The sequence below is a fragment of the Drosophila eugracilis genome, unplaced genomic scaffold (genome assembly GCF_018153835.1).
Source record: "Drosophila eugracilis isolate 14026-0451.02 unplaced genomic scaffold, ASM1815383v1 contig_1858, whole genome shotgun sequence".
Classification (NCBI taxonomy): Eukaryota; Metazoa; Arthropoda; class Insecta; order Diptera; family Drosophilidae; genus Drosophila; species Drosophila eugracilis.
In genome coordinates this window covers 213,850-320,344 of record NW_024572708.1, presented here as the reverse complement: position 1 = coordinate 320,344, position 106,495 = coordinate 213,850, and the positions used below count along the sequence as shown (strand labels likewise).

General features: G+C 40.6%; 9 protein-coding genes and 1 pseudogene across 9 annotated transcripts; 5 read left to right on the top strand and 5 right to left on the bottom strand.

The window, feature by feature from the left end:
* Positions 1-1,595: 1,595 nt before the first annotated feature.
* Positions 1,596-62,983, bottom strand: LOC108110026 (adenylate cyclase type 9). Its single transcript, XM_017218870.2, has 8 exons — positions 62,865-62,983; positions 62,455-62,647; positions 61,743-61,873; positions 33,606-34,161; positions 8,790-9,067; positions 5,445-6,644; positions 5,281-5,381; positions 1,596-5,210 (listed from the first exon to the last, which is right to left on the bottom strand). Exons 4-8 carry the CDS (start codon positions 33,612-33,614, stop codon positions 1,708-1,710), a joined length of 5,091 nt encoding a protein of 1,696 aa, XP_017074359.2. The 5' UTR covers positions 33,615-34,161; positions 61,743-61,873; positions 62,455-62,647; positions 62,865-62,983; the 3' UTR covers positions 1,596-1,707.
* A 2,663-nt stretch (positions 62,984-65,646) lies between these two features.
* Positions 65,647-66,896, top strand: LOC108110105 (probable isoaspartyl peptidase/L-asparaginase CG7860). The gene has a single exon (XM_017219000.2). It carries the CDS (start codon positions 65,768-65,770, stop codon positions 66,761-66,763), a length of 996 nt encoding a protein of 331 aa, XP_017074489.1. The 5' UTR covers positions 65,647-65,767; the 3' UTR covers positions 66,764-66,896.
* A 44-nt stretch (positions 66,897-66,940) lies between these two features.
* LOC108110106 (SREBP regulating gene protein) lies at positions 66,941-68,778 on the bottom strand. Its single transcript, XM_017219001.2, has 2 exons — positions 68,213-68,778; positions 66,941-68,076 (listed from the first exon to the last, which is right to left on the bottom strand). Exons 1-2 carry the CDS (start codon positions 68,312-68,314, stop codon positions 67,525-67,527), a joined length of 654 nt encoding a protein of 217 aa, XP_017074490.1. The 5' UTR covers positions 68,315-68,778; the 3' UTR covers positions 66,941-67,524.
* Positions 68,779-69,074: 296 nt separating this feature from the next.
* LOC108110111 (CWF19-like protein 2 homolog) lies at positions 69,075-71,406 on the bottom strand. Its single transcript, XM_017219008.1, has 3 exons — positions 70,139-71,406; positions 69,363-70,085; positions 69,075-69,299 (listed from the first exon to the last, which is right to left on the bottom strand). The coding sequence occupies exons 1-3, from the start codon at positions 71,351-71,353 to the stop codon at positions 69,171-69,173; spliced, it is 2,067 nt and encodes a 688-aa protein (XP_017074497.1). The 5' UTR covers positions 71,354-71,406; the 3' UTR covers positions 69,075-69,170.
* A 785-nt stretch (positions 71,407-72,191) lies between these two features.
* On the top strand, positions 72,192-73,813 carry LOC108110110 (dnaJ homolog subfamily C member 25 homolog). The gene has a single exon (XM_017219007.2). The coding sequence runs from the start codon at positions 72,404-72,406 to the stop codon at positions 73,403-73,405; it is 1,002 nt and encodes a 333-aa protein (XP_017074496.1). The 5' UTR covers positions 72,192-72,403; the 3' UTR covers positions 73,406-73,813.
* A 553-nt stretch (positions 73,814-74,366) lies between these two features.
* LOC108110112 (zinc finger protein 184) lies at positions 74,367-76,314 on the bottom strand. The gene has a single exon (XM_017219009.1). It carries the CDS (start codon positions 76,214-76,216, stop codon positions 74,525-74,527), a length of 1,692 nt encoding a protein of 563 aa, XP_017074498.1. The 5' UTR covers positions 76,217-76,314; the 3' UTR covers positions 74,367-74,524.
* A 276-nt stretch (positions 76,315-76,590) lies between these two features.
* On the top strand, positions 76,591-78,634 carry LOC108110071. The gene is made up of 3 exons (XM_017218953.1): positions 76,591-77,569; positions 77,683-77,998; positions 78,053-78,634. Exons 1-3 carry the CDS (start codon positions 76,833-76,835, stop codon positions 78,338-78,340), a joined length of 1,341 nt encoding a protein of 446 aa, XP_017074442.1. The 5' UTR covers positions 76,591-76,832; the 3' UTR covers positions 78,341-78,634.
* A 95-nt stretch (positions 78,635-78,729) lies between these two features.
* Positions 78,730-87,456, bottom strand: LOC108110069 (chondroitin sulfate synthase 1). Its single transcript, XM_017218950.2, has 6 exons — positions 86,662-87,456; positions 83,202-84,070; positions 82,987-83,127; positions 82,755-82,920; positions 80,340-80,753; positions 78,730-80,258 (listed from the first exon to the last, which is right to left on the bottom strand). Exons 2-6 carry the CDS (start codon positions 83,964-83,966, stop codon positions 79,258-79,260), a joined length of 2,487 nt encoding a protein of 828 aa, XP_017074439.1. The 5' UTR covers positions 83,967-84,070; positions 86,662-87,456; the 3' UTR covers positions 78,730-79,257.
* On the top strand, positions 80,813-82,716 carry LOC108110070 (alkaline phosphatase, tissue-nonspecific isozyme). Its single transcript, XM_017218951.1, has 2 exons — positions 80,813-82,361; positions 82,424-82,716. Exons 1-2 carry the CDS (start codon positions 81,119-81,121, stop codon positions 82,639-82,641), a joined length of 1,461 nt encoding a protein of 486 aa, XP_017074440.1. The 5' UTR covers positions 80,813-81,118; the 3' UTR covers positions 82,642-82,716.
* On the top strand, positions 85,383-98,319 carry LOC108110072 (annotated as a pseudogene).
* Positions 98,320-106,495: the final 8,176 nt, after the last annotated feature.

Sequence of the window (106,495 nt, the reverse complement as noted above, 5' to 3'; positions counted from 1 at the left end):
TTTTTTTTGTTTTTTAACTTTCATTTTTGTTTTATAAAAATATACAATTATAAATATAAATATATATATGCTTGTATATATATATATATATCTTGCAGTATATGTACATTTAGAGGTTTCAAAAAGACAAGAAAAAAATGTACGTCTTTCATTTTTTTGTTTGTTTAGTTTTGTTTTTGTTCAATAAATTAGTAGAAAATACTTGGTTTTTGTTTATATAAAAATACAATAGGGTCCATAGGTTTCAATACACATACACATTACACATTGTTATATATATATTTTCACTGATTTTGGTATAACTATTTTCGTATCTTCGTATATATATATATATAGTTCTTTTCGTGGCGGAAATAGAGTTTTTGCTTAGGTTTACCATTAGAAAGTGGCTTTTGGTTTTTTGTATAAAAAATTATACAAAAGGCTTACAAAATGATTTTCTCAGTGTAGTGTGTGTGTGTGTGATGAAAGCTTATTTGGTGGGTGAGTGCTTGTGTCTTTGTGTGTGTGTGTGTTTATGGCAAGCATTTTGGTGCATACTTTTCGGTCAACTTGTGGGGTTTATCGCATGTAAAAGCTGCTACTCCGACGATGTAGATCGTCTAACAAAGTCTCAATTATTATATTAGGCTAGGAAACCAATTTCGATCTTATTAACTGGAATATTACTCGAATGTTAGCCAAAATTGGGCCATAAATGTTGATCAAAAGTGGTAGCAGAAGCTTTTACTTGGTTTACGTTACCCACCATCATCTGTGGACCAAAAACCCTTTCTTCTCTATATATATGGCATGTGACAGGATTATTTCAACTTGAACTTTAGCTAAGATACACATTTATATACACATATTGATCAACAACATTGAACAACAGCAAATACAGACACAGGTAATATCCATTCGTTGGCTCACAAAAAAAAAAAAAAAACAGATGTTATTTAGTTACTTAGACTATAGTAGTGATTAACTCTATGCTATGGTACATTGATTCTACATACAATCCACATCTATATATATTTTGCTACTACCATTTAAAGCCACGTATTTCCATTAGTTTAATTAACTTTACTTACTAGCTATCTGGTATTCTTATTCAAAAAAAAAAAGAGGGAAAAGAACGACGATAAAAAAAAAAACAGTGGTAGATGGGAAAGAAAGCATTTCGTTTTGGTTTCTCAGATGGAATCAACTGGCAACTAGTACAGTGAGAACTACATAAACATAGTTGATGGATCAGCGTTATGTTTTGGGTTATCTACGGTTATAGATATCTCTGTATCAAGTTTATCCCATTCTGTGGAGTAACAACAATCAATCTATCAATCTATCAAGCTATCAATCAACCAATCACTAGCAACTTTAACCCGATTCTATCGTTTCCTAACGTTTCTATCTATTCATATTCATTTATATCACAAAAAACGCGGTTGGTTTTCATTCCTCAACCCATATGCCCTTGCCCTTGCCCTTGCCCATGTCCCCCCCGTCCCGCCCTTTGCCTGGTTTAGGTTTTTCCTTTTTGGTTTTCTGGCCACAACTTTTCGCTCCATCTCTCTCTCTCTCTCTCTTAGCCATTTGTCGGGAAAACTCTGCTCTAACTGTTAGAGTCATTAAATGCAATTTTGAAACCATTTTTCAAGTGCTTCACTCTCCCTCTTCCGTAACCCCCATCCCCCCTCTCAACTTGCCACTCCTGTGGCAATTTTCCTAAGTTTCCACTGGCATTGAGTTGTTGTTTGTTGTTGCTGCCGTCGTCGTCGTTGTTGTTGTTGCTGCTGTTGTGCTGCTGCTGCTGTTACTGCTGCCTATGTTGTTGTTGTTATGGTTGTTGCCAGCAGTCAAGCTAATGGTGGCAATGGGTGTCAAGTGGCTGCCACCGTTCGCCTGCAGCGATTCCTGTGACTTGAAGAGCGTTGTGGTCTCACTGGAGTGCAAGTCATCCTCGTCCTCATCCTCATCCTCCTCCTCCTCTTCCTCCTCCTCACCATCATCATCTTCATCCTGTTCCACATACTCTTGATTTTTGGTTTCCAATTGCCCCAGCTTATCAGCATCCTCATCTGGCGTGTCCAATGGCTTCTCCCTGCGACCCGTATACAGAAACACTTCCATATGATCCTTGCCCTTCACATAGACACTGCCACGTGGCTCGAACTCATAGCGATTGGTTAGGAAGGGCAGACAATCTTTGCCCACTTGAATCCGATTGGGCAGGCCAGTGGAGTCCATTCTGGAGGCCACATTAACAGCATCGCCCCAGATATCATAGTACAGCTTACTCGTACCAATCACACCCGCTGTCACATCGCCAATATTCATGCCAATCCTCAGGATGAGATTGAATTCCAGCAGATCCTTATTAAATGCATCCACCACCTCTTGCATGGCAATCGAGAACTCCATCAGGGTGTGTATATGCTCATCCCCAGTGCCCCGATGCGATGGATCCAATCCACTAGCCGCCATAAATGTCGAACCAATCGTCTTGATCTTCTCCACAGATCGGAACTCGGGTCGCGACAGCAGCTCATCAAAGTCACCGATCAGCTCGTTGAGGACGCGCAGGAACTCCTTGCCACCCAGATAGCTTTCGTCGTACATCTCATTGAAGTTGACAATGGAGGCAAAGATAATGGCTATATTATGATGATTCTCCGAATACTTGGCCGTATTCTTCAGATGCTCAGCCACATGCTTGGGTATAATGTTATGGAGCAGCATGTCCGCTTGGTTCTTCATGTTCTGCACCCTGACCTTATCCTGATTGGCCACAGCATTGCCATAGAAGGTCAACCGATAGCCAATCTCAAATTCTCGATTGAGGAACCAAACCAAGACCAGGATAAGCAGCAGATCCAGATAGATTTCCACATGATAGTCCTGGAACCATTTGATCTCCTGTATAAAATTCGATGCCTCCTGATCCTGCTGATCACTTCGATTATGACTGTACACCATCAACTGGGACACTGCGATGCCGATGAAGCAGAGGGCTGCCAGGAAGGCCAAAACATTTCTTACCCAGCAATTAAGTTGGGTGAAATTACAGAAGTGAACGATGCACACGAAGATCAGGAAGCCATAGTGATACTCAAAGGCCTCCAGTTGCTCCAAATCCAACAGCAGGAAGTTGGCTATAATCAGCAGCACGGGCATAGCCATCAGAACGGCCAGGCATATATGCCAGGGATACCAACTGGATATGGCCTCAAAGATTCGATCGGCACATGACTCAAAGTGTGGTCCTCTGGCCGATGGTGTTCGTTCTCGGTCTTCTCGTTCCAAATCCTCACTGGTCGTCGACTTGGATCTGAAACGATTGCTAACGTTGTTGCTGCCGCTCTGACGGCGACACATCTGACGGGTGAACAGGAAGAGGGCAAAGACTTGGATGCCAGTGAAGCAGGAGAAGAGGGTAACCCACAGGCGAAAGCTTGGCGTCACCGTGTTCTGGGTCATCAGGAACAGTGACACCGAGATGCACAGATACACCGCTATGCCCACGAATATATCTATATAGGTATTATAGCGCGGCGTGGCCAATGTCGGTGGTCCTTCTGTTTCATTCTCAGCCCCAAATCGATGGGCCTTGGACCGGAAATCTCTTTCCAACTGCCGCGACTGGAAGTATAAACTGAATTTTCTCAATGGTGGCTTCACCAGATAGCTCCTCTGCGATCTGGCATTATCCCGAACGCAGCGGATAAGCTGGAGATCCGATTGCTTCCGCAGCTGCTGCAGACAGGCGGCCAGAGGATCGGCCATTTGTGAGGAGCAGGCGGGCATCAAGAGTGGCGGCGGTGGTTGTACGGCCAGTGGTAGCCCCAATCCTTGGACTTCTCCCAAATTTGAGATACTGGACGTGGAGCTGGTGAAATATCCCGAAACTCTATGCTGACTTATCGCCGACTGGTTGAGGGCATAGATCTGTTGCTGGATGGAGGATCTTCGTGAGTTGCTCTTGATCCCGGAATCCTTGCGAGATGTGGCCGATGGGCATATGCTTGACTGGCGGGAGTGTTGTGGGGGGAAAATGCCACCACCAGAGTTTCCGGGTGCTGGCAAACAGCAGGGACTAGTGGATGAAGTGCCCGGTTCCAGGCTATTCGGTGTGGGTCTGCCGGTGGCCAATGTTGAGGCTCGTGGCCGGGGAAGTGGCGATTGCTCTACTGCGGGTGCTGCCTGGGAGGTACCAGCTCCTCCTCCGGCTGCTCCGTTACCTCCTCCCGTTGACTGTCTCCCACACTGCGAACGATAGCTTCCCGATCGGCCAAAGGGGGATATATCGCTCCTCGACTGACTGATATAGGATCGCACATCGATGATGTCATCGTACATGGAGTACTGGCCAGGGGAACAGCAACCACCACTGACACCCGCCTCCGGCGATCGCAGCACGCTGCTGGCCAACGCCGTGGATGTGGCTGCATGATGGAGAACTGGTCGAGCTGGTGGTATGTCCAATGTCTGGGTGCGATGGTTGGACTCCACCAGAACGGGCAGCTGCTGATAGCCACAGCCGTTGCCATTCTGCATTTGGTTGTCCATGAAGGCCAGGGTCTCTTCGGGATTCAGTTGATTCTGCTGATGCAGCTCCTCCTTCTCCTTCTCCCGTTCCCTTTCCTTCTCCTGGTGGGCGGTGGTTGAGCTGCTGCTACCGCCGCTGTTCCTGCTGGCCAAATCCTCGAATCGCCTGAGAAATCTGGGCACCTTCCAGACTTTTAGCTTGATCTTGGAACGCGTTTCGGTAGCTGGAGGATTTACGGGTGGCAGCGGTGGACTAACAGCCGGTTGTTCATCAGAATCCAGACTGCCTGGCAGGGATTTGGTGGTGATGATGATCTTTGGCCGCTCTCGCACTACAATCACTGGTGGAACGCCCGCCGCCGCCGGATGGATGATGCCACGTTCCACATCCCGTTCCCGACTCTGCGACTTCTTGCGCAGCTTCATGCTCAGCGAGGTGAGACGCGGTCGCATCGAGAGTACCGGCGAGGGATTCAGCGAGCTGGACAGTTGACCAACCGGCGAGGCTGGCGGTACATTCGGTTGGACTGCCGACACATTGGTGGCACTCTGCGAGAGTGAAGTGCCATGGGCGCCGGGCAGGAGCAGGGAACTGCCAGCAGCATTCGCCGGCATGCTGGGACTTAGGCTGTTGGTGCGGGTGAAGTCACGACGACGTCCGACCACGAAGTAAGTCCGATGACCTATGGTTTGGTGGGGAAGAAACAGAGTTAGCTAATGGGATCTTGACTTTTAAGTTCAAGGAGTACTCACCGAACACCTCCTCGCCCTCCTCCAAGTAGTAGGCATCGCCCAGAAAGCTGGAAGTCTCCTGCGAGATGTGCACCTGCTCCGGTTTGCCCGAGGATTCCATTCTAGAAAGGGGAGGGGGGTTACTTTAAGAACTTAACAGAGTTTAAGATCCTAATCCCACTTACTTGTTAGCCAGACTGACATCGTTGCTCCACACATCGAACTTGACCCGACGCGTGCCCACGATGCCGCAGAGTACCGTCCCCGTGTGGACGCCCACTCGCATCTTGACGCCCTCGTGCCTTTGGGCATCGAAGCAGCGCATGGCATCGATCATGCCCAGACCCATTTCCACACAGCAAATGGCATGATCTGCCCTGGGCTCTGGACAGCCGGACACACAGTAATAGCAATCCCCCAGTGTGGAGATCTTCTCGCAGCCACTCAGCGAGCAGAGATCATCGAAACGCTCGAAGAGATCGTTGAGGATCTCCACCAGCTGTTCGGCCGTCTTTGTGGAGGACATACGGGTGAAGCCAACGATGTCGGCAAACAGGATGCTCACATTCTCCATGCTGTGCATGTGAAATGGCCGGAACAGGGACTTCACATCGTTGGAGGCTCTGGGTCGCATATAATGTGATTCGGGTGGCAATCCACCGGAATCGAGACCAGAGGTACCACCTTCATTTAGCAGCATATCCGCCACTTTCGGTGGCATCACCGAGTGTATCATCTTCTCCTTCAGCTGCTTCTCCATCTCCAGTTGGCGGCGTACAAGCAGATTCTGGCCCACCTTCATGAAGGTCCCGCGCATCCTTACCAGATTCATGATCAGCACATGCACCCCAACCAAATGGACACTCAGGTGGGCCATTATCCTCAGGATCAGTATCTTATTGCTGGGATCACCATTGGTCTCTATCCCAGATACTCCATCCCCACTCCCACCACCTCCAACACTGTGCATGGCTCCACCATGAATGGCACTGCATCCGATCACCATGTGCGAGACCATCTCGAAGGCAATCGAGTAACTGATAGCAGTGCTGGCCCCCAGCCACAGGGGCATGGGTAGGGCTGTGTATATCAGTAGGACAATCTCCAGGCAGATGGCAAAGTGCCCCAACGGACTGAACGCTCGACCCGTGTACGTTAGGAAGGCCAAGGAGGCGCCGCAGAGCATCAACGCTGTCACTGCCGATGTCACTGTTCGGTGCTCCCTGTACAGGTCCCAGTGCGTAAAGCACATGGCCATGATCGTGACTAGTGAGAGCATGGAAAAGGAACTGGAGATGGGTCGCCAGAAGTCCTCCGATCCGCCATCCACAACGAAGTACAGGCACCACACCAGCGAGCAGAGCAGAATGTACGAGAGGGTGAACCTGGAAAGGATTAGAAAAGATTGTCTTTAGGAGTCGCAGATACTTTTGGTATAATAAGATAACTTAAGGAATTTAAGCTATGATGATTTATCTTAGAAAAGAGAACTTAAAGACTGACTGAACAAGGTTTCAGGCTTAGTTTTTGCGCTTTAAACAATGTCAACGCCTTACACCTACTAACCCAATTAGGTTTCCTTTATTAAAGACCAGACTGAAGCCCAGTTAGAAGTCCAAGGGGAATGAAAGCTTGGCAAGATTAAGAGTACTGGGTTAAGTGCAGGACAATGGGCCAGCGAAGTCTGCCGGCAGTCAAGGACTTGACCTCCCTGGGTTTCTTCTATGGCAACAGCCACTTCAGCCTCATCCTCATCCCCATCTCCATTCCCACCGCAAGAAAATTTTCGTTCATCCCATTTAACTTTCACTGCAGGCCACAGCCATTCATCCTAATTAACGCTAACTGCAGGGAACTGGAGCGGTAAGAGGAGAAAGCGGCTTACTTGCTGCTTACTTTCCACAACCTGTCACCATGGGAACTTTTGCCACTGCCACTGCTGCTGCTGCCGCCACTGCAACTGGCACTGCATTCATTACACATTTTGTTCCGCTCGAGGAAGCAGAGGTCAGGCCGGAACTAAACGGGTAATGCAACTAAGGGGGGCCGCCTCCAGATGACGACAACCTGCCCACTAACTAAGCTCCGGGCATTGTCCAAACGCCAGGACCTGTCGCCCCATTGTTGCCCCATTTGGAAAACTTTGGTTGGTAACCTTCTGGGTTTCCCGCTTGGTCTTGCATGTCCACCAAAAAGTTTCCCTCCCCCCCCAAAGAAGATGTGTCAAATGCAGGGCTGGGCTGGGTTTTCCATCTTGGAAAATGCATTTTTCGGACTTGGTTTTCTTCAGGAACTTAGCAGGAGTTGGATTTGGAAAAGTCCTTAAATAATTATCAAAAAAAAAACAGGACAATTTTCACCTCAAAACCAGCCTAGTTCTGGCTTAGCAAGGTTGGTTCCGAAGTTGTCTTTACTGGCAACCCCCAATCGATTGGTTGGCTGCCTCTTTCTGGTGCCGCACGCGAAACTGCTGCAATTGGCCGCCAAATGGCCTGAAATGGCATTGACCTGCAGCAGCGACCCCTAACCCCGAACCCCGAGTGCCTTAACTCTGCTTTCAGCGAATCTCCTCCTCCTACCCTCCTCCTATTGGGCGGGCACACGCCAACCGAGCATTTATGGCGGCAATTTCACCATCCTTCGCAGTTCCCCAACTAATTTGCCCTCACTTACCTCCACAGCCACCTCCCGATGACCCCGTGATCCCCGACAGAAACCCTCTGCTCTTTGGCGCCGCGTTGATGATTGCATGCACGTGCAAGGGTGTTCCTACAACTCACCACCCTCTTCCCCACCCCCTTCTAACTATAGAACTGCAAAAAGGGCTAGCAGAGTAAAGGCTCTAACCAGGTGGTAGGTTGAAGGAGTCCTACGAAGCGAGGTTTGTAGGCTAAATAGAATCTCCGCCAGGTGTCAGCGAACTTGAGTCTTAAAGGAAAACATCGATTAGAAATATCTAGGAATTGGAAATTCACTAAAATTATAGAATTTTCCTTCCAATTAGTAAGAAATTCCTTCCCTTTCCCTTAAATCCCTTCCTTTTCCTCTCCTTTAAATTCCCTTGCCTAATTGGCCCAAAAGTTATCCATTTTCCGCTTACATTTTCCCACTAAATCCTGAAATTTCCTTCTACATAAAATATATTTAAACTCTTTCTATAAAAAATGTTAACAAATTGGTTGGAAAAACCTCAAAAGAGTTGGGAAATCCCTTGCCGTAGCTGGCCTATTTGTTCTTTTGATTGCGCTGGCTGACAGCTCGATTTGCATAGCTGAGTGGAGGAGGCAAGGATGATGGACGGGGCCACCCAGTGGCACCACCCCCTCTTTACTTCCCTGCACTCCCCCCCTTCACTGCCCTTTCATTTCCATTGCAAATTATTAAATTAAATTAAAAAACTCTATATTGCAGTTAACAATGCTTGGAATTTACAAACTGAAACCCTTTTATTCTCAAAAATAAAACATTTCTTAACTCTCTTTTTCAAGTTTAACCCTTTAAAACCCTTTAAAACCCTTTCCCCAACTCACCTGTACCGCATTCGGACATGTGGAAAGACGCTGGCCTGATATTGCTCCTCCAGGACTGGTGAATCGAACTTGGGATCTAGCCAGGACTTGGCCGCTGCCCGCTCAAAGGCCACCGGCAACATGACGCTGCAGCAGGAGTGCCGCCGACCGGTCTGGCTCAGGTAGGTCTGAATGTGGGGGGCCAAGGCGATCTGGATGTCATCGGTGGAGTTTGCCCGGCTATCGTTGACCAGAACGCCCGGCGGCATAGCCCTGGAGCTCACCGACTGACGGCGTGACTGTAAGTAAAGTTAAGAAATACAATTTTAATTTTATTATTAAATTTGAATTAGTAATTAGAAGAGGAGTGGAGGGATAAGCTTAGAATTAAGTTCTTCCCTGGCTTAAAGGGAGACGCTGTGGCTGGTGGGAGTCAAAGGTCATGATGGCTGGGCCTTAAATCTTTGACTTTTCGCCTTCAATGGGTCAATGGCTTGCCCTGCCTTTCCTTGCATTCCTTTTCCTTCTTTGCTTTTCCTTCTTTCCTTTTCTTTCTTTGCTTTCCCTTCTTTCCTTTTCCTTCTTTGCTTTCCCTTCTTTGCTTTCCCTTCTTCGTTTTTCCTTCTTTGCTTTCCCTTCCTTGCTTACCTTCTTTGCTTTCCCTTCTTAGCTTTTCCTTCTTTCCAGCATATCAGTTTTTCTACCTAACATATCTTTTTTTAAGCCTCTCCATGACTGATCTGTTTTTAAGGCTTTTCTTTTGCCTAAAATATTATTTTTAATATAAAATAAATTTAATTTCTTCCTAAAAATTATGAAAACCTCTTAGAAACCTCTTTAGATTCCACATTTTCAGCCCATAAATCTTTGCTTTTTTATGACTGCTTATAAAAATTTGTTTTAAATGCTTTTTAATTTCCTTTCTGGCTGCGATATTTTCTGATTTTTTGATTATCACCAAACGGCCAAGTCACGCGACATGGCCGCGCTGATTTCTGATTTCTGTTTTGTGATTTTTTGATATTTTTTTTTTTTTTTTTTTTTGATTTCTGACTTTTGATATTTGCCAGCTGATTTGCGATTTCTGACGGCCTTCGATTTCGGGGCAATCTTATCGGAAAGCAAGCCAAGCCACGCCAACCCAAAGCAGCAGCCAAAGTGCAGCTATGAAATTTCAAAACAAAAAACAAAAACAAGACAATTGGCGCCCAATCAACAACATAGCGTATACGACCCGTGGGCGGCACTCGAGCGAAACGCACACTCGCGCCAAGCGGACACAAAGTTGCTAAGTTAATCATAAAAAGCATTCCCCCAAAAGCAAACCGATTTGGCCGTTCATTAAGAAGCCGCTAAAAAGTCTGTCTAAAAATAGAAAATGCTGGTGAAAAAAAAAAAATAAATAATATAAATTAAAGTAGAAAGAAAAACTTGAGAGAGTCTAAGAAAAAGAAAGGCCGCCTTGCCCTAACTTAGGGTTGTAATTTTTATTAATTTTAGTAATTTTAATAATTTATTAGGCCATTTCGGACATTGTCAACGCGGTTGGTAGTTAGTTTTTATGTTTAAGGCTTTGAAAATATTAAGTAATGGCAAGATGTTTGTCATAAATAATGGGAAGAAAACCTAACAGCAGCTGTATAGCAATAATTATCAGCCTTCAATGCCAACAATTAAGTTTGAAAATCATTAAAAATTATGTTAGAAACCTAAAAGTAATCTGAAATATTGCTAAAATCATAATATTTAAAAAGAAAACCCAAGAAAATTTCTACCAAAAAAGGGCATTGAAAGTGTTAAAGAAGAACTTTTCCTTATTTCAGGCCAAGCTGAGCTGCAAGTTACATACAAAAAGCCAACCAGGACTCATTCTGACTTCACCTTTTCCCTTCACCAAAAACCCTTGACTTTTAGGCTGAAATCCAAAAACCAAATCTGTGGGTAAACTGGTTTTCCTTTGCCAAACTCAATCCTTTTTCCTCGTTTTCTTTTTTTTTGGGAAACCATTTTGGACCCACCAAACCAAAAGATGTAAAACAAATATTTCATTTGGCAAATTGCTGGCTGACCCTTGGACTGCTCTTAATAATTACTTCCAAGTTTCCATTTTTTTTCGGGTTAAACTGCGGGTTTTCCCACAGACATGGAACTTTAACTTATTTAACTTTTCACTTTCATTTCACCTACCAAAAATCAATCCACAAACATTCCTTGAACGCGGGAAAAACATATTTATGGTTGTGTGAAAAATGTCAAAGAAAAAAAAGAAGAAAATCACATTAAGTCTAGGCTGTAGTTGAGCATTTTCTTTGGGTTTTCCCCTATTTTTTCGTCTCTCGTTAATATTTCGATTTGATTAGGATTCGATGGGTTACAATTTGATTCGATTTGAGTTGATTCCGATTCTGATTCTGATTTGACTTTATTTGAATGCGAAACAAAAGGCGGAGCGGAGCGGCGGCGAAGCGGTTCGGTTCAACGAATTCCGTTGACGCGGCGCTGGGAACTGATTTGAATTTCTCGCTGGCAACGTTGGGGATTGTCGATTGTCTCGCCGCCGCTGCCGTCGATCGCCAGCGGCAAATAGCAAACAGCTGACAGAGGCAGAAGCGTTGCTTCTTCTTTTCTTTGGAGAATGCAAAAAACCAGCCAGCTTATCGTTCACCTGATAAGGCCCAGGTGGTAAGCAAGGGAATAGAAGAGAAACTCAGAGAGAGAGAGAGAAGGCGATTGAGAGATCTCTTAGCTAATAGATAGGGATCGACTCAAGATCACTTTGCCGCTTTCAAGTGGCCAAGGACCCGCGTTCGTAATCTATGAGGTCATACTCAAAAAGACACCCACTTCTCCCGGTTTTTGGCCTGTGAAATATAGCACAAAAAATTGTTTAATATAAATATAGAGCTCGGTTATTCCGGCAGTTGGGCAGGCAGGCAGCGCGATAAGATAAGAATCGCCCCCAGACACGATTCTTAGCTATATATATATGAACTGCCAGGGAAATCGCCTTGAACTTCTTCAACGAATGCACTCATTACATATCCGCACCTCCCCACTCAAGTACACTTAACGGAAAAGTCTAGCTCTTTCCTTTCCTGGTTCTTTAAGCCCTAAACTTTGTAGTTGCCCTACACAGTCGTTACATTGTCTGAGGAAGCTCAAAAAAACTTATTGCTGTGTCTGCCATAAAGCGGTTCATTTTATTTACAAATCAATCAGAGATTTGCTTACACGAATTTCCGATCATCAGATCAATGTCGAGGTTATTTATTTAGCAATTTATAGCTGTAAATTAACAGATATATATCTTTGTAGTACGATTACTAAGCATCGTTGTTGAGAGATAATGAGATAATGTATCTAATATATCATTTATACATCTCATTCTCACTCTGATTACTGCTTTTAGAGAAATGACAGTCAACAGGCCTTTAAAGATGTTTATGACGGCTCATGATCTGCTAGATATGTGGCCGATAAGAGATAGTAGATACGAAGATACAAAGATAGGAAGATACGAAGATACAAGATACAAAAATACGAAAGACAAAGCACAAGATAAAAAGATAAGAAGATATAAGATACAAAGATACAAGATACAAAGATACAAAGGTTCAATGATACGAAGATACAAAGATACAAAGATACAAAGGTTCAATGATACGAAGATACAAAGATAGGAAGATACGAAGATACAAGATACAAAAATACGAAAGACAAAGCACAAGATAAAAAAGATAAGAAGATATAAGATATAAGATACAAGATACAAGATACAAGATACAAAGATAGAAAGATAGAAAGATACAAAGATACAAAGATACAAAGATACAAAGATACAAAGATACAAAGATACAAAGATAGAAACATACAAAGTTACTAAGATACAAAGTGAATGATATACAAGATACAAAGATACGAAAGACAAGACAAGAGACAAGAAACAAGATACAAAGATATAAGATACAAAGGTTCAATGATACAAAGATTCAAGATACAAAGATACGAAAATACGAAGATACAAAGATACAAAGATACAAAGTTAATAAGATACAAGATACAAAGATACAAAATACAAAAAACGCAGATACAAGATACGAAGATACAACGATTAAAAAGGTAAAAAAGGAACAAAGATACGAGGATACAAGATTCAGAAATGAAAGATACAAACATACAAAGATACAAAGTTACAAAAATACAAAGATACGTGATACAAAGATGCAAAGATACAGAAATAAGAAATACAAAGATACAAGATACAAGATACAAACATTCACAGATACAAGTTAAAGATATGATAAAAAGCCGAAACGCTGACAAAGAGAGTATTATCTCTGCCTTTGACTTTCGGATGGATTTATCCTGCATATAAAATATATATATTATATATATGCAAAAAATACACATCTCGGACTTAAGCTGGCAATTAAGTGCCTGCCGTGGGTGGTGGCTATTCCTTTGATTGGCTTTACCACCCCCTCCCACCCTCCGCTCGCTCCCCTGGCCAGAGCCTGGTTCCTTTTCTATTTACATTCGATTTAAGCCCGCACGACAGTGACAGTGGCCTTTGTGAAGTCGGCTCAGTGGCTCTGTGGCTGGGCAAGTGGTTAACTCAGTGGCTTGCATAATGCATTCGGCAATTGGGGACAGGAAATTGGAATTCCGTTGGTAGCCAGTCAGCCAGTCGGCCAGTCGGCCAGTCAGCAAGGCGACGACCAAGACCATGGCTGCGCTGCCTGCAAATCAAATTCCAAATATTTGTTTAATTAAACTCTCTTGGCAGCCGCATCAATTCCCCGGCGAGCGACAACAAAAGCGGCAAACTGTTAAGAAGTTTTTGAATATTAATTAGCAGGCAAAGCCAAAGGCAGTGGCAGTAGGAAAATCAGTAAAAAAAAAAAACCGTAAAAAACCAGCAAAAAGGCAGAAAGCCAAAGCAACATTTTGGCTTCGAGTTATCAGAAAACTGATAAATTTAGCTGCTATTTCTGAAGGGGCAGAGTTTGATATATATATATATATAAATATCATGATATAGATATAGACAATCTGTTTTGGTGGATAAAACAGTCGCCTTCTTAGGTTGCAGAAAGGTGTTGATGAATGGCCATAAAGAGAGGGCGTTTCTGGCTTATAAGGCAACGAAAGTTAGTAACTTTTAAATTACTAAACAGTCAACTAAATATTATATAAACTTATCTTATCGATTTCATTTCTTTTAAATGCTTAATTTTTTGATCATAAATTAAACAGAAGAAGACCCAAAATAAAACCCAAAAAAAAACCATAAAAACATCTAAAAAATCAACTAATTTATTGGCTGGCCAAATTAACAGTTGGGAAAACCCTTCACTAATTGCAATTTCCCATTGCATTCCCATTTTTCCTGCAATTAAAGCCAAGGGCCCAAAAACTATATTCAAATTCAATAACCAATAACCAATGATGGTCAATTTGGTTCGATCGATTGGGCTTGTGGTTACTCTATGGAAGTACCCTTTCGTCCAGTGGTTAGTCCTTTTCAAGAGCCCTCTGCTGCAGTTATTCTTCCTGGCCCCTTTTAACCCATTCGAGCCCTCAGTTTTAACAGCCCCCGCTTCTCCCAGTACTTGCCCCACGGACGGACACAAAGGAATCGAGAGCCCAAACAGTCAACGACGAGTGGCCAACAAAGTAATGCAATTGCCCAAGCCCAGTCGAGGGTATGGACACTGGGCAGTTGGTGGTGTCATGTCCATGTGGCATTCCCGCACCGGGAACGGGCATCAAAAATATGATTAACTGTCAAAACAGATGTAGGGGATGAAGAAGGGGTAGAACGGGCTGATAGAGAGAGAGAGAGAGAGAGTCCTTGGTTGCGGTTTGGTTTTCCATGCGGCTGAAGTGGCCGACACACACTGCACTTGCTGTCCTTGCTGCAGGACATCATGCCATGCCATGCCATGCCATGCCACGCCACGCCCACGCGCCAAACTGCATCCCAACGTACTCGTAGCAATGTAGCAACGTAGCAACGTAGCAAAAGTGTAAATAAGCACTTAAATTTTTAATGAATACACATGAAGCTGGTTAGCCCAAAAACGGCCAACGGCTCCTGGGCATATCCTTGTGCTATGTCTCTGTGTGTTGGCCAAAAAGGATATTTTTGGTATAATGGCGTCGCCGAAAATGCAATCAAACCAAATGCATTAAAGTTGTCCTTTTACTTGAGAGAGCGGGAGAAGGAAATCCCCAAAGGGGACAACGCTTTGCCCGCAACCATTTGATTTTGGCCATCAATTTGAGGAAGGAAGAAAGGAAGGAAGGAAGTTTCCAATCTTATTGTTTTTTTTTATTTATGGAAATTAATATTTCTTATTGCTTAATTTATTAAGTTTAAGTCTTAAATCTTAAGTTTAAAAGCAATAATAGTGAGTCGGGTTGTTAAGGCAGTTACTTTGTTGGAAAAATGCAAAATTTTATTATTTTTGTTATACATTTTTCATGTTATTTGGCTAATTGCTGGCCAAAATTCTCCCACCTTTTAGCTTGGCCAAAAAGGAAATAAACTTTTAGTGTTCATAAACTTTAAAATGTTTCAATTTGCCAATCAAAAAATGATTTAAAAGCATTTTGAATTACTGAAAGTTTAAATTCCCTTTGGATTACTTTAACTTTTCAAGTTAATAAGTTAATTAAGTTTACAAAAATCCTTAAAAATCACATCTTTTCTTCTTAAAAAAACTCATATTATTAAATTTCCCTACATTTGTAACTTAATAGAACAAATTTCTCCCTGTGCCTAGCATTTGCCCCGAGAAAAATGCCGGCTGCGTGGCTGGTTGGATGGCCAACTGAAATATGCATGAGTAGGTTTTGAGCCCGAAAAACCTGGACCTTGCAAGATTTTCCGTTTGCCCGCATTCGAAATGCACAAAGGACATGCCAAGTATGGCCCAGGAATGGGGCTGGGGGAGAAGGGGAAAACAATAACTGAAAATGCGATTATAACAAAGCGGCCTAAACAAGGACAGGCGGCCAAAGATGTACGAAAAAGAGATGGGAAAAGAGACATGCGACGGCGAAAGGCATGTATAATGCATAAAATGAAATATAATCAAGGCAGATACGACAGATATATATATAAACGAAAGCACATATGGCTTATGTATATATATACATATCATATATAGAAAAGAGAAGTAGAAAGAGAGAGAACAGCACTCGTATTTAAGCCGAAAATCCGTTGGCAACAATTGCGCGGGGAAGCCCCTGCATGTCAAATGAAAAGGACTTTTGCAACATCAGAGGCGCCTCCGCACTTGAATATTTTGCAAATGAAAGAGTCCCCCGCCCAATGCCCCACTCTCAACCTTTAACCTTTCGCCATCAAGTCAATAAACAGCGGCAAAATGTTAGATGTGCTAAGCTCTAAATGGATGTTTCCTTAGAAAGTTTAGTTGGAAATTCGCAGGAAGTAATAATAAGAAAGATTCTACTTGACATGACAAAATCACATAAGTTTCGGTTTTTGTTTTAAGTTTTTAACTTAAAATTGATAAATTAGACTTAGGTTATTAAAAAATCATAACAAAATCAGTTTAACAATGAAAGTTATAGTTAATCTTTAGAGATATTAACCAAGAAGAACTTTCAATCAAATCATTCTGGTAACCAAAAGACGTTAAGATACCTCTCAAGACCTCAAAAAACCTAAACAAAAAACCCAAAAAAATAAAAACAAGAACATGAAAATCACATCACACACATTAAGGCTAAGATACAGTCACCGGCAATTACTTGCCAATAAATACCAATACCAATACCCATAGCTTAGTGCTCTGGTGTGCGTGTGTAATAAGTTGAGAGCGAAAAATCAATTTGAAAAGACATTGCCAAGGATAATGAGCAGCGCCAAGGAAGTCGTCGGAAGTCGTCCTCGGAATATCCAAGTTGGAGTTGGAGCTTCAGGGGGGAGGAGGAGCAGAAGGAGAAGTAGCAGGAGGAGGAGGAGCAGCAGCAGGAGAAGGAGGAGCAGAAGGAGGAGGAACAGCAGGAGGATGATTCAAGGATTCAGAGAAACAGAGTCAGACACTGCCTGCCATCGCCGAATGGCAATCACAAACACAATCACAATCACAATCACAATCATCATTGCCCCAATCACCATCACTCCCAATGTCGAGCCTCCAGCGTCAAGGATGTGGAGGTAGAAGTGGAGGTGGCAGTGGAGGTGGCACTGGAGCTGGCAGTGAAGGTGAAAGTTGAAGTGGCAGTGGGAGCCATCACAAATCGCGCACTCAAGGGAGCTCTCAATCGGAATTGCAAGGACCTCTCCTCCACATGCTTATAAATTCCAATAATCGCTGACCCTTTTCCCCCCCCCAACTTTTCCACATATGATGTACTTTGGGAGTTACGAGAAATTATCAAGGTGTACAGGATTGTTAAGAATATCTATAGATATATAATAAGCTAAGTTACTTCCTTTAATAGAAAGAACTTGAAACACAAAGAGGGCTGCACTTTCCTCAACTTCAAGTTTTTGAATTTTCAGTCAATAGTCATAAAACTTAAAATAATTCTGAATAATTTCAAGGATAAAGAAGATAATCCTCTTAATCTTAACTTTTTATAGTCAATATATAGCTTAACGAGAAGAAAACCAACCTATTTCGTACTTCTATGAGTTACCATCAAAGGCTTAAGTTAATAACCCAAAAATTAACCTGGAAAATGGGTCCTTCTAACAGCCAAATTTGAAAAATTAACTAAAAGTTAAGATTCGAAGGTTACCCGCCAGTTAACGGCCAGTTAATGGCTATCTTAGTTAACTTTAAGTTAACTAAAATTTTTCCGCACTCCGCGGCCCTTATAATTCCCAACTAGTTCTACCTCAAATGTTGTGACTAGGCCGCTGTTGGCCAGTGAAAATCAGTCAAGTCATTTTTGTGTGTGTGTGTTTGTGTGCTTTCAGTGCTTCCAAGTGCCTCCAAGTGCCTCCAAGTGGTCCGGTGGTACCTCCTATCATATTGGTGGTACCTGGACATGGCCTCCATGGAGGATGCAGTGCATCATGGAGTTTTTTGGATGCTGTATATATACGACGATGCCTTCTATATCATCGGTGGACTTCGGCAAGCCGGAAATCAAGGTAAGTGGCAAACTTTTTTTTATTTTTACTGCATAACTCGAGGGGCATTTTTGGCCCATGATCCGCAGTTTTGCAAACGGCTTGCATGCCGCCAATGCAATGTGGATAGTCTAACAATAAGTTAAGTTAAGTCAAGCTTGCCCGGCTGGGATCAATGCCCAAATCCAGTCCATCTACCCTAGAGACTGATCTACTTTGGTTTTCCTCCTTTATAAACTGCTGCCACTGGGAACTAACTTATGGATTACCGACACGGAGATAATGCCTGGCTGTTATCACTTCCAGATTCAGTCCAATTCAGTTGGCGACAGAGACCAGGAACTCCTCCTCTGCTTTTGTTTCTCACACGGAGATACTGCATGGCTGAGATCACTCCCAGTGCCAGTCCATCAGCTCTGCAGACCTGCTACTCCTCTACCTTTGGTTAACTCTGTTTTTGACTATGACCACCGGAGATTTATGGACTACCCACTCCTAGGTACGAATGAGATTATAAGTCATAGATCTGATTCTTATATTTATAGATCGGATTCTGAAGCCTTCATCGTCCATCGTATATGGTAGCGCCTACCATGACTGGAGTTCGGCAAGCCGGAAACCAAGATGGCAATGAGGATAATTTAGATCCTGCTCGGCTGTGGTTACTCCCAGTTCCAGTCCATCAGCTTAGCCAACCTGGTACTCCTTTGCTTTTAGACAACAGCCAACGGAGATTTACGGACTAACCCACACGGAGATCCTGGATGGCTGTGATCACTCCCAGTCCATCGGTAATTAAGATCAGGAATTCCTCCTCCTTCCACATGGAGATACTGCTAGGCTGTGATCACTCCCAGTTCTAGTCCAAGTCTATCAGCTACAGAGACCAGGAACTACTCCTCTGCATTTGTTTTTCTCGTTTATGGACTGAACCCACTGGGATCTTGGGGACGGACCACCGACATGGAGATACTACCCGGCTGTGATTACTCTCAGTCCCAGTCCGTCAGCCATGCAGATCTGTTCTCTTTCTTGGACAGCTGCCACTAGGCAGTAATGGACAACCCACACGGAGACACTTCTCTTCTCAAGCATAAATCTGTCTACTCTGAATTTCTAGATTTTAATTTAGATTTATTGGGGATTGCAAATGCAAACTCAACGAGGTATTAGATTCGAATGCCAGTTGCTAGGAAAATCATTTATGATCTCAACGAGCTATAAAATTCCATATCTGAACCGTTTGGATTAGCCAAACGGAGCTACTTCTCTTTTAGGAGATAAGCCTGTCATCTACTCTGCATTTCTGGGCAGGAACCTAATACCTTAATCGTTGCTTATCCTGCTAGTCTGGGCCATCTTGGGCGCTAAGTTCGAAAGTGTTTAAACTTACAGAAAGAGTCTTTTAATATAAAATATTTCCAATGTTACTTTAATAAGATAACGAAACTGATTAACTTCTTCTGCAGAGATACTCTCAGAACCATTTTAAAAATTGATTTATAAACTTGGCCAATGCCAATAAGAACTTTGTCATTTCTGGCTAACAGAGTCTTCAACGGAAGGCGTTCAAATCGTAATTGGTTTCAATGAAGCGTTATCTGAAGGATAAAGATGTTATATATCCAAATACATATTGCTATATATATATATGTATTGGAAAAGAAGGGGATAAATATGGTACAGGCAGCTGATGGGGTGCCACGAGCATGAGCATGAGATTATGGCATTTCCGTCTAAAGTCAACAGCACTTCCGTCGTTTCACGCTCCGCTGCACTCAAAGTCGTGGCTCTTTTCCGCTGCAGTTTCCCAAACCCCCCTTCCCCCTCACTTTGATTTTCCCACGCTTCCTTGCTTCGATTTATACATCCACAACCCCCTTTCTCAACCCCCATCCACCCGCCACTTTGTCATCAAAATTGTTGTGATGTTTTTTTTTTTAACTTTTTTTTAAACTTTTTTTCTCCTCCAGCTTAACGTCCATTTTGATTTTCCTTTTCCCGTTTTGATTTTCCCATCGCCCATTTTGATTTTAGATTTAATGCACTTTGCACCTGCCACGCCCACCAGCCATCATGTCGTCCCTCATTGCAGCTGACAAGTTTGCCGCGGCGTTCAACTCATCAACGAAATTTACACATTTTTTTGGCTGCTCATATTTGGATGGATGTGTGGAAATCCACTGGAAAATACCCTCTGGAAAAGGGAAAACTGCAGAAGGGGTTTAGTATTTAAAACAAGTTTGAAGTTATTTAAGTTTTTTGTAAAGTTTAGAAGGGAAGATGTTGATTTCATGGAGTTAAGATGGGTTAACTTAAAGGTTTCCCTTAAAGGACTTTCATAGGAAATCTGCTGGGAATTTTTCCCAGTAAAGTTTCAAGGCTTTACCTTTAGTCACCTTCATCTGCATTTGTTTGTTTCATCAGCTTTTCCCAGGGTATTTCATTTTCGAAGTTAAATTTAAAACTACTCCCGAAACTCTCTTCTTTTTTTTTTGGCACCTTTCACAGGCCATTATTTTAAGTGCAAAATGGCGTTGCGAGCGCAGATTTCAATTAGTGCCACATTTGGTGGCAAAAACTACTCCCTGGGGAATCTTTGAAGGTCCTTCAAAATGCATTCCCAAATAGATATACAAACTTATGCATGTTCTATATGAGAAGCTCGAATTTCCTTTTGATTAAAACAGAACATTGCATGACATCGGCTTTAAGAGGGCAAACCTTCGAAGGGGACAGGCTGGAAGGCAGGCAGGCAGGCAGGCAGGAAGGGGGGTTCAGCAGGCAGATAACAAGCTGCTTCCTCGGAAAATGTTTGGCAGGCACAGGAAAATGGGTAACGGGGTAACAAGTAATGGGTAATGGGTAATGGGAAATGGGAGATGGGAAATGAGATATGAGACATGGGAAAAGCCCTTGACAGAAACACGCAAATGCATTCATGTGGATGCGGCACCAACTGACAGCCAATCCAAAGGACACACAATGCCAGGCGATGCAAGGTTTAATTGTGGTGCCAATCTTGCATCATAACAAGAATCACTCCAAATATCAAATAATATATATATTCCTGTTCTGTAAATAAATCGCCAGATTGAAGGTCACCAACTTCGCGGGAGAGCTTGGAAACTGAAACTGAACTTGGCTGGTAAACTGAATGCATGGTTTGGTAAACTTAAAAGTGGTTTCTATTCACGTTACCTCAGCTGTTGTTAGCCCTAGGGCAATATCAAGCATACGCCACGTTGTACGTCAGTCAAAAGTAAAACTAAAACTGAAACTGAGTAGCTGATCATGTTTTGGATGAGATGCCATAATGATTGTTCTCGAAAATTCATCTTATTACAGATTTATGAATCCGATATCAAGCATACGCCATGTGGTATGCAAGTTAGTTGAGGTTTTGCCAATGAAGGGATGGCTGCTTTGTGATTACTACTTTCTATGATAAAACATCCATTAAGGGTATTATCTAGTAGGCTTTTTTTCAGGCTTTTTCAAGCTAGAATCTATATCAAGCATACGCCATGTGGTACGTCAGTGAAAAGTAAAACTAAAACTGAAACTGAGTAGCTGGAATAAACATGATCATGTTCTGGATGAGATGCCATAATGATTTTTCACGAAAATCCATCTTATTGCAGATTTTGGAAGCCAATATCAAGCATACGCCGTGTGGTACGCAAGTTATTTAAGGTTTTGCCAATGAAGGGATGGCTGCTTTGTGTTTGGATGTAACTTTCTATGATAGAAATTCCCATTGGAACACTCTCTCCTAGGCTTTTCATTCTAGCCAGAATCTATATCAAGCATACGCCATGTGGTACGTCAGTCAAAATTAAAACTAAAACTGAAACTGAGTAGCTGAAATAACCATGAGATGGGATGAGATGTCATAATGATTGTTCTCGAAAATCCATCTTATTACAGATTTATTACACCATTATCAAGCATACGCCATGTGGTACGTCAATTAGTTGAAGGTAAAATGGAAACTGAAAGTTTGCCAATCAAGGGATTTCTGCTGTTTGATTAGATGTTACATTCTATGATAGAAAATCCAACTAGGCTTTTCTTCAGGCCTTTTCTATCTAGAATCTATATCAAGCATACGCCATGTGGTACGTCAGTTAGCTGGAGATGAAAAGTAAGTAAAAGGTTTGCTAATAAAGACATGTCTATATAGTGTAAGTTTCTCTGATTTAAAATCCATTTATGGTACTATCTTATAGGCTTTTCTTCAGGCCTTCTCTACCTAGAATCTATATCAAGCATACGCCTCGTTGTGCGTCAATAGGTTAAAACTTTGTCTGAAAATCCAACCCCATCTGGCTATTACTGCTTAACTCTAGATTCCCCTTCTTTTTCTTCGTCTTCTTATATATATATATATATCTTCTGATCCAATATCCACGTATGTGCTGGCTGCATCTCACTCCCACTCTGTCCACCTCTCTGATGACGTCTCTTCAAGGCGTCTGACAACAGTGGTGACAACGTTGGCAACCTTATCAGCGCCATGGCCGAAAAAGGAAAGACACGACAAGCTGGCTAACAGAAAAACAAGGGTGCAAACAGGGGTGGTGGCACGGCATGGCATGGCATGGCATGGCATGGGGCACAAAGCAGTGAAAGGAAGGAAGAGACCAGCGAGGTAGCGCGAGGGAGGAGACAAACAAATTGACGAACAAACGCGAATTGTTGACGGTGGCGAGATAAGCGATAAGATCTTCACTTGCAGCTGGCTGCTGTGACAGATTCAGAGACAGAGAAGACTGTACACTGTAAGAAATGAAGAATATGAAATACAAATCTAACAGTCTTTAAGGAAAGTTCTGAGAAAACAGCAGGAAATTTTTAGTTTTTGGTTAATTCTTGTCAATAATTTTTACTTCAAATTAAGTTTTTGCCTCTTCATACACATTTTCTGTCAGTGCCCTTTCTTACTCCCACATATACACTGAAATCTATTTGCCTTTGTCTGCGTGTGAGACGCTGTCTGATAATGAAAGTACTTCTCAGCCCGTCAAAGCTTGCCAAATATTTGAATTGCTTTGGGATTGCAGTCATATAGCTGGCTAAGGGAGAGAAGTGGGAGAAACTAAGATGTGGGAGACTAAAATCTAAGTTTAATCTAAGCAGAGGAGATCTCGGTTAGTCATAGATGCCACTATAAGCTGGTCTGCTTGAAAAGCTATTAAGTTGGTAGGGAAAACAAGAAGTAACTTAACTTAAACTTCTTTGATATATTTTTAACTTTAAATGACAACTTTAAGCCCTCTTAACCTCAATTATTTTCAAATTTGTATCATTTCAAATAGCCAAAACTCAAAGTTGATTTAACACAACGACCATAATTTCCTGTTCCCATTACAAATGCCGATTCACTGGACTGTGAAATAAGTAAATGCAACGAATGTAAATCTGATTTATTTGTGCAGCTGCGATTGTGTCCGAAATGGAGGTTGCAGTTGCAATTACTGGATGGATGGATGGCTGGCTGGTTGGCTGGCTGGCTGGCTGACTGGATTACCTGGAATCATCTGTCCAGCTGACAAGATAATGCGATAATGTTGCCTCAACACACGTCGCCACCTGTCAGAGTACACTGGCTTGCTTGGCAGTCACTTCGCCGCTGTGACCTGACTCATAAGAGGGGCGGTTTTAAAACCCCCCTTCTTAGCCCCCTCTTAATATCATTAATATCACTAACACAGCCTGTATTTCCCTCTCATTTCATTAACAATTCTTTCCCTTTTCAACTCCAACTTCTGGCAAATTGCAGTAAATTTACTGACTATGACCTTGCACCCTCTTTTCACCTACTGCCCATTCTAGCCCTGTCTAGCGCCCACTCCCCCTCTCTCAGTGTTAGGCAAACATCAACAAATTTATGACACTGTCGAGCAAACAAAAAAAAAAACAGAGACAGAGACAGAGACAGCGTTTTGGGCCAACGCATGTGGAAAATTTTGACTTTGTTTGCCCCGATTCCAACCCCACCACCCTACCACCCACCTCTCGAGATGATCTCTCTACAGAACCCCCATCCCCCACCCAACGACGGTTAAACACTTTGAATGACTTTATCGCGTTTTTATCGCTGCAGCATTTACCTGCCCGCCTTTGCTGCACAGAGAGAAAAAGTCTACCCGATTGAGGGCTTAAAGAAAGTTACAAAAATGAAAGATTAAAAAGGTGGGTAAAGCATTTTGAAGGGAAAATATTTATCTTTACCCTCAAAGATTTTTTAATTTACTTTTGTAAGAAAAGAAAATTTGAAAATATCTTCCCCTTTTTCTCTCTCTGCACTTGTTCTCATTCTCGTTTTCGCTGTTGCCATTATTATTTTATGAGAATTGCTCTCGGCCTGACAGATTTATGTGGCAAAGGTCTGTGCCCCACCCCAGCCCTCCTCTCACTCCTTGCTGCCCCTAGCAACTTGAAGTACAGACCCTCCTCCCTCCCCTCCCCTCCTAAACCCTGTCATCTTTCATGGCATCGCCTAAATGCTGCTTAAATTCTATTAAATCGCTGGCTCAGTCGCAGTCAGTGGTTTGAAAATTCAATGCGGACTCGTTTGTCGTGGCAAGTTTGTCACGTAGCCGCAACGTGGGCACCCAAGATTCGACCCACTCCCCACCATTGCCATTGCCAAGCTCATTCCCATAACCATTCTCATCTCAGGCCATCGGAATGCAGGAGTTCTCTCTGCCAGCTCTAATGAGGCAGCTCGTTTGTATGTCGGCTGGTCAACTGGTCAGCTGGTTAGCTGGTTAGCTGGCTAGCTGGTTTGGCAAACACTCGGGGAGATTGCGTGCCGCAGAAGTTAATTGATTGCCCAAAGGTCACCCACTGGCATCCCAAACATCCACAGCCACATCCCCAAGGAGGCTCTATGAAGTGTGTGAACGGGAATTATCACCCTGTTAAGGAATGCGTAGCTAGTCTTAGGTTAAAGGGTGAAGAAATGTCCTTTCTATAGGTTAAAGACTTCCATATAATAGTAACTATCATTCAGGGATCTATCAAACCCAACAATCACCTTCTCCATTCATAAAGACAGCTCATTGATAAGCCTAAACTTATCTTACAACTTTATCGATATTGTTAATCGATTGCAATATGCAAAGACAATTAACTTGATAGCACAATCATTCCATCATTCATATTGACAAAGTGCATACAAATTTATCAGACACTCAGCTCGTATCTCAAAGATAGTTAGCTGGCAGTCTTTTTACAGTTGCTTTCCCTGGGGAGAAGCTTGCCCAATCTAACTTCTGTTTACAAGTTTTCCTTATGTTTTCCTATTCTTACGACCAATTAAACTGTTTCTTTATTACTAAACAAGCCATATGGCAGTGGGTGTCTGTAACAGCTTTAAAGAGCCTTTGAAATCGGCAACTAAATGTCTGCCATTTGGTGTGAAATCTATTGGCTTTTCCCTTCGATTTCCATTAGATTAACCCTCATAATTTCCATCTAGCAGATGGCGGATAAACCTTTCTTTTTTTTTCGTTCTTTCTAATATCCTTTGATTTCCACTTAGCCACTGCCTGGCCGCATCCCAGCAGCAGATGTTCCTAATTTCAATCCAAGTCCAGTTTTCCGATTTGGTTTTTCATTTTGGCGGTCGTAAAATCGCAAATTGCCTTGCCAAATCACATTAGCCGAGTGCATGATTACGATATATACGAGTGTATATATCAAAATCTGATACGAATTCAGATCGGATATGGCGGACAAACAAACTAATTTTCTATTGACTGACAAACAAAGTCTGGGAAAGGGGCATTAAAAAATGCCCAAAGGGGAGCCATAGAAATCGCTCATAAGACTACCTTCTGCAGGCACAAACAAGTACAGTGGTTACTCTATAGCTTGAGACGAAACTAGATGTTTGTATTTTTATCAAAAAAAAAAATAAATATAGAAAATGGAAAGTCATTAGCAGTCAATAAGCCTTTTAAGTACCTCAAACTCCTTCAAAACTCCCTCAAAACCCAAAGATACTTTCCTATCAAGGCTTCCCTGTACTTCCAGCAAGGCCAGTAGATTAAGCACAAGGAATCCTCCATAAAAATCCGATGCCCATTGCTCGACCAGCAAGATGAGATGCCTCTGAAGAGATGGATGAGCTCGAGGAGGAGGAGGAGAAGGAGGAAGAGTTGGTGGCCAGCAGCAGGAAAAGCTTGGACAACCGCAAAAGGCAAATTGAAAATAATGTTTTCCCGTCCAGCGAAATCGGAGGCGGCGGTGCAAGGATACATGACCAGAGAGGCAGGAGCAAACGAATGAGCAGTCGAAACCAGCACCAGAAGCCATCATCATCATCATCCGCATCCTCATCCGTCGGCCACTTGAGATTGTTGCTAATTTAATTGGATTTATTTGCTGCGTGCTTGAAATTTATGATAAGGCCCAGCAGGAGAAGGAGGATGAGGATGAGGATGAGGAGATGACAGCGGACGGATGTGCCACGAGCAGCTTTTTATCCGCTGGCAAATCGCTGAAAGCCCTCCAATGGGATATCCAGATTGGGGTTTATGTCCCCTCCAGGAAGATACCCCAAACGGGGGGCCAGCAACACATTCGAAATTGAATTTTCCGAGGGCGTAGAAAAGTTATTCGGAAAGAGCCTTACCAAATAGGTGTATTTATGGTTATGATAGGCAGCTTTTGGCTGTTTCTTAAGGGAAGATCCTTTAAAAACGAAGTTAAAAACACGAAAATTTATTCATAAACATATTAGTTAAGGTTCCTTATACCTCGAAGTAAGGAGAAGAAGCAGTTTCTTGGCTTGAAAGTTAATCTTTGGGAATCTAAAAATCAAAATCTTAATGACTTTTTTTCTCTTTAACAAATACTAAATTATAAAAAGATATATACCTTCACCATATGCCCCTTTAAGAACTTAACTGACAGCCGCAGAAGGAAGGTCTCTGAGCTGTACCAGGCCAGGCCTGGATTGGGGATTATGACGATGGCTAGGGATGACGCCCACTTGGCAGGCATTCCATTCGCTGGTCGCATATTGCAAATGACATTCGACAAATCCCCGACAGTGGCAGCTGCAGAGACCCCCGCTTTCCCATCCCCTTTTGCCATTTTTGATGAGCTGCAAAGGCAGCGGCGCTGACGTAATGACGCTGCTGCCACCACCCCCTTATCAGAACCAAAAGCGAGTTTATTTTTATCGCAATGCTGATTATGAAATTCTTTTGGCCAAGTCTCTCTTCAATGGGGCTTGGCCGAAATGCCAAAAGGTGAAAGGTAACAAAGGTGAAAGGTAAAGAGGGGCAAACCAGAGGAAGCAGACACAATGCAAAAGCAATCTGTCAAAGGTGTCAAAGCCAAATTGGGCCACACCGAAACCAAATGAGGCAGCAATAATTTTTCGACAATTGTTTGCTTTACAATCCCTGCCACCTGTCACGCTTCATTTGACAACAAAAGTGGCACAGAAACGAGAACGAAAATCCTGTATGTAAGCCAGTGCTGGCAGTGTTTACAAGGTTATTCTTTTTTGATATAAATAAGGAAGAAAGTAAGAGAAAGTAAGGTAAGGAAATCCCCAAAGAAGTGGCCTTTAAATGTTAAGAATTTTCTAGATATTTCTACAAATTATAAATTTTATTTACTTAAAAGCCTTTAAAAATATTCATTTTATAAAATTAAACAAGATTTTGCTGTTAAGTAGAAGCCAGCAAGCTCTTTAGCTGTCCCACCTGGCGTATGCGTATTTTTTTCTACCATATGTGCCGCCCCCCCTTAAACATGGCTGGTTGTCGCCTTCTTCTCCTCTCCCTTACATTCCCAAGCTTTTCCACTTGTCGCTGAAAGTTTATAGCTCATTATGAGGCTTAATTGTCGCAACAGGAGAAGGAAGTAAGGTCTCCAGACTGGCTGGAAGCCGAAGAAGAGGAGCGGAGAAACGATGACAGACTTGGACCTGGACCTGGGCGAAACTTTTAATTGGAAAACTTTCTGCATACGCACAGATAAACGCGACAACTCAAGCGGCCAGGACACTTGCCACACACACACAAACATTCCAACCCAACACATCCCCTTATCCTTCTCATATGCAAATGCATGCAAATCAGGCTACAAACGGCTTAGTCCTGCCCGCGACTCTCCGACATTGCCATAAATGTTTTATGTTAATTTCGACAGCTGCTGCTGCCAGTGCAAAGGCGTCGGCAGCTTCATCATAATGATGCGGAAAGATCGGATGGAATGACACGACGATGGACGAAAGACGAAAGACGACAGAGAAGGCAGCAGGATGACAAGCGGAAGTGCTTATAGCCAAAAGGAAACAGCTGTTGGCCAATGCCTTGGGCTGGCTGCCACTTTACGGGGACTACTTTTGGAGGCTTCTGGACAACAGGAAAGATGTTTTGTAAGTTTTGTTAAAAAGGAAACAAGTAGAGAAAATCTATTTAGAAATGATAATTTATGATAATGTAATGCTCAGAATGTGGCGATTTTTTATCAACTATTTTTGTCTTTATTTTTCGGGCTAAAAAGTCTGCTTCTTTATCAGATTCTTTTTTTGATTTTACTCCCAAGAAAATAGAATTTCGTCTATAACTAAGCCAATAATGTTTCAAATATGGAATGTAAGACCTCGTTGCGTTTGTACTTAAATGCCTAGTAAGTCTGTATTCAAAGTTGATAATGTCAAATTTTGAACCATTTTCCCAAAAAAAAAAGATAATGGTATCCCTTATCGAAAATGCAGTTTGACTAGTCCCTATTTTTCCTTCGAAACGAAAGTATTTTCCTCACAGCCAAGCCAATAATGTTAGGATCATGAATAATAATACCTCGTTGAGTTTGTTTTTTAATTTCGAGTAGATCTGTGTCCCCACCTTAATAAGTAATATTTAGGCATTTTTCGCAAATTTGGATGATAATACCCCTTATCGAAAATGCGATTTTGGGGTTCTCCAAACTCTACAGCATTTTGCTCATAACTTGGCCAATAATGGTCCAAATATAGAATGTAGTACCTCGAAAAGTTTGTCTTTTTGATCTTATTAAATCTGCATTCAAAGTTGAAAAGGTAAAACTTCGGCCTGTTTATGGAAATTGGGATGATGGTACCCCTTGTCAAAAATGCGAAAATCGACTTCTCCCAATGAACGCCTCAACCTGAAAGTATTTTGCCCATAACTAAGCCAATAATGGTACAATCTTGGAATGCAATACCTCGTTAAGCTCGTAATTTGATTGCCAACAAAACTGCATTCACACCTTGAAAAGTAAAAATTTTGAAATTTTTCGTAAATTTTAATAATGTAGCAAAAAATGTACAAAAATTGTAAGAAAGCGTCCAAAATTCAAATTCGGAAATCATCAAACGAATGAGGAGAAAAGTTTATTTCGTTCGTTGGCTTCACAAAACAGTCTTTGCTTTAGCTGTGAGACTTATATTGACAAAGTTATAGGTATAAAGCCGATAAAAAAGATTGCATTTTCTGCCAGAACTCATCCTGATCCTGATTCTTGCCCTTAAATAATCCAAATTCTTACCACAACGAAGTTAGAAATAGTCAGAAAATAGAATGTTAAACGAGCAGAGAAGAAGAACGAGTAGTTAAAATTCCAGACGAACTGTAATGTTTCCCATTTTTCCCTTATTATTATTATTTCCTTTATCAAAAATGCTAACTTAGGGTTCCCCCCTTATTTTCCCCCTAAAATTACAGTATTACATGACAGTTCATAACAAAGCCAATAATGGTTAGCATAAGGAATGCAATACCTCGTTGTGATCGTTATTGAATTTCCTTGCAAACTGCATTTACACCCAAAAATCTTAAAATTCGAATTATGTCTTTAGATGCAAAATAACGCAGCATTTCAAGGTTGTAGCTATCCCCTTCTAGCCAGCATAGACAAAAAAAACCTTAAAAACTTATATATTATCTAAAAAAAACGAATAAGTCACCCCCCCAGACAAAACTTCATATTAAAAACTGCCTTGTAAAACGTTAAACGTTGTCCTGTTTCTAGTACACTCACTAATTTGTTTACCCCCTTCACAGGTTTTGTTGGTTGGTTTTGGCAAATGGACTGCCAGGGCAGGACTAGCACGTGGTGCATGTGGAAATGTGGAAATGTGGAAAATGACAAACTGGCAGGGAGACGTGTCATGTAGCATGTTGCTCCCTTTTTTTGTTTTCCCTTTTTTAGCATAGTGTGTGATTACAATATTTTTGATGGCATACTTGCAGGCGCAGGTCCTTGTCTCTCTTCTCCCCCTTTTCTCCCTCTTTTCCCTACATACACGGCATACATCCTTGGGTTTGTGTACATGACCAGTTGTCCAGTCGTCTGTCCTGCCATCCAGTTTGTCTATTTTCCACCCATTTTTCCCCCTGCCTTTTCCTAGAGCCTACCTCCCCCCACGAAGCTGCTTGTTGGCCACTTTTGTTTGCTCGCCGTAACTTTAGTGCTGTGTCAATTTCAGGCCACGACATTGCGACACTTTCCTAGCAGTCGTCTCTCTTCTGGTTACCCAAAGTCCTCAGCCCAACTACACCACACCACACCACCCCACCCCCATCCCATCCCTGATTGTTATTGACTATTTATTTTTCATTTAGTTTATTGCGGATCAGAACTGCCTGCCCCTGTCTTTCTGGCCAAGACGGAGAAAAAGAAACAAAATAAAATGACGCAAAAGTGGTGGCAAATCGCGCTAATGATTCCAAGCACCTGGCCCTGGCCTGGCCTGGCCCACCGCCTTCATTAAAAACGCATCAATCAAGGGAAATCAATGCCCGGACAACAACAGAGATTCGAGCTGTCAAAGACAAGCAGCGATGATGACGCTGAACATAACCACCAACCAAGGAGTGTGGAAATGGGATTGGACATGACATCCCAAAAACCGAAGGATCTAGATTGTGGGCTTAAGAAGATGAGGATAATTCAATGGTCAATGTCAGGGACGAGGACAAGTTGATGGCAAATCGGCAAATCGGCCTAATTGCCAGACGCCATCATCATCATCATCATCGTCGTCGTCGTCTTGGTCGTTGAGGCAAATGACCAAGGCACTCATTAAGCCCTCGATTAAATCGCGTTTCGAGTGGTCCTAATCCGCAACGGGTGCACTGGCCAATTAAAGTTAGTTAAGTATCTCAATTTCAGGCTCTTCTCTCCGAGATTAACTCACTTCTGATGGCGGAGGAGTAACATTTGGCCAACTGGAAATGATTTTCAAGCTTGCTTATCAAGTGGCTCAACTTTAACTTGCTTATTAAAAGGAAATTTTCTATAATTTTCATTTTTCATTTTATATTTTAAAAGTTTAGAATATTTTAAGATTTTCTTCTACTCAAAACCAAATTAAGTCTCTCCTTTAACCTATGATTTCCTACTCTTTTCTTTTTGGGACTTTTTCCCTGTCATCCTCAAGCAGATCAAGCATACGCCGCGTAAGCCAGGTTGAAGGTTTACAATATTTTATGATTTCATCTTACAAAAATCCATGTTTTGTCTTTCCTTTCCACTTATTTTAACCTATGATTTCCTAATTTTTCTCTTTTTGGGACTTTTCCCCTGTCATCCTCAAGCAGATCAAGCATACGCCGCGTAAGCCAGGTTGAAGGTTTACAATATTTTATGATTTCATCTAACAAAAAACCCTGTTTAGTCCTTCCTTTCCACTTATTTTAACCTATGATTTCCTAATTTTTCTCTTTTTGGGACTTTTCCCCTGTCATCCTCAAGCAGATCAAGCATACGCCGCGTAAGCCAGCGTTGAAAAACATCGAAATTCGCATTTTGAAAATTTGTTGCTCCCGCAGCAAAGTTTCGCCTTCAACAAGCGGGTTGAAAATGCAAATATTCAACCTAATAACATGCCAGCCAGCAATCTCTGACCGAGAAGCCAACAACACTGAGAGAAATTCTTATGGGAAATGGAATTATTTATAGGAAAGTAAAATGAAAATCTAAGAAAGAGGTTACTTTGTGATTACTCCCTTTCCTAACCCCTTTTCTTTTAGTTTTTTCTCTCAGTGCCAGAACACGTTCATGCAGCTTGGCATGTTGAATTCGCCTGGGCTTGGCTTCTTTGCGACTTGGACGTGGATGTAGATGAGGATGTGAATGTGGATATATGGATATGGATGTGCCTGTAGATGTGGCTGTGGACATGGTCGACCCACTTAGGAACGCTCGCGATGGAGACGCCGTCGAGGTTGTCGCGCTCCGTTTGCTGCATAAATCATGCGCCAAAAGCACAAAGTCCTGCCAGGACGCGAAATGGAAGTGACAGTGGGTTAGGGGAGAGGGTAGGGAGGTAGGGAGGTAGGGTGGCCCACACACACACACACACACATACACGCAAACAGCCAGCTCCTGAGCTCCAGCAGTGGCTCGAATGAATTTGTAAACAGGTGCAAATTAGGTCAATATTTATGTCTGTGTGCGAGTGGTGGGGTCCGTCCGTGCTTGTTTATGGCGACAGCTGCTCGACTCAGTCGTTATTGCCGCCTGTTGCTCACGATGCTCTACTACCCACCTACCCAACCACCCTACCCTGTATAGGTATGTTCTATATAACTATATAGCCGCCATATAGCCACGCATACATCCATAAACATGAGGCAGCAGCGGAGAAGACGTTGATGACGATGACGACGACGACAACGACGACGACGACGACGTCAGTGACCCAAAATTCAAATGCCTATGCGGGAAATGCCAGCAGGAAGTGAAAGAAATGCGAAAGCCGCCCAAGGAACGCAGCACGAAAATAATCTTGAAACCGCAAAGCTAGCTAAAGGTCAAGAACCGATAGGGCAGTGGGAAAAGTGAGGAAAATTAGTGAAGTTTAAGGAGATGTTATATGAAAATCTATCATTAAATCGGAAGCTGGTAAGAAGCCTTTAGGAAACCTCTAAGAAACCTTTAAAAACCCCTTCAAGAAACCCATTTCCCCCCTTACTTTCCTCTAACTTTCTTTTATTTTATCAACTAATGTTTAAATGAGTTTTAAAAAATATTTAAAAAAAACAACTTCAAAGATTGTTTTTCTTTGATAAACTTTCAGCCATTTGATTTCTATCTAACTTGTATGTTACAAGTATTCCCCTTGTCAAGCATCGTCTTCTAGATAAGTTTATAGTTCAAGACTTGCTATGTGAAAAGAGCTTCTCCTTCTTCTTCTTCTTGTTCTACACCCTGAAAACACACACACACACTCTGGCACACATCCTGCTCATGAAAAGCTTCTTATGGCTAAGTATGTGTGTGTGTTTGCGGTTTTTTGCTTTTAATGTGTTTGATGCTCTTAAGTCTTTTGATAAAATAAACTGAAAATCGATTTTAATTCAATAAAAATGGAAATGCTGACCCCCGTCGTCGTCGTCGTCTTCTTCTGCAAAGGCAAAGGCAAAGGCAGAGCCTCAAAGAGCCACACTCAGTGGCTCCTTTAATCATCCTTAAAGCCAGACTGGGATATATATCTAACTATACTCTAAGAAATATATCAAATTTAATCATTAAGTTTGAAAAACAAGCAAGTCTTAGAGGGAAAATCTGGCTTTTCGTATTCGTATTTTTACTTTCTGTAAGGATTTATCTTAAATTTCTTTGATTTATCATAAAAGTTAGCTTTTCTTTCTTTCTAACTTCTTATTTCTAATCTTTTATACCCCCTTTTTCTCTCTCTGTAACTATCATGTTAACCTTACCTCAGACATTTTCTTGCTGCTTTTGTTTCCTGCGAGTTCAACGGAATTCTTCAACTTTTCTTGATGTTTCAGTTCAGGCTGTTAACGTTGTAGTCGTAGTTGTTGTTGTTGTAATTCTTCTTCTTCTTCTTCTTCTTCTTGTAGTTGTTGTTGTTTCTATCAATATATTGTTGCTGCTGCTGCTTGTCCTTGCTGTTGATGTTGGCAATAATAATGGTGCTGTGTGGCTATAGCACTAGCCTTAGCCTTAGCCTTGGCCGTGGGCCAAAGTGGCGCCCGTTGCTGCTGCTGCTGTTGTTGTTTTTGTTATTATTATTATTATTATTGTTGGCTGCTTTTCATGCAACATCCACCGATCGCCTAGCGGCCACATGGCGTATGAGTGTTTCTTGTGGTCAAAGCAAGCCAAAGACTTGAGTCGAGTTCGTTGCGCCGCTGACTGTTGCGCCTGCAGCCGTTGTTGTTGTTGCATCATGAATGCCTGCAACAAGTGGCCGGGCATAATAACAGCTGCTGGCAGCGATTAAAACGCTGCCACCTCATGGCTGCCACATGACTGTTAAACAAAGAGAGAGATAGATAGAGAGAAAATTATTAAAGAAAAACTTTGTTAAGAGGGAAATTTTAAGTTAAATTAAGTTAATATTCATGACTAAACTTTAGTTTAGCCTTCTTCTGGCTAAACAGCTTTACTAACTACCAAATAATGCTTGGAAAATGAAAAACTAACAAAGCTTATTTCGCTTTGTGTAAGAAAAAAAGCAAGAGCGAGCGCGAGAGCTTGAGTTAATCAATCAATGATCGGGCGATCAATCAGTCAAACAATCAGTCAGCACACACCGAGATACCAGTTCTGATCGAGGAGGAGGAGGAGAAGGAGAAGGAAGAGAAGGAGACAGAGGTAAACTTAAAGGAGGGGGGACTGATCAGGGGACAGTTGACGACCTTAGTGACGAGTTCAAGAATCTTTCGGTGATAAATTTCAAGTTTTATTTTACGCTGCCTGCCTTTGCGCTCTCATCGATTAACGTTGGCGGCTATTTGTCTGGCTTTCAGTCGCTCAGCAAGATAGAGAGAGAGAGAGAGCTATAGATATATATCTATATAGTATATATCTTGATATATCTATATGTCTAAAAGTGAGGAAACAATTAGTGCTAGATTCTAATAGATATTGAGAAAATCGTGCAAGGCCCCCAAGTTTGATTCAATTTGTCGTCGCTTTTAATTAACATCTAGTTTCGAGATTTTCTAGCTTTTCTTTTTTACTTTCCTTGCTTTTCCAATTTCCAACCAAATCTCTAATACCCAACCACCCCCCCTTGACAAGTGCTTAGCCAATGTATCAAGTTGTTTGTCAGTTCCCATCATCGCTCAACAAAAACTTATTTTCCAAGCTATTTCACAAACTTTGACGCTGCCGGGGAAAACTTCAGCCACGGGTGAGAAAAATAACTAACCAAAACTATCTCATGTATTAGCTGTTTAAGTTGAGCAGATTTTCACAGACATAGTTGGGCTAGAACTGTAACAAGTTAGTTAGTTTTCAAAAGTTATTATTATTAAGTTTATTAAATTGCTGAAAAAAAGGGGGGAAAGTAAGTTGAAAATGTAGGGGAAATTAAAGAAGTTTTGGCTTTTGAAATTTGAGATTTTTTTGTGGGAAATTGTTAAATATTTATTTATTTTATATTTTTATGGGTTTTTTGAAGATTTAATTAATTGGAAACTTTACTAGTTACAAGTTTTTTTAGCACTAAAATTGAGTATATTAAATATTAAGTTACAAAAATGTTATTTTAAGGCTGGGAAAGTAGTTTTTAGGGGCAGCTTTTTCCATTTTAGTTTACAGAAAATGGTTTTATGATGTTCTTGAAGCTTTAAATTTTGAGAAATTTTACTACTTTAAAGTAAATTTATCTGAAAATTAACTAAACAGAATATTAAGTTATAAAAATGTTTTTTTTAAGGCTTAGAAAGTTCTTTTTTAATGAATTTTAATACAAGTTTTCCCCATTTTAGTTAGCTAAAAATGTTTAAATTCTGAAATTTACTAAACAGAATATTAACTTACAAACATGATGCTGTTTTAAGCCAAACTACACTTTTTGATCACTGCTAAAAACATGTTTTCCCATTTTATTATTATTATCTCCCCATTTTATTATTATTATATTATATTTCCATGATTTTCTGGAGACTCTCATTAATTAAAATTTAACTAAAAAATATGAAATATCAAAAACTTTCTCTCTCTATCAAATACCACTCTACGACGCATCCTCAGCCTGCTGGATAGCTACTCAACACCCACTGATCGATGCCAAGCGCATGGGTAGCACCATCAAGGAACATCAAAGCAGCCGCCAACAGCGTCAGTCTACGTCGGCTACGCCATATCCACGTCCTTTGGGTTCCACTAGCCGCAATACTACGGTTCCCAAGGTAATGGTTACAAGCTTCATGATGTTTTAAGCCCTTTTTGGATCACTGTTAATAGCTAGCTTTAGCTTAGCTCCCATTTTAATTTGCTGAAATTATGTTTTTTCTATAAGTTTCCTCTATGATTTCTAAAAGATTTTCTTTTAAGCAAAGAAAAGAGCCAAAGCTCTCATTAACACAAATTTAACTAACTACCCAGACTTCTAAACTTCCCTAAAATGGAATAATAATGAATATTAAATTACCAAAACTATGAATATATCCAAGATATGAAGGCATAAAAAGGAAAGTTAAAGGGGTCAAAAGCAAGTTTTCCTCATTTTCCAACTCAAATTAAATCCAATTTAACTACCCACAAAGTCCTTAATATTTATCTCTTAATAAATTAACTAAACAGAATATTAACTTACAAACATCTAATTTGAATCTAAAAGAAAACCCTCCCACACTTTTCCCTCATTTGAATTCCCTTGAAAATGTGCAATAATTTTCGGCAGCATATTTCCCTACAAAAATATGTAAAATTGAGATAATCAATTGCCGCTCTCGCGTTGCGTTTATTTCGCAATTCAACACAAATTCATGAACATGAACATAATCATACAGATGGGTCATGTAAGCGGGGGCCCAGAGTTGCGTAAAGTCCGCCGCTTATCCTTAGCAACACCCCCAACCGCCTCCCCCCCCATCCACCTCCATGGACAGCAGCGGGAAACCAACATTGGACAGAAACGGAGATGGTAATCGGGGCACACATAATGCATAATAATGGCCCCAATGATAATGATGATGTGCCCATGAATCCCGCTTGTTTGGTGGCTTCCGTTCCAGAGGTACAGAGAGAGAGAGAGAAGGGAAAGAAAATCATGCGGGTGGTTGGAAAAGCTCCACTCCACAGGGGCAATAATCGCATAATCATATCTGCAGACAAATTCCAACGTTTTTCCAGTTAGAAGTCTAACTTTCAAATCACTGGCAGTTGGTTTTCTAAGGCAGAGAAGGTGAGTAAATTAAATCTCTTAAATGAGCGATTAAAATTGTTTAATTTTATAGAGAAAAATCAGCTTTGCCAGCTTGTTTTTCCCAGAAATTCAAAGACCTAACCGAAACATAAACTTTTGCATGAAAAACTAAACTTTTGATTTAGAAATTTTACTATTTGTTTACCTTTAACCTAAAAAAACATTCAAAAAATAACATAAAAAACTTAAAATAAAGTTAATTTAAGCAAAAAAGAAAACTGTTCTCAGGGGGAGAACTTTGAGTTTTGGTTTTGTAATTACAGATAAAAGCAGAAGTAATGAGTGATAATAATATTTGAGGAATGCCACAAAATTCCACGAATTCTTTGCACTCTGACCAGCTTGAAATTCAATTCCTCCCCCCCACCCCTCTCCAATCATTATTATTTTTTTTTTTTTATCATTTTTTTAACGCCAAGTGAGACGAAATTCAAGAACCTCGAACAACGAAATTGTAGACGAACAAGAACAGGCCAGAAGGCGAGCCAGAAAGTCAAATACAAAGCCAGACAGTCGTTTGGAAAACTCAAAAGAACAACAGCGCCCAATGAACAGCTGCTAAAGGGGCCAAAAAGAAAAGAAAGAAAGAGAAAGTATTTTCCAAGGAAAGTTAAAAAACGAAAAACGAAAGAAAATAACCTTCTGTGGGCGTGCCAAATGGGCGTGTGGTTAAGCCTCAAAGTTGGCCCTTTCTCGTTGCCAAAGTTTGAATAAATTGTTATGACATTAGGCTGGGATTTAAGTTTTGACTTTTTCACAAATTTACACAATTTTTATGTCTTTTTTTTTTGTTACATAAATTATAAAGTTATAGATCAGCAAAAGTCATTTCCAATATCTAAAGTATATTTTAACATTTATTATTTGAAATTTATTTGCCTTTAAGTGACTATTTATGACAGCCAATAATGGCAAATGATAAATATCAAAATTATATACAGTAGGTAATTCCGGAATGCCTTTGCCCAGACCAACCCAACCCAACCCAAACGGTAGGCACCTTAGACCCTATTTTACTATATCCCAACTGCTGATTCTACAGATAGCTTAGGTTTTGACTTTTATGGCTGACAGATATGGCTTTAGCCACGCCTCTTAAAGGCCAGTGACACGCCCTAACTCGTTGTGTTCTTTTGAAGGTGTTGCTGATGGGGAGATGATAATGATGTAGCTGATATTGGTGATGTAGCTGATGTCGTTGATGTAGTTGATGTAGCTGATGTAGCTGATGTAGCTGATGTAGCTGATGTAACTGATGTAACTGATGTAACTGATGTAACTGATGTAACTGATGTAACTGAAGTAACTGATGTAGCTGATATAGCTGATGTAGCTGAAGTAACTATTGTAACTAATGTAGTTGATGTAGCTAATGTAACTGATGTAGCTGATGTAGCTGATATAGCTGATGTAGCTAATATAACTCATGTAACTTATATAGCTGATGTAGCTGATGAAACTGATGTAGCTGATGTTGCGAAAGAAGCTGATGTTGCTGATATTACTGCTCCTCATGTTACTCCAGAGGGGGGCGTGGAGAACAGAGATCGGAGCTCCGAGATCGGGGCATTGAAGTGCCGGCGCATTAACAAGTGCAAACACTTCCTTCCTGTCGCTTTGGCTGTGTCATTGCCCGAGATTCATCTCCGACATTGCCACCAGCATCAGCAGCATCAGCAGCAACAGCAGCAACAGCAGCAACAGTAACAACAGCAACAGCAACAACAGTAGCAACAGCAACACCAGCGACCTATCATAATTATTTATTGTAAATCGTTCACATGCAAAGGAGACTGATTACTTCCTGTTATTTTTCTTTTTGCTTTTTCCCCCATATACAGATATATATATATATATATATATATAAATATGCCGACACATTTGAATGATGCAGCTGTGAAGATGCCCAGATCGGTGGCGGTATCTCTCGAATGTCTCGGATTACGGCACTTGCTCTGCCGGTTTGCCGGTCACTTGGCGGGCTTCCCTTCTTGCCAATGTCAAGCCGAGATCTCCCCACGCGATATATCGGGTATATAATATATATATATATATTGTATATAGAATATATATATATATAGCTGACATCGTCTGCGCTCTGTCTGCGTCGTAATTAATTTGTATCAGCAGCTGATTGCTGTTGTTGCCGGCGGCGGCATAGCTGCTGCTGCTGTTGTTGTTGTTGCTGCTGATGATGTTGCTGTTGTTGTCGCTGATGATGTTGCTGCTGTTGTAGAGGTTGCTGCTGTACTTGTCACGCCTACAGCTCATTGTAACGGCGATGTATAGTAACTAGCTGAGTTAGTCAAGAAATGTCCCCCACAAACCAAACTTCTATCTAGCTTAAAAGGAGGAAAAAAGTTAACAGCTCTAAAAACTAATTAAAAAAAAAGATTTAAAAAATATTTTTAAATTTTTTAATATTAAAAAGAACCATTTCTAATAATTTCCCAAACCAAAAACTCATATTTAAGCACCAAAAATATTTAACTTAACGCATTTCAACCTCCCTTAACCTTCTCTTCCCTTAAACTTTCTTTTCATTTGCCCTAAAATCCATCATAAATTTACCCACATAATTTCTCGCAGTGCACTGACTTACATTTTATGACACATCGACTATATAGCAGCAGCAACTGCACCGAGATAGAACTCAATTCCGTATTGTTTAAACAATATTTATGGGGGATTATGTCATTTGACAAAGCGCAATTGTTTGCTCATTTACAGCTCCGATATCGGGCCATTTGGCCATTTGAATGAACCAACTTTCTAGTTTCTAGTTTCTACTGTTCTAGTGTTAAGTGTTGAGTGCAACGGCAGGAAGCAGACGCCCAGATATGATAGAACCAGAATATATATACTATATATACTATATATCTTTGTGTAAAGTACCAAAGTTCGAGAATGCAATCGCAATTTGCTGTGTGCAGATCGATTAAGGTTGATAAATGCGTTGCAAAGACTTTGATACCCGCTGTCTGGCCGGGCCAAGTCAGAGACGTGTGGGGCAACAACCATATCGATAAGAAGGTGGATCCATTAGGTAAGAGATCATAAAAGTTGAAGTTTACAATGGGTAATGTTAACACAACTTTTACATGATAAACATTGAGAAAGCTTGAGGGAAAGTTCTATTAACTTTAAAGGTGATTAATCAGGTTTTGAGTCATTAAGACAAGGAGAATCAGTAGAAATATAGTGATAAACCCTTCTTGATATATAGTACTCTATATAGCACTTATCAAAATCAGCTCATTAATCATGCCACTTGACTAAAAGTGAATCTCTAATAGTGCAACTTCTGCCCCAAAAAGGTGATTCTTTGACTGATTGCTCTACTTGTTGGTGGCAGGGTTACCTATGAAGTTGCCGCCGCTCTATTGCTGCCACTTGCTGCAGCTTATTGCTGCTGCAATTGTCTGTATGTTTGTCTGTATGCTAGACGCATGCCACATTTTGATTTCGCAATGTGCGGCTTTTTTGGCTTTTGCGGCTTGTGTGCGCCGTGATTATGCACAAATTGCTCATTAACATTTGATATGATACTCGTGTCATTGTGTGTGAGACTGTATGTGTGTGAGTGGTAAGTGTAGCTGTGTGTGTGTGTGAATGTATCTGTGTGTGGCGCATTAGTTTGTCAGGCCAAGTCATCGTCATCATCATTATCATCATCAGACAGACACTCGAAGAAAAAGCTGACCAGCTTTGGGTTGCTCTTTCCTAGAAATAATCCAACTTTTCCCTAAGCCAGCTTTTCTTTGTAGAAAATTACCAAGTTTTCCTTGTCTTTCTAAGTTAATTTAATGTAGAAATATTAAACTTTATTATTCCTTAATAATTTATAGCATTTCCAGAGACTTTCTTATACACTTTTCACACTTTTTCTAATACATTTTTCCAAACCTTTTAACCCCCTTAAAGTCCCAGTTTAGGTTTCACTTTTCCTATCTTATTTAAGGTTATATTTCCTGACCCATTTCCCCAATTCTAGATCATCTCTGTTCCCCAAACAAAGAGCTGTTTGCCACTGAACTGATTTTGATTCCCATTCGTATTTCTCCTCCCTCCTCCTCTTCCCTTCGAGGCGCAATCACTATGAGTGCCCCAGACAGTAGACTCTCTAAATAAATATTTAAAGCGAATTACGTACAGTAGTGTCTTCCTTTGTCTTTCTGTGTGCCAGAGCCTATATATATATATATATTTATGTATAATCACTTGCTAAGCCCAGACTTAGACTAAGAACAAAAGTCAATGCAGCTGTTTCTGTAATTGAGGCCAGGGGCGTGGCTATGTGGGGGTCGCCCCCCTTAGCCAGAACAATGCCAGAACTGCAAGTGCCTAAAGTAAACCCAAAATTGTAAGGCGTAAAAAACTGTACACCCCTCCCCCCTGGGCAATAGCTCTCTATAATTATCAAGCAAAAAAACAATAAAAAACAAACTTAATTATGGAAGAAAAACTAAGCAAACAAAATGGGAAATCGAAATTGGGATTGCAAATTCGTTAATTCGTAGTTTGACTAAGGCAAACGTGGGATCTTCTAAGGGTTTTTTTTTTTATTTTTTAGCAACAACACAGAAGGGTGACCCCCTCCCCACCCCCGACTATGCTAAGATAATCCCCTGATCATGCCGTGCGGTAATTACTCTCTAAATGCCAATGGAAACATTTTTTATGAGGCACACGCTGGCCCTGTTTATGGATCGAAGCGCTGATCGGTGCGTTGATTGCTTTATTCGCAGCGGAAAGTTCTCCATCAGGCATGGCATGGCATGGCATGGCATCCATCAGATCAGATCCCCATTCCCATTCCCATCATCATCATCATCATAATCATTCTCGTAATGATAAGCAAAGCCCATCCAACAGCTTGATTAATGCTAATCATCCGCCACATGCCAGGCGAGAGACCTTCTTCCCGTGTTTGGAAACGGAAGAAGATGATCTTGAAGTTTAAATGGGGGAAAATCTGAATGATAAACTTAACTTATAGAGGGTTTTCCTGTGAAAATTAAGTTGATTATTAAGCTTAATCCTTAAAAAAACAATTCGAATATAAAAATAGTAACAGAAAACCCAACTTGGTTAGAGATTCGTGATGAATAAATCATCAAAAAAGCCGCCACGAAAATGGCTTTGCAAATGAGGACCAAGTGTCCCATAAACCGGTGTGTGAAGTTTTCCCAATGGTCAGTATGTATCACCACCACCCCTCTCCCTTTTGTGCGTCCAATGCTGACCTCGACACGTCCTTGACCTCCACACACACACACATACACGACACACGCCCAATTCCCTTGCGATGGGTTGCATGTAATTGGTATGGGATGGACAGCTTGTTATTGTTCATGTTGCTGCCACATTAAATGCGAATTGAAAAATTCATTTTTAAACATTTGTTTACATGACTTGATAGAGAGAGAGAGAGAGAGAGGGTGTATTGTTTGGTGTTCGCAGAAGGGGGGCGCTCATGAACTCTAAGCACAAAGTCGAAAAGTTGAAAGACAAATAAACGACGGAAAAGTGCAAATAGGCGAAAAAAAAGAAACAGAAAAACGGCGGCGGCGGCGGCGGCGGCGGCAGCAACAACAAAAGACACAGATTAACAAAAAGTAAACACAAAACAAAAAAAAAAAACAAAAAAACAAATAGCAAAAAAAAACACAAAAGTTAAAGGTTGGAAGAAGGGTTAATGAAATTAAGCAGAAAAAATTGAAATCAAAACAAAATCTAAACTTCGATTATTAAGCTTAATAAATAGTTTTTCTATAATGGAAATTATCTAATTTTTTCTTAACAAAAAAATATTTAAAAGTTTTCCCACTTAAAAGTTTAAGTTCTAAAGTTATAAAATTGCTTTTCCAGCTGGAAATGCATTAAAAAAAAAGTATAAAAAAGGAGACCAAAAAGAGGCGTTAAAAAACCTCACAAAAACTTCAATTTTCTTGCTGTTTTTTTTGTTTTAACTTTAAGTGCTTGTTTAATTTAGTGTCAATCTGCCAATTAATGTTGTTATTTCTATTGTTGTTGTTGTTATTGCAGTTTCTGGCCAACATTGCCAATTTATTTATCTGTTTTTTTTTGTTCTGCCTCCTCCTCTTAATGTTTATTTACATTGGCCAAGCAAATTGTTATTGCTACCGTTAGTCAGTTTTTTATTTTAGTTTAAGATTAACATTGAATTTTTTGGTTTTGGCTGCTGTTAAAGTTGAAGGTTGGTAAGAGATTAAAAAAAAAAATACAAAAAACGAAAAAAAAAGTGTGTTCTAGAGTGACAGCTGTTGAGAGAGTTTCTGTCTGGCCGAGAAGGAAAGTTGAAACGTCAGTTGCAGGAGAGAAGATTTTCTGGTTGGACTAAAAAATATGTAAGCCGATATCCCGGGGCTCCTCCTCCTCCTACTGCCACTACTGCTGCTGTCATCAGAATTTACCACTCGAATTTAGTAAGATACTAAAAAAACTGCCTTACAGAGGATGCCCAATGCCCAATGCCCAATGCCCAATGGCAACTCAAATGAGATCGTCTATTTTTAGTGGCCTATAATTTATATTCAAACAAACATTGTGATGGGGCGAGAAAAGTTCGCAGTTGCCCACAAATCAGATATTTTTGTATCGCCAAGTGCCTGCCTTCGTTCGTTTGGTCGTTCGGTCTGTTTACCTCAGATGTTAGCGCCATTTCGTTACCAAAAATGATGATGATTGCTAGCTGGTAGCCGCAATTGTGATTTTTCCTTTACTTTACTTTACTTTCCTTTCCCTTGTTTTCCTTTTCTCGATGTCAGCTCAACTCAACTCAACTCAACTCTCCCCCTGACCCACAAACTGACCACTTTTGCTTATTTGTAATTGATACTTGATCTGGTGGAGCGTATAAAAGCCACTTTAGGCGTTGCCATTACGTCACCTTGAGTCAGCTTCAGATTCAGATTCAGTTTTAGCTTCAGCTTCAGCTTTAGATTTAGCTTTGGTTTTGGCTTTGGCTTTTGGCGTCACAGAAACTGATACAGATACAGATTCATATACATATAGAGCTACAGATAGAGATACACATACAGATACAGCTACGGATTCCAATTCAGATGGACAGAGTCCGAGTTCGAGTTTGAGTTTAAGTTTGAGAACGAGCACCAAGCGAAAAGTAACAAATCAAAATTGGAAAACTTAATGCGCTAGACCGCACTTTAAATGCCCTATAATGTGTGCTATAAACACAGGTATGAAAAACTAAGAACCAAAAGAGATCTTTGAAGCCTAAAAACTTTGGTTTTTATGGAAAAAAAAACTATTTTTACTTTCCTTTTACTATTTCTATTTAATATTTATATTTTTTTTACTATATTTTAGTTTAAGAACTTCAACTTTATTTAACTTTTATAGTTATAGAATATATTATTATATTTATACTAAAAAAAATCTTAAATATTCTGAAGTTTTAACTTCTTTGACTTACTTATTAGTTTATATTTTTCTACTTCAAGTTCAAAGGCAAACTAAATAGGAAAACGTTTAATTCTTTTTTAATTTTTATCCTTCCTTTCATTATCTATCATATTCTTAGGACTCCCTCTCATAAAGAGTATGATGAGGACCAACCAAATCTCAATCAAGCCAAAAAGAGACATCTGATTCGGCTCAACTCTGATGATCGGGAGTTGAGATCGCGACGACAGCAGCAGCAGCAACAGCAACACCACCAAAAGCAACATCAAACACGGCAGCAACATCAACAGTAGCAACAACAATCAAGTGGACCTTACACTCGAAAAAAATACTCAAATGTTAAAGGAATATAAACCCATTTTGCAAGTTACTTAACTTTGCTAATAGAATGTTTATTTTCATTAACATTAACATCTTCATTGACATCTTTTACTTTAATGACCTTAAAGTTTACCTTCTTATTTGATTTTTTAACCAAAAGTTATACAACTTTATCTATGTTTTTTTAATATTATTTTAATCATTACAACTCTCTAACCTTTGAAATCATAAACTATAAATTTTCAGTTATTGAAATTAAATTTAAATTTTTATAACTCTAACTTTTGAATTTATAAACTTTAAAGTTTAAGATATTGAAATTAAATTTAAATTTTATTTTAATAACTTATTTTTAGCAGTGCCTCAGGCTAGGTCTAAAAACAGCTGTTTGGCTTTTGGATTTTGATTTTAATTTTGTTTTTGTTTTTTGTTTTTTGTTTTTTTTTTTTAGAGCTGCTCTCGAGACGCCGCTGCTGTTTGACGCTCTTCACGCTTCGGAAATTTGTTCGAGAGTTTTTCAACGACAAAGTCTGAAAACTGAAACTGGTCTGGCCAGCACCCTCCGCCCGCTCCACCCCCTGGCATGTGTGCGCGAGCGTTGAAAAGAAAAACATAAATTTTATACGAGTAATTTAAAAATTCATACAAAAGTTCAGCAAAGCCAACCGACACGAAAAAAAAAACAACAACTCGCTGGTTATTATTTTATTTATTTGATTTGACTGTTGTTGTTGTTGTTGTTGCTACTTCCACCGCCTCAGCCACTGCCACTGCTGCTTAATTAATCAGTTTTAATTTTAATTTTCCATAAATAAAAGCAGCAAATTGCGGCCCATTGTTGCCGACCAACAATGCCACGAAAAGTTGAATGTCAAAAATGGAAGCGACCCTTCAAAGGCCCAGCAACTGCAGGGGAAAAACCTCAAAAAAAAAAAAATTGGGTGGTTTGGGTTGGGCTGGCCATTTTTGCTTTCTCCTTTACTTTTGACCAGCGTTCTTGTGGCAAGAACCTCAACGCACGAGCAGCAGCAGCAGCAAATGTCCTGCGGTAATAAAGTGAAAAACGAAACTTGCGGCAAGATGAGAGTCAAGGAAAAGAAAAGGAAAAATAGGGAGGTTCACCCCCCCAGAAGCAGAAGCAGAAACTTGGCGAGGGGGAAAAGCTTGCTGCAAGGAAATGCATTTGAATGGACTGCAACTCATTTGGGAGCAGCAGCTGGGGCGCACAGTCCGGGAATCCCCGAAGGGGTGTGTAGAAGGGCGAACAAAATCGTTCAAGGCAGGTGAAAAAAACAGGTGCACAGTGAAAAAGATACAAGCTCAACGTTAGTAGGTTACTTTGGCCCAATAAAAAACAAAAACAGTTACAGCGCCGACGGGGGAAAACCCAGCGAGTTAGTCAGAAAATCGTTTAAAAGGAAAACACACATCTTAACAAGAGATTAGTAGGGGTTTTTCTTTATGCATTCAAACTGTGACTAACTTGGCAAGTATAGTTTTTGTTTTCATTACATTATCATATGAGCTTTCCACACAGCTGTCTATCAATATTAATATGAAATCGTTTATCAACCGGTTGGGTTACCTCTATTTCTGTCTCTATAAATCTATAAATCAAAAATGTATTAACTTCTGTGGTATCATTAAGCAAATAGAATATGTCAGGGAGTATCACGATCCTTCTTATATCAAAAAGAAAAAAGAAATGATAAGCTAAGGTAGATATGATAGATAGAGAGGGGGGAATCCAGCTATATAAAAAGATTGATACGATTTTAAATCAACTGAGTAGGTTAGATCGATCGTATGATGTTTTTTATACACCTCCCCGCGAATAATCAAAGTTTAGCATTCCATTTGCTGTTATAATAAATCAAGGGAAATATTTGATTTAATCTGGTTAATGCCAGCTAAGCATCTGCATTCTCAATGCCAAAATCGTTGAGTTTTTGTTGTTAATAAATTGATTTTCTCGATTGGATCAACACTTGATAAATCTTCAATGAAATTTTTGATGTTTATTGAATGAACTGTTTTTAATTTGATAGCTTAAGAGCAAAGGAACATTCTTAAGCGGTTAATTTTAATGGGTTAATTAATAATAATGAATCTGTTTTAGTTTTTATGTTTATATTTATGGTTATGTTTTCTTTTGATGATTGCAAAGGGAAATCTATGCCAAATAGGTTCTAAGTTAAGTTAAGATTACTTTGCTTGTAATGTATATATATCTATTATATAATATATCTAATCCATAATGACACATCTTATAAACTCAACCCTTTTGAATAATGTTAAGTTACAGTTCCGCTCTTGGCGGCTTTTGTTTGTTACTTTTCCCATTTGACGTTGGCTGCCTGCAATTGCATCATTCTTAACAATTTCCACTTGTCTAGATTGCTCCTAAGAACCTTCCTTCCACTGCCCGCAACGCCTCACTCTTAACCCCTAAGCCCCGTCCTAGCACCCCTTAACCCCTCAAACGAACACCCAACCTCCCTCCCCTTCTGTTAAAACTGCTCTATGGGCTGTCAAAGCGTCAAGCGTTTTGTTTGGTATTGAAATTCTAGACAAGATTGCGCTTAACTGCACTCTGCTCCGGGGAATGCACTGGCAACTGCGTTTATTTCAGAGATACATCCATGGAATGCAATTTGCAGCCAAGCCGGAAGGGGTTAAGCGGGATATGGGGTTTCGATGGCTGGTGGAGGCAGCTTCGAGGTGGAAGGCGGAGCAGAACTCGTTACCCCTTATCACCGCAGACAAACAAGCAATTCTCGGTCATAACCCACTACCCCAGGAAATCCCGCCCGATTTTCTTCTCTTTTTTTTTAGGATTTTGCATTGCAACTCCTAGCCATATTAACCCACTGAAGGCCAAGAGCATCTGGCGAAAACAATTTCGCTATCGATGAAGAAGCACCACTCCAAATCCAACGCCCCTAAAAAAATCGAAACCCACTTTATCATCTCCCACCTCCCCCTCTCTTTTTTGGGTTTTGGCTTAAAGCTTTCGGCTATTTTATGGGCGTGGCAGGAACAGCGATTGAAAAGGGGGCGGCAATTGTTTGCAAAAACAGAAATTTTGTTTGGTTTCGAATAAGCAACATCCATTAATCATGGCTTCCTGGTGTTAACATAAATGAGATTTCTATCTGCAACTTGGCTAAAGCAGGTTAATAATAATTAATGGAGTGCTTAGGGTGTTAAATCTGGAAAAATTGATATATCACTTTTGTATTTGTGAAATTTCATTTAAGTTATTCCGAATTCTTCCTCTTTCTTATTATTATTTTAAACTTCAGGAAAATGTTTTTAACTTTCTGACTAATATCCAGAAGACCTTTAATTTTCAGTTCTTTCTACTGGGTAACATCCACTGGGTGGCAAATTTGGCAAGGCGGCAAAAGAGAACGAATGTAGGTGGCTTAAAGAATTCTTTATGATTTTTTTTTTTCCCACTTTAAATCTTCATGCTGCACTCTTTTTGCCAACAGTGTTTTGGGCCGGAGTGAAAGGGAAACAAACCAAAGGGAGAAAGAGAGCGCGAGGAAGTGATCTTTAAGCCTGGTATGAGGTAATAAAAGCAACAAAAACAAAGAGAGCAAGGGTCGCTCACGTTCTCTTTACAAACTCCTTACTTTTAGAGTTTAAAGGGTATATCAGGCCCAAAAACTGAAGAAGTTTTTATACAAGAAATGTGTCTAAATCCAAGTTTTGTCTAAAAAGGGTATATAATACTTGGGTTTGTAAAGCAGATCAAACGGTATACGTAACTATATATTTTAGAGTGTGTCTATTAAGACTAACAAACAATCACACTGTTTGGGATAAAATTTCCCAAATAAATAATCTATAAATTTAGTAAATAGTGAAAAAAATAGTGAAGTTAAGATAACTATCCCCAAGATAGGTATCCCAAAGTCGGGACTGCGATTATAGAAATTCCTCTTGTTCTTTCGATCTCCTTCTCTCTCTGTCTCCCTTTGCCGGCGGTTGTTCAGTTCAGTTAAAGAAGATCGAGAAGAAGAGGAACGCGAAGATCGCTTGCAGTTTTCTGTATCTCCCAAACGCTGCCGATGTCGACGACGACAGAGCACTTGTAGAGTGCACCGAATTAAATTGAAAGTCGAACCGTAAACCGTAAACCGAAAACCGAAAACAGAAAACCGAAAAACAATAACAATAACAAACAGCAAATAACAAATAACAAATAACAGTAAATGAACTTGACTCTCGATTTTCCCCAAATGTAAATTCTTATTTTATTCACTTACTTGTTTTTTGCTCTCGTTTCGTTTCGTTTCGATTTGTTTTACCTCTTCTTTTTTTGTTATTTGTTCTGCTGGAACAGAGAGAGATCCCGTACAACAACAACAGAACAACAAAAAAGAGACAAAAATCAAAACAAGAGTCGAACTAATTAAAAAGCAAACAAACTAACACACACACACACATACACTCGCACGCACAGTAAAAAAAAAGTGAAAACAAAAACAACAAATTTACTTAATACGTTTTATTTGTTGTTATTTATGGTTTTTTTTTTTTTTTGTTACTTTACTTTGGATTTTGGATTGCACGAATATATATATGAGAAATGGCAAAGAAATAAATCCAAACACACGCGCTCAAAAATCAAAAGTCAACTTTGGTTGTTGTTCTTGTATCTGCTGTTCTTATCACACGTTCTTTTGTCTTTCTTTCGTTTTTGTTTTGTTTTGTGTAGTTTTAGTTTTGTTTGTTGCTGAGATTGGTTTAGTTAAGTTTTTTGTTAAAATTTTTCAAGAGTCTTTTGAGTTTTTCCCGCCGAACGTCCGCCACCCGCGACTTCGAAGTTCGGAATGAATTTTGGAATGGAATCGCATAGCAGCTAAAGGCAGCGAACCAAGCACGCACAGTGGTCTTTAATTGGCAATTTTTTGGTTATAAAAAAAAGTTTACTAAAACAATTCACTTAATTATTGTTAAGAAAGCTAAAGAAAACTATTCAACTTTAACTTCTTGTTTTTTGTTGATTTGTGAAAAGTTAAAGCATATTATCTCCATTTTAGTGGATTTTTAGATTAAATCTTTTGAAAACGTTTCACTGTGCAGCGTGTCGAACAAAACACAACAGGTTCGCACGCAAGTTCGGTTCGTTGTGGCGTTACGAACTTGCCTTGCTAGTCAAACAGCTGCAGTGCCCTCGAACCAAAATGTTGCTTTCAAACGCTCGAAGCGAATGGAGTTGCAACATTGCGGTTGGGCATTTTTGTATTCAAATAAATTAAAAGTAAAGTATATTTTCTTAAGTATTTCTATTAAAAATGTAATTTAAAAACAAATTTTAATGAAATTTAAAGTATTAAATACTCTTCTGAATGATTCATTGGCTTTATTTATTAACCAAAATCAATCTATTTTCCTAATTAAATTTGATTTTTACCGAATTTAAAACAAATTAAGATTTGTTTAGGAAATTAAAACAAAACTATCTATGAATATTAATATAATTTGCTCTTCTTTTTCAGATATATAAACGGCCTACAGGTGCATTTCTCAATATTCATTCGACAACGAAAGCTGGAAAATCGTGATGGAAGGTAGAGGAGGGAAAGGCGACTTAATTATTTTCGAAATATATAACTCGATTTTCCCTCTCGACTGTTGATCTCACACCACGACAAATCCGTGAAACAAAAAGCCAAACTTATTAGCGGCGCAAACCCGAATCAACTGACGACGACCGACGCCAGGACGTGACCCCCGACGCTGATTGGGATTATGGGGTTATGATCCAATTTGGGACTCGAAAAGAGCTGGGAATGTTAATCAACTGCCAATTAGCTGCGAAGCTCAGCACTTGTCCGGATCCCAAGAATTCCGGAATTATGCAAAAACCAAAAATGGATGCAAATTCAATTACGAAAAAGGGGCGTTTAGGACTGTTTCAGGGCGCTTTTTCGTAATTTTTAGTACATTTTATCCTAAATCGTGCTGGTTGGTTTACTTAATTTACTTTTTATACAAAAATTAAAGTTGAAATCCTGCTGATAAGTATGAATTTTTTGAAATTTTTAACCCTTTGCTTGATAAAATAATATATTTAAGTTTACTGTGGATATTTTTGAAATACAGAATTTTCCTATTAACACTTTCCTAGCACTCCCTAGACAAGGGACACTATATAGCCGCTAATCCCCGATTTCCATCCATCAGAGTTTGCCTCGCTGCATGAAAACCAAAACAAAAAAAAAAAGAAGAACCCTTTCTTTCTGTCCTTATAAATCTCCCAGGCTGTCGAATTAAGCACTTCCCGCGTTGACCCTTTTCGCCGCCTCGATATTGTTGGCCATAATTCTTAGAAACTTTGCCATCCTGTCAATTAGAAGAAGTCAACAATTGCAGTTATCCCTGGCCCTTAACATCCGACGCCTGGGCCCAATGTCGCCACCCACTTTTTCTACCATTTTCTTCCTGACACTCGGCAAACTCATTTCACAGTAAATTAAAAGACACTGCGCTAGCGGTGGCAGTTGCATGTCCATGAAAACTAAGGGAAATGCAAAGGAAAATCAGGTCAAATCGAAGGGCATTCAATGAGGGAAACTTTGGAACTAGAACTTATTAATGTCGCAAAAATGCTTTGCATTTAATATAAATTTTTTAACTACCTTAAAACCGATAAAAACTAAAATCATTTGGTTAGAATTCCTACTACTACTAAGAACTGAGCACATCCAAATAATATAATTATCTACCATCCGATGGAAAATAAAAGGCAAAAATCTGTCTTCTCTGTGGATTGTCCTCTGGAAATATTCCTCTTCGGTGGCATAAATAATTCAGAAAACAGAAAACAATGGCAGGCGACAGCTAAAGTACGAGCAGCCAGCAAAAAGGACACCCAGGACATTTTAACCATGTCCTTGTGGAGCCCCTCTGACAAATGACAAATGCAGTGGACTTAATTACAGCTCCGCAATCTCAGCCATTCCCCCGGAAAAACTCTCCACTTGCCGTCAACAGGTTTTTGGCATCCGTTTTCACTTTCAGGCCCAGAACGAGAGACATACACACACAGTGACACACTCACCTGAATGTTGAATGGGGGGGGGGTGGTAAATACCAAATGCCGGGCGGAAAGGCGAGTGGAAAACGTGGAAAAGTGGAAAGGACACCTGTTGCATCTTGCATTTCAAACGAGTGCAACGCGGGCGTTGACTAATTGCTGCTTGTTAACAGGCCCAGCAAAAGGGGTAATTGCGGAAAATTGAGACTCTGAAATGGCCGAAAGAGGAGCAGCAGCCGAAGGCTCTGGCTCTGGCTCTGGCTCTGACTCTGGCCTTGGACCATGGCATTCGATTTCCGGCGCTTTGCGTCCCATCCTTTCGGATCACTCAAAGAAAATGTCACAATCATTGTAAGTACTTTGTAGCTTAAGATTTATGATGATTTTCAGCTGAAGAAGCAATAAAATCTCTTAAGTTAAGAGGTTAATAGTTACTTGAAGATAAGACTAACTAACTTTCATAAGTTTAACATATTTTTTCAACGTGTAGTACTGAACTTTGTGTTCAGAAAACTAGAAAAAAGAGACCATAAATACTGAGGTTTCATTGGAAAAGCGAAATGCCAAGCTGCACCTTAGTGCATCCTAATTACACGAGTCCTTTATCAAAGTTTCGCCTTGATTTTCCGATTAAAATCAGATGGTTGGAAAAGCTTGGAACTTAGCTAGAGATATAAGCAGCTTTATGAATTGAATTCCCCTTAAAAAAAAAAGGTAAGATTTAACTCTTATTTAATCCTCTTATTTTTCTAAATTTAAAAACAAATCTCTAGCCTCTTGTATAAGTAAAAGTAGAAGGGAAAAACAAGTGGCCCACCTGTTGATATCCTAAGTCCTGACTTGTCTAGTAGTAATTTAATTTGCCCTGTACCACGCCTCTCCCCCCCGAAGCTGACCATCCTATGCTTGTCCACGCCCATTGACGTGGATATTTCGCAACGCTGACTTTGTGCAGTCGCAGCTGGAGCTTCTGGTAAACAAAATGTATTCTAATTACAGACCTGAAGCGAATGTCCTTGGCCCACTCACCAAGCCACCAAAGCCACCGTCGACGAACCACTCAGCACCACTCCCCATCAATTGGCATCATGCAGCTTATTTATTTACGACGCACTTGCGCCACTCCACTTCAGGTGCCAGTGTCCTCTGAAGTAGCTGAGTATCAGCAGAAAATACGAGTTAACTAACTAACTGAGTGCCATAAAAGTCACCTGCCCTTAACAGATTCGAGTTTTGATATTTAAAAATTTGATTTAAAATTCTTTAGCTTAATATTGCCTTAATTTTTAGTTTAAAAATGAGTTAAAGCTAACAACCTACAGGGAGTTAAATTATGAAAAAGTCAAATAAGTTGAGAAACCTCTTCAGATATATTAAGAAAATATATTAAAATATTTCTAAATTGTTTTGCCAACTTTAACAGCACAAAGACACCTTTCAGATTAACCCTCTTCCCCTTAAACAAGATTTACGACCCCCCTAAATCTTAATCAATAAAAAAAGGTTTTAAAAAATCACAAAAATATAAGAAAATCTATAAAAAAACGACTATTATCGTTCCCTTAAAATGCTTAAAAATAAATTTGTATCCCTGCGATCATTTTGTCAAAGGCTTTTTCCGATTTCCACCACCTCAATGGCCTCTCATCCTTTAGTGTCCTGCCATTTATGCCCTGGCCCATAACTTTGCTTTAATGCAGTTCGACCAAAAAAAAAAAAAAAAAAAAAATCGACCAAAGATAACCCAAATTAAGGAATGGCAATGGGTGGCTTGGATGGTGGGTACCTGGTTTTGATGGTTCAGTTCGGTTCGATGGCTAAGGATGAGAATGCGGAAGACTGGAAGCCTGGCGCCTGGAGGTGCTTCGAAGTGCATGTTGCATGTTTTTACGATGACATTGGGTGCGTCATAAAGCGACGCGAATGCAGGATGCCCCTCCTTCAGTGTTTTTTTTTTTTTCGTTCCTTTGACAATTTCTCTCACTGGCTCGTGTTGAAATATTTAAGGGACTCGTGAATTTGCTCAATAAAAATTCAACTTTCTTGCCACTTACACAAGCGCACACTCGCACACACAGACACATACACGTACACATACAGAAACGCACTCGAACACATCTTGAATTTGCTGGCCCCGTTGCGTATACGTATTGCGCCGAAAAGTATGCTATAAATTTTGAAAATTCAACAGCTCACCCGCCCCAGTGCTCCCATGCAGTAATTATGGGCCACGCCTACCCTTGGCGTACGCCCACAATTTCACAGCTCGCAGGCAGAAAAGAAAAAGCACACGATATCATGTGGGCGTTAAACAATGGGCGTGGCTGGTATCGTTTTGATCAAAATGAGTTAAATTCCATTTTCATCCACACACACACACACACCCACACGAAGCAGTAGCAGTATGCAAATATGCGATATATCCCATCTCACTTACACTCTCTGTCTCTGGTTTTCCCTGCATGCCGGAGAAATGTGACCGCATTTCGGTATACAACTCTCGGGGCGACATTAAATCAATAGACAAAGGACATTAAAGGGAATATTCAACAGATTGTCGAAACATTTCCCTCGAGACAACGCGCTTTTCCTGTTCTTTTTTTTATATATATATGCGGACATAAACATATAAATTATGATCAGATATTGATATTGATATTGTGTTCGATGTACTCAGTAGTTTGGAAAGGCTATTGGTTATGGGTGGTGGTCCACTTCTGATTGATTTTCCACATCAAAACTAAAAAATTTAAATAAAAATATCTAACGGCCATAGAAATATATACTTAAAGTATGCAATATTCAATTTTGTAAAGAGAAAAATAATTTATTTTATTTTTCATTCCTCCCAGCTATGCAGAAAAGTTTTTGCATTCCACTCGACAATATTCATATTTTACATGAAAGTTCGGAAAAACTCGCCTCGAAATGAGTCGTCCTTACCCTGAGAGTTTTATTACAGCTGCATGTGTAAACAGATAAATATATATATATATATATATATGTATATATATATATAGCAACTGTTATTGAATATATAATATATATCTGAACAAGCAGAGACCTATGCTGATTACTCTTTAGCAGGGGTTTGACTATTACAACACATCATAATTATTATTCTTATTCTTGAAACTAAGACTGGGCAATAGGAAAACCAATCTATATTCAAAGGTAAATATGTATTAACAGGAATATATATATATATATAGCTATATAATGACTATGCCACTGCCCATATTACATATAATTTCTGAATAAGTTTCCAATGATTTTATTGTTTTCCCTTTGCGAAGGCCGCCACCAAAATCACTTAAAGTTCTGAATTCGTATGGCCAAAAGCCAAGGGCAAAGGCAAAGGCTAAGGCATTAGGGTCAAGGCTGACCAGCCATGAACTGTCCCACCTCCTGACCCTTCTGACCACACTGCCTTTGTGTCTATGAGTGTGTGTGTGTGTGTGTATGTTTGAGTGCGTAGTCAAAAGACGAAACGCAAAACGCTTCTTAATTTCCTGCTTCGAAATTAATGCCAATGATTTGTTTGGCGCAACCCAAAATATTTGACCCACAGGAAAATGAGAACCAAGAACCCCTGAGAACCCCTGAGAACCTGATGGCCTAACAATTATCCTTAGTATCCTGTTCCCTAGCATGGGGTCCCATTTTTTTGGGTCTGTTTGGCCACCTGCCAGGCGGCGAATGCAACAAAAACAATTAACATGCCCCCTTCATTAGCATGAAAAATTAACCCACAAGCGGTCCACAAAAATATTGAGTTTCACTTCGAGAAAAGCTTCTGCGAGATTGGAAAATTTGAGATATTTATATAACCAAGCAATAAGAAAACTATATAGAATGAATATATCAGTCTTTATAGCCACTTTTTAGATATTTTTCAAAGTTAAATTTGTGATATTTTAGGTTGATTTCTTTGATTTTTGACTTATTTTTTATCTCAATTTTCATTTATATATATTTTTGTGCCAAAACTATCTTTTTTTATTATTAAAACTGTGAAAGTTATTATATTAAGGGATATATTTAATGAAATGTTGGTCTTAATTATAGATAAAATGAAAAAATAACAAACGTAGAAGAGAAGTTATTCCCCTTTTACTTTCCCCAATCACAGATCTCAACTTTCAAAGTTGAATAAAAAATCTAAAAAAAAAGTTTAATCTAATACAAAATCAACTTAAAAGGAATACTAAATGAAACTTCCCCCAACTTTCCCCCAGTGCATTTATATAAACTGGGAAAAAAGAACCAAAAAAAAGGCAAAAGGAAACGAGAATAGGCGCAGGATTCCAAGTCGCAGTCCGGAGCAATTTGAGGTCCCTCAATGACAATGCCGTTGAATAGGTCCGGGCACGTACCTGAGCCAGGTGAAAATGCGGTTGGAAAAGTGGTTGTAAAGGGGGTTGTGAGGGGTGTACGAGCTGAAGGACAACGAAAGCGCCGTAATGCGTGCGTGGCCACAAACGTTGGCTCAACATTTATTATGGACAGCTAACCGTATTGTCCCTCGCCAATTTAACCAGCTCCTTTGCCCTGTTTTTTCTATACTTTTTTTGCTTTTTATTTTTATTTTTTCTTTTGTTTTATTTTTTTTTATGTGCAACTCAATTTTTCCAATTGCCGTATTGTTGAGTGATTGAGCATTTGATTGTTGGCAATGCAAATTAGGAAAGGGGATCAAGGTGTAATCGCAGTCGAGAATCAAAGAAAACTAAATGGTTTTCCATGAGAAACCATTAAAATATAATATATTTTACTTGATAGGAAGTTAGTATAAGACAGCTTTTTGGTATATATTTTATAATAGATTAAAAACCTCCTAAAAGTATTCTTTAATTTCATTTACCAAGCATTTACCATTTCTCTGAGTTATTTTAAAAATGAAAATCCAATTTGGTACGCTCAATAAAAGCTGAAAAAGTCATTAACCTTGTGGCTGGAAAATGTTTAAACCAAGAAGTTAGTTTTACAAAATCTTAGGTTTACTTTTCCCCTAAGCTGCCAAGAACAAAGAAAGCGTTTTTCAAAAATTAAATAAACCTCCTTAGGAAGCTCAATTAGGGCCTGCAACTTGAATTAAACTGCCACTACAAAAGGAAAACTGTTTACGAAGAAATTTCCCACTGTATCAGCAAAGTTAACATATTTAAAACTAAAGATATATACATATATATATATATATACTATATAAATCCCACCTTAATTGTCGCCGTAATATTCCTCACGAAAACCAAACAGAGATTTCCAGAACATTTTCCAGCAGTGGCGGCAGTTCGTGGTGAAAGTGGCAAAAGGCGGGGGCTTTTGGTGAGGATTAAGTTGATGGGCGGCCAGAGGAAAAAGACTGGGGGATTGGGGAAACAAATTAATTCTGAAATCCAATCGGAACGCAGTGCACGCACATAAAAAACAGCAACACAAACATTCGCCCAGAACCAAAACGAAACAAAACGAAAGGCGAATCAAATCGAGATGAGGTGGGGTGCGGTGCGGTGCGGGTGGGTGTGTATAAAAAAGAGTGTTACAAGCGGAACTTTCTACCCCCCCTCACATAAAGCAGAAGCTGGGGAGTTTGGGATCTGCCGCATGCTGCAAGTTCAAGGTCAACGCCGTGGGGCAGCCAGACACGAGCATCGAAAGTGTTATTGCAGCAACACTGCATGGGGCTAGCTCTGCTGGATCGGCGGACTATATCCCATTGGCCGGGAGCGGAGCCACAGGGAAAGTCGAATCCTTAATCCCCATCACTCAGCCGGATGATGGATGCATGTGACCATGCAACCATACGGCATTCCTTGTACAAAAAAAAAAAGCAGCAGGCAAATCGATTGAGAGGCGAGGTAAGTCGAACTAAGAGTATACTATAGTGTTATATATTCATCGAATCAGGCAATAATTCTAAGACTTAACTGTGGCTTTAAGATGTTTGAACAAGCTTAACTTTAGAGAACTCAATTCATGATTTTTAAGAGGGATTTCCGCAGAATTTGCCACTAAAAACCATTCTGAAAACTACATTTCTAGTTCTAATCCCTTAACAATACATAACTATAACCAAGATTTGTTTTGCTGACACATTTATATTGGTACTTATTTAGTTCTTAAAGAACTAATATACCCCACCTTAAACTTAATACCCTTTCAAGGGGTACATTCTCATGGCAAACTCGAACCTAAAAAAACTGAAAAGTGAAGCGGGAATGTGGAGCGGACAGCCGCGATAATGAAACACAAACTCTCTCGTCTCAAAAGCCCAAAACTGAAACTGACAATCAAGTGAAATGTGAACGAAATGGGCGAGCGGTGGGGGTGGCACGGAGTGTGTGTGGGCACAAACACAAGCAAACAGAGAAACAAACAAACAAACATCCCATTCGCACAGATACAGAGAAAGCCGCAACAAATTTCAACAGTGAGGGCTAATAAATATGTGCACAGATAAAAAATAATACAAAATATTTTATAAATTAAATAATAAATAATTCCCTATGAATATTTAAAAAGAATTACTAAAATGTCCATAAATATTTGAAATTTTCTTTCCTTTTAAAGTTTATCATTAAATTACATAATTTTCTTGCAGTGTTTCAGCACTCCAGAGCCTCGGCCCAAACAGACAGGACAATTGAGCGACAGAGAAGACAGGGGATTCGGGGATTCGGGGATTCGGGGTATATCAAGCGATTCAAAGGGCAGGACAAAGGAGGAGTGACCCGAGGACGTGGGCAATCAAATTTCCACCAAGGCAACATAACACATAAAAAGCCAAGTGTTTGATGTCCTTTGTCCAACGCTCACGTTGGCTCACTCTTCACTCTTCACTGTATTTTTTTTGCTTGCTCTTCTTTTCCCTTTTTCTTATCTCCTTTTTCTCATTTTTTTTTTTTAGACAAGTTCGGGTGCCAAAAGTAACGTAACAAGTTCGGTCCGAAAGTTTTGCAAAAATGTTGCGTTTATGCGGGGGGAAATTCAAGAAAATTAAAAATGAAAACAGTTAGTATTGTTTTTTTTTAAGTGCCCTTTAAATTTGGCATTTTTCTGCAACTTTCAAAATATTTTTGGCAAATTATCAACATTTTAGTTTTTTACCCCCAATATTTCCCTGCATGAACCTCATTAACTCGGGCAATAGAGCCAGCAACCGGACGACACGTATGCCTGGAGAGAGCCTGAAGAGTCGGGTCATTCTGCGTCGCAAAATAGTATATATCACCCTGTGCCACGTTTCCAGCCACGCCTCCCCTTTGGCACATGAGCTTGGACGCCCTCTTTTAGGGGAGTTCCATCAACTTTTGTGGCCCCACCTCCTGTTTGCTGCCGCTGCTATTGTTGGGAAATCCAAGTAAACAGAGAAAGAGAAAGCGAGTTCATTGCCGCCCACCGGATCCTACCCCCCTACCCCCTAGAATCCAATCCTCTCTGAATTCCCAGGCTGGCTGCATCCCCCCTGCTATGCCCCTGTTGCTTGTCATTTGCTGCTTCATATTTCTTCATTGCCATAATGAAGACCAAAACAGAAGGCAAAACAGCCAGGCGAACTGCAATAACAGTGGGTTATAGGGGTAACGCCCCCCTTTCACCACCACCCCCCAGGACAAAAAAAAAAAGGACAACCGCCGGGCAAAGTAACACGTAAATTAATCGCAATGGCAAAAGTTATTTGTTACCCCCTGCAATTTACATGGCCAATTCCAAGGGGACAGGGAAACGCCAGAACACACTTTTCGACTCAAAGTAACTTTATGTGGTTTGAATTATGCGAGTACACAGGAAAAATGTTTTCTTTCGAAAGGAAAATTAGGAAATTTCTCATTTACCTGTTACATTCTATCAAGGATATCATTTACTTTAATGTAGACAAGCTATCTGTGGACACAAAAACTTTATCTAAACACATCCATCACTATCCTAGATAGGATTTCTAAGGCCATGCTGGCATGGCTCAGATTCTATTAGCCAAATGTTTAGGCCAGAGGGCTGCTTCTGTCTTAAGTACATAGAAATTGAATTAGTTAGCGGAATAGGCTTGGGTCTAAGGGAGAGCTAATATAATTCAGAAGGTCACTATTCTTAGAATCCATCTGTTGTCTAAGATAGACAGACAAGAATGAGACTCATCTGTAGGCCAGCTTTACTTTGAATTCGCCATGTCTTGGCCAAAAATAAACCCATAGATAAGGTCAATTGCCAGCAAATCGATAGATCATAAACTATATATTCAAATTGCTGCAGTTGTTAGAAGGGCAAATCGCTTGCCAATGGCTAGGAAATTAAATTACAACACGCAATTTGGCCCAAAAGCAAACAAGGATGAGACGTCGATAAATTCAATTATCTGGCTGAGGATAAACAGATATCTATATCTATATATCCACTGTGGTTAGATGTTGGCTCGAAAAGCGGCGATTGCCTGCGGTTTATTCTAAATTAATTTTCAAGTGGCCGCCCCTCAAGAAAGACAACAGAAACGCCAGTGGAAATCAAAGTCAAGTTCTTTGGGGGGACTCAAACTGTAAGAGATGGGGGTTTTGCCAAGAAGGAAAAACAAAAAAAAAGCCAAAACGAAGCTGACAATTTAATTTGCGAGCCGAAAGGACCCAGGACAATGACCTTGCCAAGTGTCCGGATGAAACCGATACGGCGACTTGGATAGCCATGCCTTTCCCTCCCAAAAACCCATTAGAAATCAAAACCCACAAGAATCGTGCCACCGAAAATATGCCAGACAATCAAGAGTCTAATTGGGAAAATACTTAAGGCAGCAGAGGGAAAAATAATGAAGAAAAACTTTATGAAAAATTTGTTTCTTAGAAGATTATGTCCAGCTAAAAATCATTATTCTTCATGCAGAACTATTCCTTAATTATATACATTTTAAAAACCTTTAAAAACCAAAAGTTAAAAGTCAGAAAACCTTTTCTAATTGTTCTCACTGCCTGCCTGTCGAAGTCGAAGGAAAAGCAGAAGGGTTTAATTGGAAAATGACTTTGAGTCCAGAAGGAGTTTTAAGCAGAGAGACGCCTCGGGAATAGCCAGTCGTCCATCCGTCTCATTCAATTTCCACCAGTTGGAGAGACAGCAAATTATCCGGTTTCCCACTGATGGGTGGTTGTAAACTGAGCCGGAAAAACGATGGGGGGAAAGTGTGAATGGCATCCGTTAGTCGCAACAAAAGAGGCTCTCTGACGTCTATGGGCATCATTATCATTGTCACTCCGGTTCCGATGCCCATTCCCACGGCAATTACCCATAGGAATCGGACAGGTGGGATCTGTGAGATGCTGTGACCTTGATCCCTAATGGGATTCCGGTTCATCTGAACATCTGGACACCCTTTTGGATGTGGGCTGCTTAATCAGGCAAAGTGACTAACATGATGATGCAACCAATTTAAATCGTTATCGTAGCATACTTCCCAGCTGCCACAAAGAGACTTGCCACGAAACTGTTTTTCTTTGAAAGTAAGTAAGTACTATTATGCAAGTTACTAAAGGATTTTAAGTGAAATATAAACCAGTTTCCCTCTCATTCCCATTTCTCAATGTTAAGGCTTCCTGCATTATCATCAAATAGCAAGTTTTTAAAATGATTTCCTAGTTCACTGTACTAAATGTTAGTTCATATGTATAAAGTACTTAAGTATTTCACTGCCAACGCAGTGCAGATCGACAAGAACTCAGTTTTCTAACAACTATACGGCTTAGTATTTCAGTTGATCACCAAAATTCTCTCTTAAATATAGTGTTTTAAAGTTTTAGGCATATAATTAATTAACAATTACCTACTCTTTTGGTTTCTTCTAAGTAAGTAACATATAAAAGGGTCACTTACCGCAATTTTCCATATTATTTTATGTTGTTATTGAAGCTATTTGATTGTTGAGCATTGCATTCGTTTTTCCATTTCCATTTCAATTTTCTTTGCATATATTTCACATACATATTTCACTTGTTCCACAGAGCCTAATTTGCGTGTTCACAAAATAAAAAAAAATGTATTAAATCAGTGAAAAAACAGATATTTAATAGGCGCTTACCTTAATTTTCCATATTATGCATCGGAAGATTTCGCATTTAAAAAAAATGTATACCTTCTCATTTCACATTTCCCCATTCCCCCATTTGCTTACAAAACCTGGCTAAACTTTAAATTAAATCAATGTAAAATCGAACAAAACGCAGTCCATCAATCACTTCTTGCATATTCTTTACCCTATTCCTAGCACTTTGTAAAACCAAAACAAAAATGTTATCTGGCAATGCAGCTCTTTATGAATGACACCCGAAAAGCGAGAGCAAAAACTGCAGAGAGAATTCTAAGTCGCAGACGCAAAAGAGACGATTTAACAGTTAACTTTGCTTATCTTGACTTCTTACTTCTTTGCCTTTCCTTTCATCTTTCTCATTACACTTAAATTATTTTTAGTAGAAGTTAGTAGAAAATAGTATTATTTGTTATTAAACACATATTAAAAAAACTATTAGACACTTTCGTAAATTTTAAAAATATTTCAATGAAAGAAAAATATTTTGTGGCCACTTACCCCAATTCCATATTGGGTGTTTTACCTTTTTCTCCGAGTGTATTCCAGATAGGTTTGCATATTTCGGCTATGCTTGTGCATACATCATACAAATATACATATATATGTACATATGTACATACATAAAAGAATAGATGTAGATGCGCACACACACATTTTCACTTGGCCAGCGGAGCCCTATTTGGATTTTGGCCTATAAAATAGATTAATTTCTCATTAAATCAATATGTATTGAAAGAAACACAAGGCACAGTCCTCTAATTGTTATTTAAGCAATAAATATAGATCATTTAACGCTTTTTAACCCCAAAAACAAGATTTAAATGCAATATGTAGACACACACACATGCACTTTGACTTGGCCATCGCAGACCTCTTTGCATTTCGGCATTGAAATTAGCTAAACTCACCATTAAACCAAAATATATTGATTAGGTTTATAAACACAATCCTATGATCACTTTTTATTACATTTTAATTCACTTATTAACACTTTTTAAACGCACTAACAATTTTCACTTGCAGTCCGGGGATGCCACTGGCTAAGAATGACAAGTGAAAAACCGTAATTCGAGAGCAAGAACTTTGAGCGCGGGCGGGAAAGAGAGGATAAGCTTTACAAAGATCTTGGATCTGCCTCTCCTCTCTCGTTTTAACAGCTTTTAAAGCATTTCAAATAACAGTTAAAATGAAAGCACACTTGTTGTTATTATTTATAAGTAAATTAGTTCCACATTTTTGTTTGTTAGTAATTAAAATAAATTAACTAAAGTGGAATCGGAATTTAAAATTAAAACTATACATTCATGCATTTGTGATAAAGTTTAATTTAAATATTTGATTTTACAGCTGCATTCTGTTGCGTTGCATATTTTGTTGCAAGCAATAAATTTCTCATTAAAATTAATTAATTTGTGAGATGACAAAAAACCAATTTCATTGTAGAATTTATCACATATTTATATATATATATTCAGTTCGCATTGTTCAATTTCAAGGGGCATGAAACCGGCATTCAAGTACATATTTTGTTGGAATTTAAGTTTAATCCGGTAATGAGCTTTCTGTTGGGTCCTAAGTGGCACTCTATAATCCCGCACACCTGCACATCCTCATCTATTGTATGTATGTACATCCGCATCCACCCTTTCTGTTATGAGCATTTCACGCCCAATTAGATTGGTAAGGTTATAAAGGTACATGCATACATGAACTATTATCCCTGGTTTCTCCTTCTACATCTCCATCTCGACCTCGTCCTCGTTCCCCCGGATTCACCCCATTTAATCGCAACCCATTCGAGGAGAAGAGTTCACTGGGGGCAATAATAGCGATGATAATGACTATGATTATGATGATGGGGGTCATGTGAGGACGTCGACTGACAGCCCCCGTCGCTAGAAACCGTTAACAATTTCTGACATTTTGATTTATAAATTCCCCACCATAAATTCCACCTCCTTGTTTTTCCACGTCTATTGTTCCTCCTGTTCTTCTTGGCCCTTTTATTTTTCTTGCTCTTCTTCTTGTTTACGAAAATGAAATTTACGTTTGATCCCCAAACTGCAAGGAGTAAGGAGTGTGAGGTTTTTCTTTCGTCGAAAATTGGCCAAAAAATGTGGCAGGAGAAAACTGGCAAAAATTGCTCCATCAGGCCCCAACGGAGAAATGGGAGAAATAACAACCAGAATGGGCCAAAGTTCAACCAACGCTCTGCTCTCGGTTCGATGCCATAAAATGTTATTATACACTCGAGTGTGTACCGAATATTTGGATCTACTGGTGTGGGAATCCCCAGCCTTGTAAACCAGTTCACAAAAACCCCGATCAAATGTCTTAAACAATCAAAAAACAATATGAGCGCTGTTCTTGCTTTTAAATCTGTATGGTGGTGGTCTATGATGATTTTTCTATCGTATCAAACTACCTTAAGACTTGATATAATTTTTCTAGAATTTATAATTATATTAAAAGCGAATTTTAATGGAGTTTTTATAAAAGGAAATCTCTAAAAATATTTTATATCTAATCTTAAAGGCAATAAGAATCCCAACAAAGTGTCACGCATCCTGTGGAAGTACTCACGGCAACGCCGCCAGGAGGCGCCACTGGCGGAATGTAGATGGCGCCGGCACTCAATCAAGCCACAATTGCCAGTGCTGGCCAACCGTCGAGTGTTTTGATTAAACGTTTCGCTTTAATTGCTCCATCATCATTGCGGCGGTGGGTGGCTGGCTGGTTGGTTGGTTGGTAGGTGGTTAGTGGCTGATGGCCGTTGGGTTGGTGCCATGCCCCGCAGTATGGTGCACTCCATGTGCGTGCCTCAGTGTGGTTCACTGGTGAAGTGACGCGTACGGGCAAAGACCATTGAACTTTACCATGCCACAGGGACTAGATGGCGATGGCTATGAATATGATATGACCATTAGCCACAGAAATTAGCCGTTCGTGTTTGATTGATTTTGAAAAGTAAGTAAAGGCAATACAGGTATGTTAAAGTATGTAATTCTGCGTGACTAGAGCACATTAGCCACATATGTATCTGTCATAAAATATTACATTTTCAGAGTGTATTCCTAAAATATAATCTCTCAGATGCCTGCCACCAACTCCATCAACAAGTTAAGCCTGTTTTCGAGTGAGATGTCAGAGAGTCGAATCTCGCAAAATAAATACCTGAGCACACGATCCCTCCTCCTTCCCAACTATGAACATCGATATCTTCTTGTTCACACGCCCATTAAAATATTCCAGTAAAACACTTCTACCACACGAACAATCCGATTACTCGCCTTATCACAAGTGCATGCGAGAGAAAACAACAGCAGAAGGCCAAAAGTAGCCACAAGGAATGTGAAAGGTCGAGGAGTAAATACCCTTTCCTGAAATTAACTCACTTATAACACCAAGTAATACATTTTAAAAATATATCTTTACTTTTGTAACAAGGACTTTACGTTTAACAGCAGAAATAGTAGTATATAAGCTCAACTATATTACAAACTTTATTATAAAATTTACATTTTTCAATTAATAATTACCATTTCTGAAATGCATTTTTTGATAAGCGTGTCCTTAAACCACAAAGCCATCATAATCAAACATGTTTTTGAAATATAATTAAAAAAAAACATGTCTGATTACCACCAAAGTTAGTTGACTTCTTCGGCAGGGTATTATCTCCGTCAACAAAGGAGATATAAAGACAAAGCGAGAGTATAAAACAATTCCCCAGCAATCGGAGCTCCAGACCTCAGCTGCTCGAGCTGTCTGCCACATCGGTTTCCCTGTTTATCTCCGTAATACTTTCGAAATGCCACGCCCAGTGCTGTTAATCCACGGCGGAGCCGGCGATATATCGGACTCCAGAATCGTGGGGAAGTTCGTGGGCATAAAGCAGGCCCTGCGATCCGCCTGGGGGCTATTAAATCCAGAAAATGGCAGCGGAGGCAGTGCCCTGGACGCTGTGGAGGCGGCGGTGCGCAGCATGGAGCTGGACGAGAACTTCAATGCCGGATATGGTTCCTGCCTGAACACCAGTGGCCAGGTAGAGATGGAGGCCAGTCTGATGGAGGGCCAGGATTTGCGAGCTGGCTGCATAACCCTGCTGCGGGACGTGATGCATCCGATAACTGTGGCTCGTCGCCTGATGGAGAAAAAGCGGCATACCTTCCTCGGTGGCGAGGCCGCCCAGGAGTTGGCTCTGGCCACTGGAAGCGAGAGACTACAGCCTGGAGCACTGATCACCGAGGGTGCTCGCTTTACACTAAAGGAGTTCGAGGAGCAGGTGGCACAGGGCAAGGATCCTTTCTTTGCGCGCACGGAATTGGCCGAGGACAAAGTCACACCGAAGACAGATCCCAGTGGTGAGACCGTCGGTGCTGTGGCCATGGATGCAAGTGGTCAGATTGTGGTTGGTACTTCCACGGGTGGCATCACAGGCAAGTGGCCAGGCCGCATTGGTGACACACCCATTCTGGGCAGCGGTACCTACGCAGATAACTTACGCGGAGGCGTTTCAACCACTGGACACGGCGAGACCATCATGAGATATAATCTGGCACAGCGCATCCTGGCCGCCATGGAGTACCAGGGACTTTCTGCTCAGGCCGCCGCCGACAAGGAGTGTCAGGAAATGACCAAGCGGCTGGGCGGTACTGGTGGAGCCATCGTTGTCGGCAAGTCCGGTGATCTGGGCATCAGTTTCACTTCACATCGCATGGCCTGGGGATATGTGCAGGATGGCATCATTTTCTACGGCATCGAGGGTCAGGTGGTGCACCAGGAGCCGTTCACAGTTCCCACATAGGGTGTTCAACAATCTTGGAAACTTACACCTAAAAATAACTTGATGTCTAGATGGCAATCTGAACAAATTTAACGGTCTTTTAAAATTACAGAAAATATTGACAAATATTAAATAAAGTTTTTTAAAACTTTTACATTAAAAATGTAAATGAAAATCTAAAAGTATAACTTTCTTTAAATTTAAATAGTTTTCTTTCATTTGATAAAAAAGCATTTATTTTCTTACACCTATTTAATGACAACAATAGAGAGATGTCCTATGATGGGCATATTATCCCTTGCTACTAAAAACCAATGTTAAACATAGAAAAATTAGGTATAAATTGCACTTTTCTATGGCTAAATTAGAATATTTACAATATTGCCAGTCCATAAATAAAATAAAAACTATTACATATCGGATAATATACCACTAGAGAGAGCTATATCCTGATGTATTTACAAAATCGTCTTATAATCTTTAAGCTATCAGCTAAATTCGTTTATAATTTTGCTTACCGTAAAGTTAAAGCAAAAAAAAGAACAAACAGAAAAACTTGTACTATATAAGGAGTAGTAATTGATTTTGTCCTTTCCGAAGACACAAAAATAATGGTATTGCTGCTAGCCTAAAGCGATCCCTGACTTACTTAAAATAATGCCAACGAACCAGCTAAATGGGTAACCAATAACTTTCTAGTTCGAGGTAAAGCTCATCATTCCGGCCAACAACTTTGTACAGAAGAAATGTCATCGCATTGGGCCGTGGAGGAGCTGCAGTGGTCAGCTTTTACTTGCTCCCTGAGGCGCCACATCTCGCTGAGATTCGTGTGCCTCGGTGAGACCATAACAATGCTTGGCCGTTGGATCACGGTACTTGTTTTCATGCTCCACAGAGTGCGAATTTGTCCGACACTTGACCAGGCACAGCTCGAAGTGATCTGTCACGCTGGCAAAGATGTATTTTGGCGTATTGGGTGCCTGCAGAACGCGCTCCAGCAGTGGTTGCTGTCCAGGATGAAGGCAGCAGGAGACGCAGTATTCGTACACGCCACAGCAGTGGGTAGTGGTGTTGCAGGTGCGGCAGCTATAGTATCCAATGCCGGGAAGCTCTGGATTACAGCAGCCACTGGTTAGTACTTCCTCACGCCGGCACACAAATCCACGTTCATCGGCCAGCAGACGGCGGCCCTGGACAGAGTTGCGGCAGCGCCCATCCGGATCGCCACGCGTGCGATTAAGGTGCTCCTCGGGCGCTAAGATCTGCTGCGACCATAGTAGAGGTCGAGTCCGCTGCACCAGGTACTCATCATAGTGCAGCCCGGAAAAGGAATCCTGCGAGAACAGGATAACATAATTAGCAATTGCATTACATCGCAGAGGGAACAGTTTCTATGATTTTTAGTGTTCTTATGCAGCTTAGCAGGGAAGCCTGTTCATCTTTACTGACACTTTAAGTGATCTAGCTTACCCGATTGAAGAGGTGTCCAAATCCGTAGATGAGGGGAAGCACCACCAGAACAATATACAAAATTCGGCGTCTCAACAGGCGGGAGAGGGCGGCTGGCCACATTCTGGCCACAAACTAGCGTCCCATCACAGCCACCGCCGGCTGGAATCCTTTCGAGATGCGGACATGGCTATGGGCACTTGCTGCTCGCAACTAGCGATTCTTTTTGTATCAAAAAGAATCACAGCACATTAGATGCTGTTGTTCCTCGGTTGTTTCTAATGGCTGATCAATCAAAGTTACCTTCAGTTTACAAAAAAATTTAGTTTTCACTCAGAATTGAATTTGTCAACATTGAATGGATTTCCCTTTCAATGAAATCCAATTTCTTTCTTTGGGAAACTTCCCTTTTGGTCCCAATATAACAGCTGATTTCCAATTGGACAAAGGCATTGGCTTTGCTCAGGTGTTAAAGCGTACACTTAGCATAAATATTAACCATCTAAGCCTTTTAAATTTGCTTTGAAATAATTTAATCGGAGCTCTAGTTGTTTTAAAAACAAATTACAAAATATTTGTACTTTCCAATCAGCTGTAAATGGCCAGTGTTGTGTAAGGTACACAATGAGTGAAAAATACTAAACAAAAAAATACCAAACATAAAATTTGAAAAACGTTTTAGAAAATTGTTGAAGTTGTATTAAAAACTGATTGCTGAAGCTGACATTATCTAATAAATTTAAAATATGTTCTATTTCTACTTTGAGTTTCTTGAAATTCGTTTTAAATATTAAAATTTTATTTTCTAAAAGTCAGAAATTAACTTTACATAGTTTTAAAACTTCGTTAAAATCTATATTTTGAATAAATAAATATTCAAAAATGTTTTCTTGCTTATATTTGTGGAAATCCAACGATAATTTAAAATATTTTTCTATAATTTGAATCATCTCAAGGTATATTATCTGTAGATCTCCAATTAATTTTGTGTGCAATCAAACTTCTTCCAGTTTTCGGCAAAGGATTTAACCTTTCCTATAGGGTTTGACTCTTTTCTTGGCTTTCGCCAAGCATTCGGATTCAGTTCCAACATACCGCCAAGGATTTCCTGATTGAAAAACAAAGTTTAATGTAAAATTTTTAAGATTTAACAAGACTATCACAAACCAACCTGTGCAAAGTTGGCCGGAAAACGGTCCTCATCCTCGATGACGTGCGCAAATCCCGAGTCCATGCCAAAGTGCACCCACACGTAGGGCAGTCCCTTGGGAATGGCAGCTCGCAAGGACTTCTGGCGCAGCGATACTAGCTGCTTGTTGATGCACCACTCCTGCTCCGATTCTTCGATGGCCTTCTTGAAGTAGAAGGGAGCCATCTCACCCTGACTAGCGGGAATGGGAATGCAGTGCACGCTGAGATGGGGACGCCGATGCAGTTTGTTGGCAATCTCGTAGAAAACCACATCCTGGCGTCGGGCGGCAAACATGCGGGTGAGGGCCTTGCGGAAGTTGCTCATCTCCTCCCAGGCATCTTCGTCTAGCTGCGTGCAGCAAGGCACATGCTGCAAGGTCGTCAGAATGCAGTGGCCGCTTTGAAGACCCATATACCATGGCAGACTGAGGTAGATCTTTTCGCCCAATGAAACCAGCAACTGCTTGTCCAACTTGGCGGAATCAAAGCAGCGTTCACAGTTCTCCAAACTGGCCGCCAGCTTCTCATGCTCCCGTATGGCACTTTGCATTTCCCTCTTCTCGGCATCTCCGGTAGAGATTTGCTTACGCACCTTGTCAGCGAATATATCCTCTAAATCATCATTGGGATTCTTGTGCTTGGACACAATGTCGGCATACTGCAGGTTGGCTTCTGCGGCCGTAGCATGCTTCTCCCGCTCAAACTAAAGCATAAAAGTGTTAATATTAAGTTTTTGATGTTTGATAATTAGCTTACCATTTGCTTAATATCATAACGGTCGTCATCAGCGAAGTATCTAACACGTTGGCCATCTACATGGGTGTCCACCTTTTTGTTACTGCGTTTTTGTCCTCTTCGTCCGCCGTACAGTTCATTGGGATCAGTGGTTTGCACCAGTGGCCGCACATTGCCGCTCTTATCCACCTTGGTGAGCAGCACGTGGTCTGCAGAGGCTTTGGACTTGGCTGGTTTGGCATTTGCCTTTGGTGCCGACTGGCCAGAGGCAATAAACTCTGCTCTCTGTTTACGTGCTGTTTCAAGCTGCTGATTAAGTTCCACCGCCAGCTCCTTTTTTCCTTTCAGTTCTGCTTTAATAGCCTTACCAGCCAAGTCGTTGATTTGCTCATCTGTGAGGTATGATGGGGTGGACTTGGGCTGCTCCTCCACCTCTTCGTCAGAAGAAGTGACACTCCTAGAGCGAGATCTGCTTCTCCTTGGTGGACTGGGAGCTCTTGCACCAGGTTTTCGCCATCCGCGCGAAGATCCCTGACCGGAGCTAGTGGTATGCAGCTTGTCCTGTCGGTCGTCATCGTCTTGTGGTTTTTGAAAGCCGGGCAGACCCGTGCCGTTGCTCTTCCAGTATGGATTCAGCTCACGCCCACTTTTAGCTGGATCGTACGCATCAATTTGTTGTGCCTTCTCGTTGGGTTTGGCTGGTTCTTTGCGTTCCCTGGAAAATGTTTTCAGAAGAAGAGCTTCGCTGGTCATCCAACTGTCCCGCTGGGCAGGCTGCTTCTCCGTCACCTTGTCCGCTGTGGGAGGCGGAGGAGCCTCAACCCATTCATCTTCGCTGGCTTTTTCCTTACGGCTCTTTTTGGATTTCTTTTTGCGACGCTTTCGCTCTTTTTCATCCTCACTAGACGATGAGGTGGATGAGGATGAGCTTGAACAGGAACTGTCGCTGTCGCTGCTGCTGCTGTGACGCTTCCTACTTTTTTTGGATGACTTGGATTTGGACCTGGACTTGTGCTTGGAACTCTTCTTTTTTGGTTTTTTGGCGGCCTTTTCCAATTTTTTGGCCACCGCGGGCAGCATCCAGTCGGTTTCGCCGCGCAGTTCCCTTTGTCGTTCCCGCTGGCCACGGAGCTCCGCCCGATCCTTGGCCTGCTGTAGCATCTCAGACCGGGCCTCCCGAAGCTCCTGACGCGCCTTGTCTTTTTCCCTGCCACTCTCAAATTGTATAAAGCTCATGTTTTCTTTTATCCGTTCTTGTTTACCAAAACAACATTATTAGAGGTGGGATAAATCGCGACCTAGGTATATCGATTAAAGAAATATCTATCTATCTCTTTCGTTTTGGTATATAAAATATAACGTGTTACTTAAAATTTAAAACAGACGTTAAACCTTTTGTGCAAATATTTAAAAAGCAATTTTTACATATTAATTAAAAACTAATATACTAAGTCAATTTATAAAAATATGTTATTTAGTAATATCCACTAACTCTCAATAAGAATGTAAGAATGTGGAAGTTTTAATAATTTTTATTTATTTAACAATGTTTTAATGTTGTTCTGTTTTACTGAATTCTGAATAAGAAATTATTTCTTCACGACGATCAGCTTAAGGGTCCTAATGTTGCCAGAGTGGAATCCACTCGATAATTTAAATCCATTTTTTTTTTAATTTTACAAAATTTCCAGAATTTCAAGAAAATTCAAGTTAGAAGTTTGAGAATGGCGCAATTCCATTGTTCGATAAACAGGATGAGTTAGCGATGCGTAAAAGTTAAAGAATTAACTCATTAAACCGCGGTTTTGAAACTATAAACCATCAAATTGGCAAATGCAAATGAATATGGAACAAAACTAAACTTTACAATGGTACTGACATCGCGACAAAATAATTTTTAAGCTGCTTAGGAATACGTTTAATATATATGTTACAAAAGATTCCAAGTAGCTTTGAGAATTGGAAATATAAATTTGATTCTTGTAAGTCATATAAGGTAAAATCAAATTAAATAATTTATTTAGCTGCGTATGTTCAACGGTCACACTGGTTGGAGAAAGAACAGGAATATCGTATTTATCGGCGTTATCGGCTAAAGCTAACCTGGTTAATCAGCGGCGGACAACTTCGCAGGTGGACAGACGCCGAGCAGACGGACGAGCAGCGCCATCGCGACCGCCACCAGTTGCTGCAATCCAAACCAATACGATCCCAGCTAACCAGTGCCAGCTGTGAGCCACCTCTTCCCCCCAGCTCCACGTGTCCAGAGTGAAAGCGATATCCAAAATGCAGGTGCAGGGATTGCTCCTGGTGCTTTTGGCCCTTCTGCCCACCATGGCTCTCGGATTGCTGGAGGGTCTGTACTGTGGCAAGGACAACTGCTACGACGTTCTGGGGGTCACCAGGGAGTCGTCGAAGTCAGAGATCGGCAAAGCCTACCGCCAACTGGCCAGACGCTATCATCCGGATCTGCATCGTGGCGCAGAAGCCAAGGCGACGGCGGAGACACAGTTCAAGCTGGTGGCCACCGCTTACGAGATCTTGCGAGATGAGGAGTCGCGCACGGATTACGATTACATGCTGGACAACCCGGATGCGTACTATGCGCATTACTACCGCTACTACCGGCGACGCGTGGCGCCCAAGGTGGATGTGCGCGTGGTAATCGTCGTTGTTTTAACAATAGTCTCGGTGATTCAATACTATTCGGGCTGGCAGCGATACGACTCGGCCATCAAGTATTTTGCCACGGTGCCCAAGTACAGGAACCAGGCACTGGACATTGCTCGTGACGAAATCCAGGAGAGGATTCAGAAAAAGGGTAAAAATAAAATGTCCAAAAACGACCAGCGTGAGGAGTTGGAACGGATCATTCGAAAGGTGATCGAGGAAAAGATGGACGTGAAGGGCGGCTATGCCAAGCCCACGCTGTGGGATGTGCTGTGGGTGCAGCTGATCATTTGCCCATATACGATACTAACTTTCATCGTGTGGCATGCCCAGTGGTTCTGGCGGTACACAGTAATGAAACAGCCATACGGCCGGGAACAGAAATTGCACCTGATACGCCGGCATCTGGGCATGGGCCAGCATCAGTTTGAAGCGCAGGAAGATAAGCTGATCGAAGAGTACCTGCATCTGGAGCTGTGGAAGCGAGACAATTTCGTCGCCTGGAAAGCAGAACAAGACGAAGAGATGAAAAAGAAGCTGGCGGAGAATCCGCGATACAAGGCCTACAGGCGGTACATGAAGAATCACGGACCCGGGCGCATCACATTTGAAGATTAGCCGGCGGTGCGATATTCAAGTTCAATTGTTCCATCTAAAGTCTGTTGTATGTGTATGTAAGACCGATCCAAATTCCTCGCCAACCCCTAACGTTTAAATTTTGATACATATATTTATATATAGATATTTTTTGTACATCAACTAAAATATAAATTATGTTAATGCCCCCGGTGTCCGCCGAAGGGCGAAACGTTGACCCCGCCGGAGTGATCCGCCAAAACCGGTTCAAGAACGTGGCCAAGTTCGGTTTTCGTCACCACAGTGGCCGCTGGCTATCGTGGTCGAACCACCCTAGAACAATTATTCCCTTCCCCAAACATGGTCACAAAATCCACGTCGTATGCGTGTTTCCAACTAATTTGACTAACCCGAGTAATGTAATAAATAGATAGATAGAATTAAAACGTATCTCTTATTGAGTGTTTACTGTGGTCAGTTTGCACAGTTGTTTCTAGGTAGCCCAAAATTCGATTTCGTGGCATAAAAACACTGTCTTCTTTTGCCCCAAACAGCATCTTTCCGTGCTTTTGTTTATACAGTTTGCTTGGAAACAATTTTAGTTTTTGTTTGTTGCGTGGGTTCGGGGGGATCAATACTTTGAGATAAACTCAAGTACGTGCTTCATATGTAGAAAGGTGAAAAGAAAACAAGTGTGGATTTCGGTCATAGCCTTCAAAAGAGCGGTGTATGTTCTGGGAATTTCTGATTACTTTCCAAGCGTCAGTATTTATAATAAAAAAGATCAGTTTACTTATCTGATAGTAACATTAGAAATTTCTAATCTAAAGATGAATATGAGAGTATTTATCAAATTATAATAAATAAATACATACAATGGTAAACATTGTTGCAAGAATGTTGCGGTTAATTTAATTTAATATTTACAAAGCAGAAAAATAATTGCAAAGTCCCAAAAATCTGAAAATTATCATAGACTATATAAGAATAACAAATATTTTTATAAGGGAATATCTTTTCACTTTATTTACACCGATTTCTTAGAACTATGTTTCTAATTTTTGCGGACTAAAAACTACGGGGTGGGGATGTTTTGTGGGACCGTCATAATATGAAAACAGGCCCTTAGTAAAGTGGATTTGAGTTGTCCAGGGGATAATACTAGTCTATCATGTATTTGGATTCGTCGCCGAACTCCTCAGTGTCAAGCAAATCACCGACGAGCTCCTTGACCGATCGTACACTCTGATATCCATCGACATCATCAAAATCTGGATCCGGATACGGCTCGTCATTCTCCAACTCCTCGTCCTCATCCGCCTCCTCATCCACATTATCCTCCTCGTTAAACATGAAGTCATTCGCAACGATGCACTCCTCCAGAACCTTTGTCTGGTCGAGCACCACAGAATCCAACGAGAATGCCTCGGGGATTTGCTTACGCACTGGCTCCCTGCGCACAGGCTCTTTCCGGGTGGGCAAACGCAGGCTGCGAGCAGATCCGTCAACGGATGCCGATGAGCCCGATGCCTCTCCGCTTCCCGATCCACGGTGCTGGTCCATATGCGCCGACAGATAGCTCTTCTTGGTGAACCCCTTGTCGCAATGTGAGCACTGGAACTGCTTCTTGCCAGTGTGTGTCCGCCGATGGACGGACAGAACGTGAGCGTATGCGAATCCTTTGTGGCACACCTCGCACACATATGGTCGCTCGCCAGTGTGGATCCTCTCGTGCTTCTTGCTGCTTCCAAAGTCCGAGAAACGACGCTCGCAATAGCGACAGCTGTAAGGCTTTTGGCCGGTATGGACACGCATGTGGCGACGCAGCTCCACGTTAGAGATGAATGCCTTCTGACACACCTCGCAAGAATACGGCCGTTCATTGTTGTGCCGCCGCATGTGGGCATTCAGAGCGTGCTGATACTTGTACGTATTGCCGCACACATCGCAGATCTTCGGCGAGCGTTCGGAGTGACGGCGTTTGGTCGTGGAAGCGGGCTTATAATCTTCGTCCAGATCCGGTGCCGCCAAATTTCCCCGCTTGACAACGGGCGAAACGCGACGGTACGTGCGTTTTCTCAATTGGCTCGTTGGTTGAGGCGGTGGCAACGGCGGACTGTCTACTACGGACTCCTCCATTAGCGGCGTCTCAATCTCGTACAGATGCTCTGGTGTGTTGTCGTCATCCCAGGGATCCAGACATAACATCTTGGACTCCTCATCTTTCTGTTCGTCGGAGTCCTCATCTTCTGGCTGCTCCTTGATAGGATCTTGTTCATGCAGATCATTAAGGGATAAAACCATGGCACCATCTGGCATCAGGGAGAGGGCGTCACCGTCGGCTTCCTCAACGACATCCTGATAGTAGGAGGGCTCTGTGGCAGCGGTTATAGCACTACTAACTGAGCTGGATGAGCTGGGCTCCACGTCCAGGCGCTTGATTTTCAATGTGGCGGGCAATCGAAGCTGAGCCTGCACAAGATCCAGCTTTAGCTGTTCTTGTTGCTGGTCGAGAAGAAGCGAAGCGGTGGTAGCCGCGGAGGACATCGAAGACGATGTGGCGCCAGTGGCCGAATGAAATAGCTTTTGGACGACGGCGCACTTCTCGTGGAACCGATAGGACACAGACAATTCCAGGTGACATTGCTTGCAGATCTTGTCAGGCCAGCGCTGCAGCTGCGACGGGTTATTGTCCAGCTGCAGGCCGGTGCAGCAACGGATCTTTTCCAATATGAGCATGTGCGGCGACTCCGGGTCGTGGCCATAGATGGAGCTCGCCTCGGGCTCCTCCACCAGGCAGACCAAACACGCCACGCCTAGGTCCACCACCCGTGGCTCCAGGTTATTGGACATTGCTCCGATCTCGGTCTCGGGCTAAAGCTGGGCTATAGCTGATCCTCAAGCTGAGGGCCAAAAATTCACACACGCGCAGCCAAAAAAAACTCTGTTGTGTTAGGGATGTGAGTTTCCTGTTTTTCGGTACCTGCTATATACTCACGACGCTTGCGAGGTTCACGCAACCGATAGGTTGACTACTATTGACTAGATAGAAAACGTATATGCAATAAGATATCCCTCAAGGAGCTCTAAAATTGTTTAATTATAGAAAAATAAATTTTTATTATAATCATTTATTTTTGTAACAATTTCAAATGATATGAAAAGTTATCGATGGACCGATAATAGTATCTTTGCTCGCCTCTAGAAACATTTTCGCTTATCGACAACCGACACAATCTTTCAGCAAAACGACAAGTGCCTTAGTTGTCTACTAAATAACTTCGCTAAGAAGAAAATTTAACATTTCATATTCAGTTCTTCTTCCTGCGGGAAAGTGCTTTATTGTTTTATTTCTCGAAAGCTTAAACATAAAGAAAATAATTTCGCGCCCATCCAAAAACAAATTTATCGGTCGATTGGAAGATTTGTAATTTTAAAGATAAGTTATTTTGCAAGCTAAGAATTAATTATGGAATACAAGCCCGTGTTGCAATTCAACCAGCTCCTCTTTGAGTTCTTCACCAAACTAGAACCGACACATGAGTCTCTCAGCGGTGCAGTGTATGCATTGGGACTAAAACGATGCGGCGAGATTATTCGCTACAACAACGAGGATATGGCCTTACAGGGTGACTTAAGCTTGTCGGCCTTCGCGCCCTACTGGCAAAACTTTGCCAAAAAGCTGGGACGCACTTTACGCCGAGATGATGACCTTCTGCTGCCTGGCCCAAAGGAGCGCCAGGAGCTTATCGATCTGTCTAACGAGTGGATCTTTCCGATTTCCGAAATTTCCATTTTGCATAAGGAGCGCTATTTTCTCTTTTTCCAACGCCGTCCGATCATCGCCTATGTCCTAAAGTCAGTGTTGTCACCGAATGAAAACTACGGACGTCCGCTGAAGACGGAGCATTCGCCCACTATATACTTGAACTTCCAAGCCAATTCCGGTGCAACAGATGGCTCCCAGGAGCTCCGCCAATACCGCTTGCAGCAGCTCTACAATATTCTGCTCCGTCTGGTGGACTACTCGTCCTGGCGTTTGGTGGATTCCAATAATCGTAAGAAAGACACCCTTTGTGTGTCCGTCGAAGCGCAGAAATGCTTTCAGAAGGAGGAGCCCAAGGATCATGTCTGCATCGTGAGCGGTCCTGTTTTGGAGCCCGTCAAGAAGACAGCCACCACATTGACTTTCGATCAATATTTGGAGTGAGTATATTCTAAAATAACTTAGTGCACAAGTTTTTAGCTTAAAAGAATAATACATATGCTTCCATCTCGTTCTTACTCGTGTTTATATCGGTGTTAATTTTTCAATGCAGGCTGCGCTCCTCTCATATGCGTCTGATGGCCATGCACCGCTATGGAGTCCGCCCGACTGGTTTGTGCGGCATGGATGCACTAATGAAGCGTCTTGGAGCAGCTGCCGTAATCGTGGATCTTTTCGAGGTGCGCCATGCCACCGCCGTCACTGTGGTGCGCTCTGGATTGGGCAGCTCAAAGGGAGCGTCATACATTCTATACAATTCGGCTCGACTGGAGACCATATTGCGCACATTTAATAATCATGTCGAGGATGGCTACTATAATTCATTGCCTCCACTAAAGGAAATCGATCTTAGTGTTTTAGAGGAGGATGTAAGCGGATGATATATGGGTTTCTTGTAAATTTTCTATTATTAATTTTTTTAGATGGACTGGCATTTGATTTTTGGGTACCTTTTCGGTTTCCCGGAGTTGCTCGAATCCCTAGTAGATCAAATGTCTCAGGGTCAGTGCGGTGTTCACCTGCTGGTGCGCTTTATTGAAAATCTGGCTAGCGCCTTCAGTCGCTACTATCGTCAGAAGAAGGTACTCGTCCAGAATCGCGATCAATTGATGCCAATTCTGTACGCCAGGATCTACCTTATGTTGGCTGTGCGACAGGTGCTGAATATGGCACTGTCGCTGTTTGGCATTGAACCGGTGGATTATATTTAAAGATCTATTGAATAGATCACCTAAACAACCTAAAAAAGAGGCTTATTAGATTCGTAACCTGTCACAAAACGGATACTGTCGTAAACAGTATCTGATAATTTATACAAGAAAACATGTGATCTTCATAATCATTTGATACTGATGTATTTTTAGTTACATCTATACTTCCATCGACTAGACTATACATTAATCATAATCATAGAATTACACGCACTCAAAATGGAAACCCACCACTTAACAAGTGTCAAAGGAAAGACTTGGTTTTTTTGTAAAATAAAAAAACCCCTTTGTGTATTTGATTTGTTTATTTTAATGTAAAATCAAGTATTGATTTAACTTGTGAATGCATATTTTGCACTTAATCCTAGCTTATTAACAAAAAGATTTAATTGGCAATGAAAATACTAAGTATTTATTTCATTTTCTTAGCAAATGTACATAGGAACCACTTATTGTTAGTTTTTAATTTTAATTCTCAATTTACAGCATTTCAACTTGACTTGGAAGTATGGAATAATTTACTAAAGTATTATGGAATTTAAATTATACAAGAATGGCATGGACATGACTATTAATCATAACTGCGGATATTTAAAATAGTATCGACATCGTCAGAAAACTTAGCTAATAGTTGTTCCAAAAAATGTGACTTATATTGTATTTAATTAAGCAACTAATATTGTGTATCGTTAGCTATATTTGATCCTACTAATTTACAAGTGTTCACCTATCCCTTTAATGACCATAAAGATATATGGATCATTAGTTGGTCTAGCTTAGCATTAAGGACTAACGAATGGATTTGGCATATCGGCTGACTTACTCACACTCACACGCACTCATTTAGGAAACATTTAGCATAATACTATATGGCAGGATCGCTGGTTAGGATCACTGGATCTGGATGGGAACGATCATCACCTGGCCTGCTGCTGTTGCTGTTGCTTTTGGCGATTAAATTCGGCGGCAAACTGGACATTTTCCGGGTTGCTATGGAAAAGCTGCTCCATCAGTCTCGTGCTACCCAGGGAATTGGCCTTGGTGCCCAGGCACATGTTATACTGCGGAGCATCCAGCTGGACATCACAGCTAATGTCATGATAGATATGAACGAGCGTAGGATCTGGTGCGCGGAAAACACTCAATCTTCGCCATTGTTCGGCGGCCTCATTATAGTCCATGGCCAGCTCGGCTGTATTGGCCAGGAAGCCGCGCTGTCTGGTTCCCACCCGCACAATCTTCTCCAAGAACTTCACATCCTCCAGGCCCCAGCCAGTGATGTCTTTGTCAAATCCATTGATATCCTCGTCGAGAATATCCGACTTGTAAATGGCGCAGATTCCGAAACCAAATTGCCGGAAATAGCCCCGTTCGTCGTCGATCCTTGGAGTTTCCCCATCATCGGATCCAGCTTCACCGGTCCTTCTTTGCGGATCGTATTGGCTAAAGACTATGGGCAGATATACCTGCTTGCCCCGCTGCGTGTGCATCCTCACCCGCTGCAGGGTCTCAACTTCAAAGACCATGTCCACGTCGATAAAGAGAATGATGTCCTCCTGCTTGATGTACGAGGATCTGGCTGCGACATCCAAGGCAACGCCACGCGAGAAGGCGGTACTTCTTTGGATCCAGTTGACCTGCTGGTAGACATGCCTGGCATGTAGATCGTGGAGCAGCTGCAGATGATCACCCAGTTCGTCTGGCGAACCAAAGATCACGACCAGAAGATCACAGTGCTGGTCACCACGCACACAGACACGCTCGTAGGTGCGAAGGAAACGCTCGAAGGTACCCAGGCGACCAGCGATGGGTAGGACGAAGACGATCTTGTCCTGCGCCGGCGATAGCAGTCCACTGGGCATAGTGAAGTGACTGCTTAGGCGGGCCATTCCGTTCTGAAAGAGGCTGCCCAAAAGACCTGCCAGTGGAAAGGGGAAAGAGATGTTATAGACTACTCTGTCATATGGTTTTACCCTTGAGTAGTCCTTTAGGTACTCACTCTGCTGCAGGGTGACGTTGTAGAAGTCCTCGTCGAACTCCTTGACAAAGATTCCGGTAAAGGCCCGCTGGACATAGAGATGCCTTCGCACTGGCACCGTCATCTTTTTGCCGCGATACTTTTTGTAAATGAGAAGGAGATCCAAGATCAGATCCTGACCGTGCAGTGCATCCAGACGATGGTATCCGTAGAGCAGTTCCCGGAACTCGATTACACGACCTCGCTGCCTGGAATAGTTGTTGATGTTTTCCATCACCTCGGTGATCACGTCCTCGAGACCTTCCCGCATCGCCGAGTCGATCTTCTGCTTGGGATTGGCCGAACTGGCTGAGTAAAGGCTGCGAGCGATGAAGGACCAGTCAAGAAGATCATCGGTGCTGCCGGGCACGAATTTATTCAGTTCCGGACTGATTCCTTTGGTTGAGAAGGAAATAAGGATGAATTAGAAAGTAGCCAATGTTGGGTAAGTTAAAAAAACAAATTTAGTTTACTAAATTTTAGCTTAAATAGGTTAAAAATATCAAAAATCTAAAGTTCAGTAAGAACTCATGCACTTTCTCCGCTTATCAAAATGATTTGAATCCACTTGTGGCCACCCTGGAACTGGGCCAATGCTAATGTGGTCTAATGGAAACACACCCCAGGTGGTGGTTGGTGGTTAATTTTCCGGTAGGTTAGCATGATATTTCCCAACGGAGTTGGCCTTTAAAACGAACGTCTGACGACGTCAACAGTCAGATCGGATTTGGTTAGGCCCGGCCATAAAACCTCAAGTAAAAATGTTGCTCCAAGCCAAGCGACTGCCAATCCTGCTGCCCCTCATCTTCAACTTCATTTACGTTCAATCCTTGACCTCCGTGGAGCAAGTGCAACCGACAGAGGAGCAGCTATCATCGTTTTGGCTGAGCCAGGCACAGGATCAGTTGGGTGAACGTTTGGCCAGAACCAAGGATGCCATTATCGACACCCGTAAAGCCAAAAATGTGGTGATGCTTCTGGGCGATGGTCTGTCCATCACCACCCTAACGGCCGCTCGCATCCTCAAGGGACAACGTAGCGGTGCACGTGGGGAGGAGGCTCAATTGGCCTTGGAGCGATTTCCTTTCGCCGGACTCAGCAAGACGTACTGCGTCGACGAACAGACACCGGATTCCGCGTGCACGGCCACCGCCTATTTGGGCGGTGTGAAGACGCATAGCGGCACTGTGGGTCAGAGTGCCAGTGGTGAGCGGGTGGACTCGGTACTGCAGTGGGCACAGCAAGCGGGCAAGGTCACGGGCATAGTGACCACCACCCGATTGACGGATGCCAGTCCTGCCGGAGCCTATGCCCATGTCCGAAGGCGAGGCGAGGAGTTGGAGATTGCTCGCCAGCTGGTGGAGGATGAACCAGGCAAGAGCCTACATGTCATCCTGGGCGGTGGCCTTAGCAAATTCACCGACGAGCGAAGGGATGGCAAGAATCTACTGACCCAGTGGCGGGAAACCAATCCGAATGGCTGCTTCGCTCGATCCCTGAAAGATCTGAGAAACTGCAGCGATGCCACGGGCAGCCTTCTGGGTGTCTTCGGTGACAGCCACATGTCGTATCATTTGGCTGCCAGCAAGGAGCAGCCCAGACTCTGTGAAATGGCAGCGGCGGCCATCGAAAAATTGCAGCAAAAATCTCAAGAGGATGGCAATGGCTACTTTGTGTTCATCGAAGGCGGCAGGATTGATCATGGACACCACGAGACACGAGTGGGCTATGCCTTGGATGAGATGCTGGAGTTTGATGCGGCCGTGGAAACGGTGATCAAGATGACCGATCCTCGGGAAACCCTAATCGTGGCCACCGCTGATCATTCGCATACACTCAGCATGGCGGGCTATGCCAAGCGAGGAACCCCCATTCTGGGAATGGATGCCCAGCAGCGGGACCTGAATGGAGTACCGTATAGCACCTTGAACTACGCCATTGGCAAGTGGCAGAGTCTGGACAAGGAGGGCAAGAGGGAGAGCCCTAGCAAGACCCTCAGTACAAGTTAGTAACAAAATATGTGATGACTACGTAACCCCTAATCTCTTCTTTTCCTTTTAACTAAGCCTCCTACACGCCCAGTTACATTCATGGACGAAAGGGTGTACATTCTGGCGAGGATGTGGCTGTATTTGCAATGGGCCCTCAGGCCCATCACTTTGGCGGCATTATGGAACAGAATCTGCTGCCCCATATCATTGGCTATGCGGCTTGCCTGGGCAGTGGTGTGACCCTTTGCAGGCAGGAGAAGGATAACGCCACGGATGTATCTACATTTGCCTGATTCCTCAGAGTTTCTCAGATATGTGTGTAAATTGTTTGTTTTCAGTTATTTGGAATATATAATGTTTAGTTTAAAGTCCACTTTGATATCCTTAAGATTGATTACAAACTTACCCAATATATTGTGATCCTGGAAGTGCCTTTTGCCCGTATCACTTTCTGGCGAGGCACTGGGCAGCATGTAGGTGCTCTCGTCGGGCACTTCCAGGTACTTGGCCATACGCTTGATGTCGCGATGCAAGAGCAGCGATTCCTGGCGCATCTCCTCCGCCTTCAGACCCTGTTTAGGAGGAATCAATTATTTGTAAATATTTTTTAATAATTTTAAAAATATTTAAAAACTAACCTGGACATAGGAGTGCAGGCGGTACATGAGGGGCGCCTGTTTAATGGGATGCAGGGTGATGGCATTGTGGATCTCCTTTCGTTTCAGTTTTCCCGTATAGGCATTTCGGCCACTTGAGTTATGCCGCAGGATGTACTGCATCTATATATGGGTAAGGAAGTTATATATACATATCAGATCCATTACTATATTCTTAAATTTTTAGTTAAACCCACCTCATAGTTCCAAGTGCAGGGAATGCCGGCGAACTTCTGCACACACCTGCCCACCTCGACGTCCTCGTGGGTGCTGTACAGATTCTTCAGGCAGCTGGGTATGTGTGGTGCCACGCGGCGTAGGGTTTCGCTGCTTAGAATGACGCCCGGTCCGCCCATGCAGAAGTTCTCGTCGAACTCCAGGGATAATAAGCCGAACTCCTCGCTATTTCCCTTGCCCGCCTGGCCAATGAACTGCGGCTTGGAGCTATCAATGGAGCGGAGGAATCGTTCCAGCTTGGCCGGCTCCATGTAGACATCGTCGTCCGCTCGGATGAACCATTCGAACTTATCGATATAGTGTTCGTACATATAGTATAACATCATGAAGGACTTCTTTTGCGGCGGATACCGATCGTCGACATTTTTCAGACCCACCACGGGCAGATCATCGGAAAAGCTGCCCTCCGAACTAAAGAAGGCCATCCTGCCGGGCACCTCCTTGCCCCACGTATCGTACACAGCTCTCGCTCTGCCCTCCAGAAAACTCTTCGCCGTCATCACGCCCACAAAGACGAGATTCTTTTGGGAATTCTGTATGGTATCCTCTTCCCGCAGGCCAATAATCTCCGCCGGCGACTTCAGATTCGTTGGCCGCAGACTGCAGCGCTTCACGATCTCCAATGCCCGGTAGTTCTTGAGCACGGTGCCGATGCAGAGACCCAAGGCGATCCCAAAACAGGCAATGATCAGCGTCTTGCGCTTCGTCATCGTGTGCTGCAACATTTTGGATGTATGTTTGTATATTTAACCCGTTTAATCCGAATCCAAATCGCTCGGGGATCCCAATGGCAGTGGTGTTTCAGTGAGCGGCGTTCATGGGAGTCTCTCTGTGCGTAGGAAAAAGAAAAAGGGGGATAAATTCTATAAATTAATGGCACGTGCCGGGCCAGCCGGAAATATTACTCATCTCATCCGTATGTATGGCTACACAGAGGAAATATCACTGTACTAGAGCAAGGTTTTAAGGTAAATATACTCTTGAGATCAAGAAATCAATAGGGTTAGCTTTTCTTTTTGCCTTTGCTTATTTCTAATCTATATTATGTATGAAAAGCTTTTCAGTGCAATATATTTTTTAGATATTTAACTTATTTAAATTTGGCACATTTTTTCACTGTGTATGCCTCCCAGCAACGACTGCTTTTTGCATTAGAAATTACTGAAATAAATTTCAGGGAAAAGTAAAACCCAGAGGGGTAAAATTATGATAAAATTCTTTTTAAATTTGATTTAAAGTAATTGTTAGTTAATTTAATATAAAGAAAGTGGCCATTTACTCTAAAGGCGTTTTAGTTTGATTGAATTTTAATATATTTTTTGATATATTAGATTGTTCTTTAAGCTATTATTCTTGGCTATATATAGATATCTTTTTAACAAGTAGTACCCCTAAATCTTAAGTACTTCCTTCTTCTCCCTTCAAATTAAAACTCTAAACATAAAGGTAATATAAAATTCTAGATCTAACCCTTTGATAACCGATTACTTTCCCTGAAATCTAAAATCTATATAAAATTCGATTCCATCCTCACTCTAAGCGTGAGTAAGATCGAAATCTGAAGTCTGTGAGTGGTTCCGCAAATATTTGAGTTTGGGCGGCGTTTTCCTGGAACTGTTTTCCATTAGCCTCGGATATACTGGTATCCGGTGGCCCTGTTACCCCGCTGCCTGAACTTCGAGACACTTCAGACACTTGAGCTGAGATTTGAGTTTAAAAATATGCCCGACACAGGGAGCAGACTTGTCGTGAAGAATCTAAAACTATTTATAAATTGAGACGATTGCGTTGGCGGCGACAGACCCGGTAAATTGGACAATCTACAATTGTTGCAGCTCTGTCCGGGAATTTAAAGCACTATGGACGCCTTCCAGGGAGTCTCGAAAGATCTCTTTCTATCGCTATATCTATCTTTCTACTACCTCCACTCACATAACCAAATGTTAATTAAATAAACAAACAGCGCGGGAAACTATTTGGTTTACAAATCAAAGGCCGGCAAACGTAAACTGGAGCACACATTAGGAATAAACGGAAGGTGTTGCTTTTCCATTAGCCTGGCCTCTATTAGTTTTTAGTTAGACAGCAAGAAAAGCTTGCAATTTATTAGTTATTTTTATAAGGAAATTGATATTGAAAGATTCTTTGAATTTACATTTTCTGTTAATATTTTAGGGATTTACTTATCTACATAATATTATTGATTATGATTTTCTTTAACCTATGTATTTTTCTCTGTGTACTTTTAGCATGGTCTTGACGCACAAGCATTTAGCTCGCCAACTGACCTTCTCTCCATAGCCTGAGTCACCTGTACAGGTGCGACCTTAGTGCGGAATCCCGCCCTGCGTACGTATTTCTTATGCAACTTCTAGCACTGATCTTAACTTATGTTTTTTATATTTTTAGCTACAAGTTGCTCCCCTATTTTCCTTCTGTGAGATAAGGAAACTTTGATTTATTGAAATTATTTCGCCTAGGCTTATCTGGATTGAGAATAATCAGAATCAGCTCGGCTCGGCTCGGCCAATGGAAGGGTATGAAAATCCGGGCAAAAGCTGAATTCGTTTAATGAACTTTTTAGTGCCCAAGTGTGTTCCCGTCCGAGTCTCGTTTCGGTTACGCGGACCTTGACGGCAAGTTTAAGGCATTTAAGCGAGTCTGGTTTCTGTTCAATTTCAACCGGAGGCTAAGATTTCTCAGCATCGATAGTGCAAAAACTATTACAAATTTGTATAAGGAATGTGTTTGAAGTTTCCAGCTAAATCGGTAAGTAATCTGTGTAGCTAAAATATCATTGTTATTAAACAAAATGTAAGGTGAATGAATTTGATAAGGATGATTTGGCAGTGCTTTTTGTATTTATTAAACTGAGTATACATTTTAATCGGAATAACCAAAGTTCGTCATGAATTCTATTAAGAGATGTCTGAGTTAAGAAATTCTTGGGAACTCGTTGAAGTAATTGAAAGGTTGCTTATGTTTCTTGATTGTTAGATTATGGTAGCTATTCGATATATTTATTATCATATTTTTTGACTTAACATCTTAGGAACAGTAGTCAAGAAAGTGCAGAAACCTTAATAACGCAACTATAAGTTTTTTATCAAATGTATTTTCTGTTAACTTTTACCTATAAGTGTTGGGTCATATAAGTATAATATAAATCTATAAATAATAATTGTTATTCCTTTAATACACTTTTGTTAATGGAAGAATAATTAACTATCATTAATAAGTTTAAAAAATAACACAAAACCCTCGTGATTCACATTCTTCTACCCCACAAAAGAGATACATTTTCACCCACAAACTTAAAGATTCTTTGCTAGCCTTAAGCTTTATGTACAAAACATAGACCTCACATATCGACCTTAATTGAAATACTTAACGGTACTTAACATACTATAGCCAACTCACCTGTTCCTATCCGATCAAGTGGCCGTCGACTGCAAAGTTAGCACTTTTTCCGCTTTTTTCGCTGTGTTTTTTACAGCCTTTTCTGCTGTCCGGTTGTTGTTGGGCCCATGCAATTCGCATTGATCGGATGATCGGGGAGTATTACTTATATATATGCAGATATATATAAATGGAGTGGGAGTGGGAGTTGGAGTGGCTGTTGGCCTGGGGAGTAACTGCCTTGCAAGAGCCGAGGATCTCGACTAGGGGCTACGCAATTGTTGAATGTTGACAATTGGTCGGTCGTCTCCGGGGGAAAGACAACACACTCACAGGCACACACTCGTACGCACACACTGACTCGCTCACAGATACTCGGTAGACGCACACAGCGACAGCATTTCAGTGAGCACACAACAACAACAACACATGCTGTTTAATTATTATTAGCCTCAGTTGTTGTTGTCATTGCTGTTTTTTTTTTTGTTTTTTATTTTTGCTGGTTACGACGATAAGTTCGCAAAGGTCGATTCACGAAAAAAAAAATATAAGATAATAAAAAACTTTAGCCAACACGCACACACACACACACTCACGAACGAAATAATTAAACCAATTTCATAATATGCAATTTCACTTTTTTGCTCGCTCCAAGCGGTGAATTAATTAAGTTAATATTTCTGCTTCTTTAACCATAAACTTAGCACGCCTTTTGGTTTTCGTTTTCGTTTTTTTTTGTGGTGTTTTGTGCTAAGAACAAACGTCGATAAACGTTGAATTCCGTCCAAGAACTAACCGATCCGAACCGATCCGTTCCAATCCATCCGAAAAGTCGCCGCGAGAGTGAGCGGACCCGGCCACCTTTGCCTTGCCTGCGAAAGTATCTCTCAGATACTTTTCAGCTCTCCGCAGCTGGCACTGTTTGTGTCAGTGATGCGCTGGTGATTTCTGAGCACTGCGATCACTTTTAGTGAAGCGAGGAGCAGCAAGGTTTTACGGGTGAACTAAGAAAGAAGGGTTAGTGGTTTCATATTCACCTTTTTGGGGATATTTTTTGCATTTTTTTTATTGGTAGCTTTATGTTAAGCTAAGAGCTTGCTTAACCCTTTGAAAGATTCGTCGTAGTTGCTTTTTTGAGAGCTTAAAAATCAAGTCTATGAAGTACTTAAGTCATTGACAGATTTTTATTAAGATTAAACAAGAAGCTTATTAACTTAAATAAATTAAACGAATCTTAAGAAATAATGAATTATAATTCGAAAATTCATCAAAAAGCCAAAGAAAAGTTAATATTAAATCAAAAATAAAGTTCATTTCCTTCCCTTAAAATCAAAAAATCAATATAAACTTTTCTAAGAACCCAAAATATGTCGCAAAACTAAAGAAAACCAAAAAATGCTTTAAGAAGTTGATTTGTTTGTGGCACCTCCCCTTGGCGTGTGTGTGTGTGTGCCGTCGTATCTGTGTGTTTGCCGAGAGATGTGCGTAAATGTATCTGCAGCTGTATCAGTATCTGTATCTGATAGCTGGCCGTTGAGTGGCTTGCTCATCGCAACGCTCGCTATCTCCAGCCGGGCTGACATGTGGTGTGCGTGGTCATGGCAACATGTGGCCCGGAATTACTCGCTTCGTTACTCCCGGTTTATAGTTCGCGGAATTTACAAAAAACAAAAACTAAACTTTTTCGCAAAAAATTTCCAAAAATTAAATAAACAAATTTTTGTGGTGGAAATGGGAATTTTTTAGTGGCAGAATGAAGGCAATTTGTATTCGTAGGGAATATAGTTTATAGTTTTGCAATAATTATTTAAGTTATTTATTATGAAACTTTAATTTAGATAAATATATATAAAAACTTCTTTTAATTTATAAATATAAAGAAAACTTAAATCTTTATTGTTTTAAAGTTAATAATAATCTAAAAATAGATCTTACCTTTTCAAATTTAACTGCAAAACTAGTTTTGAATGTCGGCACAAGCGGGCGCTGCTTTTCGAACGCGCCATCTAACTGTTTGGCTTTTACTCGTTGTCTACCTAAACGTAGTTCTACAAATGCCTGCCTAGATGGCGCTATTCAGCAATGTAAAATCTTATTGGAAATTATTTAAATTATTTAAAATCTATTTTAAATGTTTTAAGAATGCTTTAAATTAATAAATAGTGTAAGTAAAATTTGTCAATAATTTATTTATATTTATATATAATTTTTTGTAGGATTATTTTGTTCATAAAATATTTGAAAATTCCTTTAAAATATTAACTTACACTAATCTAGGTTAGTTTTCTTAGTAAGCCCCTTATATTTAAATAAAACCAAGTTGATAGTTAGCAAAATAATGTTGTAACTAGTGTAAGTTAAGCTACTAATATGCATAAACCTCCTGGGGGTGTAATTACCTTGAGATATCACGCCCAAAGGATCTTAATAATCCCTTTTGCATAGCTGCCTCCTTACGAGGTGCTACAACCAAGGGTAGCCCCCCATAGAAAAAGCGATCCATCATGATGGAAATCGCTTAGGTATCATTAGCTAGAAGCTGGAAGCTGGATAAAAAATGGGAAATGGAAAACAAATGCGTTCCAGCTAAACTGACAGCGGCGAATACAATTAGCCATGTTAATTCGCGGCGGGTATTCAAATGGCCAACTCGGATCGGGGGTGGTTATGTTGTGCTTCGTGTAAATTACAACTAACACTATAAATTTTTGCATTTTTCAAGTTTTTATTTTTCCATTTTTGTTATTGCATTTAACATTAGCTTAATGCCATCATAAATTTTGTGCTCGCTTCCAAAGGCCATAAATACATTAGCAATGTCTAAAAAAAAAATAAAATAGGAAAAAAGAGTGAGAAGGAAATGCGAGGGCGGTGGCGAGGGCGAGGGCGGGGGCGGGGGCGGCTCATTGAATTTCAAAATGATGCTAAAGTGAGAAAAGTTTTCAATTGAATTTAATGCGAAAAGTTGATATGCAAATGCAAATGCGACGCGATCGGTGCGATGTTGTTTACTTTAATTTATTATTTATTTATTTATCTATCCATCTATTCCGCTGTCGTTTCACTTGTACATCCATCTCTCTATATCTATATCTATATATATATATATCTATCTATATAAATATATTTAATCTTTAATAAATGGGAACATTTAGCGGCCCACAGTTTAGTTTATCGAATTTATCGCTCAGAGCTCTTCGATCGGCCGGCTAACCGGCAATTAAATGCACATTAATCATTCACCTTCGCCCCCTCTCTTTCGCTGGGCCGCGCGCCCTCTCTTTCTAAAAGGAGCACTCGACATGTGTTTGCCCATCGGCATCTCATATCGGCGTATATATCATCGGGGGATATATCTTCATTTCCATTTTACACGATGACATGCCTTGCGATCTCATTTGGTAATATATTTAAGGGATTTTTTATTGCCATTAAGCGTTGATTTATTATTTATATAAAAAAAAAATTCAAAAATAGATCAAATAAGTTTAGATTTACCTATTTTTTGTACATTTTTAAAGATCAAATTATTGCATGTTTAAGATTCTTACATGAACTCTAGATTGAGTACTTTAAATAGCTAGAATTTAAGTATTATTTTAAGGTTTTATTGTTGATTTGCTCTTCTAATTTAAATGCTAATATAAAAACCACAACAACCAGGGGCCAGGCATGGGTTAAGGGGGTCAAATTAGCCACCTTAACCGCCGAGCATTTTCAGCTATTAATTCAATCGCCAGCTAACCAGTTGCCATGTGGCCAGTGGCCAGTTTTAGTCTCCCTCTCTCTCTCCCTCTGACGATCCGATTAAGTCGGGCAAACCACTTGATGGCTTAATTATCTACTTAACATACTTAAGAATATTAACTGTTTTGCGATGCATTACATTGCCGGGGCCATCACAATTATTTTTTAATTATCTACTTAGCCAGAGAATTTTTCTCATTTCTAGATTTCATTTTTTCACCCATTTCATTACGAATGATAATGTGAGTGGCTATAAAATGTTATTTATTTTTATTTAGATAGTAAAAATGTTAAAAAATATAAAAAAATACTGTAGCTTTCTTTAGAGTAGCTAAAAAAGAAAAAACTGAGAAAAACTTCAAAAGAAAACCCCAACTTCTGGCAAATCGCCACCACCTTTCCATTCATTGGGAAATCGGCATTTTACTATCCATATAATTTGTCAGCATTTTGTAGTCTCGATTATTTTGTGTAAGTTTTTTTTATTTATTTAGTTTTTTTTTTGCTGCTGCTGCAGTTACAGTGGGGCAACGAAATGTGCAACTCAGCGTCGATTTCACTGTTTCTGTTGATTTGCCACCGTGCTGCCTGCCGCCCCATTGCATTGCAAGCAGCAACCTCAATCAACCTCCCTCCATCAGTTGCCACTTTTGCTTGTTGTTTGATTAAATTGTTTCAATTGTAAACGTTGCTCGCAATTTGTCAAGTCCAAGTGGCGTGTTTGTGTGTTCCTCTTGTTATTTTTTTAAGTTTTTTCTTTTTCGTCGTTGTTTGTGGCGCGTGGCGCGACTTCGAATTAAGAAAACAAAAAATGCAAGAATGGAGGCAGGAGCAGGCGGCCAGACCAGCAGATACCCAGTGTTTGGTTTGAACTAATAAGATCTTGGGAATTATAAAGATATTTTTGGATTTTAAGGCAAGTAAAACTTAAAGAAAACTAGGGTTTATGATGATTTTGGGTTTACAGATTAAATCAGAAAACTATAACTTAGTAATCCTTCAATTTAGTTAGAAAAATCTTATGATAACCAAGGCTAGCATCAACTTAAAGTTAACTTATATAGCTTTCCTTGTACTGCATTCTATATATAATATTAAACCCAACTTATGAACCCTTCTTATACTAATAGGTATATATCTCTTCTATATATATATCTTACACATTCTTCAAGTCATACATTCCCATTAGCCATAAATTTGAACTCGCTGGCAAAACAAACAGCAGGCTAAAATTGCCAATTTTTGTGCATTTTGTGCTCCTTTTCAAAACTAATCACGACTAATGAAAGACAACAACACAGCAAGTAGCAAATGGCTTTTTTGGGGTCGGTCACGCCTCTTTTTTTTATATATATAAAAATATATATATATATTATAAAGCCGCCAAACCGCCCCCACACCTGGTGATTGACAGAGCGCCTGGGCACGGCCAAAAAACAATCGAAGCCGCTTCAATCTGGACCCACAAGTAGAGCCAAAGCCCAGAGTCATAGTCATAGACCAAGTCAGTTACAAAGTCAGCCCCAGTTACAGATATATGTATATATATAGAGAGAGAGAGATATATATACAAACTGTCCTCGTTTGGTCAGCGGGCGCTGTGCTGGCCATAATTTAACCAAATGTCGTGCCAACGACAATGACGTCGACTTTGCCAGTCAGCGATCACGCTCCGGTTTCTGGCTTCGATCCATAATACCCTTGCCAGGCCAATCTCCAAGATCTCTTCAAATGGATAATGCAGTTTGTATGGCATCTTAAAAATAAGCCATGAACTTGTGAAATTTTTAAAATAAAATAATAAGTAATTGTATTTTTAATTTAATAATAAGCTTAAGCTTAGTTTCTAAGGAAAGTCGCATGATAATCTTAAATATTTCTCGAGATCAAGGATTTTCGGCTTGAACTATTTAAAAATTTACTTAAGAAGTTTATAATTTACACTTCTTAAATATCATCAGGCATAAATATTAAGTTTTTTACTTATTAATTTTCAATAATAATAGCAAAAGAAAGGGATTTTCAGGGAATTCAATTTTCAGCAAAACAAAGTTGCACATTTTCTTCCAGTTTTTCTTTTTGTTTTCATTTTAATGCCCAGCCCGACATTTGTTTTCTCGAGTTACGACCAAGTGACCCACCTACCAAACCACCCACTAAACCACTGAGCCACCGATCACGCCCCTTAGACGCCTACAATGCTAATTGGAGTGTTTGTTAAATGGATTTTCCTTACCTTCGATCGCATTTGCTTGCATTATTTTTCTATATATTATATATTTTATCATTCCAATTAGCCAATACTGCTAAAGGAAAATGCAAATAGAAATGTAACTGTAAGAGGCGGTTTTTATTCTTTTCAATTTTAATTTAAGTGAGGTAATCCTTAATTTCCCCTTGAACTGACTGTATTTTGTCCATAGCTAAGCCAATAACTGTCCGATTATGGAATTTCATATCTCGTAGGCCTCGCAATGTAATTCCTATGATTCCTAATTTATTTGCATTCAAATCTGGTAAACTTACTTCCTTTATCAGATAGTACTTGAAACACAAAGAGGACTGCACTTTCCTCAACTTCAAGCTTATGAATTTTCCGTCAATAGTCATAAAACTTAAAATAATTCTGAATAATTTCAAGGATAAAGAAGATAATCCTCTTAAACTTAACTTTTTATAGTCAATATATAGCTTAGCGAGAAGAAAACCAACCTGTTTCCCACTTCTATGAGTTACCAGCAAAGGCTTAAGTTAATAACCAAAAAATAATCCTGGAAAATGGGTCCTTCTAACAGCCAAATTTGAAAAATTAACTAAAAGTTAAGATTCGAAGGTTACCCGCCAGTTAACGGCCAGTTAATGGCTATCTTAGTTAACTTTAAGTTAACCGAAATTTTTGCGCACTCCGCGGCCCTTATAATTCCCAACTAGTTCTACCTCAAATGTTGTGACTAGGCCGCTGTTGGCCAGTGAAAATCAGTCAAGTCATTTTTGTGTGTGTGTGTTTGTGTGCTTTCAGTGCTTCCAAGTGCCTCCAAGTGGTCCGGTGGTACCTCCTATCATATTGGTGGTACCTGGACATGGCCTCCATGGAGGATGCAGTGCATCATGGACTTTTTTGGCTGGCCTTTTGATGACGTGTGATGCTGTATATATACGACGATGCCTTCTATATTATCGATGGACTTCGGCAAGCCGGAAATCAAGGTAAGTGGAAACTTTTTTTTATTTTTACTGCATAACTCGAGGGGCATTTTTGGCCCATGATCCGCAGTTTTGCAATCGGCTTGCATGCCGCCATGCAATGGGGATAGTTTAACAATAAGTTAAGTTAAGTTAAGCTTGCCCGGCTAGGATCAATGCCAGATCCAGTCCATCTGCCGTGGAGATCAGGTACTGCTATACATTGGGCTTCCTCCTTTATAGACTGCTGCTACTAGGACCTATCTTATGGACCACCCACACGGAGATACTGCTCGGCTGTGATCACTCCCAGATTCAGTCCAAGTCCATCGGCGACAGAGACCAGAAATTCCTCCTCTGCTTTTGTTTTTTTTCACGGAGATACTGTATTTCTGGAATCACTCCCAGTCCTTCAGCTCTGCAGACCTGCTACTCATCTACCTTTGGTCATCTATGTTTTGGACTACAGCCACCGGAGATTTAAGGACTATCCACTGGGAGATACGAATGAGATTATAACTTATAGATCTGTATACCCTGCATTTCTATGCTGGATTCTGAAGCCTTCATCGTCCATCGTATATGGCGGAGCCTATCATGACTGGACTTCCGCAAGCCGGAAATCAAGGTGGGTGGCAATGCCGCCAATGCAATGAGGATTATTTAACAACAAGTTAAGTTAAGCTTGCACGGCTGTAATCATTCCAAGTCGCAGTCCATCTGCCATGGAGATCAGGTACTGCTCTGCTTTGGCTTTTCTCGTTTATGCACTGCTGCTACTTGGAAATTAAGAAATTACCGTATTTTGTACATAACTAAGCCAATAATGGTTGAAATATGGAATGTAATACCTCAATGAGCTCGTAATTTGATTGCCAACAAAACTGAATTCACACCTTAAATTTTTGTCGTTTTCAACAAAAAAGGATGATGTTAGAAGTTAGAGCTAAGGAACTGCAACAAGCCTGGTTCTCTGCTGCAGTTTTTTTGGCATAGCTCAGCTCAGCTCGCAATTTAATTCCTATGATTCCTAATTGATTTCCATTAAAATCTGGAAAACTTAATTTTTTGGAATTTTTTGAACATTTTGATGATGGCCCCCTCCCTTATGACCCCTTATCAGAAATTCGAAATTTGGCCAAAAATTAATAATTAAAAAACCAGCCAAAAAATGATGAGGAATTAAGTCATGGTTATTCTTTTTGCTGTTTTGACTAAGTTAGAGCTAAAATACCAAAAAATAAAATGCAGAAATTTCCCTCAATCGGGCTGGCGGCTATGTAGATCCCGATTTATCGATTTTACCAGGCGAGCAAAAGCATTCAGAAGGTGTGAACTGATTAGCTGATTAGTTTATTTGACGAATGCTAAAAGGTGTGCAAGTAAGTACTGTTTATCAATAAGTTCTAATAAAATACATGGGATTTAACTGCTATTTCGTGTTTATCGTGCTAAATTCGTGATACGATATGGTAAACAACGTGGTTTCCCATCTCTATCTTAGAGCTTCGTCTTCCAGCGAAAATGGCGGCTGAAATGGTAGCCATATTGAAAGGCGGCCATCTTGAGAAAAAACAAAGTTTACAGAAAACAGATGTTGCTTGCTACGGTTTCTGTTCGCCTGGTAAATGAAATCGAAAAATGACCAATTTGTCTGAGAAAAAATGATTTTTTTTTATCAAAATATCAACGCATTTTGGCTAGCTGATGTCTTTAAAATACAAGGCGAACAGAATCGAGTAGCAGGTGGAAATCGATAAATTTATGGGCTCCACTTAGGGTTGCCCACGTGAGTACTGTTTTCCGACATGATCGAATAAATTACATGGGACTTAACTATTATTACGTGCCTGTCGTGCTAAAGTCGTGACAAGACACAAAAAACAACGTGGTTGCTCATCTCTTGTTTATGTTTTGGTTGTCAATGGCAACCATCTTGAAAAGGCAGCCATCTTGAAATTAAAACACAGGCTCCCAGAAAAAATTTGCTTGCTACTGATTTCTGTTCGGCTGGTACTAAAATCCCAAAATGAACAATTTGACTGAGAAAAAATGATTTTTTTTATCGAAGTATCATCGCATTTTGGCTAGTTGATGCCTATAAAATACCAGGCGAACAGAATCGAGTAGCAGGTGGAAATCGCTAAATTTATGAGCTCCACTTAGGGATGCCCACGTGAGCACTGTTTTTCGACACGATCGAATAAATTACATGGGACCTTAATATTATTTCGTGATTGTCGTGCTAAACTCGTGAGTCGACACAAAAAACAACGTGGTTGCTCATCTCTTGTTTATGTTTTGGGCTCCAGACTAACGGTTCCCATCCAGACATGAGTGACACTTAAGGATGGCCACGTGAGCAGTGGTATTCGTCACGACCGAATGAAATACATAGGATTTAATTGCTTTTTCGTGATTATCGTGCTAAACTCGTGAAACGTCACAGAAAACAACGTGGTTGCTCATCTCTTGTTTATGTTTTGGTTTTCAATGGCAACCATCTTGAAAAGGCAGCCATCTTGAAATTAAAACACAGGCTCCCAGAAAAAATTTGCTTGCTACTGATTTCTGTTCGCCTGGTACTAAAATCCCAAAATGAACAATTTGACTGAGAAAAAATGATTTTTTTTATCGAAGTATTATCATCGCATTTTGGCTAGTTGATGCCTAAAAATACCAGGCGAACAGAATCGAGTAGCAGGTGGAAATCGCTAAATTTATGAGCTCCACTTAGGGATGCCCACGTGAGCACTGTTTTTCGACACGATCGAATAAATTGCATGGGACCTTAATATTATTTCGTGATTATCGTGCTAAACTCGTGAGACGTCACAGAAAACAACGTGGTGGCTCATCTCTTGTTTATGTTTTGGTCTGCAATGGCAACCATCTTGAAAAGGCAGTCATCTTGGAAAGGCAGCCATCTTGAAATAAAAACACAGGCTCCCAGAAAAAAGTTGCTTGCTACTGATTTCTGTTCGCCTGGTATTTAAATGGTAAAATGTACCAATCTGACGGCAAAAAATCATTTCTTTGGATCAAAAAATGAGCGAGTTTCGAAGTTGTTTATGCTTTTAAATACCAGGCGAACAGAAACGCGTAGTAGGTGGAAATCGACCTGTTGTTTAACTTTGCTTAGGGATGGCCATGTGAGCACAGGTTTTCGGCACGGCCTAATAAATTACATGGGACCTTAATATTATTTCGTGATTGTCGTGCTAAACTCGTGAGACGACACAGAAAACAACGTGTTTGCTCATCTCTTGTTTATGTTTTGCACCACAAAGCTTTACTAACTGTAAATCTTCCAGGGAGCCATTTGTCGACCAATCAGAGGGCTCCATCGCAAGAACTTCTAAAGCCCAACAGAAACTTGCTATCTCTTCTGTTCGCCTGGTATCAGAACAAGAACTTTGCCAAGACCTTAAGCTATTTCAAGTACCCAAAGTTCCGCCTAAAGATAGGCAAAGTAAAACGCAAACACATTTCGTGTACATTTTTCTTTTATTTCAGTTTTGTTTGTTTGTTTGCTTTTTATTTATTATTTTTACAATTTTTTAAGCTAAAGTGTGAAAAAATTAATTTATTTAAATATATTAATGAAATTTAATATTTAATGACATTTTTCACATATAGATTTCCTGTTCATCCCAACGACCATGTGAACAAGTCGCAGAGCTCAAACAATACCTTCCCCATCTCGGTGGCTCTGAAGGTGAACGACAACCTCAACGACGCCGTACGATGCTCTGATGGCCATGTCAAAGGAGTTTAAGGATGTCATCAAGATTGGGCGCACCCATACAGAGGATGCCGTGCCATTGACCCTGGGGCAGGAGTTCAGCAGCTATGCCGCCGAGCAGTTGGCCTAGGCCCACGAGCGAATCGACGCTTGCCTGCCGAGAGCTTATCAGCTGGCTCTGGGCGGCACAGCCGTGGGTCTAGACTGACTATACCTGCAAGGGATTCGCCGAGAAGTGTGCGGAAAAGATTGCCGAGCTTACCAATCTGCCATTCGTTAAAGCTCCCAATAAGTGCTTGAGGCACTGGCTGCACGAGATGCTATTGTCGAGGTCCATGGTGTCCTTAATACGATAGCCGTTTTGTCGGCTCGGGCCCAGGGTTGCGGCTTGGATGAGCTTTCCCTGCCACAGAACGAGCCTGGTAGCTCTATCATGCCCGGGAAGGTTAATCCCACGCAGTGAGAATCACTCACGATGCTTTGTGCCCAAGGCAACCCATCGGTGGTGGTTGATCGACTCCAATGTGCTGCTGTAAGTTTAAATGATAATCTTGTTATTTATTTGCAAAGTAATATCTTTTCCTCTTTAGCTGACGGCAGCAGGATCTTCACTGTCAACTGCGTCAACGGAATCCAGGCCAAACGTGAGAACATTGCCAAGATCATGAACGAATCCCTAATGCTGGTTACCGACCTGAGTCCCCACATTGGCTACGACATAGCGGCCAGGATGCCGTCTTGGCGATCAATGGAACGGCGGATCGACTAGTAATTAAAATACAAACTCAACGAGGTATTACACTCTATACTTGCACCATTAATGGCTTAGTTATGGGGAAAATATTGTCAGTTTGAGGGGAAAATTGTGACCTTTACATCTTAGATAAGGGTTAACATCACCTTTTTGGAAAAAAAAAGTATAATGAAGCTTTCCAGGTTTGAATCGTAAGGACTCTCAACCATAAAATAGATAAGCTTTATATTTTTTACATATTTTGTAAATATATAGCTCCTTTTTAAGGAAGGCAGCTTATTTTTTAGGATTATGACAGACGAAAATGAGCTTTTAACATTGCTCAAAACTTTAAAAATTGTTAGCAGCGAAAAAATTAGATGGTTAACGGAAAATTTTGAATTTTAAATGGCTAGTTAACTGCCAGCTTAGGTTTGAATGTGAGCTGTCCGTTAACGGCTATGCCAGTTAACTCCAAGTAAACCGTGTGCACTCCGCGGCACTTATAATTCCCAAGTCGTTCTAGCAGAAATGTTGTGACTAGGGCGCTGTTGGCCGGTGAAAATCAGTCAAGTCATTTGTGTGTGTGTGTGTGTGTGTGTGTGTGTGTTCTAGTACAGTGCCTCCAAGTGCCTGCAAGTAGTCCAGTGGTACTCACCATTACATTGGTGGTACATGGACCTGGCCTCCATGGAGGATGCAGTGCATCTTGGTTATTTTTTGAATGGCCTTTTGATGATGTGTGATGCTGTATATATACGACGATGCCTTCTCTATCATCGGTGGACTTTGGCAAGCCGGAAATCAAGGTAAGTGGCAAACCTTTTTTTTTATTTTTACTGCATAACTCGAGAGTCATTTTTGGCCCATGATCCGCAGTTTTGCAAACGGCTTGCATGCCGCCAATGCAATGTGGATAGTTTAACAATAAGTTAAGTTAAGTTAAGCTTGCCCGGCTAGGATCAATGCCAGATTCAGTCTATCTGCCGTGGAGATCAGGTACTGCTATACTTTGGGCTTCCTCCTTTATAGACTGCTGGTACTAGGAACTATCTTATGGACCACCCACACGGAGATACTGCTCGGCTGTGATTACTCCCAGATTCAGTCCAAGTCCATCGGCGACAGAGACCAGGAACTTCTCCTCTGCTTTTGTTTTTTACACGGAGATACTGTATTTCTGGAATCACTCCCAGTTCATAAGCTCTGCAGACCTGCTACTCATCTGCCTTTAATAATAATATGGAATATGGAATTTAATACCTCGATGAGCTTGTAATTTTATTGCCAACAAAACTGCATTCACACCTCAAAATGTGGTCGTTTTCAACAAAAAAGGATAATGTTAGAAGTTAGAGCTAAGAAACGGCAACAAAACCGGACTCCCTGCTGCCATAAGACGTATACTTGATTTTGGGTACAAAAATTTCCGTTTTTTAGCTATAGCACAGCCAAAAACGGTCCAAATGAGGAATGTAATACCTCGTAGGGCTCGTAACTTGATTGCCATGACTCCCAATTGGTTTGCATTCAAATCTGGGAAACTTCATTTTTGGCCCATTTTTAAAAATTTTGATGATGGTACCCCTTATCAAAAATGCGAAATTTGGGCCAAAATTGATTTTCCCAAAATCGAAAAACGAGGAACAGGGGTGGTTAGTGTTGGTCGTTAGCAGCACAAAACAGTCGTTCTTTTGGCTGTGCGACTTGTTTTGGCCAAACTAGAGCTAAAAAACCGAAAATAATATGGCAAATTTCTGTTAAAATTGGTTTTCTGGTTTTCTAGCCAAACAACAGAGCTCGCACCAAAATATCAGAACAATAATGATAAAAGCAAGTATAGGGGTGTCAAGTTTTGGTTCTTAGCTGCATAAAACAGTCACTGTTTTAGCCGTGCGTCTTGTTTTGACAAAGTTATAGCTTAGAAACGGCAACAAAACCGGGCTATCTGCTGCCGAAAGACGTATACGTGATTTTAAGCACAAAAAAATCAGTTTTTTGGCCATAGCGAAGCCAAAAATGCTCTAAATGAGGAATGTAATACCTCGTAGGGCTCGTAACTTGATTGCCATGATTCCCAATTGGTTTGCATTTAAATCTGGAAAACTTAATTTTTGGACGTTTTTTGAAAATTTTGATGCGAAATTTGGGCCAAAAATGACTTTCACAAAATCGAAAAACGGGTGATAGGGGTGGTAAGTATTGGTCATTAGCAGCACAAATCAGTCGTTCTTTTCGCTGTGCGACTTGTTTTGGCCAAACTAGAGCTAAAAACCCGAACATAGTATAGCAAATTTTAGTGAAAAATGGGTTTCCTGATTTGTCGGCAAATCACTGACTGTTAAGTCGGCACTCGCAGCAACAAATCAGAAGAAAAACACAAAAAGTAAGTAAATGGGTGTTAAGTTTCGGTGGTAAGCTGTATAAAACAGTCATTGGTTTAGCCATGTGGCTTGTTTTGACAAAGTTAGAGCTAAGAAACGGCTACGAAACCAGGCTTTCTGCTGTCAAAAGACGTATACTTGATTTTGGGTACAAAAAAATCAGTTTTTTAGCCATAGCACAGCCAAAAATGGTCCAAATGAAGAATGTAATACCTCGTAAGGCTCGTAACTTGATTGCCATGATTCCCAATTGGTTTGCATTCAAATCTGGGAAACTTCATTTTTGGCCCATTTTTGAAAATTTTGATGATGGTACCCCTTATCAAAAATGCGAAATTTGGGCCAAAAATGACTTTCCCAAAATCGAAAAACGGGTGATAGGGGTGGTAAGTATTGGTCATTAGCAGCACAAATCAGTCGTTCTTTTCGCTGTGAGACTTGTTTTGACCGAGTTAGAGCTAAGAAACTGCGACAAAGGGGGACTCTCTCCTGCCACAAGGCGTATACTTGATTTTGCACCCAAAATATGAGAATTTTGTTCATAACTAAGCCAATAATAGTCGAAATGCTGAATGTAATACCTCGTTGAGTTTGTATTTAAATTTCTAGTAAATCTGCATTCAAAGTAGAAAAAGTCAATTAGATGATTAGATGATTTTACTATTAAAACTTATTAAAAAGGTTTGCTGTAAGTTTCCCCTATCCTATTTTCTTCTTCATAAACCATCTGATAATACACTTTTTCTTAAGACCATCTCTGCAAAAAGAAAACTAAATTTCCGTTTAAAATAAACTTTAAATTTTGACAAGATAGACCGCAAAATAATAACTGCACTGCCTTCGATATCTTTTTGCCTATTCAGCTTTGAGTTTGATTTTGTTTCTTTTTGTTTTTGTGTTTTTTTAATTAATGACTCAGTGAGGTAATCAATTTGTAATTTAATTTGCAATTTTATTTACATAGCAATTGATTTTGATTGTTGCGTTACAATTACACAGGCCCCGCAGGCATTTGGCAGCTTGGGCAAGCGGCTGGGAGGGTGGCAAACAGGAGGAGATCGGCACAGAAGCAGAGACATATAGTATACCCAGTCGGACCAGATCGGACTCAAGCCACAAGCCCCAATCCCCGTTTTCGCCCCCCTTCCTTTGGGAGACTTTGTGTTTGGCTTTGGCTTTGGCTCAAATGCGGCTGCAATCGCATACGATTTGCATGCAATTGGCACTGAAACATGTTTCCCTGTTTGTAAGGGGAGTGGGAAGTGGAGGGGGTGAGAGTGGGGGTGGTTGGGGGGTGGCTGAAACTAGCTGTTGGTATCATAAATAAATCAAGTATCGAAATCTGAGACTAAACTCAAGTCGAAGTAGGGAGTACCCTAAGTGGAAGATTGTTTTAAGGTTTTATAAAGTTTGCTGATTAATCTTTATCTTCTATATCTTCTATATCTTTACAAAACCAAATATATATCCCTCTTTGTATACAGATAGATCTGTTTTCTAACCAAAAACTCACCTGAGATCTTGCCAATATCACTCTTTTCCTGGCCACCTTCCTCCTTCATCATCTCTCCAAATCGCTCAACAAATCAAAACAGATTGCCTGGTAAGACATATAGTAGTGGATATACCGCACGTGATCTGAACGGCAGGAGGGCATCCGTCGAAATAGATGAAATTCCAGCGCCGAAGGTGTTAAATGCAAGCGAGTGCAATTTACATCATCGATTTTATTAGCCAGCAGCGTTTATAATTCAATTAAAGTGAAATACACAATTTCCATTCGTCACTCGTTGCAATTTCAATTTCAAATTCAATTTCAATTTCAATTTCAATTTGTTTTGTATTGTTTTTTTTGTTTCATTCCCATTGAATATGATACTGGTATTAGTTTGAATTCCGCTTGTTTCATGGCCAAATCGGTGGCGGTTAATTGGCGCATTTTGCTGATGTTTATTGAATATTATTATGATGTTTATGGCTTTTGGCTGTTATTGTCATGCTGACAAATTAGTTTCACACTTTGCCGGCAAAAACGCCAACGCCCCCGTAGCTGATACACCCACTCCATAGCCATACCATTCCCGCATCCATCTGGGCATCCATCCAATCTGTAGCTTTCATTCATGACCACTCCATGCCGGTTCGGTTCAGTTCGGTTCATTTCATTCCGCTTTTAACTGTCCGCCCACCGTCTTTGGGGTTTATTTTTTTTAGTGCACTTAAAAAAAAATATTACAAAAATTAATATGATTTTCTAATGATTTTGTAAGGCAAATTATGAGTTTTATAAAAATTAAACTAAGGAAAGAAGTTCTGAGTTTAAGAACTTTGAGAGAAAGTCATTTTGCAAACCCTTTTAAGTAGGCAAATAATCTTAATTTATCTTAAACTTAAATTAATTTTCTTTCAGTGTTGAATTTTCAGAGTTGGTACCAAACACTAAGCACTGAAATCTGAAAACTGAAAACTGAAACTGGAACGGAGCGTTCCACTTTTGGCCAGGCCGCCTGCATTTATAATTAGTTCCAAATTTGTCGACGCCATGATTTGTTTTGGCCCCTTTTTTATGGACATGTCCAGGTCCAGGTCCAGGTCCGCCGTCCAAATTGGTTTTTAATTCATAAAAATGAAATTTTGTCTGTCGTTTTTCTTGTTTTTATTATTATGTCAGATCGCGTGGCCACAAAAATAAAAGGCAACCAGCCAGCCAGCAGCAGCATTTCAAACATTCAACGGATGATTCCAATTGGAGCGTGGCATTTGGAGAATTTTCGGGTTTTGTGTTAATTTTACGCAGAAATCTCTGGCATGCTAATCGAATCTGTTCCACAAATATTGTTGTTGCTTTTCTATATTATGACCATAACCTGTTGTTCATTCAACAATTAACAATTCTGAGATCAGATTTTGTCCTTATGGAAAAGCAAGTTGGTGTTGCCTTTCCTTAAAAGTTAGTCTAAGCTAGTAAATCATCGGATTGTGGAGTAACATTTATAAACGTATAAATAAGGTTCTGCTTAGTGATGAAATTCTTAATTTTGAAATTCTAGTTGCTGTCTCAAACAATCCTTCTGCCCTACCCAGCCATAACCCAAATAACCCATTCGGAACTGGGTTACAGAGCTTGTTGCGGCAATTAGCCGGCTACACGAGTGTCAACTTGATTTGACCTCTTCGGGGCATATTTGTATGCAATCAGTTAGCAATCAGCCAAGGCGATCCATGCGATACAAGATCCCTGATTCAAGGGGGGCGGGGAGGCAGAGATGCTGATGCCAGACCACTGATGGTGGGAGCTGGAGGCAAACGTGGGTGGTTTAAGCTTTTGGAGGTGGAAAAAAGACAGATTTGGTAAGGCTTAACTTAATTTGATAACCCAACTATCACTACTGATAACCGAAAAGTAACTAAAACCTGCTAACAGCTTCAAATTTCTCAACATGAAACTCCATAAATTCGATCTATTTGATATACCGATTATAATGTCGTTCGATTTGTTGCCATTTCCATTTGAGTTAATTCCGTTTTAATGATCTTGCACATTGCCTGATCTATGGATCGGATCAGCGTAGCAGCGTAGCAGTTGCAGCCGTGCTGATAGATGAAGTCATCGCCTGTCTTAGAGGCGATTTCTCTAACGTTTCCTATATCAGTCAACTGCATATATCTGCTATATCTATGTCATCTGGTTCGGTCTTGATTTTATACTAGATTTTCTTTTGTTTTTTTTTTTTTTCAATCGAAAAGAGCTGGGAAAAAGAGCTGACAGCCTTGCGTGATCTTGTCTCGATGTTGGAGAGACTTCGATCTGATAATCTGTGTTTCGTGGACAGGCGGTAAGTCGAGTTGGTACACTGGGGATATATACTCGTTTATGGGCTTAAACTTAACTTTACGATTGTGGTTTGGATAGTAAGGGAGATCTATATAGGATACATAAGGAAATCAGAGAAGTTTTCTTTTGGAAATCAATATTTGTAGGACAAACAAGCTTAAAATTGTGGAAAAAACTTTAAAAAATCTGTTAAACATCTCCATTAAAGATAGTAAATCCTTAAAGCTCTATCATATATCATATTAAGACCTACAGAATCTCGAATCTACTACTTTTCTTAGCCATGATCAACTGTTAACTGCATTACTTAGCCACCTATCTCTAACTGTAACCATTTCCTGATATTTTTAAGCTTCTAAACTACCAACTTAGGTAGGGCATTGGCAAGTCGTCGAGCTGAGTCGTTGGAATTGAAAGGTGAATTGATTTCAGTGAGTGCCGTGCAGTGACAGCTGCAATCAAAACAAAGTTAGGCAAACGCTTATTCAGATTGTATATCAATAAAGTTTTACACATGCTTTGCATATTTGCGGCAATTAACCGCTCGACTGCGAATGAAAATCAGACAGCGTCGGATAATTGATGATTATGAGTATGAATACGAGTACGAGTACGATACCTAGTATCGAGTACTGACTCCCAGTTAAATGTCGTGTTTTGGTGTGACACATAAATACCCAAGTGCAGATATCATCTGGCCGGGGGGTTATGGTATGATTATGGCCTGTGTCTGGGTGGGGGGTGGCAATCCCCAAGGGTTTGGCCCGGCCAACTCAATTAATTGATAGCGCCTAAAATGCAAATGCCAGCTCCCAGATGGGCCACCGATCGATATCCAAAAAGATAATGTCAACACGATCCATGGAATGCCAGCAACGACGACGACGACAACGACAACGCCAACGCTTGCAGTTTTCTGCGTTCCATGACGGATGCTGCAGATTCGGATCTTTTTCAGCAGTGGCGGCGGCGGTGGCGGTGGCGGCTTTCGGTAGCTGCCACACCCACAGACACCACCTATCACCTACCACCCACACACACACACAAAGACACACATAGACACATGTACTTGCACTGTGAGAAAAATTTACATATTCCGCCAGAATCAAGATTTGATATTAACATAGCAAAGGAACTTTTTGCCTTTTTACACTGCTCGAAAGAGATTTTTAAAGAGAAATATTTGATATTTTTTTAAGTAAAAAATATTCATAAAAAATCAAAAAAAGCTCTTTAAAAAGAGGATTCAAGTTGGAGCTCAAGAAAAGTTTCTTTTCAAATCAAAACCTATGATAAAATTAGCCTTTTTTCTATCTTAAACTATAAAAATATGAAAAATGTTCTTCAAGTGCAGTAAAACCCAGAGAGTCACAGGGCCGTTTGTCGTGCCACTGGGCCGCGCCCCTCGACAATTCAAAAACGGCAATGGCTAAAGTATATTCATTTGTTTGCCAATCAGCCTGTCAATAATTGTCAACAAGGTGTGACTATGCCAATATTTAATTATTCGATTTCATTCAACGGCAACGGCAATGGCAACGGCAACGGCAACGACATCAACTGCAGTGGCGCAGCCACTTGGCGATATCAGCAGCCCTCTTAACTGATTTTTGATTCTATGGATGTTTTGGGAAAACGAAAGAGGATCGAATTTGGGTAAATATCAAGCTGGGATATAGCTATCTTTAATCCTGAATAAACAGAATATAAAAACCATAAACTTCATAGAACAAAACAGAGAGTTACTAGCCTTAGGAGACCTAAATTTAAAGTTACCTTTTATAGACCTACAAATTGCTTTTAATATTCTTAAATGCCTCAAAAATAAACCACAAATTAGTTCTAAATTTGTGTTACAACCCAAAAGAATCTTCAAGATACTTAATGTGGCAATCTCAAACGAAAAGTTTGTGCGGAAATGAAAAGATCGCCCGAAAAAAGGCATTTGACCATCATCATATGGCATGGCCATGGCCATGAAAAGCCATTTGTCGGTTATAAAAATCTCTAAATAATTGCTCTATAATCTCTATTTATATATTATAGTTAGCTGAGTTGGATATCTGATTGAGTGCTGAAGTCATTTCAAAAATGAACTTTTGCCTAAAAAGAAATAAGTTTTTAAGTTAAAAAGAACGAACGAACTCTCTCTGTTGCGTAAAACAAGCTGAGTTTGATGAATATTTACGAGATATATGCTTAGAGAAAGATATAGTATAAGCCTATAT

What these genes read in the sequence shown, in the direction of transcription:
- LOC108110026 (XM_017218870.2), bottom strand. An exon ending in CATGTCCGAATGCGGTACAG is followed by an intron (nt 6,645 to 8,789) that starts GTGAGTTGGGGA and finishes AATCCTTTCCAG; the next exon opens with GTTCACCCTCTCGTACATTC. An exon ending in GATGTCAGTCTGGCTAACAA is followed by an intron (nt 5,382 to 5,444) that starts GTAAGTGGGATT and finishes TCCCCTTTCTAG; the next exon opens with AATGGAATCCTCGGGCAAAC.
- LOC108110105 (XM_017219000.2), top strand. Translation starts at nt 65,768, where the DNA reads ATGCCACGCCCAGTGCTGTTAATCCACGGCGGAGCCGGCGATATATCG.
- LOC108110106 (XM_017219001.2), bottom strand. Translation starts at nt 68,314, where the DNA reads ATGTGGCCAGCCGCCCTCTCCCGCCTGTTGAGACGCCGAATTTTGTAT. An exon ending in TTGGACACCTCTTCAATCGG is followed by an intron (nt 68,077 to 68,212) that starts GTAAGCTAGATC and finishes CTGTTCTCGCAG; the next exon opens with GATTCCTTTTCCGGGCTGCA.
- LOC108110111 (XM_017219008.1), bottom strand. Translation starts at nt 71,353, where the DNA reads ATGAGCTTTATACAATTTGAGAGTGGCAGGGAAAAAGACAAGGCGCGT. An exon ending in GTTATGATATTAAGCAAATG is followed by an intron (nt 70,086 to 70,138) that starts GTAAGCTAATTA and finishes TTTATGCTTTAG; the next exon opens with TTTGAGCGGGAGAAGCATGC. An exon ending in TTCCGGCCAACTTTGCACAG is followed by an intron (nt 69,300 to 69,362) that starts GTTGGTTTGTGA and finishes TTTTTCAATCAG; the next exon opens with GAAATCCTTGGCGGTATGTT.
- LOC108110110 (XM_017219007.2), top strand. Translation starts at nt 72,404, where the DNA reads ATGCAGGTGCAGGGATTGCTCCTGGTGCTTTTGGCCCTTCTGCCCACC.
- LOC108110112 (XM_017219009.1), bottom strand. Translation starts at nt 76,216, where the DNA reads ATGTCCAATAACCTGGAGCCACGGGTGGTGGACCTAGGCGTGGCGTGT.
- LOC108110071 (XM_017218953.1), top strand. Translation starts at nt 76,833, where the DNA reads ATGGAATACAAGCCCGTGTTGCAATTCAACCAGCTCCTCTTTGAGTTC. An exon ending in ACTTTCGATCAATATTTGGA is followed by an intron (nt 77,570 to 77,682) that starts GTGAGTATATTC and finishes TTTTCAATGCAG; the next exon opens with GCTGCGCTCCTCTCATATGC. An exon ending in TTAGTGTTTTAGAGGAGGAT is followed by an intron (nt 77,999 to 78,052) that starts GTAAGCGGATGA and finishes TAATTTTTTTAG; the next exon opens with ATGGACTGGCATTTGATTTT.
- LOC108110070 (XM_017218951.1), top strand. Translation starts at nt 81,119, where the DNA reads ATGTTGCTCCAAGCCAAGCGACTGCCAATCCTGCTGCCCCTCATCTTC. An exon ending in TAGCAAGACCCTCAGTACAA is followed by an intron (nt 82,362 to 82,423) that starts GTTAGTAACAAA and finishes CTTTTAACTAAG; the next exon opens with CCTCCTACACGCCCAGTTAC.
- LOC108110069 (XM_017218950.2), bottom strand. Translation starts at nt 83,966, where the DNA reads ATGTTGCAGCACACGATGACGAAGCGCAAGACGCTGATCATTGCCTGT. An exon ending in CCTGCACTTGGAACTATGAG is followed by an intron (nt 83,128 to 83,201) that starts GTGGGTTTAACT and finishes ACCCATATATAG; the next exon opens with ATGCAGTACATCCTGCGGCA. An exon ending in CCAGGATCACAATATATTGG is followed by an intron (nt 80,754 to 82,754) that starts GTAAGTTTGTAA and finishes TCTCAACCAAAG; the next exon opens with GAATCAGTCCGGAACTGAAT.